Source organism: Vicugna pacos, chromosome 35 (genome assembly GCF_048564905.1).
Source record: "Vicugna pacos chromosome 35, VicPac4, whole genome shotgun sequence".
NCBI lineage: Eukaryota > Metazoa > Chordata > Mammalia > Artiodactyla > Camelidae > Vicugna > Vicugna pacos.
The window spans coordinates 31,521,537-31,636,653 of NC_133021.1; the positions used below are offsets into that span (position 1 = coordinate 31,521,537).

At 46.7% G+C, this 115,117-nt stretch overlaps 2 protein-coding genes, 1 long non-coding RNA gene and 1 other non-coding gene across 5 annotated transcripts; 2 read left to right on the forward strand and 2 right to left on the reverse strand.

Moving 5' to 3' along the window:
* Nucleotides 1-605: 605 nt before the first annotated feature.
* On the reverse strand, nt 606-41,317 carry ITIH2 (inter-alpha-trypsin inhibitor heavy chain 2). The gene is made up of 22 exons (XM_006213131.4): nt 41,213-41,317; nt 28,318-28,497; nt 26,584-26,658; nt 24,707-24,739; nt 23,214-23,383; nt 22,488-22,592; nt 19,852-20,014; nt 18,276-18,383; nt 17,482-17,610; nt 16,040-16,156; nt 13,987-14,155; nt 13,277-13,402; nt 11,509-11,690; nt 9,813-9,998; nt 9,117-9,256; nt 7,562-7,731; nt 6,571-6,708; nt 4,498-4,611; nt 3,842-4,040; nt 3,121-3,293; nt 1,600-1,711; nt 606-905 (listed from the first exon to the last, which is right to left on the reverse strand). Exons 2-22 carry the CDS (start codon nt 28,399-28,401, stop codon nt 758-760), a joined length of 2,841 nt encoding a protein of 946 aa, XP_006213193.2. The 5' UTR covers nt 28,402-28,497; nt 41,213-41,317; the 3' UTR covers nt 606-757.
* On the forward strand, nt 3,471-13,022 carry LOC140691489 (uncharacterized). The gene is made up of 3 exons (XR_012067147.1): nt 3,471-3,975; nt 4,583-4,662; nt 12,619-13,022. It is a non-coding gene; the product is annotated as an uncharacterized lncRNA (long non-coding RNA).
* On the reverse strand, nt 36,465-36,537 carry TRNAA-GGC (transfer RNA alanine (anticodon GGC)). Its single transcript has one exon. It is a non-coding gene; the product is annotated as a tRNA-Ala (tRNA).
* Nucleotides 41,318-41,747: 430 nt separating the features above from the next.
* Nucleotides 41,748-105,596, forward strand: ITIH5 (inter-alpha-trypsin inhibitor heavy chain 5). Of its 2 annotated transcripts, XM_072954934.1 has the most exons (15): nt 41,748-41,962; nt 48,813-48,857; nt 53,521-53,684; nt 54,544-54,645; nt 56,257-56,516; nt 69,174-69,343; nt 70,072-70,188; nt 87,782-87,950; nt 88,795-89,104; nt 92,037-92,593; nt 95,090-95,143; nt 97,598-97,714; nt 98,808-99,185; nt 100,770-101,087; nt 102,338-105,596. In XM_072954934.1, the coding sequence occupies exons 1-14, from the start codon at nt 41,873-41,875 to the stop codon at nt 101,069-101,071; spliced, it is 2,835 nt and encodes a 944-aa protein (XP_072811035.1). In that variant the 5' UTR covers nt 41,748-41,872; the 3' UTR covers nt 101,072-101,087; nt 102,338-105,596. The 2 variants fall into 2 exon arrangements, with proteins under 2 accessions (XP_072811035.1, XP_072811034.1); XM_072954933.1 differs by having other exon boundaries at nt 100,770-105,596.
* The last annotated feature ends 9,521 nt before the right edge of the window (nt 105,597-115,117 follow it).

Sequence of the window (115,117 nt, forward strand, 5' to 3'; positions counted from 1 at the left end):
TGTCTGCCCTTGGGTGAGTCATTTATCAATTCCTTTGTTCTTGAGGCAGTTAAAATTTTGTGGATTTTAGACCCGTGCAGGGGTTTGGCATCCCTAAGCTCCACGTTGTTCAAGGATCAGCTGTACGTGTAGGTATGTGTATATATGCATGTATATGTGTGTCTGTATAATGATATAGCTACCCTGCTGGTTCTGTTTCTCTGGAGAACCCTGACGAATGCAGGCCTCTTGAGGCCAGCACAAAGGAGAGAATCTTGGCTAAGCAAAATGGGCCTTCACAGGTACCTTGGCAAGGCTGTCCCTTGGAAGGTGGCAGGGCTTTATATATACAGCTGCAAAACAATTAAGATCAAGTGACTTCCCCTGTTCTTATTCCAAGGTCACCACATAGTCTTTTTATAATTGAACGTCCCATGTACCTGACAACCTAAAAATGTATTCAGTTGCAAAGCTGAGGGCCTGACACTCAGCAACAGTGAAGTCATCACAGTAAATGCCAAACCTAGGACTCCGTCTGGATGGCAGCTTGACTGGCCAAAGCAGCTTTCCTCTGCGCGAACTTGACTAACACCCTAGCATCTGAAAACACAGCAGAATCCTGAAACTTCTTTGCAAAAGTATTTATTTTCTTCAGACATGTTAACAGGTTTTATAAGCCAGCACAATATCTGGTTACTTTTTGATGATTCAAACTCAAGAATGACTCCAGAAGTGGCAGGGGGGAAAATGTATATATAATTTCCCAAACTGTCAACTTTTAAGGCCATTGGAGAAAGCTGTAGAGCTGAGGCACAAAGTAATCCTTGTAATGTCCATCGATGAAGCCTTTCCCACTGTTGTGCACAAACCAACAAGGAACTTCCGTCCCAAACACTCTGTCAGTTCGGTAGTCTTTCTGCAGCCCTCTGAAACGGAAACGGAGTGCGTGGTCAGGGCCGGGCCAGCGCGCGGCCAGCCTGCGCACCCGGAAAGGAGGCACACTGGCCTTGGCTGGGTTTTGCACCCCCTTGGATCACGGTACCTGCCCGCCCCACCCATCCCCCTTCCCCAAGTCGTACAAAACACCAGAGTCCGGCGCTTGGTTTAGAAGGACAGGGAACAAGCAGTGTGTCCTTAGTAATTCAAATAACCTTTGTAGAGAGTGACCAATAAGGACTTTCTTTTCCAGCCAGGTAAAGCGTGCAAATTAACTGTTAAATGGGAAATAAAAGGTAGAAATAGAACTCCAGTGTGTCAGGGCTCAGCTCACAAACTACCTGCAGAATGACTGCAGGTGCCTCTCACCGTCCCCGGCTGGGAGAGCGTTCTACTTAAGGGCGATGCCATCTCAGTTACCCAGCTTGTGGCCACAGGGCTTCTAATGCACGCAGGTGTGGAAAGTAGGTTAATCTTGGCATCTCATGGTACAGCACTGGTCCCCCCTCACTGCGTTTCAGATGGACCACGTGCAGTCTCCTTATACAGAGGTCACTCGTGTGTCTTTTCCTGGTGAACTGTTTCGTTTGCCATGAAACATCTCTCCCTGCTCTTCCACTTTGCCGTTGAGTCCAGTCCTAACAGGAGCCCTTTTGGTTCCCATCGTATGCGTCCCATGCTTACCTGGTGACTACCAGCTTTTGTCCTTTCACTTCCATGCTTGCCTCTGGCTTCTTGGGGTCCTTTCCTGGTCGCTCGTTGAAGATACGTATCTTTGGCTCATGCATGAACTGGCCTAATGAAACAAAGTCCAGACATGTATCTACACGTAACCAGAGGAAAGACAAAAGGACGGGCTGCTCATGGGACCCGAGCTGCATGGTGGTCCCCCCTCCAGACTTCCTGCGGTGGAAAGACAGACTGAGAGGGAAAGGATGCAGGTGGCGGGATGGGTCCTTCCTGAGGGCAAAGCCATGCCGCTCACCCTGCGGAAACTGGACGTAGGAGGTGAAGCTACTGGACATAGGAGGTGGAGCTACTGGACGTAGGAGGTGGAGCTACTGGATGTAGGAGGTGGAGCTACTGGGCAAAGGAGGTGGAGCTACTGGACGTAGGAGGTGGGGCTACTGGACGTAGGAGGTGGAGCTACTGGGCAAAGGAGGTGGAGCTACTGGACTAGGAGGTGGGGCTACTGGACGTAGGAGGTGGGGCTACTGGACCGTGAGTAGAATTGAACGCCCTGAGGGTGAGGGTGAAGGTCCCACCTGAGAGCAGAGCTCAAATTGCTTGTGACACTAAAACTCTGTGATGCTGAAATTGGAACCATTCTTTAAAAAGTAGGGAAGGTTGACCTGGACGCCCCGCTTGTTATCACAGACTTCCTAAACCAGATGACTTCTCTTCAGTTAGAAAAAACAGCCTTCAGCATAAAACATAACATGTATCCACCCCTTCTCTTAATTTGCTCAGTCCTTGATGAAATCCTAGTCCTGGGAAAACCTCATCCGGAACGGCAGGTAGGCCCGGCTGAAGCCTTACTGAGTCACCCTACACTGCTGTGTTCGGTTATATGAATCACGTTTTTTATTTTCTGTATATTATTATGTTTTGACATCCTAAAAACCCTGTCTGGCTAGGGAGAGACTGCCGCTCCCTGGGAAAGCCAGTTCTGAAAGACAACAAAGGACACAGCCAGGAACAAGGCCGGGATCTGCAAACTAACCAGCCCAGAGCCAGACCTCCTCTCCCTGGCCTGTGTGCCCCAGAAGGAATCATTCCAGGGCCAGGTCCCAGGCAAGGAAGGCCCACCCTGTAGCCCAGCGCCCGCGGCTGAAATTGTTCAGGCCAACCGCAAACCACCCTGCTCTGTCCTGTCTTCCCCACAGAGACGCCAATAACGGCCCTGCTCTAAACCTACCTCTTGCTCCTGCTCCTGGTTCCTGACCCAAATGTTGCCCTCTCCCTGTGGCCCTGCATGGCGAGAAATGCCTCGCGTTTCTATGGAAACCGTGACCAACAGTAAACGTTACACCCATTCAATGACACTGACCTCTCTGGGTCGTCACTCAGGCACCTTCACAAGTTAGGACCAGGGCACAGAGTGTAGGTGGGTCCTCCCTGAACCCTTGAGTCCACACCTGTCACTTGCCCACCTTCTAACAGTCAGAGCTGCTCAAGGCCGAGGGTGGATGGTGGACACTTTACCTATCAGTCCGTGTGCATTAGGAGAAAACTTGTTTGAGGGGGGGATGTAGATCCCCAAAAAGTCTACATTGATCGGATGCTTCTTCCAAACTTGATGGAGTAAAACGGAAAAGGACATTTCTTTATCCAGGACGATGGTCACAGTTTTCTCTTTCTTCACTGAGACAAGTACCCTAATGGGAAGTCAAAATGGAATTAACGATTCCAGAACAGACTCTTTAGACAGTGATCCTCTCCCACCCCTAATAGGACTCCATTCTGCCCAATACAAACCCCCACCCCCACCGTCCCAGTTTCCTAAGAGCTTTACAACGTTCTGGCTGCAGAATGTTGACTTCACTCACGGCTCTGAAATTCTGTCACTGTCTGTTTCTGTATCAACAACGAACGGATACTAATGGGAAGATATTCCTCATAGCGCACAACCATAGTGTTTCTAAACATACTCTGACAGAGTTGGCCAGACTTCAGTTGATGGGTTCATTCACTTGTCCATCACATACTAACTGGGGACCTCTTACGAGCCAGGTGCCAGGCTAGCCCTGAGACGCACTATGACCAAAACTACTGCCAGGAACAGGAGGAAGTAACCAGTTTTCTGAACCTCAACTTCTTCACACTTAAAATGATGACTCTGAGTTCTCTGTGTCACGGGTGTCTGGATGTGTTGATGTAGTCACGTGTCAAGGACACGCCCGAATTTGGATGTGACAGTACTTGCCTCTGATGGAGGATGCGGGCTGTGTCGGACCAGGACAGGACAGCCGTCTGAGAGCCCCAGCTCAGTGAGATGGTCTCAGTGCTGATTTCTATTTTCATGTCTTCACGTTGGAAATAAAATCCCAGCTTCCCAAAGTAGGTGCTTAGTTTTTTATTCTGGGGCTTCTTGGCACCAATGAGCTGCCCGTTGACCAAAATCCCTGCAGGAAAAAAAATTTCTTTTCTCTTTTGTGTGCTTTTTTTTGGGGGGGGGAGGGCACATGTGAGCACCATAATTCAAATTTGTAAAACCTGAGACTATGGGGGAAATTATTCTTTTATTTTCCTTCAGGATTTACATAACATTTTTTTCCTTTTAATTCTCATTTTATAACTGCTTTATTATAGTTTAAATTAATTATATCACAATAAGTTCTGCTAGTTCATACTCAGAGTATTTTATCTGTAATAGATCCAACAGTTAGGAATATATTTATAATTAATTTTTCAATACTGGAGTTTGAAAATATAATTTGAAATATATATATTACATATATATATTATATATCTATATATATTCTAATTCTATTAAGGTGAGAAAGAAAGAAATCCAGGCAGTGACAGAAGCATGATCATGATTTAATATTCTAATTCAAATATAAGATCTTTTTCTTTTACCTGATTCTGGATCAGAAACAAGGCTGAGGATTTTTCCAGGCTCTGGGTCAATATTGAAACAAATATTCTTTTGGCTTTTCGGTAGGTAGATGATGAAGTGTGGGTCATTTTCAACTGGAAAATACACAAAGAAGATGAAAACAAACAAAATCACAGAATGGAAGAGTAAGTTGAACCGTATTTTATTCCTAAACATCTTTAATTTCACAAAAACAGACGTATACTGTGCTTCTGCTACATGCTAGGTCCTGTTCTAGGCCCTGGGAACCCAGTGGCCCTCACCCATTGTCCCTCCCTCATGGAGTTTCCATCAGAGTTTTATGTTATTTTACAAATGTCGGGGGAGGGTACAGCTCAGTGGTAGAGCACATGCTTAACATGCATGAGGTCCTGGGCTCAATCCCCAGCACCTCCACTGAAAAAAAAGTAAAAAAACACCATAAAAAATTTCTATAAGGATATATTTTTAAGGTATTATAAATATCAATTCAAAGTCCTTGCTACGTTCTCTGTCAGAATCTGACAGCCAGTGAGCAGTGGGCTTACAATCCTGAGAAATTAGCTCTGAGGCTTTCTGGACGGAAGAGGCTTACACTCCCCACAGTCTGGAAAAGCAGCACGTTTCTAGGAACCCCGGGAGCTCCTCGGATACTTAAACTTCGTGTAACTGAATGGCTATGCTGCGCACCAGAAATTAACACAACATGGTAAACCAAGGAAAGAGAAAAAGAGAAAAAATAAAGAAAAAGAAACTTCAAACAGCCAGGGGTTAAGCTGGCACTTGGGACCTTCCCACAGGGAGAAGGACGCGTTCCTTCTCTCAGTGTTGACGTTTGCTCCTAAATAAAAGGAAGGGAAAGGCACAGGCTTTCTGCCGGGACCAGCTAATTGCAAAGCAGCGGAAATCCCTTCCCCTGCAAGGCGCGGAAGGAGACCAGGAATGGAGGGGAGACACTCCCACTTCCCCCGGACCGCTCCTCCCTCACTGCAGAGGTTGACAGTGAGAAGGCAAAGAAGGAAATCTGCACAAGGAGACCGCAGCTGCCAACATCACAAGGAAATACGTTTTCCTGGCTTCTACGCGATCACGCCTGCTACCCACGCCTCCTGCTGAAATCACTGGTGGAAACGTTTCCAAACAGCAAAACCAGGATTGTAAAGTACGCCATTAAAACTAAACCAGCAAACACATAAACAATCCCCTGAAATAATCTATAATGATGTAGTGACACAGGAAACAACATGGAAGTACGTTTGATCATAAAATTGACAGCTTCTCATCTTTAATAACAACACCTATTTACTGAGTGACTATTACATGTGAGCTCTTTAAAGATGGTTTTACATTTAATCAACAGCCCAGCTACCTCAGTATCACTGTGCCTGTTCTGAAAGTGAAGGAAGTGCAGAAACGTTAAGTAACTCACTCAAGTTCAGGCAAGAATGTTCTTTCTACTGATACCCACAGGCCTTTCCCCCACGACAGGTGCATTTCTTCCATCCCCGAGGGTTTGCCTTGTACAGTTGGAAGTGGGGTGCTACAGAACGAACTGTCCCCCCTCACCAAATTCACATGATGAAGCTGTAACCACCAACATGACAGTGTTTAGAGGTGAGGCCTTGGGAACTGATGAGGGTTAGACAAGGTCACAAGGGTGGGGCCCCCATGATGGAATCTGTGCCCTTTAAGAGACACTGGAGAGCTTGCCCCCTCTCTCTGTCTGTCTCTCTCTCCAGTGCACACACAAAGGAGCCATGTGAACACACAGGAAGACGGTGCTGCCTACAAGCCAAGAAAATGAAATTTGCCTTGCCAACAACTGCTCTTGGACTTCCAGCCTCCGGAACTCTGAGGAATGAGCTTCTGTTATTTAAACCACCCAGTCTATGGTATCTTATTAAGGTGGCTCAAGCTGGCTAATACCTGGGGCCATCTTTTTTTCCATGGGAGGCAATAATACCTGTGAAAGTCACCTACTTTACCAGGATTTTTTTTTAACGTGTATAAATGCTCCACAAAATTATGATCCGATTGAGATCCAGGATGTGGGAGCAGTGTGGACGGCCGTTTACCTCTTATCACGTGTGGAGGGGGGGTCGTCTCAAGCACCTGTGCTCCCACTGCAGGCATGGGGATCACTGGTGTTGGCGAAGGGCTGGCCCACGACGGCAATGCATTTGGAGGAACTTTGCTGCCATAGAACAGGGCACCTGTGTAGAAAAACCCGTCTCCATCAGTTTCCAAGTTTACTTTTCTGTGGAAGTTGCTTATAATTTCTGGAATCTGTTTCATGCAGACCGACCCCAGAGGTTCTCAGCTAAGGTTTTTGTCCATTATTTTTATTCCCCAGTCCTCCCTCTTCCAGTTCCTTTTGTCATCCACGCAGTGTGGGCCTGCTAGAGGGTTCTCTGCAGTTCTAAGAAAACTCAGTCTAGAAGGAAACTTGGAACACTCAGAATCTTACGGTCACAAGAAACTGAAAAAAATTTCAATTTGGAAAGATATTTTTTCTTGCAGAGGAGTAGGATGAGCAATGAAAGACTTTCAAGCATGAAAATATATTACATTAGGATCTAATTCTGCCAGGAAAACGGAATGGAAAAAGAAGTTCAACTAGGAAAAAAGAACGATATAAAATTTCTGATAATTAAAATCAAATTTGTTCATGTATTTTTTTAAATGGATAACTATCAAATTAGGTATTCCATTTCATTGAATACACTTGAAACAGTGATGTAATGGTTTTATTTTTAAAGCTCCATATTTTCAACATGCCCCAAATGAAATTTGTTGCAACTGTTTAAACAAAGTCAAAAAAAATTAATGTTGATTTAAACAATGCGTGTGGTGGGGACACAGGTTTTCGGAATTCCTTTGGGGGCCAAGGGAGCAGACACATCGGGAGACCACGGCAGTAAACTGTCCTCAGAGTAAACTGACAGGGAGACCTCAGGCATCTGGGGACACAGGACTGGGCACAAGAGCTGGGCAGGAGGTGCAGACAGCAGGGACTGGGGGACCTTGACTCAGGGTAAGAAAGCTGCCCCAGGCAGCTAGACTGACCTGGACAGCAGGAAGAGTCTTGTGGAGGGGAGTCGGCCAGCATGCGCTCATCCCCCACCTCGTTCTCAATCACCATCGCCGTGAGGGGCGTCACTATGTGATGCTCCAGGGACATCTGCAGGATTGTTCTTGTAATTTCCCTTTTAACGGCCGCTGTAGGAGCCAGGCTCCTGTGTTCAGGAAAGAGAGACATGACAGTGCATCATTGCACGCCCGGCTGCACTGAAGCCGCACAGCCCCCCCACTCCTGGGTTCAGCCAGGACCCTGGGGGCCACGGGGTTAAAACACAAGTAAAGGGCTTCATGAAGCGTAGTGTTTTCTCCAGCCAGGCAGGCCTAAGGAAGTTTTTAAATAGATGATCCTTTAGAGCAGTTTTAGGTTTGCGGCCAAACTGAGCAGAAAGTAGAGATTTTCCGGACGCTCCCTGCCCCTCCCCAGCGCGGCAGCCTCCGCTTTCTCAGCGTCACCCACGCGAGTGGTCCACTTGTTACACCGGATGCATCTACGTCCACACGTCCTGGTCGCCCACAGCCCGCGCTGACGCTAGGGTTTACTCCGGGGTTGTGCATTCTGTGGGCTTGGATGAATGCACAGTAACAGACATGCGTCATTATAATATCAGACGGACTAGTTTCACCGCCCTGAAAATCCCCGTGCTCTGCCTGTTCATCCCCTGCCCCCGGCAACCACTGAACCACTTTATGGGGATTGTTTTTAGAAAATCAATATTTAGCTTCTGCAGCAATTTGCTATATACCTTTACACGCACCCAGTCGTTTCTGTAAAGGGGCAGGGACGTTTCGCACTCACTTCAAAGCCACAGCTTACAGCCTCGCGTCTGACTTACAATCCTATTTGACATCGCGGGTTTCCTGAGCACAGTTATTACGGCCGTATTTCGTTTTTCCCAACCTAGTTCAGGTGACCCTGCTCCACCTTTCTGAGAATCAAACAGGTAGCATGGGGTTCGAGAACAGTACTTTCCTTATCCAAACACCCCCCTGTAATTCTGATACAGGTGGTCAGAGAACCATACAGTACTCTAGAAATAAAGGTTTTATATTGGAGAGTTTAAATACAGGTCAACCGAGAAGCCGGAGATGAAACTGGTCATCATATTGAGTGAAAGAAGCCAGAAAGAAAAGGACACAGTTTGTGTCACTGTATGAAATGTAGTCACAGGCAAAAGTAACTGACAGTGACAGATGTCAGAACAGGGACTTCCACTCGAGGTGGGAGGTGGGTGTTGAGTGGAAGAGAATGAAAGAAACGTCAAAGATGAAAGAAATCTGTATCTGACTCTGGGTGCTGACTAGGTGGGGGATGCACATAAAAATTCATTAAACTGTACATTGACAATGAATGCACGTCACACACTTTACTGTATGTGTGTTGTACGTCAAGAAAGTAAGAGTGAGCCCGGGTTTAGTGAAAAGGCTTGAAACACTGTAATAATTTGCTGCATGTCTTGATTCCAAACTCTCTTTGTCTGTTACTTCAACTATTCAAGCCAAACCTTTTACTGTTGCAAATCCCTCAGGTATGTCTTCCTACCGTTCGGCTAGCAGCTGGTTGATGGTCAGGTAGGCCCACAGCTTCCTGGTGAAATCCGGATCCGCATGCTTGTCCTTGGAGAGGAAATCCTCCAAGCCGTCCATCTGGGCCAGGGTTTCCAAGACCAGCTCTGTGTTAGCCTGGATGACAAGTGGTTCAGTTGAAAGACACCAGGGCAGCAGAACTGGAGCTCATCAATTCACACTTTTTGGAGTACCTCCTGTGAGGCGTGGGGTACCATGTGACTAGACGGGGAATGCAAAACAATTCAAAAGGATGCACGAGAGGAAGTAAGTGCACACCTCTGGATTTGGGGACTGTGTTTGGGATGAAAAGGTAAGGATTTATACAATAGTTGGGAACATGGCACAGATATGCTCATGTCCTCTCTTTCACTTATGGCTTTTATTTCACTTCCTTTTTTTTTTTTAACATATTTGATATGCTTTGATTTTTCTGCTTTTTGTTTTGGTAGGGGAAGGTAATTAAATTTATTTATTTTTGGAGGAGGAACTGGGAATTGAACCCAGGACCTCGGGCATGCTAAGCTTGAGCTATACCCTTCCCCCTTACTTATTGCTTTTATTCGGCATATGTGACTCTTGGAAGCCAGAGTATCAGCCTGTTAACATAGCAGGTGGGCTGTATCCAGGGGACCAGTCAGTGTTTCTAGAGGAAGCAGATGAGCACAAATACCGAAGTTGCAGTGACCACACTCTGGAGCTGCTCCAGCTTATCAGGGTCCACTTTTCCTGCCACCACAATCTCGGAGCCTTTAAAATAGTTATGGAAACTGTTCTGAGTGATGTTCGTTACTGACGACTGGGGATAGTTGAACTGAACGTTCTGCAGCAAGGGAGTAGAGACCTGATTGTAGAATTTCTGTAATTCATTAAAAAGAGAGAGAGAGAGAGAAATCACTATTTTCATACCACTTTATAGCTCTCAAGCATTGTTCTCTAAGATTCTTCAAGTGCTTAGCAGGTATCTCTCAGTGTGTTCTGCCAGCATCTCTGTGGAAAGCTACGGAAAACTCTCACTGTGATTACGTGAACTGAAACAGAGGTGATCATTCTTGTTAAGACAATTATTCTGGATGTAAGAGCCCAGCATTTTTTCCTTCTGTCACGACCAGCATGAAAAGCGCATGGACACTCATAATAAGATAAGTCAGCCGCCAACATGGAGGGACCTGGAGATCGTCATTCTAAGTGAAGTCAGCCAGAAAGAAAAAGAAAAATACCATATGATACCACTCATGCATGAAATCTAAAACAAAAAAAGAAAAAAAAGACAAGTGAACTTATTTACAAAACAGAAACAGACTCACACATAGAAAATAAACCTATGGTTACCAGGGGGGAAAAGGGGTGGGAAGGGATAAACTGGGAGTTCAAGGTTTGCAAATACTAACTTCTATATATAAAATAGATAAACAGGTTTCTACTGTAGAGCACAGAGAACTATGTTCAATATCTTGTAATAACCTATAATGAAAAAGAATATGAAAACGAATATATGTATGCATATGGATGACTGAAACATCCTGCTGTACACCGGAAGTTGACACATTGTAAACTGACTAGACTTCATATATATATATTATATATATATATATATATATAAAGGAATATATATACATTTATATATATATAATATATATATTAGAATATATATACATTTATATATATTATATATATATATTAGAATATATATACATTTATATATATATTATATATATATATAAAAATTAGAAAAGTCGAACAATTTAACAACAAAAAAGATAAGTCACCTGGGTTGACATCCCCAAATCAGAACCCGTCTCTTCCCTGTTCCCAGGTTTAAATATGGCACCTGCTGTTGATAAACGGTACCTGGAACTGACAGGGGAGAGGGGTAAAGTATATTTTTCTTCTCCTACATCTTCTTCTTGTCCATTTAGTCAAAATAAACAAGTAATTCATATCCTTTATATTTAAGGAAATGTATAGGTTATAGCTTGATTTGTGTTGCGCCATTAAAAGTGGATTTCCAAGATGCCAGTCTACTTGAAAGGGAAAAGAGTGGCCATGACGATTAGGAGGACTGATTGCTTAGCAGACTGAGAGCCACAAGAAGATTTGACGGCGCCTCCCAAGACCTCTTCAGGGAATAAAGAACTGTGTACCCATCACCTTCCTGCCTCTCATCTCACTGTTAGTGCAGATACACAAGTGGGGGTGGGGTGCATGAGCAAGGAATTGGAACACTTCCAGATTCTTGCAACCTGCTATCACTGAAATAATGCCAATGTTTACTTAAACTCAGCCATCTTCATTTAGGCACCAGCTATTGCTAGTTGAATGATTTCAACTGAAGGAAAAAAGAAAAAAAAAGGCATAAAAAATATTACCTTGAGCTGGGAAGAAGTGTCCTGGTTTCCATAAATCCTTTGAGCGATCCCACGGTTTTCACTGGACAGCCTCTTCAGAAAGTCATAATCGACATCGAATCCTATCCCCAAGCTGAACAAGGAGATGTTGTCTCCTATGTTGTCCCTCACGTTTTTCTGAATTTTTGACAATTTCAGTTCACCTAAACGTGACAATGACAGGAAGGAAATAAACAAGGAGGCCATGTTATAAAGTTTGAGGGGAAAATCCACAGAAAGCAGTTTAGCAAAATTTGTCCAAATTAAAATGCACTTATGCTTTGACCTAGTCACTCAACTTCCAGGAATGTTTTTTACAGATGCAATCATACATGCTGAATTAAAGTATGGATGATGGTATATAGCAATGTTATTGGGAATGGTAACACATCAAAAACAACCTAAACGTACACCAATAAGAGAGACTGGTTAAATTATGGTACATTCAAACTGGGAAATACTATGCAGCTATGAAAAAGAACAAGGCAATTCTTTATGTATTTATTGAATGAGCTCAAAGATGTATTTTTTAAATTTTAATTTATTTGTTCATTTTTGGGGGGGAGGTAATTAGATACATTTATGTATTATTATTTTTTTAATGGAGGTACTGGGGATTGAACCCAGGACCTTGTGCATGCTAAGCATACCACTGAGCTGTATCCTCCTCCTTCAAAGATGCATTTTTTCAAGGGGAGAGAAACAAGGTGAAGATTAGTGTATGCAAGATGCATTAGTTCAGGTGTGTGTATGTACACACTTTCACATATATGTGTGTGTGTGTGTGTGTGTGTGTGTGTGTGTGTGTGTGTGTCTGTATTCAGAGTATATAGATATGCATAGAGCATCTCTGGAAAGATACACAAGAAATTGGCAACCAGTGACTGTCTCCAGGGACAAGAAGTGAATAGTTGAAGGTCAGGAGTGAGAAACTGACAGGTTTTTTTTTTTTTTTTTTACTGTATTTCCTTTTCTTCTTTACGATTTTATTCTAAAATTAGATTTTAAAAGTCATCTGATCGAAGGAGGGAAAACACTAAATCATAACAAATACACACGGCCGCCATTCTTTCTCCCTCCCCCTCTTTCCAGAACCCTGGCGCACTGTCAGGACTGCACCACTCACTCCCCTTCCGCTGCGCTGTGCCGGGCGCCGGCTAGACACAGACCGTGTCTACAAGACGGACTGCAGTGCAGCGCCGCTCTCCCTCCCACTGATGCTCATCAGCGCAAAGACGCAAATAAAGACAGCGGTACGCAACAGAAGCAGGGAGGTGGCAGGCCGTTTTGTGGACAGGAAAAGTGCTTAACACACAGGATGCATCAGAGAAGAAAGCTCACTGCATCAGCTGCAGTGAGCGGTGTGGAGAAGCACGGAGGACTAAGCTACTCAGAGGTTCTCCTGGGAGAGCTGGATAAACACTCATCACGCTCACTCCTGTGCACCATCTCACACACGTCAAGTTGAGGAAATAAATGCATTTCACTAGCACCTATCTGCAATCGTCACGGCGTACGATTTGAATTCCCCACATTGTGGAGGCGAAAGGGCGGCTTTCCAGAGCATCTCCCCAAATGTCCGGGGATTGTTTTAAGTGGGGTGAGTGCTTCAGGGTCCCTTAGGAAGCATGGGTTTTAAACAGTTTAGAAATTCAGGTAAATGCCACGAGAGTTCCCGTTTCAAGCAAATCATGTTCCCAAGAAACCGCAGTATAAATGTTCGTCACTAGAAAATTGAAGTGATGCTTGCCTACTGTTGGATCACCGTCAGACACCAAAATGATAAGTGACACTGCGTTGGGGTCCAACAGTCCCAAGTTGTTGGCTTCATTCAAAATAAAGATGGCCCGCAGGAGGGCTTCGTTGATATTTGTGCCTGTGAACGCAACAGAGCGTGCCATTCTGTTAGATACTCTTACTTTCCACCCAAACCATCACATCTTGGGATCAGATTCATCTGTCTGGTGATGACTCATGCATAATTTATTTATTCAGCACCCAAATTATTCCATTGCTTTCCAAGGGATACAAACTTTGGTCAAGATTCCCCAGGGGAGTAAAATCCTCACTTTGTAGTAAACGCTTCCCTTAGAGAGGCATGAACCCTTTCAAAGCACGTTGACATCGACATGTCGTTAACCACCAAACTGAAGGGACCGATGCACTTGGACACTGTTCGGTAGTCAGTTACATGTTAGGCCATGCGAGCCATAAAAGGCTAGTGCCACCTCCCGACACCCCTTTTTGAGGATGGAACGGTAACAGCGTGTGTGGGATGGGTTCTATGTTGTGCTTCCACCATGAATTTAGTACTCCTCACGGAATGATAAAGGTATTATTTAAGGCAGACCATGGCAGGCTGGGCACAGACCACTGCAGGAGGGAAGAATATTTCCTACGTGAACTGAGGTTTGAATCTAATGGAATTTGCTCCCTGGGCTTCAGGCTGAACCCCCTCACCTCCACTGGGCTGGATTTTCTCAATATAATTCTTGGCGTCCGCAATCTGTGTTTTTGTAGCAGAGACTAAATCATTTCTCCAGGTTCGAACGTTGTGGTTGAAATCAACCACGGAGAACTGGTCTTCAGCACGTAGGTCATCCAATATGGTCTTCATGGCTTCCACTGTCTATTTAAAAAGAGGATGGAAGTAAGTTCAGGTGTGTCTTTTTTCTTTTTTAGATTCTGTATAAGTGATATCATAGGAATGTTTGTCTTCCTCTGTCTCACTTACCTCACTCAGTATGACAATCTCTAGGTCCATCCATGTTGCTGCAAATGGCATGATTTCATTCTTTTGTACCCCAGAAACTAACATAACATTGTAAATCAACTACACTTCAATTAAAAGAAAGAATGGAAAAGATTCTTAATACATAAGCTTTAAGCCTAAGAAGAAACGAGGAGGACCAATCATCCATCCTAGTCATTTTCAAGGTGCAATTCTCCTAGGAAACATCTTGAACCCACCTCAGTAAACACAGGTCTGCCTCTCACGGATCCTGAGCATGTTTTGTCTGCATTTTGATATTTAAACTTTCACCATCTCATTTCGTTATGCGTGACCAGTTTCATGGGCTCATTTTAAGTTCAGGATTATGAGCCTCAGAGCCAATCCGAGCAGCATTTGAACGAACTGGTCACATCTCCCTCTTAATACAACTTGCTCGTTATCTTCCAGAACCTTGGACTGTCTTGGTTTTTTCCCCTCTGACACTCACTGACTGCTTTTCTTAATCTCCTTTGCTGGTTCTTCCCCTTCTCCCCAAACTATTCTAATTACTGGAAGAGCGTAGGGTTCACTCTTGGTTCTCATCTCTAATTCCACTTGCTCCTCGCTGCTCTCATCTGGGCTCACTGCTGTAAGTACCTTCTACATGCTGGTGGCTCCACCACGTACAGCTCGATATCACCCTTTTGAACACTGGACTGGACGCGTCCACTTGGGTGTGTAATAGTCGTCTGAACTTCAGTGATAAACCAAATGCCTGACACATAGTAGGTGCTTAGTAAACATTTGTTAAACGAAAGAAGGAAGGAAGAAAGGGAGGAAGGAAGAAAGGAGGGAGGGAGGGCAAGAAGGAAGGAGTGAATAAACTGTTGTATTAGCGCAGTGACTCTCAACTGAGAGCAATTACCTCCCTGCAATGTCTGAAGACAGTTTTGATCGTCATGACTGGGAGGGTGGGTGCTACTGGCATCTAGTGGATAGAGGTCAGGGATGCTGCTAAACATCCGTGTGTGGAAGCTAGAGCTCAGTGGTAGAGCGCATTACAAGGTCCTGGGTTCAATTCCCAGTACCGCCATTAACAAAAACAAACAAACATCCTACAATGCACAATGTGGCCCTCACAATAAAGGACCAGCCAGCCTAAAATGTCAGTAATGCCCCGGTGGGAACCCTAGCATTTGGGTGTAAGCACAGTGGGCAGGGCCACGTTCTTCCCAGCTGTTGGATCCCAGAACAGTAGTGAACACTTGGATGGTCAGAATTGGTTGTTGAATGAGTGAATGGTTCGTTGGTTGTTCAAATTGGTTGAATGGATGGATCCAACCATCAATGAATGGATGAAATGTCCTTGTTGGTTTAGAATCACATCTATACCGTTAACACGGAGTGAGCCTACGTTAAACTCCAAACGGGAAGCATGAGACAGGATGGTCCCTCTCAACGAATTACAATATGATTTAGAAAAAATGCACGTAACTGTTTCAAAGTTACTCATGAACAACGGCAAGACACCAGAGTAGAATGTTATGCGGGAGAACTGAAAGAATATTAAGGCAGAAGAGTGAGCAGAGTGAGAAGAGGTTATACTGAGATGATATCTTTCAAAAAGGTGAGGGTTGAGTAAATCTCTGCTCCTCGTAAGCCACGCGGTCCGTGTAACCTTGCCAGCAGCCTGAGCTAAGACAAGCCCTAGGCGGGAGGTGCACTGAACAGCTGTAGTGTCAGGAGGAGGTCGAGGAAAGTCGGCAGCCCATGACCCGCTGTCAACCAGGGGGTACTTGCCTGTTTCATTTTCACTCCCCACATCGAGCCACTAACGTCGATGACAAAGAGGATGTTCTTGGGAATTGGGTCCATGTTTTCAGGAGCAAAGAAGTGGACAAAATATCCATTAAATACCTGAAAACCAGAAACTATCTGTGAGCCAAACCATTGCATATGTTTGGTATGCAGGAAGATGAGGGTCTGGGGATGGAGAGAGGAGGCGACACATGGTGAGCAGAAGGCATGACGGTCGGTCGTAAGGAAGAGAACAGAGGTTTGGGGTCCACCCGTCCCTCCCTTCTCCTTCGTGCTCCTTCCCTAGGAAGCTCCGAGCCTTCTCAGCAGTTCAACCCCCAGGGTGTCTCACCCCAGTCCCCTCCGCTCCACCCAGTCTCCGCTGAGAGCCTCCACTCCAGGCGCCCTGCGAACCAACAGCGAATCAGGAGGAGCCCCTGCTCTCATGAGGCTCATGAGCAAGTGGAGGATCCAGACAAATACAGAGGCAATTTTCCAGCCCAGGGAAAATTCCAGCAAAATAAAATGCTCCGAGAACACCCAGTGGAGGTGCGTCTACCTCAGAAGAGGGGCGGGGTCCTTTCCCAAGGAAATGGCATCTGCGCTGGACTTGAGTGTGAGTTTGGAGACAGCGCGCCAGCATGGGGGCTGGGGGTGCGGCGGGGAGGACACTTCCAGACTGTGTAGCCCTGGGGCATCCCTAGGTCGCCGTAAGTGGTTCAGTGCCATGAATGCCGGAATTCAAGGCTTCAGGGCACAGAAGCCACTGGGTAGATCATGAAGGACCTTCATCTGCACCCTAGGGAGTCTGGATTGTACTTGAAGTTGACAGGCAGTCCCTCGGGCTAGATCCCTGACCACCCTCTGTCTTCCCCTGATGAGTGGCTCACTTCATTCTCTTTCCATTGCCCTTTGGATGCTCCTACCAGGACGCGACAGTGTCCGGCTGCAGGCTGTGTGACTGGGGACACCCCCCGACCTCCCAGGCCCTGGAGAGAAGCACGGGCTTTTGGACACTCTCAAAGGGCTCCGACCTTAGCGCAGGGAAAGACAGACCCTCGTCTAAGACACGACACAAGAGGAAGGGGAAGCACTCAAGAACTCTCTCAAGGAACATAATCTCCGTGCCTTCTTTGATAGTCTGATTGCAAAGGGCCTTGGATGGTCATCTAAAATTCCCATTTTGTGATTTTCTATGGTTCTTCATTTGAGGCCTAGAAGTACCTTTCTGGGACCAAGGGCATGAGACCCAATGACCCTTATTCAGTTATCTTGACATAAAATGCTTGGTGACGCGTAGAGAAATATGATTTTAGTCCCACGTTGGCAGCCTTGACACTTGCATTGGCAGCTAGGAACACCCAGAGGCGGAGGGTGCAGGTTACTCAACGAGAAGTAGAGGTCTGGTTTCGGCAGGTCTTCTCCTCAAGTCTGCTCTCACCTACCTGAAGTTCACCGACCTTCTCTTCTCTGTTCACATCGTACATCACCACCAGCTCTCCGTCTACCGCCGTCTCAGAGCAGTCGGGGCATTTTCTTTGTTGTGCTACCGTGGGCTTGAAGGTGACGTGTGCCTGGAAAGAAGAGTGGTGTGTGCGCGGGTCTCAGCCTCCCTCCCTCTCCAGGTGCCGGGCTGATGGCCGAGCCTTCTCACACACGCAGGAGAAGAGGTGTGGCCCCACGGCCCGGGGCCATTCAGCCCCTTCACTGATGGGGGCCCACCCAAGGGGTGCGAGTGGCGACTAACAGCCCAAGGTGCTGCTGGCCGGGTTTCAGTCCTTCATAAGAGAGTCAAAGAATTCCTCCCTCCCCCCCACGGTAGAAACGGCTACCAGCTCTAGAAAGAGTTGGTGAAAGGGTCTTGAGAGGACTCCGATCTTTCCGAAGGTGGTTATTATTGGCCATTAAGGGAGAGAGAATTAAGCTGAGCATCTCTTGCTGAGACGAATAAAAATCCACTCTGTATTATGTGAGAGCTGTCTTTTAGCTACTGCTCAAGCGGGTGACTTGGAGGAAATGAAGCTCCAAAGTGGACGGCCACTGGTCAAAATGCAATGGAACGATCGGTAGTTGTAGCCTGTACACCCCGTGGAAGACCCTAGACTTTGCTCAAGGGTCCCTGTTCCTTCCTATAGTCGCCTCAGCTCAGCACCTGGTCACTTTTCTATCCCCCAGAGAAGCAGCAGAACCCACGAGCCCGTGGCCACTTCAACTCTGTGACATGCAACGCTCATAGTACCTTCTGCTGTCCCTTAGATACGACCGGAACTCCATCAAAATGCCCATCAAAGGTGTCCAGAACATGAAGAAATCTCAGTCCCTGAGGCTCAATGATCCGCACATCTACCTAGAGGTGGGAAAGAAAATGACTCAAAGCATTAAAACATCTTTCAAGGGGTTTTGAACAAGAGGTACAACGACTAAGTCCTCCACTCTTCTTCTCATCTTTGAGATTTCTCAAAGAAGACCCAACATGGGTTCACGATCACTTCTGCACGCCCTTTACATTCTGTGGGATATGATGCATCTCACCATGGAGGCCAAAGACCCTCTGGGCAAATCAGTCCTCCCCTTCAATGTCTTCACTTCTCTGGGATTTAATTCCTTTTATTCTATTCTATTCTAACCTATCCTATCCTATTCATTTGTATTTATAAGAATGGAATGAAAATTTTACCATGATCCATTCATCTCCTTCCACCTTCTCCATCTATGAGCAATTCACAACCTACCTGCTTCACCTCCTAGCTGCCAAATGGAGAGTAGGTTGAATTGTGCACTTCCCTGGGTTTCTTCCAGATCTGTCGTACACAGATGTTCATGTGATGTCACATGTCGAGCCAAGAAAAGTGAAGCTTAGTTCTTACGGCAAGAGGTGACAATTACAGCAAAGGCGAGTTCAAAATGGTAGACAGTGCGATGCCCCAGGCATTGCTCTCCTGAGGTGATGATAGTTGGGGTGCCACGTGGGGAACGTGGTGCAGAGGAAGACCACTGACTCAGCATTCACTGAGCTCCAACGACTTGCCAGCTATTTCCACAAGCTCGTCTCACTTATAACCAAGGCATGTACGTGTGCTGAGTACCTTTTTCACAGATGGGAAAACTGAGACTCAGGATAACCTGACACATGTCAGAAGGCGAGGGTAATGGGTTGAATGGTGGCCCCCCTAAAAAATGTATGTCTAGATCAAATCCCTGCAACCTGTGGCCGCTACCTGATTTGGAAAAAGGGTCTTTGCAAATGCGATAAAGGACCTAGAGATGAGATCAACCTGTACTGCCCAGGGGGCCCTAAATCCAGTGACAAGTGTTCTTACAGGAGCAAGACAGAGAGAGACTTGAGACACTCAGGGGAGGAGGTGACGTGACCGGAGAGGCAGCGATTGGAGTGAAGTGGCCACGAGGCCACACATCAAGGAATGCTAGCAGCTTGCAGACACCAGAAGCAGCAAAAAACACTCTTCCCGAGAGCTTTCAGGACCGTGGCCCTGCCAGGTCCTTGCTTTCAGATTTCTTTCCTCTAGAGCCGCGAGAGGACACATTACTGCTGTTTTAAGCCACGCAGTGTGTGTGGTCCTTTGTCACCGCAGCCACGGGAGACCGAGACAGCTAAGAAGGAGAGGAGCCAGCATTGAAATCAGTAGAGAAGGGGTCTGGTTGACTCCAAACCCATAGTCTTTTCTGCACACCGCCCTGTCCTGCAGCGTTGAGTGGCATCGAACACCACAAAGAGTGGAGACAGACAGAGTACAGACTGGGGACAGGGGCCCCATGAGGGTGGCGTCACCGCACGCTCTGCACAAGATGCTCACCTGCATGTGTTTGGCCAGCCGTCCCGGGTGCAGGGGGAGCCTGTGTTCATAGGAGCCCAGCTTCCTCCACTTCACTTCCTGGTAATGAAGCTCAAACTGCACCTCTGATCCGGGGAGGACGTTCACTTCGGTTTTGAAGTTCTCCATGTCAAGAGCTCTGCTCCTAAAGATGTGAACCCCACGCCCCCCGTAAGTCATCACATGCAGAATCTATGCAGAGGGTGACGGGACCTCCCTGGGCTGTCAACCTGCTCAGAGGTGACTGCAGCTTCTAGGCAACTTTCATTCCACCAACCTGGAATTTCTCTCTCCTCCCCTACCTGATCTTTTTCTTCCAGAGCTTCTTACAGATTTGGGGGTCACCTGCAAAGAGCTACCAGTTATTGACCCCCTACTATGTGCCAGGAACTTGACACAGATCATTTCTATTACAGCAGCTCTGCAGGATGGATACCAATACCCTCATCCATCAGATGGTAAGCGACGTGGCTCACGAAGGGTAAGGAATCTTCTCTAGACCACGCAGCGAGTCGACTGTAAGGGCAGGACTCAAACCCAAGTTTAATCGACTCCAAAGACAGCTCGCATTTCTTCTACTGCTTGTGAGACTCATTCTAAGGGTTCTTTATATTTTTGAACGTCTTCAGAAAGAAGACATCTACTGTTTCATCAAATTGAATATGTATTTCCAGCATTAGGCCAGTTATGATTTCCAGCATGAAACCAGCATTATTCGTTATTTCCAGCATGAGGCCAGCATTAGTCCCACACACACCAAGTCCAATGTGATCGTCAATCTTGAGGTGTTGATGGTTTTAAAGAGAAAACTATCTGAGCACTGGGATAAACAATGAGTGACTTTTTAAAAAAAATTAAATGGCTAAATAAGCAAGGTGAGACTGCACAGCCAGCTCATCTGGGATCAGGGAAATACCGTGATGAGCTTGGGATACTGGACAGCTGGAGAAAAAGACACACGGAGCTTAGGAGTAGCACGTGCGGTGAGAGGCTGAGTTATCTAGGGGGCCGGCTGGCGCGTGGGCTCCTTCTCTGTCATATCTGCAGTACCTGGAAGAGTCTCTGCTACAAACACATCTCTGTGGACTGAAGAAGTAATACGTGGGTGGATGCTGTGGTCAAGGCGACGAGTACAGAAGGCAAAACGATACTTCAAGATTAAAGACCTGAGGAACCTGGGTCCATGCTGGGGGTGTCCCCTCGGCCTGGGCTAACCTGTCCTCTCTCCTGGCTGAAGTCTGCTCATCTCTCCGGGCTCAGCGCAAGCATCAGCTCTTCTGTGACGACGTTCTGGACCCCCAGATGGAATTGTTCCTTTGGTCCTTGGGACCCCTGAAGGGTTTGGCACCCTCTCTACATTAGTGCATTGCACCATTATACCACCCCCTTGTATATTATATATACTATAGTCAGCTATAGGTTACATATATTATAGTCACCTATGTGTTTTACACATTACAGTCATTTATATGTTATATATACGATAGTCACCTGTATGTTATATATATTATGGCCACTTATATATATTAGTCACCTATATCACCTATATAATATATAGTCACCTATATGTTATTTACATTATAGTCTCCTATGTTATACTAGTCATTTATATGTTATATATGATAGTCACTTATATATTATATATTATAGTCACTTCTATGTTATCTACATGACAGCCACCTGTATGTTATATATACGACCTGTGTGTTACATATAAGACAGTCACCTCTATGTTATATATGAGACAGTCACCTATATGTTATAGATAAGATAGTCACCTGTCCACTACATACATGAAGTCACCTGTATGTTACATACATGAAGTCACATGTATGTTACACATAAGAAGTCACCTGTGTGTTACACACATGACAATCATCTATACAATGCAGGCTCTGAGCTGTCTCCCCACTGGCCTGACAGTGTTCGTTGTGGTGTCACTGTCACCTCTGACAGAACGGGGTGCAGTGTTGACATTCAATGCATTTTTTGAATGAATGAACACATGAACGAAATGGAAGGAAACTCAGCTGAAGGGAACTTTGGGATGCAGAGGAGGAATAGGAAGGAAGACACATGTAGGCTCTGGGAGGAGATTAGATACGCAGTGAGGACCGGTGAACACTCCTTTGACACTTCCTGTGGAGAGGCTGCCTCTTTGAGGGTGGTCTGCCATTCCCGGTGTCTTAGTTAAGACTATAAGGGGTAAAAAAAAGTAAACAGAATCTACACTGAGCAACTGATGCTGGAAAGGGTGCCGCCCCATAAAAATAAGGCAGAAAAAAAAATCATTACAGCAAATTCCAAACCCTTCTCTCTGCAGAGGTGGGCAGTGCTGGGCCCGGGTCGGCAGAGGATCCGCACGGCCTCTGTGTGCTCTGCTGGCAGCCACGTTTAGCCACAGAGCGCCCTCCACGTGCACGCCGCGCTGCCTGGGGGGCGGCTGTGAGAGCACCCGCAGCTCAGGTGCTGCAGGAGGCCTTGGGAAACCGGCGATTCCCCGTTCTCCCACCTGCGACCAGGTTCTGCGCTTGCTGGAGGCTGGCCCGCCGTGGAGGGGATGGGGCTGAGGCGGGCAGCAGTGGGAGAGGAGCCCGGCTGTGCGGACCCCCCCTTACCTCAGCAGTCCTGCACTTTTGCCTTGTGCTCTCGCCTGTGAGTAGAGGGCTCGGCCCGCAGATTTCTCCCTAATGGAGCTGGTAAACGTCATGCCGTTCACAGTCCTGAAAATGACAGAGGGCCCATGCTTGGTCCAAATGGTAGTCTTAGCACCACAAGCAAACATCAGTGGTGTGGCCATTGTGGAAAGCAGTACAGAGATTCCTTAAAAATCTGAAAATAGCTTTACCCTATGATCCAGCCGTCCCACGCCCGGGCACATACCCAGTAGGTGACTCTGCGCGGCTCCACATGCACTTGTGTGTGGTTCCCCCTAAGCCAGGGCAGCGCCATGTATTTTTCTCTCCCCAAGTAAGTGGGAGGTTGTTACCATAGAGACAGGCTGAAGTTGACTTTAATTTATTAGAGAAGAAAAGCAAATCCTTCACAAATTCTGTTCCTTTGAACAGAAACAAATGCCAGGGACCCATGCACATGATGATTCTTCTTTTCCTTAAATGGAGGCACTGGGGATTGAACCCAGGACCTCGTGCCTGCTAAGCACATGCTCTACGACTGAGCTACACCCCTCCCCCGCAAGATGGCTCTTGATACGCAGTGGGTCCACAGCTCTGAAAGTGAGAACCCTTGGAGCAGTTGACCATCATGGTCCCTTCAAGGTATGAGGGGCTTAATTCTGTGAGTAGAGCATATCCAGCTTCTGGTTCTACAGAGGAGTTACTCACATGGAGAAGTTGGAGATGAAGGCTCCTTTGGGAATCTGAACATCAAACACGACACTCTGAGGCTGTGGGGAGTGGTTCACCACTTTGGCCTGGATGACGGTGTTGGCCATCCGAGAAGTAATAGTAGACTGGACTTTATAGCTAGAAAGGGTGACTTGATCCACATCACCCTGTAATTGGCAAGAAAATACAACTGTACTCGAAAGAAAATTACACAGAGCCTCACTATGTATTTGGTGTTAACAGCGGTCCGTGTTATTACAAACAGTTCTAAGGCATTGGTCAGCACACAACTCAGGTGTTATTAAGCATCCTCCTAACTTTTGGGAAGACCCCGCAGGCAGAAGTCTGCCTCTGTTGTGAGATATCCTGAGATGTCTTTCAGCTCTGTAAGTCTATAAATCATGATTTGAAAAATTAGAATACAAGGGGGAAAAATGGTTCTGGGGAGGCAAGATCGGATTACGTAAGTGCAGGAAATAACTTCAAAATGCCGCAGCAGAGGAAAGGAAAGGATGCGGGGTTACAGTGTTGGAAGGGGACCTGGGCTGTATCTTCAGAGTGGGGCACTGCCTGGGGCACGGTGGGGTGGTCCCCAAAGTCCCAAACTGGGACCTACTTTCTTCAATCTTATCTATTGTAATTTCATCTTCTCCCAGTCCTCTTCTCCTTCCCAAATTAAAACAAAATATGAGGGGGTGGGAGTATAGCTCAGTGGTAGAGCGTATGCTTAGCATGCACAAGGTCCTGGGTTCAATCTCCAGTACCTCTATTAAAAAAAAATCTAAAAACAAAATACGGGAATTCTCACGGGTTTGAGCTACAGTCCGACACTCTGGAACTCCTTCCTCGGTCCCTCTCTACTGATTTAAGGCAGCTCCAGTATCCATGTGCTCAAAGACAAAGTACTACTAAAAACACGCATCTTTTGGGAGGTGCCTCTAGAGGGTAAGATTCTTCAAGATTCTGGCAATTACACGACCCACTAGGTTTTACTTTTTCCTCTGAAAGGTTTGGTTTATTTCCATACTGGGTGTCCTTTCCCCAGACTTTGTCATCCAAGAGTAAACCTTTCAACTTGTTAACATGCACTGGGGATTGAACCCAGGACATTGTGCACGCCAAGCACACACTCTCCTGCTGAGCTGTACCCACCACGCCTTTAAGGGGTCCTATTTTAAATCAGAACTGTTACACTGGAGTAAATACACATGCTTGGATGAAACCTACGCTGTCTGGCAAAACTTGAGAAAATGAAGAGGAGGGCCCTTTCCAGCTCGTGGGGACATCGCTCCCGCTGTGCGCACACTGCACTCTGTCATGCTGAATTTTAGGCACGCTTCCAAACAGAATTGGGCAAGGGGGCTGTTTCGTAAGGCAGGTAAATGCTCTCAGTGATGAAGATGAAGGAGGCCACTGTATCGATTTCTCAATAATAGGTAACAGAAAAGTCATTCAAACATCAATTTTTAACAAAATCAAAGTCAACTTACCACCATTTCTCCAGGTTCTCCAGAAACACTTCTCTGTGAAAGGAAATTGGAGAATCAGTCTTCAAAAGTGCATTGCTTATTACCTTGAGGGAAAAAACTGCTTTCTCTCAGTCAAAAAAGATTTTTTTTCTTCCATACTGAGCAGTAAACTCATTTACTGGAGCCAAGACCTAAATATCAAATAGTCCTGAATACTACTTTCTGGCTTGTTTCTGTGAACAGATGTCTCAGCCCCTTTGCAGTGGCATGTCCATCATCCTTTGATTCAATGCTTAAATATGAGCTTTTAATTTTTTTGGAAGTGGGAGGGGAGTAATTAGGTTATTTATTTATTTTTTTACTGGAGGTACTGGGGATTGAACCCAGGACCTTGTGTATGCTAAGCACGTGCTGTACCACTGAGCTGTACCCACCCACCTCAAAACAAGTATTTTTACGGATGGGGGTTATAGCTCAGTGGTAAAGCGTGTGCTTGGCATGGGTTCTGGGTTCAATCAATCCCCAGTGCCTTTGTTAAGGGGAAAAAAATTTTTTTAATTAAAAAAACCCAAATTTTTAAATAGGGTGATTTAATTTAATTTAATTTTTTAGGAGGGAGGAAATTAGGTTTACTTATGTATTTAATTTTAGAGGAGGTGTTGGGGATTGAACCCAGGACCTTGTGCATGCTAAGCATGCCCTCTACCACTTGAGCTATACCCTCCCTCCAAAACCAAATGTTTTTAAATGAAAATACTCAACCAAACTCATGCTGAGTGGCATATATCACCTTTGTTCTACTTGACTGAGTGTTTTCATAGCAGCAAGACAGTGGGAACGCACGTCTGTTTCTTTCATTAGATGAAGCTACGTGGGGACAGAGACGTGAACGAATCTCCTCGTTGGTGTAGCCCCGAGGCAGGTGCGGTGACGGCAGGTGGAAAATTCTGTACTCTAACCCCTGTGCTCTGGAATTAGCCACATGAATGACTGTCCTGGGGGCATGGAAAGCTGACTGCCTTTTGAGTGATGGGTGGACATTTAATGTCTGATGGACTTTTAAAGAATAATGCAAGAATTGGTTATAAGCTTAGCTTGTCTGATTTGGGGTGAACTGAAATGTTAGGGGGTGTTTTGCACCCTAGTGAGGCCAGCAGTTGCCTCCTTTTGGGCTTTTTAAATGCCGTTCTCAACGACTAAGTTTCCTCTTTCAGCGGGAGACCCTGACATGAGGGCTTGCCGATTGGGTTTTAACATCATCAGTCCACAAAACACATGGACTTGTAGCAGGTCAAATTCATCCCCACATAAAACATGTCATAGGTCAGCTTAGCGTTGCTTCCACAAATACCTCTTTTTTTTTTTTTTAGCACATGGGCTCTACGTGGGAGAAGCCCCCTAGAGAACTCATCTCTGTGAGTTAGAAGATTTTGTCTGTGATGCTGCTGGTCTCTGGGATGCAGCTACCAGCGCAGCCTGGTCCCCTGTGTTCTGTGAGCTACTCCCCAGACAGTAGTGACCAGCGGGGGAGGATATACGCCTGTAGTAAGAGGCGTCTGCCACCGCTGGGGTGAGAAATGTCCTCCTAAGGAGTAATTCCTCCCTACAAGGCAGTAAAACCATCCCATAATCTTAAACTTCGAAGAAAACACGTAGCCATGTGTTCTTTAAGGGACCAAGGTGACCCTTACAGTGTGGAGGCTAACAGACAGCTGCGTGGAGGTTTCACTTTATTTCACCTTGACCGTGATTCCCCCTGGATGTAATGCCATTGCACTAAGATACAAGCTCTTGAGAAAATCTAGCAAAATGCATCTCAGTCCTTTTCTTCTGTCTTCAGTCATGATCTCGTTGACTTAGTTTCCCTTTTGGAACCGATGTACCTGAACTTACTGTACCTGATGCCGACGGGTTTCCAGCGCAACTTGAAATTCGCCTGGGGCCACTTCCACAAGCTCTCCATACTCTGCAAACTTAAAAAAGAATTTAGGATGTTTACTTCGATTAACAAAAAAGAAGCAGTTGCTGACAGGTATACCGTATTCAATGTATGATTTTGTCTGATTTTTCCATATCTCTGGGCAAACTCATTTTTTAATATGATGATTTCTTTAATATATTTGTTTGCTAGTTATGTCTCAGAGGTGAGGAAACGGAAGTTAATATCTTCAAATTTGTTGCATGCAGGAGTTCATTTTTGAGTTTGCCTAAAGACAGTTAGGCATCCAGTTAACAGGTACAGGGGTTACAGAAACCCAGGGACCAAGCAGGTGCGGGGTGAGCACGGGGTAGATCTTGGGGGCCTCGGCGGTGTCTAAGCAGACAAACGCGAACCTTTACCCATCCAGTTACAATTGTTGATTCAGAAGGGAATACCAGTTAGTGCCTGAAAAAGCACAAACACATTTGGATGTCTTGGCTTCAATTCCTGGCTCCGCCAAGGAGATTTCCAACACACTCTGGTGGTTTTTAAAGTGTCGGAAAATACGATAGTTTCTAAGCAGACAGAGCAATTTTTTTTCCCTTGCAAATATGCCATCCTGCTCTTTGGCATTTTTGTAGGCAATCCACGCTGCATCACAAGCTGCTGCGTCTCCCAGGATATTCCCATAACACAGGCTGCTCCTCCGGCAGCAAAATAGCTCTTGTGTGATTTTCAGGATGACTCAATTCAAGACTCTCGTTACCCTGAGGAGGCCCAAGGGTCTGAAGCAGTGACCTCGAGCTCCCAGGGAGTAACTCCTGCACTCTGCCAGCCCACTTGCCCAATCTCCCTCCTTTAAAAAAAAATTTGCATTCTTTTTTATTGAAGTCAAGTCAGTTTACAACGTTGTGTCAATTTCTGGTGCACAGCACAATGTCCCAGTCATACATATACAGACATACACTCGTTGTCATATTCTTTTTCATTAAAGGTTATCACAAGATATTGAATATAGTTCCTTGTGTTATACAGTATAAACTTGTTGTTTATCTATTTGATATACAGTAGTTAGCATCTGCAAATCTCGAACTCCCAATTTATCCCTTTCCAACCCCGCTACCCTCCCTTTAACAGAGATGTTTAAAGTGCCCTTAATTTGGAAATCATTGTTCACTTAGGTGTGAAAAACAACAGTGCTTTGAAAATGGCTTTTCCTGCACTCTTGTAAGTTCATAACAATAGCCGTGCAGCTAGTGATTATGAGTCCCTCCTGGGGCTTGCACTGTGCTAGGTAGTTTACATATGTCACTTGATTCTTGCAGCAAAACTTTTTGGGTTAGTTCAATTATTATCCCCATTCTTCAGATAAGGAGGGACTGGCTGTCCTCCATACCTGCCACCCTACGGGGCCAGACCATGGATTTGATTCTCATGCAGAATCCATTAATGCTTTAAAGTATAAATACATGTTCCAGTAACTATAACAATGAGCACTTCTTTCTGGGGGAGGGAAGGTAATTAGGTGTGTTTATATTTTAATGGAGATACTGGGGGCCCCAGGGACCCCAGGACCCTGAGCCAACCCCCTCCCACCGTTAACAGTGAACACTTCTACTCAGATGAATTTTATCACGAATGTACAAGCAACAGGCAATTTACTAAGTGAACGTACAGGTCTGATGGCAAGGAGTCTTCAGGAAGTACTTACTTCTGAAAGTCCATTGGTGGGGATTTCGAAGCCTCGTGCTTCAGAGAGAAGGAACCAGACCAGGAAGCACGTGAGTCCCTTCATGGTGCCGGGCGGCCGCGCCCAGCGCTCCCGGGCAGGGTCTGGGGAGAATCCCACCGCTCACTGACCCACGTTCGGGGGACAGAGCCGGACAGCTGGCTTTTAAAAAGCAGAAAAGAGAAGACAAGAGCTCTCAAACTTTGTTCCAAAACCAGACAAATATTTGTCCTGGAGTTCAAACTGAAGCTGCAGGGGTGGATCAGACGCCCAGAGGTTATTCAAACAGCAGACCCGGAGGCATCACCGGGCGGTGAGAGCAAGTCCGGGGCGGATGGGTGGGCCATGCTTTCTTCGTACCTCCCCCCCGCCCCCACTTTGGCTGATTCCTGTTCATCTGAAAATCAGAGAGACCTAAAGATCAGTGCCACCCGCTCTGAAAGACCAGGTGAGGAACTTTACTGAGAGATCGAGTCAGAGAGAGAAAAGCTAAAGTTGACAAGTCGCTGGGAACAACATCCTTTGGTTTCAGTGAAAACAGGAGGAATTTAGGAAAAGTGGGAGAAAAAAAAACCCCATGGTTTTCGGCTCAAAGCGTTTGTTGGCAGAGTTTTCCCCTCTCCCTTTGATAACTGAGAAGCCTATTCTATAAAAGAACTGGGCAAGCAGCAGGTGTGGGGTGGTCAGCCTCACTTAGGTCAGTGGAAGATCAATTCTCTCCAGTCCCAGAATCAGGAAAAGCCCAGCCTCGCCCCCACTTACCGTTCGTGGTCGTGAATCCTAATTACAATGTCAAAGGATTCATTGAGCCCTCCCTGATGTCAGGCAATTTTACTTGCATGGACTTTCATTCTTTTTTTTTTTAACTATAAAAGGGCCACACGAGGTGCATACTACGTTTATCTTCATTCGCCATCAAGGAGGATAAGGTTAAGTAACTGATTTCCCATCTCGCAGGTGGCAAGTGGAGACTCCCTTCAAGGTCAGCCTGATATCAAAGCCTTTGCACCCAGTGACCACGTCCAGGAGAGGAAACCAGTGGTCCATCTCTGGGATGGTGTAACAGGTGTGAATTCAGACCAGTTTATACCTGCAGTCTCCACGCTGGGCGACCAGTCTACCTGGCAAGACTTTTCCTTGAGCCTCAACTCCAGACACCTGCTTGCACTGGGTCGTGCTGTGGACCCAGTGTGGTCAGCTCTCTGGCAGTCTCCTTCCCCAGGATGGAGCTGTGGCCTCCTGCCCGAGGTTCCCTGGTCTGGGAGCTGGTCAAGGACCTGTGGCTGAAACCTCTACCCTCTAAAGGTTCACTCACACAGGGGAACTTGCACCCGCATGAAAACAAGAAGTCTGCTATGACCTTTGAAGCCTGGTGATGTAAGGCTGTTTCCACCAGATCCATGCTGTCTAAGCCAGTTTCCCTGCATCTTAGACACTCGGTGTGAGGTCCACACTGACCCCAGGACAAATAGGTCAGTTCTCTGAAACTGCCTTCTGATTTTGTTTAAAGGGAAATCGTTTTAAGTTTATCCCCAAAATAACGCAAGTGAAAAGAGAAAAGCAAAAACAACGCCAAAAAAGATAAACTGACATATTAAAATATTCAGGATGATCTTTTAAAAACCGCAATTTTGTTACATCTAAGCACATACCCAAAATAGTGTTGGTTCAAATGTAGTATAAGATGCAAATAGATTAAATTTGTCTGTAAGATTATGATGATTTTTAAAAAATGCTCGACCATACGCTTTCTCTAAGAATCACACTTTATCTCTAAGAGAAAAAAAAAAGACTGAATGTTGAGCATTAAAATCTATCTCATTTATTCCAAAACTTGGAAACGGCAGTTACGAGGATGGAATCAGGTTAAAAGAGATGCCATAGCCAATCACAATAAAAAGAAAGTCAGGAGAGAGAATTAAATCTAAGACTATGAACTGTGTGCCCACTGTTGTGAAGTACCTCTCCAGAACTTGTTCATCTTGCAAAACTAAAACCCTGTCCTCACTGAACAGTAACTCCCCTCTCTTCCTCCCCAGAAACCATTACTCTCCTTTCGACTTTCTGTGTCTGTGTGATTACTTTAGACACCTCACGTACGTGGAACTACATGTGTCCTTTTGTGATTGGCTTATTTCACTTCGCATCATGTCCTCACAGTTTAGCCCTGCTGCAGCCTGTGTCAGGATTTCCTTCTTTTTTTTTTTTTTTCTAAAGGCTGAATGTAACAGCCTGTGGTTATGTATATACCACACTTCACCCATTCATCCTGCCATGGACACTTAGGTTGCTTCCACTAAGCGTGTATGTTTTTAAAGTTTTCTCTGGAATCTTTCATAATTAAACAATTAAAAAGAAATCCAAAAAGCAAAAAAAAATCAGTTTCAAATCAGTTAAAATTATTCTCAGCAACGAATAACGGTAAACTTGGCGGAGTAAAGAAAATGCCTTGTTTGACATGCCCCCCCATTTTGTTTAAATAAAATAAAGATCTAAGCTAAACTGGTACATCTGTTAGTTGGTGGTAGAGCAGCGTTTGCTGCAAATGAAGGTGGCTTGGGGTCGGAGTGTCTATGATGATTTGGTTTTGTTACCCAAATGCTTGGTCTCAGCTACGAGTAAACGTGGTGAGCGTTTCTGGGGACATGCCAGCTGGTACCGATTGCATTTCCTCTCCCTTCCCACTTCCATTCCACTCATTCATTTTCTGCAACCTTAGCGATGTCTTCTAGAGGACTTCTTGGCTGCCGTTTCTGAATCCAGAATGCTCACACCACGGCTGAAGCAGCATCCGAGAGCAGCTCCGAAGCTGATACCCCTGCTCCCAAGTCCCTCCTCTCTTTCTCCAGAGGATCCAGCCAAGACTGATTTTCACGGTAGTCCAGGCTCTCAGCCAGCAACTCTCTTTTCAGCCTGGTCTCCCAAACTCCTTCAAGCACCTTACACACCTTGAAGCCAGACCATCTGTTCACCCTCAAACCTTTCAGTCAAGGGCTTTCCCCAACACAGTTCCCTCTGCCTGGAGTCGCCACCTTTTCCTCCAATGCTGATCTATGAAAATCCTGTCCATCTTTCCAAGCCCACCAACATTTGCAGATTCCTCTGGTGACATCCATCACTCGTGTCATTTGGGGGCAGAGCTGCAGATCCCTCTGGTGACATCCATCACTTGTGTCATTTAGGGGCAGAGCTGCAACCCACCACTCCAGCTCCACAGCAAGCTGGGTTAGAGGTCTTGCTAAACTTTCTCAGATGCAGAGACGGCACATCCCTTCACCCAACTCTCTTCATAGACAGCCCACCACGTGCCCGGCGCCCGGCGCCGCACTCAGCAGAGCCTTTGAACATAACTGGCACCTAAGTATTAACACCGACTTGAATGGATCAGTGTCGGGAGGGGGCCTGGGCACAAGAGTAGTAATCCTTTCCTCCCGTACACTGTACTTTTCAAAATATTTTCCTATCGTGTTATTTAGCTCTCAATATTCCAAATAACGACAATTAAGACCTTACAGCATGTTCTTCAAAGCTAAGCATGATTTCCAAAATCCGGGCCCCTTCCTTCGATCACTGCAGCTCCGGTGACTGCAATCTGATACTCGGAATGACCTCAGGACAAGTCAAACTAAGCGCAGCCAGGGTCACTCTCCTCTTTTTCTGCTGATAGCCTATCTGCAGGTTCCAAGGTCTTGGGAATAAAACACCACGTTTGATCTCTCTGGATGTTCAGAAGCACCAGGCTCCCGATCCGGGCAGGCGTGTATTCAGAGCCCTGGGCCCCGCACCTGGGGCCCCTCCACCAGCCTCTGGCCTGGGCAGCGGGAACTGGTGAACGAAAAGTAACCTCGGTTACCTACGCGCTCCCGATTCATAGCATGGAAATCAGCACCGCAAATGCCGCGAGAACATTCACGCTCACAGCCGTGAGGATCAGTAGGAAATCAAAGAGGGGAAAAAAATCAGTGTACTTTATAATGTTCAAATCAAAGAATAACTCACCTAGGGCTCAATGAGAATTCGCAGGAATATCAATGGACTTGAGATTCCTGGCTCTGAGTGTACATCATGGTGGCTTAGCTAACGGTGTGGTGAGAACTACTGCACGTTTATAAAACCCAGCTCTAGGTCTGTCATTGCGAAAGAGCAGGTTTTTAAGAATCCAAAGTCAAAGGTGAACTAACTTACAAACAGCTGTATCTGACTCTTATCAGCTTGTTTTAGTTCAGATGGGGCTCAAAATGGAGCAGGTCTGTTTCCTCCACAGATTTCCTTCCCTTCCCTTCACTTCCCTTTGCTCCCCTTCCTTCCTTCCTTCCTTCCTTCCTTCCTTCCTTCCTTCTTTCTTTCTTTCCTCCTTCCTTCCTTCCTTTTTTCATTGTTTTCTACACTGTATTCTTTCCTACTTCCCTTTTTAAAAAATCAAAGTCTAGTTGATCACCACTGGGTTACCTCAATTTCCAGAAAGGAAAACATTTAAACTCTATAAATTATAGGTTGGAGAGCTCGAAGCTGACTTTATTTTGGAAAAAATAGGTATGAATGAATGAAACTATTCAAAAGACGGTTTGAGAGCTCTTGAAAAGGACGCACTTTGGCAAAGTCGTGTGTGCGGGAAGAGGTCTGAGGACTGAGGCTCGCGAGAGTCTGTGGGACAGGCATCAAGGGGGAGGCACAGGGTGACGAGGAGCCCCCGTGGGGCTGCGGGCTGGGTGGGCCATCCTGGGCTCTGACTCCTAGGAGGGTGCGTGCACAGGAGGCAGGAGCCTGAAAACCACGGGAAGCTGAGAGAGTGCTGGGAAGACATCCTCAAGGGTCAGGAGGCAGGAGGAGCAATACTGTGTGTGCTGACGTTGGCTCGGGTCCAAACCAGAGATGTGGATCCAAGCCTAGTCAGGCAGTTAGAGGGGGACCAATTTGTCAGCAGAGCCAGGGGCTGGTCACACACACATAATAATCCATTAACATGCCGAATTCTTCCCCTTGATTTGTGAGCTTGTGAACGGCAAAGGGCAATTTACTGCCTAAAGGATCAGTGATTATGCAGTGCTCAACTGAACTAATTTCACTTCTTTTTAGCGCCGTGTTTCTAGACTGGAGACCCAGATACCTTACAGGCACGGATTGATTCTAATGTGCTCATCATGGATGAGGTGGAAAATGAGAAGGGAATGGGTGTTCAATTGCTTAATTACAGAATGCGTTGTCTGAACAAATCCAAGCAGGAAAGCTTTGATGAATAGATTGGTGTTAACTCTAAGGAGTGAATTTTGTGGTAATAAATGGCATTCTAAAACTCGTGGCCTTAAAAAACTAAAAACAGACTTACCATATGATCCAGCAATCCCACTCCTGGACATATATCTGGGGGAAACTCCAATTCAAAAAGATACAAGCACCCCAATGTTCACAGCAGCACTTTTACAACAGCCGAGACATGGAAGCAACCTGAACGCCCATCCACAGATGACTGGATAAAGAAGATGTGTTGTATGGAATGGAATGGACTTCCATTCACAACGGAATACTATTCAGCCATAAAAAAGAATGAAATAATGCCATTTGCAGCAACATGGATGGACCTACAGATGATCACACTAAGTGAAGTAAGTCAGACAGAGAAAGACAAATATCATATGATATCACTTATATGTGGAATCTTAAAAAAATAATACAAATGAACTTATTTACACAACAGAAACAGACCCATGGACATAGAAAACAAACTTATGGTTACCAAAGGGGAAAGGAGGGGAGGGATAAATTAGGAGCATGGGATTTGGAAGTCATAGTTCATCACCCAGAAGAAGGCACATGGCCAGGCTTTATTTCTGTGGGGCGGGGAACTGCAGTCTTTCCTGGTGCCTGGCAGTGGAAGGAAGCTGGGTTTTGGGGTAGAATAATGTCCACCCCCAGAGGAAAGCTAGAACTGAGACTGGGGTTCAGCAGGACAAAAAGCAGATATTACCATAAGAATCAGGCCTGGAATTTGCAGAAATCTGGGGAGTCCCTTGAACTTCCCACCAAGCGTGGACCAGCACGTTCAGACAGCACTGACATCGACAGAAAAGGAGAGTGGCTGACAAAAGTTGTCTATGAATCAGGAATCTGTACTTCCCATCATGCCCTGCACCCCTCCCTTAGGCAGGCACCCAGCCAGCAGCCCTTTGTGACTTTGCCGGGAGCCCCTTCACCTCCCTGTGAAGGAAATAAATCTTTGGGGTCAAATGCTCAGCATAGTAGTCTCTTCTAGGAAACACGGGAGTGGGGGTGGGGGGCAGGGATGTGTTTTCAGTAGGAAGACGTTGTACAGAATCAGGCAGAAGGAAGAAACAGTCTTGGAGAGTCTGGAAGAATGATTTCTGCTTTATTGGAAGTGTCTGTTTTTTTTTTTTTATTGTGATTCACAAGTCTATCCAAAGTGGCGCTGGGATGGTTCGGATCTGAAATGCCGAGTTAACTCATGGGAGATGTTTTATACGTGTCTCCACTAGATGGCGTAAGGTGCTCACCTATTTTTGATCCCCAGGCCCTTGGGCTAAACAGGGGATCAAGAACTTGAAAGTCAAACACTGAGCAGGCAGTGGGTGGATATGAACTCCCCTGTCATTCTGAAATAATAATAAGGCACTTTCCTGTCATGACACTGCATAAGCATTCACCAACTGTCACCAGAGCAACTATGCAACGTTCCTCTCCAAAAACATTTGCACCATTACCTGTTAAAAACTGTCGATTCTGACGTCCAATGCATAAAAGTCATGAATGCACAAGAGAGATTCAAGTCTAGGTATTATTCAGAAGTTGTACATATAAAACAGAAGATGTGGCTAATTTCTTACTAAACTCATCAGCCAATCAAGAAGTCAATTCACTGAATAGTCTCTATACGTGAGGCATGTTGTTCGCCTTTACAGGGCACTTGAGGCAGAACGGGGCAGCGGTTAAAGCGTGGTCTGGGGGGCCAGACAGTGCGCGTTGTACTCTTAGTTTCCATCACGTATTAGCTATAATAACGAACTTGAGAAAGCCACTTAACCTGTCTGTGCCTCGGCCTCCTTATCTGCGAAATGGGAATAACAACACCTGCTTCGCAGGGTTATGCGAGGAGTCTTTGCGAAGCTTTCTGAATATTGCTGGGACCGTAGGGCTGTACCAGGGTCAGTCCTCGCGTCATTGTTGTAACCTGATTCTTCACTTTACAAAGGAACTCACTGCACGGATCAGTGGAACAAAGTGATGGAGGGCTGATTAAGTGTAACTGGTGATGGTCCCTGCGGGAGGATCAAGGTCCTGTGAGAATGTGGAAGGTGTGGTTTCTGCCCCGAGGAATCTAGGAGTTTCACAGGAGAGGTGAGGTCACACAAGGAACTAAACCGCAGAGAAACCCAGGGGGAGACATCAGGGATCCTGATGGCCCGCAAAGGCGGACACGGCCTTTCAGTACAGCGCCCCGTGCTGGGGCGGGGCTCAGTGGGTGGGGGTAGGGGGAGCCTGCCTGAGGATCCGCCTGACCTTAGACTCTCAAACGGCCTCGCGCACAGGTCTGGGCTCCAGAGAAGGATGGAGTGACTGAGCACGCAGGCCGGCGGCAGAGCATCCCTGCAGAGGGTGTGCGCCTGGACCACCTCGCAGCCCAGGGGACGCCCGGCTGGTTTACTGGAGAGGCAGCAGGGAGCGGGGCCGGCAAGGCTGGGTCTGTTCTCAGCAGCCACCTCTCCTTCTTCCTGGCCATCAGGAGCCCAGTTTCACTCAAGGAGGCAACGTGTCCAGTTCCAGGGGGTGAGTCATGACTGCTCAGTACCTATCACGGTAGTCGGATGCGGCAGAGCCATCTGTGTGGCCTCCCCATCCCCCTTGGGATCCAGTTCCAGACAGCAGGACACAGGGGAAGGCGGGTGTATTAGTCAGCTCAGGCTGCTGTACCAAAACAACACAGACGGCGTGTCTTCAGTGACAGACATTTAGTTCTTACAGCACTGGAGGCTGGAAGACCAAGATCAAGGAGCGGGCTGATTCGGTTCCTGGTCTGGGCTGTCTTCTTGGCTTGCAGGCAGGCGTCTTCTCACTGTCCTCAAACGGTGCAGAGAGAAGTGGGGGGGAATCAGGTTTGTTTGCCTGTTTGTTTATAATGGAGGTACTGGGGATTGAACCCAGGACCGTGTACATGCCAGGCACATGCTCTACCACTGAGCTATACCCTCCCTCCTCCTCTTCTTCCTATAAGACACTATCATGGGAATGGCACTCTCATGACCTCATCCAATCCTCATCACCTCTCAAAGGCCTCATCTCCAAATACCATCACGTTGGGGTTTAGGGCTCCAACAAGCAAATTCTGAGGAATACAAACATTCAGTCCATAACACAGGTGATGACTGAGGACCAGTGGCCCCTCCCCTACCCCCAGCTCCCATTACTGATGGCTTGATGGAACTTGGGACCCAGCCAGCAGAGAGGAAAGAAGGCAAACAACACTAAATTGACTAAGAAAACAATAATACGATGGCTTTTTTGCTATACAGTAGATCCTTGTTGTTTATTTTATATACAGTAGTGTGTATATGTTAATCCCAAATTTCCAGTTTATAATATGATTTTTTAAAGACCCTATATGGGTGGTTTATCATGACTAGGCAAGAGTAAATATTCCACGCAGGAGAACAGGGACTCAGTATGAAGATAACCTTGAGATCCAGGGAAAAAGGATTGCCTATTTGGGTTCAGCGAGTCTGCACCTGTGAGATTCAAACCCACTGCATGTGTTACATAGACCAAAGGCTTTCTTCCTCGCCAGCCAGGCACCGAGGCCATGAGCACCGGGGAAAGAACGTGATGACAGCTCTGTTGTTAAGTCTTGATTTCACGGAGTGCGATGTATCTCTTGGCATCAACCACAAAACCCACATATTGTTTAGCTGTAGCCGAAACCCTTCCAAAGACACACCTGTGGCTTTCGGCGAACTTCTCTGGACCTCTCCCAACATCTGTCCGGAAAGGATCTGGCAGGTCTTGGGGGAGAAAACACACACTGTAGGTCACCTGCAGGTTTTGCTGGTTTCTCTGTCTTAAATGCCTCAGACATTCGTATGGGGCACTGAGGCAGGCGGAACTGACCCCCTGTCCCAGACGCGGCGCCAGCAGACCCTCTGTGCCATTTCAAGTCTTCTGTGGTCCCAGGTTAGGTCCCGGGAGACGAGGGCCCCTCGAACAACTTGTCCGATTTACAGCTGGTTGCTCCCTTTATGTGGCTGTATTCAGATCTCAGGTTTGAGAGATTCGCAGCTGTGTCTTTTGCTCATGTGAGAAGGTTAGACCACTTATATTTATCAAGTAAAAATGCATTTTTAGAAGTTCTATTAACATGAAAGTTTTGTTCAAAAAAGCAAAAAAAATTGTGTGTTCCAACTACTCACTTCATAGTATTGATAATGAGAGTGAATATGGGTCATTGAAATAGTCACGGGGGAGGGCAGAGCTCAGGGGTGGAGCGCGTGCTTAGCGTGCACAAAGTCCTGGGTTCAATCCCCAGCACTTCTACTAAAAATAAATAAATAAAAATAAATAAATAAAAAATAAATAACCCCCCAAAACAAAACAAAACAAAACAAAAAGCAAATGCAGTAATTAAAACACTATTTGTTTACTAAAAAAAAACAAAGAAGAAGAAATTGGAAAGCGGCGCTCTCAGCTTCCTCTTTCACAGATCTTCTCTCTGGGTAATACCCAATGTCTGTCAACGAGGTGAACAGTGGGTATAAGCAGGCTCCTGAGACACGTGGGTTCCTTAAAGTCGTGAAGCCAAAGCCGAAAGGAATCCATTTTCTCCCAAATCTTTTCAGTTAAAAGCAAAAGACAAAAAAACCAAGTTGTAAGAAACTATAGCAATGATGCAGCGTCGTCTGGGGTCCAAGAGAAGCACAAGGTCATCAAGGTAGGTGAACAGGTGAGAGCAAGGAGGTGAGAAAGGGCTGGCCCAGAATAGAACAATGGCTCACAGACACAGAAAGGATCGTGGGGCGAGGGAGGGCCTGGGGGGAGCCCAGAGGGTCGGAGAGGGCTCGAATCTCAGAGCAGCTGGATTTAGGAACAGGGGCCACCGGATGTAAATTCAAGGGAGAGGAAAAGAAACCAAGTGGACAGCCTGCCTTTCCCGCCTCAGTCTCTGCCCTGGCTACGCTGGCTGGGCCCACCCACTGGGGGACCAGCATAAAGCCTCTTACTCTAATGAGTCCGATTCTAAAATTTGGAACACTTGGTCCATCCTTAAGCTACTCAGAGGAGACATTTTCTAGCCAGAGCCAGTGCAGAGGGCCTCCCGGACCCGGTACGGCAGCTCCCCTTCGTTCTTGTACTGAGAACCCCCCTGCTGAGCCCTGAGTCTTGTCCAGCTTTGAGGTTCTAGGAGTTCGGTGGTCCCAGACTGCAGACTCTCTCTGGACCCATGCGTGGGCTCCTGAGCATATAACCGGAGAAAACTCTAATTCCAAAAGATTCATGCACCCCCGTGTTCATGGCAGCACTGTTTACAGTAGCCAAGACATGGAAGCAACCTAAATGTCCATCAACAGATACTTGGATAAAGAAGATATGGTATATACACACAATGGAATACTACTCAGTCACAAAAAGAAGGAAATAATGCCATTTGCAGTGATATGGATGGACTTAGAGATTATCACACTAAGTGAAGTAAGTCAGACAAAGACATCCTATGTGCAATCTAAAAAAATGGTACCAGTGAAATTACAGACATCGGGCACAAACGTACGGTTATCAAAGGGGAAAGATGGGAGGGATAAATTAGGAGTCTGGGATTAGCAGATACTAACTACTCTATATAAAAAACAGATAAACAACAAGGTCTGGAACTATTTTCAATACATAGTAATAACAAATAATGAAAAACAATATATATGTATAACTGAATCACTATGCTGTACACCAGAAACTAACACAACATTGTAAATCAACTGTACTTCAATAATAAAAAAAAAAAGACATACGTTTGCAGATACTTCAGCCCCTTTTGAGAGGGAAAGTTAATTTTTTTCATCCATGTTATAATCCTAATATAAATCATTGTCTATGCTCATGAAGAGTTTTGGAAAGCTTTCATTGGGTTTTATTGGTATGACAGCTACCTAGTTTTGAAAGACCATTCCTATGTGGTCACGCAGGTGCTCTGACATCACACAGAAGCCAAGGCTAGTACAGTTTGCAAATACTGAAAAGTTGAGAAACTCTCAAGTCACGTAACCAGAGAGCGGCCAAGGTCGAAATATAGCCCAGCCCTCCTCTGCTCCAGCACGGCCAACTCAGGCCCCCCAACCCCCAGGCCTCCTGTCTCCTCATTCCATCCCTCAAATGCTCCTTCATGCCAACCACACACTCAGCACAGTGCTACAAAATAGCGGACGATGCCTGTCCCAAGAAACTTCTGATTCATTTGGTCAAAAGAGCCATAGGACAAAAGTAATGATGCACCAGCACCCCGAGAGCAGGATTGGAGAGCCCACCAGACAAGGAAAATAAAACTCACTTCTCTTGACTGTCTGACCTCTGCAGGAAACAGCCAGGAGGAACTGGGGCAAAGAGCTGACTTAAGTTCAAAAACAGAGCTGAGTAGGAGAGGGGTGAGGGGAAGAGAAAGACGAAGACGGGGTCCCAGTTCTGTTGGAGGATTGATGCTGTAACAACCGTAGCTTTTACTGTCCCCTTTAAAATAACCTGGCTTTGTCCAAATTCAACTTTCAGTTCACAAGTAGGTCCTCCCCTTGGGCAGCGAGGGAGTGGGGGTGGGGAATAGGCAAATCTCGATTCCAGAAGATCTTGGACACCACCTCCTTAATGTTAAGCTGAGGAGAGGGTGTGCCTGTGTTTGTATGATGCAAAGTTTCTAAGTGCGCCTGGGGCGCCGGGAACATTTGTTCCATGGTTAGTAGGGAACAGAACATAAAAATCCTTTGACTGACTTCAAAGCTCTCCTTTGCCCATGCTTTTGTTGTAGAAGGCTTGCTGGACCAGCTGCTGTTGCTCCATGTTGGTTGTATTTTTTTTTTTGTTTAAATTAGTCAGTGGTTAAGGCTATTAAATGATTAATTGCTAACGACAATGATTTCCCTTTGATTATTTCACCATGGCAACAACCCCTCCACCCTTAATGTCTTTGTTTAAACAATCAACATTTCAGCAAGAGTAAATAAAATATTTTAAAAATAGGTATCACCACAAACTAAAACACCCACCTTTTCCTAGGTCTATATCCATGTATTTATATACATTTTTTTTACCTAATTACACTCATATATTCTTGATACGGCTTTGTGACCTGATACTTTCCCTTAGATTACACCGTAAACGTTTTTTATGTTTCCATAGACCTTCTGGTAATAGTTTCATAGCTGCGTAATATTCCACAGGATGGACATTCCATCATTTGAGTTAACCCTTTCCCTGTTCTTGGCCACTAAGGTTGATGTCAACTTCTCCCTGTTACTCAGCTTAATGGGTTTAGCTGGCATTGTCACAGAGACACTAAAACAAGTCTGTGAGGTGATTGTCTTTTGGAAGATGCAACAAGCAGCTCCAGCTCCTTGTGAGTCTAGCCGGTACGAAGATGGAGCCCAGACCCTAAAAAACCAGTGGGTGAATGGCTGGCAGGTAATAATTCTTCCTATGACAAGACGGAAATATCACCCATAGTTCGTAACTATGATAACAACGACATTCATTTTCATGACTAGCAACTAAAAATGTCAGAAATACTATGACGCGGTGCCAGTTCCAGCTTCTTTTCTGTCCCGTCATGCCAGACCCCACAAAAGGGGACGACACCGCTAGCACCGTCTGCGCCGGACTGCAAAGAAGCACCCCTTACCTGGGCCTGTAAGCATGGGTGCTGGATGCCAAGGGGACCCGGCTGTTCTCCCAGTTGGAGGACGGTCTCCTGCTGCCTTCAGGCTGGCAGCGGGGGGGGGGGGGGCCGCGGCATACATAGCGGGTGAGGGGTGGTATGCGTCAGCGGTGGGAGGGTGGCTTATGAGTGGGTATTTACAGAGGTGAAGGGTGGGGGGCCGTGTGGACCCTCCACAGACGGTCAGGCTGGCCCTTCCCTTGTCCTCTGGCGACAGGAAGGCAAAGAGTCCATGAAGAAGCGGGAGTGGAAGAAAGTGGTCCGGAGCGGGGAGGTGGAGGCAGGTGTCACAGGTGCGGCATGGGGGAGGCGTCTGTGGCGAAGGAGAGGGAGGGACGCGCCTGAAGGGCGGGCGGGGAGGGGACCGCGGGGCGAGCTGCGCGCCCCGGGGCACGGGCAAGGGGCGGGGTCTGAGGGGCGAGGGGGCGGGGTCAGAGGGGCGCGCGAGGCGTGGCCGGGGCGTGAGCTAGGCGGCCGGGGCCGTAGGGCGCCGGGAGAACGGGGGCCAGGGGCGGGGCCGGAGGGGCGCGGGAGGCAGGCCGCGCGCGTCCGCAGCCCAGAGCCCCGCGCTGTCCCCGCGCGTCCCGCCGCGTCCCACTGCCGCCGCCGCGTCCCGGCCCCACCATGCTTCTGCTGCTCGGGCTGTGCTTGGCGCTGCCGCTCTCCGCGGGGTCGCTGGAAGAGGCGCGGGGCTGGAGGGACACTCCGGAGCAAGTAAGTGGAGTTCTGGAAGGAACCAGGGCGGGCCCGGGGCGCGGGCTGCCCACCCTTCCCACCGCCTCCCCCGGGCTCCTGGCTGCTGACGGGCTTCTGAACGCGAGGAAGGGAGGGAGCACTCCCATCTCCTGTCACCTCCTCACCCCTTCTCCCCTCCGTCCCCATCCTTATACTCGGGAGTTCCCTCGTCTACTGGTCATTCTTCCGGTGGCGAGTCTTGGATGGTGCAGTTTCTGCCGCTTCAAAGTCCTGCAGAACCAAATCTTGGCTCCTGTTACCTGAGTGGATTTCTGCTAGTTTTTTTGTTGTTGTTCCTTCCTGAGCCAGAGCGCCAAGTTAATTAGAAGGTTCTTTAAGATGCGCCTGTTGGGTAGTGTGTTGTTGCGGTGGGTTCCTAGTTGTTCTAGAGAGAAAGCACATCTAAGAAAAGTTCCGAACTCCTGGAAGCCTCTGCTTTTCCCATCTGGAAACCGGGAGAGAACGGCTTTCCAGCAGGTTCTTAAATCATCAGCAATTTAAAGTGGTTGGATGATGGGCAGTGGACCAAGAACCGAAGGGTCCCTGTCCCTCTAGTTAATATTCTGTGCATCTGCCAGCGTTTGTGTTTTGAATGGCTTAACCTCACAGGTGAATGAGCCCTGCGACCGTGAATTCTCAGTACAATGGCTGATGGATAGGAAAGCTCTTTGAAGAGTGTAAAACAGGTTCCCAAACTGTCAATGTACAGACCTTCTAGGGAGAAATGGCTCTGTCCCAGTTAAAGTAGACAGTGCATTTCTGCATCTCCTGGTGCTGTTTATGCACATCTGTTTCAATTATTTAGCTTAAAGCATGTTTTCATGGGATGGGAAGAAGAGATAAGCAGACATTCCTTGTCCCCTTCCCCAGCGCCTTGGTTTGAAGAGCAGAGCTGGAAAACAGACCCAGCTGAAACATCACACGGTTACTTTCATGTTGACTTGGCCTCAAAGATGTGCTTATCTGTGAAATGGAAAAAATGGTCATTCTCTTGTAGGACTGTCAGGAGGAGTAACCCATAAAAATTCCATGAGGCTGTGCGATGGAGGGGGACATGCAAGCTCAGGATCCAGAGACCAAGGCTGGTCTCCCCTTTGTCGTCCACAGCTGTGTGTCCTAGACAAGCTGCTTGCTCTCTCTGAGCCTTCCTTTCCTACCCATACCTGCAGGGCACCCCGTCCTCTCGAGCAAACGTGTAAGGATCATGCTGCCAGTTTGTGTAAAGGACCTGGTATACAGTGGGCACTCAATAAATGTTTTGGTCAGTGGTTAAGAGCATGCACTTGGCACCAGGCTGCCTGGCTTGGATTCTGGATTGTGTCACTGACCAGCTCTGTGGCACGGGGCAAGGTCCTGGGGTGCTTCACCTCCCAATCCTATAAAAAGTGGGAAATAATAGGGTGACGAGGACTGGATAGTTCCTACACCCACAGTGCTTGGAACCACGTCAGCACTGAACGTTGGCGCGTGTTCTCAGGCTTGGGCTGCTGAAATGCTGAGGGAGGGAATTTAGGGTAAAGATCCTGCAACTTTTTTAGGGGGAAGTGTGTGGGAAGAGCTGAAACAAAGATCCTGTTTATGAACCAGGAGGAGGGATGAAGGCTCTAACTTCTACAAGTCGGAGTAGGCTTAACACTGAACGCGCCTCCATAGACAAACATGGGTTTGGCCCATTTTAGTGATTTTGTGCTGTCCTCAACCCACTGCACTGTTTTACTCATCTGGAAAATGACTAAATCAAAAAAAAGAAAGAAAGGAAGGAAGGAAGGTAGAAAGAAAGAAAGAAAGAAAGAAAGAAAGAAAGAAAGAAAGAAAGAAACCCTCCAAATACAAGGCTCTGTGAAAATTTGTGATTTTACCTTTTTATCCCTACTCTATTAAAAAAAATTGTGTGTGTGTGTGTATGAGATGTAGGATTTGAAAAGCAAGGCTCCAGAACCAGACTTCCTGGGTTCGAATCTGGGCTCTGCATTTACTGAGGAGCTATCTAACATCTCCGAGCCTCTACTTACCCAGCTCGAGAATGGGGATGAGGAGATTACTTAATTAAAAGTATAGGAAAGATTAAAATATTTACTATACTTAAAACCTAGAACGGTGCCTGACAATGTAGTTAGTGCTCTAGCTTCAATCTGTATGGTCTTCAGAATTACATGTGAACAATTTTTAGATTTCAGTGGATATGTGAATTTTAATGTACCTGAACTTGCCTGTTAGCTTGCATTGCAATTCTTATTTGTTATTTACCTTTCAGTGAAGATGTTACTAATAGCAGCCTGGAATCCAGCCCCTCCTTCCTCCTCCACTTCACCTGTGAACAGCGTTACCCACAGGGAGGGTTTACTCTCAGTGGTACTTTCAAACTTCATCTTGCAGAAAGACCCTCAGGGGGCTCTTTAAACATTGAGATTCCTGAGCCCCACTCCCACCCATTTAGATCCCTTAGGTTTGGATGGGACCCAGTGGTGCTGATGCAGTGATGTGTGGACCACACATAGACTAAAACCGCTTTGAAAGACTCTTCCAGAAAATTCATATTGAAAAAGGAAATCTGTTGTATAAAATCAGCCTACTTTCAAACTGATATGGTTTCTTTAAACAAGGATGGGGCTGTTTTCCTCTGATCACAAGAGCAGTTTTTAATTTCTCCTTTCTCTTCATTTCACTCCAACGAACGTCTATACAACTCCTAGCCATGCCTCCATTGTAAAGGCTCTCGTGGTCACTTTTTTCCATTTCCTTTGTAACTTATAAAATTTACCTCGCCTGCTGAGCTTTCGGGAATGTGTTTCTTTCAAGCTAGGTGGTGTGGTCCTTGGTGGCAGAGAGCGTGCTATTTCTTAATAAATATTGCAGTCTGGGCTTCTTCTGTTCTGAGGCTGGAGAAGTAAGCTCAGCTCTGTAGGAGCAAAGAATCGTACTGCAGCCGCCTCTTAAGTCTGTGTTTTGGGGCCCCAAGGGCTAAGATTCATGGCAGTCCTTGACACCACTCTGGAGTTAGGTACTTCCCTGTCCTTAGTCCTACTCCCAGATTCATATAAGGCAATGGGAAAACTCTCAAATAATAAAAGGGATCAGGAGTTCCTAACTAAAAACAATGAGGATGACACTAGTGTTGTTTCCACTTCTGGACCTCGCTGGCACCAGGGATCCATGTGCACCAGGAAGTTTTGATTCTTGTTCTGAGTTTAAATTTGGACTGAAGTGTCGCCATCACGATCCCCTGAGATGTCAGATAGTCATCTCAAAAATGAAAAACCATAGCACAGGGAAATATATACAAGACCTTGTGGTAGCTCACAGCAAAAAATAAATGTGACAATGACTGGATGTATGTTCATGTGTAACTGAAAAATTGTGCTCCACACTGGAATTTGACACCACATCATAAAATGACTATAACTCAATAAAAAAAATGTAAAAAAAATGAAAAACCAGTCTCTCTCCTCCTTCATGCTTGTTTATTTTCTTGGAAAACCTATTTTATAAAGGAGGAGTCTTCAAAGAAAATTCTTTGGGTCAATCAGAGAACATAATACCTGAGAGGGGCTGGGCTCGCCTTCTGACCATAGTTATTTTAAGTGGTCCCCAGCCTGGTCCACACTTATAGGAAGGAGGAGGCCTGAGATGAACATACGTAGAGACCTTTTCCATGACACTTGGCTTTCCCTGGACAGTCTCATACGTCCCACCTCATTTTATTTTATTTTATTTTATTTTAACATTTTTTATTGATTTATAATCATTTTACAATGTTGAGTCAAATTCCAGTGTAGAGCACAATTTTTCAGTTATACGTGAACATATATATATTCATTGTCGCATTTTTTTCTCTGTGAGCTACCATAGGATCTTGTGCATATTTCCCTGTGCTTTACAGTATAATCTTGTTTATCTATTCTACAATTTTGGAATCCCTTCTATCCCTTCCCACCCCCGCCCCCTTGGCAACCACAAGTTTGTATTCTATATCTATGAGTCTATTTCTGTTTTGTATTTATGCTTTGTTTTTTGGGGGAGGTTTTTTTTTTTTTAGATTCCACATATGAGCGATCTCATATGGTATTTTTCTTTCTCTTTCTGGCTTACTTCACTTAGAATGACATTCTCCAGGAGCATCCATGTTGCTGCAAATGGCATTATGTTGTCAGTTTTTATGGCTGAGTAGTATTCCATTGTATAAATATACCACCTCTTCTTTATCCAGTCATCTGTTGATGGACATTTAAGCTGTCTCCACATCTTGGCTATTGTAAATAATGCTGCTATGAATATTGGGGTGCAGGTGTCATCCTGAAGTAGGGTTCCTTCTGGATACATGCCCAGGAGTGGGATTCCTGGGTCATATGGTAAGTCTATTCCTAGTCTTTTGACCACCTCATTTTAGATATAGAAACCAGGATCCTCCTAGTAATTGTTGGGTTCTTGTTTGGATTCAGGGCAGATGTCAACCTAAATTCTGTATGAATTCTTTCTATTCCATGTTCTATGGAATAGGACACGCTAATGACTTGTAATGGTAATTTACAGTAATATATATATATATATATCTTTTACTCAGGAGGGATCAGGGAGAGGATAGAGATTAAAAGAGTTTGTTATACTTTTAGTTTACAAAATGGACATATCTGTGTTGCACTTTTCTATTTGGAAGTGATACATGGTAATTTGTCCAAAACTGAAGTAATACAGAAGAGTTTAAAGAAAAAAGAGCCCAACTATCCAAAGGTAACCACCACAAACATTTGGGTGCATGTTCTTTACACACACTTAAAATTACAAAAATGAGATCATGTTAAACTAAGTGTTTTGTTACCAGATTTAACCACTTTAAAATGTGTCGTGAGTCTATCAGCCAGCACCAGCTGGGCGGTAGTGGGGTAAACACCCCCACATTTCAGTGTCTTAAATGACAAACGTGTATTTCTTGTTTATACAACTTGTCCATCTTGGGTTGTCAGTGGCGCGAGTTTGTATACTGTGGTCCCTGGGAACTGGGGCTGGATGGAGCCGCGACCATCTCCAACATTGCTCATTACTGTGCCAGAGAGAAAAGGGGGTCTGGAGGACCTCACATCTGCAATCAAATGCTTGGTCTGAGGTGACAGGATGCTACTTACATTATTAACTTATCGGCTGGAACCAGTCATGTGGGCCTGTCTTCCCACCAGGGGGCCAGGAAATGGAAGCCTTCTGACAGAGAATTAAACACTTGGTGAACCGAGCCAAAGTCCAGTAAAATTAACATTGATGCCAATAAATATAAATCCATACCATTATTTTCAACAGCTGTTTTCGAATTAATCAATGTATCAAAATATATTTAACCAAAGCATTCTTAAAGGATATTTTAGGCTATTTCCAAATATTAACAACTGTTTTAAAAGATGCAGAAATGTTTCTTTTGTATATTCTTTTTTTTCCTGTTAATTTTTTTCCCCATATGATACTTTTCCATAAGTAGAATTTCTAAATTAAAAGACGTGCGTACTCACAGGAATGTAAAATATTCCAGCCACTTTGAAAAATGGCTTATCAATTTCTTAAAAGTTAAATTTATGATAGGACCCAGGAGTTCCGCTTGTGGGCATCTGCCCGAGGGAAATAAAGACAAATGTCCAACACACAGACTTCCGTGTGTGTCTCTGTGTGAGTTACATTTTATAAATAATAGCCCAAGGGTGGAAATAACCTAAATGTCCATCAACTGGCAAATGGATAAACAAAATGTGGCCTGTCCACATGATGGAATATTATTCAAACATAAAAAATGATGAAGTGCTGACAGATGGGACAAGATTATGCTAAGTGAAAAAAGCCTAATAAAAGACCACATCCTGTATGAGTCCATTTGTTTGAAATGTCCAGAGTGAGCCAATCCATAGAGACAAAATAGATTAGTGGTTACCTAGGGCTAGGGGAAAGGATGGGGTTGGGAGGTGATGGCTAAAGAGTGCAGGATTTCTTTGAGGGTAAAAATGTTCCAAACTGACCATGGTGATGGTTGCACAACTCCGTGACTATACGAAAAAACACTGAATATTGCACTTTAAAGGAATGAATTTTATTGTTTGCCAATTATACCTCATAAAGCTGTTAAAAAAAAGGTCTACATAAAGTCCAAGTGTATTTTCCAAGCTTTTGATCTACATTGTCAAAGTGCCTTCCAGAAAGGCCAATTTATCTCTCAGCAGTGGTGGTCAAGACTTCTGTTATTTAAACAGTGATTTGCCATGAGACGTGGTCAGCAACCAGCTAGGACTTTTAAATTAGAACAAAGAGGCTGGTTAATTATTATATGATTTTTTTTAAAACAAAGATGTTATCACCTTCCTCTGCCCCCCACCCCCTTGCATGTGGAAAAGTAGAGCAAATCATCCAGCAAAAACATAGTAAGAAAGGTCAAGGTAAGTTCATTTTGGCTTCCAGAGTTTCCTGGGGTTTTAAGTGCAATAAATGAGCCCATCAGAGGCGAGCTGACACGTTTACTTGTGGCAACAGACACAACAGCAAAGAGCTTATTTTCACGCCCAAAATGAATGGAAACCAAATACAGATGTTCCAGTGGACTGTCATTTCATCTGTCTTCCCCCAACAGAGGTGAGAACCCTCGGATGACAAGGTGCCGTGACCCTGGGGTTAAGCAGTCAGCCCAGTGTGAGAGGAATGAATTCTGATCCTGGCCCACAGGCTCTCTGATTAGAAGTCAAACTGCTTTTCAGGATGGAGAGCCCCTTGTGTGAATTTGAACCTATTTTAACACCCGCCTCATGGAACTCACACAAGGATGCCCTCACAGTCGTATTTCACATCTTTTTTCTTCTTATAGGTTGGACTCAGGGTCCCGAGGCAACTCAGACTGCTGCAGAGGCTGGTATGTATATTCACAGTCCATCTTAAAAGCTGTTCCACTCGCTATTCTCTGTATTTTTTTTTTTAATATAAGCGTAGTCAGTTACAACGTGTCGGTTTCTGGTGTGCAGTATAATGTCCCAGTCATGCATATGCATACATATATTAATTTTCATATTCTTTTTCATTAAAGGTTATTGCAAGATACTGAATATAGTTCCCTGTGCTAACAGAAGAAACTTGTTTTTTTTTAATCTATTTTTATATATAGTGGTTAACATTTGCAAATCTCAAACTCCCAAATTTATCCCTATTCTCTGTATTTTGGACCAGGCAGGAGCTTTGCTTGCAGCTCCTCCAAAGTGAATAAAGTTGCATATAGAAGAAATCGAACATGAAACAGCATTTTTTTTGTTTGTTTGTTTTGTTTTGGCGGTGGGAGGTCATTAGGTTTATTTATTTCTTTATTTCTTTCAGAGGAGGTACTGGGGATTGAACTAGGACCTCGTGCGTGCTAGGCAGGCACTCTACCACTGAGCTGTCCCCTCCACACCCCGCACTGCATTGCTTTTATCAGGCTTTATTTTATACACTTTTCTTTTCTATGACATTATTTAAGTGGATTCTTTCTGAAAAGAGACCTGATGATTTCAGTAGAACTCTTAGGGACAAAGGGTGAAGTTTTCCAAGACCTTCTTACAATGACAAACAACATTGGAGCGAATCTTTACTTTTTTATGACACTCTTACACAAGCAGTAAAGGATTTGTTGCGAAGTAAACAGCTCAAGGGAGCGAAGCACCCCCGTCTGTAGACTGAAGCTCCACATGCTGGAAGTCAGGCCAGGCTCTCAGTGCCTGCTGAAGGCTGACAGATGGAATTTGGGCAAATGTTCAGGAGTGCCGAGAGTTTATTCTAGATGATCTCAGTTCTTCCTTCCCACTGTGTATGCAGTGACAGAGCAAGGCGTGGGGATGTGCCTTCGGGCTCTGAGGACACAGATTCCTGAGCAGTTTCCCTGGGGTGAGCCGTTCATCCGAGCTCCCCCCCCCCGCCACATCCTGGCTGGCGTTGGAGTCAGTGCGAGATCGATCACGGCCAGTGTCACAATCATTACCGTCTTTGTCTGGACCAGGACTTTGTGTTCTCATCACTTTCTACTTGGCTTCCTCCTCCCCTGCCTTCCCCCGGCCCTCCCAGCCCTACCTCATTCTCCAAGTCTGCTCACTGAGGTGTCACATTGCTTTCATATTTTCCTTCACGTCCACATAATCACAGACAGACAAATATGAACATAAACATGTCAACATAGTGAAGAATCTAGATTTTTGTCCTATGTACAAGCCAGTAAGCTGGTCTGTTGCTGTTTCTTGGGTGCTGGCACAAAACGGGAGACTCCTGGGTCAGAAGTGAAGGATTTATTACTCACAGGAAGAGCAGTAGCCAGAGAGTCAAGATTTGTGCCTTTTCTCGAGCTCAGTTCTCATGCAGTGACCCAGAGAGGGCCAGGTGACACCGATACACACGGTTGCAGCACAAGAGAGGAAACACGCTTAGGGAACCTGACTCTTACAGCGAGCACCATGCCTGCCTGCTCTGTGTCCCGGAGGGAGACGTTCTCTTTTGTATTCTGGACTACGTTGTTTTTTCTCAAAAAGAAGAGGCATTAAGATTTAGTAAAGGCCTCTGGACCTGGAGTCAGCCAACTGCCAAACTCCAAGGAGCTCTGTAATGTGAGGGAGGCTGATGAGATGATTGCTGAGGTTCTCATCCACCTCCAGGATGACTTCTAACAGTCAGTGAAGAACTGTTAGACAAGAATCCAACAGCAAAATGTTCATCTTCTGGGAAGAGGCCTGGCTTCTGGCAAAGGCCATGGCAAACACTCTGTCACATTTCCAGATGGCATCTTGGGTGATTCAGGACATTCTCTGAGTGGCTTGATTTTAAGTGACTCACATGAGTGATGTAGAACAAGATCTCTGGTGCCCAAGCAGCTCACGAAGACACTCCCTGCCCCAGAATGCTTTCCCATCTGGTTAGCTTTTGTAGGAAACATCATGAAGACATCATTGTGTCACAAGAAGACTTGACTTCTGCCCCCTGTTTTCCAGCCGATGACCCCAAACAAAATACTGAGTTGAAGATGAATATGGAAAGCATGTTGGATTTTTAAGAACTGCTTTGGGAGAAACAGAGGCCACTGTTTTATCTTCTTCCTCCTATGACACGTCTTCTGAACCTCTGCCATTCCAGGCTCTGTGCTTGGCCTTTGGGGATGTTCATTTCCTGACAATTTTACATATCCGGCCAGTATCCTTTGCACCCCAGACCCTCCTTTCTGATTAAACTGCTCTATTCTTGTTCCCAGAATGGGCTCTGGTTCATTCTTATTTCTGCGTCTTCCGTGTTTTTAGAATGTTCTTTCTGTTCTCTTTCACCGCATGCAGATTCTACATCTCTTTAAAAGCCTTTTCTTACTTTTAGGGTCTTCCTGGATTTCTCTTCCCTCTGAACTCTGGAAAGACTTCTAGCCAATAAATAAATATAGAGAGAGATATATATCTCCCTATGGATGCACCTAGAGATGATCATTTGAGTGAAGTAAGTCAGACAGAGAAAGACAAATATCATATGATATCACTTATATGCGAAATCTAACAAAATGACGCAAATTCTATTTACAAACTAAAACCAGACTCACGGACATGGAAAACAAATTATGGTTACCAAAGTGGAAAGGATGGGGAGGGATAAATGAGGGGTTGGGGATTAACAGACACACACTACTGTATAGAGAATAGCTAAACAACAAGGACCTGTGGGATAGAACAGGGAACTATATTCAGTTTCTTATAGTAACATATAACGGAAAAGAATCTGAAAAGAAAATATGTGTGTGTGTGTGTGTGTATATGTATATGTGTATATATATATATATAACTAAAGCACTTTGCTGTACACCTGAAGCAAACATTGTAAATCAACTACACTTCAATATTTTTTTTAAAAAAATACACTATCAGTGGGAATATTTGATGAATGAATAAATATTACAGTGTACAACTAAATATATATACCTTCCTATGTTTCTAATTTTTGCACTTTCTTCCCAACATGCATTGAGAGAAGGAATAATCATGTGTGATATTTCTTCCCAATCTGCCATAGAATTAGTCTATGCTAGTGCTTACTAAATACTCCTTTATTACCATGTCTTTTGGGGGGATGTATAGTTTTCTTTCACTGTTCAAGATGCAGAAAATTCAACTTTATAAATGTTTTTGAGTTTTCCTCTCCACTGAGAGCTGTGGGTGGGAAAAAAAGGAGGAGGTCACGACCTCTGTTTTCCGCGTGCTCACAGCCCAGGAGGGGCAGGAGGAGGGATGGGGAGCTTGTGGGGGCGGGGGTGGGGTCACCCGTGATTGACGTGAGCAGAGTGTCCGTGGAAAGTGCTGGAAAGGCAAGGGCTTTACGTGTGAATAACAGCAGGGGCTCCCATGGGAAACAGTAACTGGGCAGAAGCTGTAAAACTAAAATAGTTTTCTTGAAACTTTTCTCAGCCTGTCTCCTGGGGCCATAAACCATAAACTCTGCCTCCTATTCTCCACGTCCTGTTATGGAAAATTCTGCTACATCCATAATCTTAATTTAACGCTAACGAAGATACCTTAGTGGCCAAACTTAGTAACTTGTCAGGCGGCTCCTAATTTTCACATTTTAAGCTCAGAGAAATTGTAAGTGATCATTGTCTCTTATGAATGAGAGCAAATCAGCGTGACATCAAAAGTAGTCTCAAAGGCGCCAAGCGTAGACGGTCTTTAACAGTTTTAGAAGTGGAACCGGGCAAGGACTCTTCCAGGGAAGCAGCTCGCTTTTATTTGGAAAGCTCTGCAGTGGAGCTCTGCACTCTGTTTATCAAAGACGTAAACTTAAGATTTTTTTTCCCCCTATTAGTACTTGACTTTTGTGGAAAGGAGTGATAAGTTGGTAAGAAAACATTTTTGGAAAAATGTCAGAATGTGGTGCGAGTGCAGAATGGATTCAGCTCCACGTCCTGTTTTGAGTGTTTACAGTTTAAAGGAGGAAAACTGAGGTTCATAGGTAACTTTAGAGTGGGGATGCTCCAGGAGTTCTGTATTTTACTGGCTAGCTAACAGTGACCCCTGTGGAAAGCCTTGATCAGCCAGCCCACCTCTGGAATCCTTTTACAGAGGAAGCAGGATTGGAAATCAGGAACTCCAAATTCTCACGGTGGATGTATTATGTCCTAAGTGTGTGAACAGGGGCAAGTCCACTACTCCGGTCTGACATCTGTGAGGTGAGGGGATTGGGACTGAGAGTCTCTTTTCCTTTACATTTGACTTTATAGCTTGTACTATAACTTCTTTCAATAGGATTTCAAGGGTATGTCTAAAATGCAAAACTCTAATTCACAAGACAAAACCAACAAAAGCATAGAGATCAGAAATAATATATATACCAGGGAATACTACTCAGCCATAAAAAATGAAATCATGCCATTTGTAGCAACATGGATGGACCTGGAGATGATCATGTTAAGCAAACTAAGTTAGACAAAGAAAGACAAATATCATATGATATCACTTGTATGTGGAATCTAAAAAAAATGATACAAACAAACCATGCACCATTGTGAATACTGTGTGTTTGGATTCCAACAGAAAACCAAACCCTTGATGGCAGAATTCTCAGTTAAGTCCACCATTATTTCCCGGTATGCCTTCACTACGGTTTCCTGCAGGATGCTGAACAGAGCGTCTGAGGACCAGGAATTCGAGTTTCAGATGCAGATTCCAGCCGCAGCTTTCATCACTAACTTCACCATGTAGGTGACCCATGGCTCAGAGACCCTGGAGTGAGGATTTCTATGTGGGGTGGTCAGGGTGAGCCTGAGATGCTGTGAGAATTTATAAATTCTCCACCGGACAAGACGTAGGAAAGAAGGTTGATTCCCTTCCTCTGCACTCCTCTTCTTGCATCCTTCTCTCCTTCCGTCCCCTCTTCGTTTCCTTTTTCTTTCCCTCCAACAAATGAATGAGTCCCCACTCCAGACCAGACACTCTTCAAGGTGATACTTCAAGGTCTACTTCTGTGAAAAAGCCAAATTTCTGCTCCAGAAACCCCAGTGGGGAGAAACAATAAATAAGTAAACAAACGAATAAATGAGATCATGTCAGACAGCAGTGAATGCTCTAAAGGTGGCAAGTAAGATCGAGGGGGCTTGTTAAGGTCGGGGAGTCGGGAGGTGGCTCGGAGGAGGCAATGTTGAAGTTGAGATCTGAAGGACCAGACAGCATGAAACCTTGGATGTACTGGGTAGAATGTATTTCTTCTCTTCTCCTGAACTAAGACATAGAGAGATGCAGAATTGGTGTTTGGGTTTAATTCTAGGTCTGCGCCAGATTCAAGCTGGCGAATCTTCTTGGAAGTTTGAGGAGGTCTTCTGATTTCCTCCTGGAGAATCACAGAGGCCCCGTGGTTCAGGTCTTACCATATGCACCTGTTGAAAATTGCCCTCAGACAAAACGGATGATTCAAGGGTAGTGTCCTGGCCTGGAATGCATTCCTCCTGCATATCCGAGGGGCAAATAGAAACAGTTTCTAGGGTTGTCATGGTTACGAGAGCCATGTTTGAATTTGTCTTGGACGGCAAGCTGGCAATGCAGCTGTCTCTCGTGTTTCAGGCTCATTGGAGACAAGGTGTATCAGGGAGAAATTACAGCGAGAGAAAAGAAAACCGGTGATAAGGGGACAGCAAAAAGGAATAAAACCACAGAAGATAATGGGTAAGTTCCATTTATTTAAAGAATTAAAAGTCCACTTCAGCAAAGTGTCAGATTTTCCGCCTCTTTGCCTCCCCATCTTGTTCGCTTCCTTTCCCCCAAGTATTTATTTACCTTTTTATTTTTTATCGTAATAATAAATAATTAAATGCACCTAGTTATCTATATCGTAGCTAAGGGTTTGTGATACAAAGGAATGTTTTACCACGCTTGTGCCCAGTTCTCCCTTCCGAGAAACATCCGCTTCTAGTATTTCTGTAGTTTTCCAATAGTTACTTCCCTAACTCTGTTATGATAGTCTTGCTTTTAAAATTTTTCTTGCTAAAAATCAGATATCTGTTGATTCTCTACTCTGAAGAAAGAGGATTCAGCATACTTACACTAATTCCACTTTCCCTCTGCGTTCTGAATTTTTGTATTATTTCTTCTTTTTCTTCAGTCAGGGTAAGCAGAGCTATACCATCTTCTATGGGCCCTACTATCTTAAGTGAGAATGTCCTCGCTCCTTCTCTTCACCCTACCTTCCCTTTTCCATTTCCAGCACTTGTCTTTCCCTACTTCTGTTTACTTTTGCATTATCAGAACTGCCAACATTTAAATTCTGATCTGTCATAGTATTCTCTGTCTAGAAGCTGAATCTAAATATGGAAAATCAATAAATCAATTTCTTGTGAATGACTCCAAAAATGAGACGAACTGCAGAACCACCTGGTGTTCTGAGATTCTGTTTCTTTCTCTCCCAGCCCATTTGGGAAAAAAAGTCCCCCGCTCCCTTTGAAGGAAAATGATCTTAGTATCTAGAGAAGATGGTGTGGGCTTTCTGAGGCTCTTTTCTGACACCTTATAAATTGTTCAGAATCATGCCACAGTTTCGTCTAGTTGGATCACAACACATGTGTCTGCTTGTCCTGGAGGTCCCCTGTTTCAGCCCTCTTCCCCTTTGTCCGCTCTGGTCTGACTCGGGTTTCCCCGAGTAGGAAAGTTCAGGAACCTTTCAATTCTCTGATCTTCAGTATCTTTGAACCTGCATGACCTTCTTCTAGAGCCAGGTCTTTGCTTCTCCTCCCAATACTAACTTTTAGGTTTTTTTTTCTAATATTGGCTGAAAAATATATGCACAACCCAAAAGTCGAGAATTATGTTTTTTCGGAGGCATTACTGAGGACTATGGCCCAGGAGACCACCTCTTGGAAGCTCTGAGGAACCATTCCAAAGAGCTGAGGGAGGGGCCAGGATGTACAGGAGTTTTTGCTGACAAAGGAGACAAAACCAAGCCCATGCAGTCCAAAATCAAAAGATTACTGCTAACCCCTAAAACAGACATCTCAAGTTAATGATTTTAGTGCTTTTCTAGATATGGGAAGATGCAGGAGTCTGAGCTCATTGACCTTATTCCATAGGTACGCATCTTAACCATCCAGGGCCAGTCTTTTGTTTCTCTCCATCCTGAGTCCCTGTAGGGCAGGTGCAGTGGGTGGTGGCTGGCTGGATGGCAGGGAAACACTGCGGTCCACGATAAGGAATCTCCCTGAGAGAGTTTGGCTGGTGCCCTGGGGAGGACTGGAGGGGACCTGGCTTTCTCCCACGGCCTGTTCCCTCTTCTCTTCCTTCCAGGGAGAAGGGGACGGAAACCTTCAGAGCCTCCGTGGTGCTGCCCAGCAAGGACAAGGCGGCCTTCCTGCTCAGCTACGAGGAGCTCCTGCAGAGGCGGCTGGGGAAGTACGAGCACGCGGTTAGCGTGCGGCCCCAGCAGCTGGTGGGGCGGCTGACGGTGGAGGTGGACGTGCTGGAGCCGTCGGGCATCTCGGCGCTGGAGGTGCCGCGGCTCCAGAACAGCGGGCACCGCGGTGGCGGCGGCGGCGCGCGCGGGGACGGTGAGCGATGCGCGCGGGTGGCGCTGCGTCTGCGCAGGCCTTGGGTGGTAGTAAGGGATGCGGGAATCTGAAGCATCTCAGCAGAGCGAAGACAGCGCCATGTACATCTGTATTTTTGTTGAGGCCAGGCTTCACTGGGAGGTTTAAAAATATTCTCATCACTGGACGCGGTACTGTCCACTTCTGGGCATCTAACCTTGGTGAACCATCTAAAACATTGGGACTGTTACAGGTGCGAACCCTCTCGCTAATATTTGTAGTAGCAAGAACATTCCATCCCCTTAAATATCCAACCAGAGGGAGGTAATAAGTAAAATAGAGTTATAAAAACAATGCAGCATGTAATGGGGGGAAACACAATTATATATACTTTACATGTGTTAACTCTGTTAACTTTGAAGCTGGCAAAAAACTAGAAAGTTATACAGAATAATCATTTGATACTAGGAGTGAGGGATTATGGGGTCATTTTCTAATACTCTGTTTTTATTTTTTACTTTTTAAAATTCAAGATAGTTGATTCACGATGTTGTGTATCTGGTGTACAGCATAGTGATTCAGTTATACATATATATATACTTTTTCATGTTCTTTTCCATTATAGGTTACTACAAGATACTGAATATTGTTCCCTGTGCTATACAGTAGGCCCTTGTTGGTTATCTATTTTGCATATGTTAATCTCAAACTCGTAATTTATCCCTCCCCACCTTCCCCTTTGGTAACCATAGTTTGTTTTCTATGTCGGTGAGTCTATTTCTAGTTTGTAAATAAGTTCATTTGTATCACTTTTTTCGGATTCCACATATAAGTGATATCATATGCTATTTGTCTTTCTCTGTCTGACTTACTTTACTTAATATGATAATCTCTAGGTCCAGCCATGTTGCTGCAAGTGGCATTATTTCACTTTTTATGGCTGAGTAATATTCCATGTAAATATGCATCATACCTCAAAGAATGTTTCAAAATGTTATTTCTTCCTGATGACCATTTAACGGGGAAGGCTCCTGGGTACAACTGTGTGAAGGCAGTGTGTTTTCAGGAGGAAGGAGAGAGTTGGCAGGACCTCGGGGCGGGCAGAGCAGTGATGCTGTGTCTGGGATGGAAGTACCCGGCTCCATAACTATTTTAAGATGCTAAAAAGGAGATGCTGAGGGTCGTCCTGCTGCAGGAATGACATATATGTGCGTTTTGCCTAGTTTTCAGCACCACTGTGACTCTTCAGAGAGGTGTCCTCCTGTGGTGTGTGTTATGCTTGGAAGGGGCAGGCATGAGTCACCATCGCTGGTTGCAAGGTTGCTGACTGTTTATCCACAGGGCCTGTGAGAATCTCAGAGGAATTTCTCCAGACCCTTGATCTCCTGGGAATCTGTTTATTTTTAAGAAAACTGTTTTCCTGGCGCTTTGTACCAGAGCCTACATTTTGCCTTCTAGAGCATGGGATTTCACAGGCGTCTCCCCAGCCAGGTGCAGTGGCCCGGGTCCCTGTTTGCCTGTCAGTCTCATCTTTCAGAGCTCAGCTGTTTTTGTTCCTGCAAAACAACAGCCTCAGGAGCCAGAGGCACAGGATGTTGTGACCCTGTCTGGATGCCCTTGAGTGTATCCAAAAACAAATGCAGGGTAGAGACGGAGCTAGAATCGCTCTTACACCAGGATGCAGGCTATAGTTGTGTGAATGTGGACCGGAGCCAGCTCATTCCTCTGATGGAGCTGCCTGGCCTTAAGGAGTCAGACTTCTGGACGTTCCCTAAGCACATCTGACCACTGACCGTTGCCCTCTTTAAGGAAGCAGTTCTAGGCAAGGATTACTTTATGCTAGCTGCTCTCAGCAATTGCACGTAATATTATCTCATTCCGTCTCCATAACAACACGCTCGGGGAGCTTTTGTAAAAGACTGAGGGTGTGAGTTCAAATTCCAAGTCTCTCCTAGTTATATAAAAAGAAGAGAAAGGTTAAAAACAACGGAAGCTACCTTGGCCTCAGGTTACTTGCCTGGTGTACTGGGACTGGAACCACCGCTATTGAAGTGTAAATTAATGGGCTTTTGCTCAGTGTGCAAGCCAGTTCTGTGAGATGTAACTTGGAAGCCAAAGCATTATACTTTCTGGATTATTAAAATAGTAAATGAGAAGAATTCTTACAGCTCAAATACAAAAAAGACAAACAACCCAATCAAAATGTGGGCAGAGGACCTGAATAGACACTTCCAAAGCAGATATACGAATGGCCAGCAAGCATTTGAAAGGATAGTCAAGACCACTGGTCACTAGGGAAGGGCAGATCAAAATCAAAACCACAATGGCCTACGACTCCACGCTCACAAGGATGACTATACTCATTAAAAAGAAACAAAAATGGAAAATAAGTTTTGGCAAAGGTGTGGAGCAGCTGAGCCCCCTTACATTGCTGGTAGGAATGTAAAATGGTGCAGCCACCGCAGAAAACAGTTGGATGGTTCCTCAGAAACTTAAACGCAGAATCACCATATGACCCAGAGATTTCTCTGAGGATATATGCAGAAGAATTGAAAACAGGTACTCAATACTTGTACATGAATGTTCATAGCAGCGCTGTTCACCGTAGCCAATAGGTGCACACAACCCGGAAGTCCGTCAGTGGATGAGTGGGTGAACCAGAAGTGGTATAGCCACGCAATGGCGTATTAACCAGCCATACAGAAGGATGCAGGACTGAATTAAGCTGCAAGATGGATGAACTTTGACAGCATTATGCTCAGTGAAAGAAAGCAGACTCAAAAGGTTACGTACTGTATGATTTCACTCCTGTGAAATGTGCAGAATAGATAAATCCACGGAGACAGAACGCAGATTGGTTACTGCCAGCGCCTGGACGAGGAAGGAAGGAATGATGGCTTCAAGGTCAGAGTTTCTTTGGGAATGAAAATGTTCTGGAACTGGATAGAGGTGGTGTCACACAACGTTGTGAATGTACTAAATGTCACTGAATGGTACACTTTATTTATTTACTTATTGTTTAATGGAGGTACTGGGGATTGAACCCAGGACCTCCTGCATGCTAGGCATGAGGTCTACCACTGAGTTAGACCTACCACTGCCCACCCTCCCTAAACCGTACACTTTAGAAAGGTTAATTTTATGTTACGTGCAGACTAACACAGTGTCTTGAATGCCCATAGATGCCCAGTAAGGAGTTGATCGAATCTGTTTAAAAATCTTATGCATCTTTTTCTTTGTTTGATCTGTTAACCTCACGACTCTGCTTTTTGCTGTGAAGGCTCTATTAGGATTGTAATCTAGGCACTTAGCATGGTGCCTGGCATAGAATGGATGCTCAGTAAATACTGGTTGAAAGAATTTAGGGAAAAATAACTGTTGGCAATGAAGATGCTATTAGGTTTTCAACATGTTCCTGGTTCAAGCTGGTCAATTCTGCCAGATCTTGGGTGTAGCTCTTATTCTGCTGTGGAGGATGGATTAGGAGACAGAATTTAGTTCCAAAAGACTGGTTACAAGAATCTAAATCTCTCCATTTTCCAGAGTCCCCAGATGAAAGACAGGATGCTCAGTTGCATTTGAATTTCAGATAAACACTATGTCCAGTGCAATATCTGAGACATACTTATATTTTTGAAAAAATCGCTCGTTGTTTATCTGAAAGTCAAATGTAACCGGGCATCCTGCCTTTTGACTTGCTAAATCTGGCAGCTCTGCCCTATTAAAGGCTGCATTGTGACTAACGTCCGCCCCCCAGCTCCAGTTCCCTGCTGCTCCGTGTCCGTCCTCCCCCACATCTGGTCTCCACGCTGCAGCTGGAAGGGCATGGCCCCGTTTGGCCTCTGTACATTTGCCAGGAAACAATCTGGTTGTTATGTGAGGGTTTCCAGCATTGTTCCAAGTGATTCATACCTGAATCATTTGGCTCCGTAGTTGATCTTGTTTTGTTACTAAAGCCAATAGGAGAACCCACGTTTGCTTGCTTGTTTCTATGGTTGGATCAGGGGCGGCTGTGAGTAGGGTAACTCAGAGAGCCCCGGGAGGGTGGTCTTGTTTCTTTCACTTGCTCCTGGTGAGCAACCTACTCTTCTTTGGGAGACCTCGCTCTGTTTCTTCCTTGGTGCTGCTGTCTTAGTTTGGTGTGTGACATGGGATGTTGTCTGGAAGAATGGCACTGTCCACCACAGTTGTGGCTGAAACCAGAAGTGGGTGCAGGTGACATGTATTAACGAGAGCATTTGCCACACCCATCAAAACACTTTCAAGACGATCCTCTTGAAAGACCCCTCTATCCATCTGTCCAAGTAGGTGCTCATGTGCTGAGTCATCTCCACGTGAAGTATTCAGCAAGCTTACCTTGAGTCTTCGCCACGTTCCTGAGCCTGAGCCAGGTGCCTGGCACCTACAGATGGCCAAGACGCTGTCGCTGCCCTGAAGAACTGAGAGTCGGCAATTCTTTCTCTTCCTTCCTTCCTTCCTTCCTTCCTTTCTCTCAAAATGGAGGTACTAGGGATTGAACCCAGGACCTTAAACATGCTAAGCATGTGCTCTACCACTGACCTAAACCCACCCACCTAGAGTCAGCAATTTTTAAAAATTAGCAAAACTTTTAAATTGTAGTAAAAAGCATGTAACATTAAATTTACCAGCTTAACCATCCCTGAGTGTACACTTCAGTAGTGTTGAGTTTATTCACGTTGCTGTGCAGCCAACCTCCCGAATTCTTTCATCTTCCCAAACACTGCCTCTGAATCCATTCAGCAACTCCCCCTACCTACCACTGCCCCCAGACCCTGGCAGCCACCGTTCTACTCTCTATCTCTATGAGTTTGACAACTCGCAGGAACTCGTATGAGTAGAGTCATACAATATGTGTCTTTTTTGTGACTGGCTTATTTTACTTAGTGTCATGTCCTCAAGGTTCATCCGTATGGTGGCATCTGACAGGTGGCCTTTTCATGGCTGAATAATGTTCCATTGTATGTATAGACCACATTTTGTTCATCCGTTTATCTGTGGAAGGACACTTGGGTTGCTTCCACCTCTTGGCAATTGTGGATGGTGCTGCTATGAACATGGCAGGCAGCACCTTTGAGATCCTGCTTTCAATTCTGTTGGGTAGATACCCAGAAGTGGAGTGCTTATATTTTTAATTTTTTAAGGAACCACCATACTGTTTTCCATAATGCTGTACCATTTTTACATTCCTACCAACTGTGCACAAGGGTTCCAGTTACTTCACATCCTTGCCAACACTCGTTATTTTATGGGTTGTTTTTTTTTTTGGACCACAGCCGTCCTAATGAGTGTGTAGAGTTGGCAGTTTTGTATAGTAATCAAAGAAAACCCTCTGTATGGTTGAATCCATAAAATGCCACCCAGGTTTTCTCAATGATTGGGCCATATTTCAAGAGGACAGTACAGATGAATTTAACAGAAGTCTGTCAATTTTAGATTCCTTTCCCCACCCAGCACTGCTTGTGGTGGACTTCCATTAGGCCCAGTTTTCAGTGCTTAGAGCAGCTAATATTTGAAGTCTTCAATGGACACAAAATGGAATCGGGAAAGGATAATGTCTGTTTTCAGGAGTTACCTGTTTTCAGAATGTATGAGGTGGTTGCATTTGTCTCCATACACAGTTTCTCTGGGGCAGTCAATCAAACAGGGAAAACTGAGGCTCAGTACAGTATTATTTTGGGGAAGAAGGAGCTTTGAGTAAGTAGTGAATTTGCTAAGAAATCTGGGCAAACACTGCTTAGCTATGAAGTGGTGGGAACTCCTTCAGCTGTAAATTTGCATTACCATTCTGTGCTGTGTGTTGCTGGCATATCTATAGGACGCCGTCTTCCAAAAGGATTTAAAATATCAACTACCAATATGAGGAGTAAGCCCCCTTCCAATTAGAACACTATATATAACAAGGGACATACGATGGTATTTAAATTCCTTTCCATCTTCATTGCCTCAACTTCACCATTTTTTTTTCCCTGAGACCTAGCCAATATAAATGTTTGAGGTATAATTGACATGCGTGATACTAGTTTGAGGCGTATAACATAGTGGTTTGATATTTGTTTAATATGCGAAATGATGACCGTGGTAAATCTGACCAGCATCCTTTACCGTACGTGGTTACAGAATTTTTTCCTTGTGATGAGAACTCTCAAGATCTACTCTCTTAGCAGCTCTTAAATGTATGATACAGTCTTCTGAGCTGTGGTTGCCATGCTGTACGTTACATCTCCATCATTTTTTCTGTTAATACTTTTCCAATTTGCTGGGATGTTGTCTTTATTGCCACCATCCAAGGGGAGTTGCCCAATCATTCAGGGTGGTTTTGACTGCCCTGTTTGGAAGAAGTCTCCTCACTGGAGCCCAGGTGAGCAGGTTGCATAAACAAACAGACAATTTAACCTCTTTTCCAAGGGGAAGTGAGCAGGCAGTGTTTGTTTGGAAATCCTTTTGTAAAATCACCAAGTGTTGGCTGCCTTTCTCCCCCAGTGGGCAAACCCAAAACCCACAGGAAGCAGAGGCCAGGAAGTACCCTCCCACCCCATCCCCGTCATGGACCCAAAGGGGCGGAGCTTCCAGCGGATGACCTTGACTGGGGTTCTTTGGTCCTAAATCTTTCACCTTTAGACATTTCACATAGCCATCAGCTTCCCTCCCCCTCCAGGTGGTTGTCTAGGAGGGGGATGTTTATTTGTGAATAACATCCTTGTTCTTTTCGCCCTTTACACAGAAGACACGATGTGCTTTGTCATTGCAAGAGAGAATCAGTGGGAAGAACAGGAATATTTCATAGCCCTTGTGTGCATGGCTCTTAACCTTATGGAGACTTCTTGGAGAATCAGGCCAAAGCCTTGGGCATCTCTCCAGAAAAACGATGTACATGTGCACTTTGATGCAAAATTCCGTACATAACATATATAATGAAAGAGCTCAGGGAGCTCTTGGGAGGCTACTAATCCCATTATTCTTTATAAAGATTGTTCTCTATCTAAACATTCTTGAATTCCCCGTTATGAATGTTCATCACGATGTGCCTTTTTGTCTCCAAATAAGGATGATTTGTTTTTACTAGCTCTCAGTGGTGCAGAGAGACCTATGATGGCAAAATGTACATGTATCTTATCAAAGAGTCTTTCGTTCCTTGTGAGTTGCCTTTCGTCCTAGACAAAGAAGGTGCTTCTGAAGAGGAAGAGGCTGGGGGCTAATATGTATTGAGCATCCACTGTGTGCCAGGCACTAACCTCAGTTCCTTTTATACATGATGTCACTTAATTCTGACCAAGATTCTATGGTGTGGATTTAAAAGAGGTGGAGCTGAGGCTTAGAGATATTAAGTCAGTCATTTTGAGTCTATCAAACTTTAGAGCCCACTTTCCTGGGGATTATGTGAGTTCTAATATAACATGTAACTTCTTCGAAAATACTGAACTTTAGATCGGAACAGGGCCTTATGGGGATGCTGGTGAAGCAGGGAAGAGTGAGGTGGGGGGAGGAGAGCAGTTGGTGAATCTTACCAAGGATGTGATATAGGTGGTCCTGTGTCACTGGAGGTCATCTTACACGAGACCACGGATGCCTGGATGAAAACAGGGAGATGACGTTAGAAGACCGGCTGCTTCTGATTCAGAGCAATCACCGCTGTTCACTCCTGCCCCTGACCAAGTGGGCACGAAGGAGGGGAGACCAGGAAGGGGAACAGATACTCGGGTTCTCATTAGAAAAGGAGGTCGGATTCCCCTCTTCTGGCTGCTCCCACCCGGTTCCTTTCCACTCTTCACTATGTGAGGACACATCCCTTGTCTGCCGAGGACCCTGCTAGTAAAGCTCATTTTGCTTAGGATTTTGTGGCAGTCAGCCGGATGGGCCCCAGCTCACAGCAAGGGAGAGCTAAATGGTCATATTCTGCTTTGAGATCTTGGTTGGTAACTGGGCAGCCTCTACTAACCTTGTTGATTTTTTTTTCCTTCTCTAATAAAAAGAGGATTTTATTTTCTAGGGATATTACTCTGGAATTTTTCCCAGCAGATTTCTTTTTTTTTTTTTTTTTGATAGGTGGTGGAAAATGTGGCTGGGTCACACTGACTGGTATTTAGTGGGTGGAGGTCAATTTCAGGAGCTGGGCTCCTTGGTGAAAAATCCAGCTGGGAATCAGCCCACTCTTCGAGCACATAAAATAAGCCCATTTAGAGGAATCTCATGAATTTTCATCACGAACCAGCAAACGTCAGAGGTCAGTAGGAAACCAAAATAATAATACACTATCCTTTCTCATGGCTTCTATCAAAGAGCCTAGTCAAATGAATTATGGCGAGAGAAATTACATTTTTTAATCCTCAGTGCTCTCATTCAGTCATGAATGGTATTAATTCAGGGTAGCTGTAAAGACCATTTCAATGAGAGAGACTTGAAACATGAAAAAGTAGGTACACCCTGACGGTATACACTCAGATCTAATTAATGTAGGATGGAATTCAGTGCCGCCCAGTTCCATGCATCCAAGGCACATGACTGCGGTCTTTGTGCAGGAACCAGCATCACCTGGAAGGCTTCTTAAAATGCAGATGCCTGGGTCCCACCTCCAGAGTTTCTGATTCGGAGTTCCTGGGATGAGCCCAAGAATTTGTGTTTCTAGCAAGTTCCCAGGTGATGCTGCTGCTGGTGGCCCCAGGACCACATTGTGAGAACTGGCTGGCACCGTCCGTGCAGGTGTTCATCCTTCCCACGTTGGCCAGGGCACTTCTAGGGAGATGGGCCATGAAAGCTGCGTCTGCCAACAGGACATCTTCCTTAGAGCTTACAGATGCTGCGTGAAAGGTGCTTCCCCATAGCTTGGTACCTCGTCCTGATTCTGCCGGCTGGAACCATGCAAACACACCTGATACCCACATGAATGTTTACACGAACACACCTCCCCTGCAGCAAATAACATAGAGGTCCATTTGGCAAATAATGCTGTGTTCCCTCCAGGCGATTGCTTGTTCAAGCTATTGTGCTAGCCAACTCCCAATGAACTCTTTTTTTTTTTAATTGGAGGGAAACATAGAATAATGTGTGTACATCTTATGTGGACAGCTTGATGACTTTTTAAATATGTATGCACCCATACGGCTACTCCCAGGTCAAGACGAGGAGTAACTCCTGCACTCCGGGAGGGTCACTGTCTTTCCCAGTCAGTATTCACCCCCCAGAGGGACCCACTGCTCTACCCAGTTGCCGTGACTGAGTTATGCTTGCTCTTCAGCTTTGCATAAATGCAAGCACAGTGAATGCTTTCTTTTGTATCTTGTATTTTCACTCAGCGTGACTCTGAGATTCAACCATGTCCTGAATGGCAGAAGTTCCTTCTTTTTCGTGGCATGTGGTAACCTAAATTTGACACGCTGTATTATTTTACATTGAATTTGCTGGCCCTCTCCTATGTGGCACCTATTTAAGGTTGATAACAATATTAGCTGGCGTGACTGCTCACCGGGAATCAGAACGGCGCTAGATACATCACATGACAGTCATTTCAATAGTGTGACTGTGGTGGACCATTCGTCCATTTTACAGGTGAGATAACCAAGGCTCAATCTTGCCCAGCATCTCGTGAGTAATAAGAGGCAAACCCAGTACCGAGTGCGCGTTCCTCGGACTCATGTGTGATCCTGAGTTCACAGCTGGTGCATTTTCAGACCTCTCGTTCTTGGTGCTTTACCAACAATCACCAATGAGAGACAGACTTCAGAGAACACAGTTTCATTTCGTTTCAAGGACCTTTCCATTTTCAGCCTCTTGTCTAATGGTTCTAAGGCATCATCAGACACCAGGCTGGTGAACTGGAGATTGCCTCTTTTGTTTTTTGAGGGGGGAGGTAAGTAGGTTTGTTTGTTTGTTTATTTATTTATACATCTTTTTAATGGAGGTTCTGAGGCTCGAACCCAGGACCTTGTGCATGCTAGGCACACTGTCTACCACTGAGCTGTACCCTCTCCCTGAGACTGCCTCTTATCAGCATGCCTGGAAGTACGTTATCATGTGTACAACTGTCTTTCTGTAAGAATGAACTTTCCAGCTTGCTACCCCCTCTGGTCTCTCTCAATACTCCTGCCCTTGATAAGTGCAAATAATTGAAGAATCAGTTCTGCTGTGTGGTTCCTGTTAAGGTGACAACTAAATTGTCTAAAAAATAATTGTCTGTTCTGTTGAAGCAAAAGGTTAAACTCCCTTTGCCTTTTTGTCTCCTAAGCCCTTAGCAGGAGGAAGTTTATTCTTGAATACAAATTGTCATGGGCCAATTTTGCCGCGTTTCCTTTTTCACTTTGCTAATTAGGGACGGGAAATTGCTGGTCAGCTTTCTCGCTGGTGTCAGCTTGAATAGATTTTAAAAGATAATCAAATGTTTTGCGGTAGTTGTAAGCCAGGCTTTGGTTCAGTGTCTGGTTAAGGAGTCTCCACATACTGAAGTGTACAAATTCTCCATTTTATTTTCATATTCTTCATGATGCCTGCAGATCTCAAAAATTTGGCTTTCTGTTGCTCAGTATGTAGACATGGTGTTGTTTGGATTTATAAAGGTGGGTAGCCTGCAAAATAATTTTCAGTGTGTTTTAATGAGGGAAATGAAAGTTGGGAGTAAAAATGGGATATTCTTGGTTTAATCTGTCATCTCACTAATTTTTCTTAACTCCCATAAAATCCATTTATCTGTTCCTCTTTCTGGAATTCGAATTTATATCCTAAGTTTTCACGCTGGGGAAAGTTTTGGGAAATGATTTTTCTTAAAAAAGTCATAAATTTTCTGGACAAAAGGTATGTTACGGCAACCAAAGAATTGATGGAGGAAAAACGTTCCTTATGGAGGAATTCCATATGGAAGGAATGATCAAATTAGAAACCACCCTTTTGCAACGCTGATGAAATAGTGAACAGACAGACATCATCAGTGATTGATAGAACCATTAAGGGAAGGCGTGATGAGGAATTTTATCACGGGTGATCAGATTCACAATACCAGGAACCTGCCATTAATCTTACTACCACTGACAGTAGACAACTAGATATCATGTGCCTTCTGGTGTGATGAAACAGAACGTACTCAGCATCACCAAGAAGTGTTCTTGTCAACAGTGTTGGACCAGAGTCTAACCAGCCTCTAGCTCTACTGATCAGAACACAAAGAAATACAAGGGACTGAGCTGTGTGTCTCAGCCTAGACTGCATGTTTGGAATTTAAAAGTCCCGATGCCCCGGTTGGCCCCAGACCATTTAAATAAGCTCTTAGCTTGGGCATCCGTACTTTTCCTAGCTCCCCTACATGTCACATGCAAGACAAGGTCAGAGACCAGGGGAACAGAAGAGCAAGTTAAAAGACAGGACAAGAAAACAATCATGAATTACAGAATGTGAGAACCTCGGTAGGACAAATGGCCAGCATTTAAAAAGACATATATGTAGCATTAGAGAAAAGGTAGGGAGGGGGACATGTGGATTAAAAGAGATTTAAGAAACATAAACCAAATGTGATGTGGTGACTTTGCTTTGAGCCTGATTCAAACACATCAACTGTTCCAAGACATTTTCTAAAGAATCAGGAAAATTTAAGTACAAACTGAGTATCTGATGATAATAAAACACTATGCATTATTTTTGTTACTTGTGATAATGGTTTTGTGGTTACACTAAAAAAAAAGCTTTTGTAGTTAGAAACATGTTTATGGAAGAAATATGTCTAGGATTTGTTTTAAAATACTCTAGCATGGTCCCCAGTGTTCATAGCAGCACTATTTACAATAGCCAGGACATGGAAGCAGCCTAAATGTCCAACGACAGATGACTGGATAAAGAAATTGTGGTATATTTATACAATGGAATACTACTCAGCCAGAAAAAAGAGTGAAATCATGCCATTTGCAGCAACATGGATGGACCTAGAGATGATCATGCTAAGTGAAATAAGTCAGACAGAGAAAAACAAATATCATATGATATCACTTATATGTGGAATCTAAAAAACAGATACAAGTTTTATTTATAAACCATGAGAAATAGGCTCACGGACATAGAAAACAAACTGACTACCAAAGGGAGAAGGGGAGGAAGGAGTTTGGGATTAACAGATACACATGACTGTATGTAAAATAGATAAACAACATGGGCCTACTATATAGCACAGGAAACTGTATTCAATTTCTTGTAATAACCTATAATGAAAAAGAACCTGAAAATATGTATGTATGTGATGTATGTGTATATGTCACTGAATCACTTTGCTGTGCACCTGAAACTGACATTGTAAATCAACTACATGTCAATAAAAAATAAATAAAAATTTAAAAAATAAAATACTCTAGCAAAAGATGATGAGAAGACACATAAAAACACAAAAGATTGGTAAAAAGTTGATCATTGTTAAAGTTGGGTGACAGGTACATGGGAGTTCATATTACTATTCCATTTTTGTGTGTTTTTAAAATTCTTACAAGAAAAGATTTAAAAGGAGACATAGAGGTGAAACATATGCTGACGCACCTTGTGCATTGTGACATGTTATTGGTACAGAGCTTTGGGGGGTTCACAGGGCATGCAAAAGTCTAACCTTCTGTGTCCATGCAAAACAGACCTTACTTCTTTTCGGAAAAATATGTATATATTTAGTTATTAATTATGTCTCTATCCTGTTTACAGATGATTTGGGGCCCCCTCCTTCTACTGTTATCAACCAAAATGAAACGTTTGCCAAAATCACTTTTAAGCCCAGTGTGGTCCAGCAAGCCAAGATTGCCCAGAACGGCATTTTGGGAGATTTCATCGTTAGATATGATGTCAACAGAGATCAGAGCATTGGGGACATCCAGGTAATGGGTTTGTTGTTGCTGTTTCATGTTAGTTGCTTGATACTTTTACTTGGGCCCAGAACTAGGGATTTCAATACTTACCTAAGCGAGAGAGATCTGCCAGTTCTTAGGAAATCTATTTTAACCCCAAGTTAAGTCTCCGAGAAGACTGGTGATGTTCCCTTGCTGGAGGCTGGGGGTATCTGCTTCCTGCTTCAATAATCTGGAGGCCAATGAAACCTATAATATATTCTTCCCTGTAGTGTTTCAGATGAAGTTAGAACTTAGTTCGTCTTTAATTTTCATTTAGAGAGACTGATTCTTGGCTCACTTCCCCGTTAGCTCTATTGCACCAGAGATAGGGTGGGCATGTCAAAGTGTATTAATTTGCATCCAGAATGTAGACAGTCTTGATGTCTTCACATGACAGATGCTTCGTAAAAACCGGATAATGAAGGAAGCAGAATTCTCAAGTGGCAAGGGTCAAAAAAGGGATGGATGATTTAAATCGACTTGGTCAACGTGGTCGATACATTTTTAAGGAATGATTTTATCCTCGTGCAGATGACATTAGCAATTAGTTGGAGGGATCAGGACCATAGATACTTTTGCCTTGGGTATGGAATCTGGCCCTAGACTCTCTCTCATGCTGGCTTTGATGTTTACAAGTTGCATAAACTACCCATTTGGTTAGTTTTCCTACCTAATCTGGAAACAACCATTTTTACTTTTTTTTTTCCCTCCACCAGGTTCTGGATGGCTATTTTGTGCACTACTTTGCCCCCAAAGACCTTCCTCCTTTACCCAAGAATGTGGTGTTTGTGCTCGACAGCAGTGCCTCCATGGTGGGGACCAAGCTCCGGCAGGTGAGTGAGCGCCAGCTGCCTGTTTTTCCCTCTCTCGCGTTTGCCCAGGACGGTGATGCTCTCTGTGAATGGAATTCAGCTGATGCCAAGAGCTAAAGTTGACTTGTAGGGTAGATATGGGAGGGAGACAGGATCACGCGGAGAAGGCCACTCAACAGCACTGTTTCTGATGGAATAATTCTGTCCAGTAATGATGTCCTCCGAGAACAATGGAATGGAACCTTTGGCAGCGCTCTTGCCCTATGGTCAGAGCCAAGGACTTGTATCTCAGTAATTCAGGACTGATATTCTCACAGCATTTAGGATGAATCTTAAAATTCTAGATGGGAGGACATGAAAGGGACATGTAGTCTGTCCTGAAAAGTTAAATGATCCCCAGAATACAACTATTTACCTTTTTCTTTTTAACAAACCACCGGAAAAGGCTATTCCTTGTCTTACTCTGGTGTCATAAGTATCAAAAATGTGCATTTATAATATATTTCCAGCTCACATAATGGGAAATAGAAAGAGCTACTGGTTGCCAGACCTACAGATCTCTCCGTAGTCAGCCAAAAAATGAAATCTCTTAGATTTTCTTTCTTAATTCACTACCTGTTTTTTATCAATTAATAATTAATATGTGGTTTAATGAGTGAGATGATGTCTCAGACCTCGTGAGAACCCTCTTTCCCCCCTGTTTCCCTCCCTGGGTGCTTCTCCATGTACTGCGGAGCTTGGTCTTGGCTGGTAAACTATTGCAAATATTTTCTTTTGGTTATTGATCTGTAAATGGAGTCTTTGGCCCATTTATCTTTTAAAAATCATGTAGTGTAATGTATTGATCTTTTCTCTGTGAGTCTGATTTCCTCCCACCTCAAAATAGTCAAATAACTAACTAACTAACTAAATAAATTCCAAAATGGGATACAAGGATGTGGTGTAGGTCTTTTGGTTTGGAGGCTAGCGCAGTGTGGTTCCTAATGAGTATAGGGGAAGGTAGCCTCGTCCTGTGAGTCACTCCTGGTCACTCTGGACGCAGCAGTCTCGTCCAGTCAGCCTGCCCAGTGCGCTTTCTTCTTCACTTAGCATCTCTGGCCTTCCATCTGGAATGGGCTTTATTTTTTTTTTCTTTAACAGAAGAAAAGGTGTCTTTTTAAAGGTGGGTCTGCTGGGAAAGAATTCTCTCAGGTTTTGCTTGTCTGAAAAGGATTTATTTCCCTCTCTTGAAGGATGTTGTTATTGCGTATGTGTGATATTCTAGGTTGGCAGTGATTTTTTTAAACTATACATTTTGTTCAGCTTTTTTTAGTGGTTGTCGGGGGAAAGTTGAGTACACATTGCCTGTAGGTTTTGTACATGGGTACCACTTCCCAAAGTTGTATTCATGGGTAAGTGAAACATTCTTTCATTGTGAATGATTCTCCTTAATGGAGGTACTAGGGCTTGAACCCAGGACCTCGTGCACACCAAGCGCGTGCTCCTCCACTGAGCTACCCCCTGCCCACTGTGGCTGACTATTCATTGATGTTCGGGAGGCCTCACAATCATTCTGTGGTTACCAAACACTCTAAAGTTCTTTGCTTTATGTACTCAAAGTTCTTAAAAGTCATTTGTTGGCTAAGCTTTCTTGTGATTTTGGTAGGTGGATAATAGATGTGGACAGGAGGATAATCTTGGCTTCTTTTTAGACCACTGTGGACCATGGAACACAGTGTTGAGTCAGGCCTTATATCTGATCCAGCATAATAATTCCTGCTTGGAATTCGAATCAATTAGCAGTTACAGAGTAGACGCCATGTGCTAGGTTTCCATGTGTGTCTCATACAATTCCTGTGCAACTGCAAACCTTCAGATTTTCCTTTTCCTTTAAGACAACAGGCTTCATGGGGGTAGAGTTTGGCTTTCCTCTTAAAAACACATAGATCGAAGAAGATAATGATGATTAAACTTGTTGCAGCCAATCTGAATTCATGTTACCATTAAATATTTTGTAGTTTGATATTTTTACTTGCCATCATATTATGAATATTAAAAAAAAGATTTGTGTGGGAGAAGATATAGCTTAAGGGGTAAGGTGCATGCTTAACATGCACAAGGTCCTGGGTTCAATCCCCAGGACCGCCTCTAAAAATAAATAAATAAACCTAATTACCTACCCCCCCAAAAAAGATTATGAATATACCCAATGTTTTTAAAGAGTATTTAAAAACATGGATGGCCATGAAGCAGGACTATTCAATAGAAACCTCTCTGAGAACGGGGATGTTCTGTACCTGTGCAATCCAGTATGGCCCATGCCAGTCATGTGTGCCTGGCTGTTGAGCACTGGAGAAACTGAGGAATTGCAGATACAAATTTAAACTTAAATACCACATGTAACCACTGTGGCTACAGTATTAGACAGTGCAGCTGAAGAACTTTTATGCCCTCCACCAGCCATGAGAGACCTTGGAATTATTTCCTTTTTATGCTCTTGCAGACAGCACATGGAGGAGTGTGTTATGTTTACAGGACTGGCCACTTGGCTAATCATTGTCTGCTGTTACATTTTGAGAAGCAGGGCAAGGAACACAAACTCATTGATAGGTTTTGATTCGTATTATAAAAACATCTTCCAGAAAGGCTAAGAATTCTTCAGGATTGAACCCCAAGCCCACTCCATTCTGGTGTACGTAGGTCTTCCCGACTTCTGACGGAAGAACTACCGATAGTCTTCTTACCAAATAACCCCCAGAAAGATAAATCCAGCCCTGAATGGTACAGAGAAAACCAATGAACTGAAACAGGGTCTCCTAGACTTGCCTTTAATGATAAAATAATTTGGGCACGTCTTAAAAATAGAGCGTGAAGCATTTTCAACATGCTAAGGCATTATGCTAAGGGGATTGCAGGAATTATTAAATAAAAGGATATTTAATCTTTAAAACAATTTGGTTGGCATCCGCATTTTACTGATGGAGAAGCTGAGGCTCGGCCACGGTGAAGAACCCGGCTAGTAAATGGCGAGGCCAGGCTTTAAAGCCAGGTCTGACTCTGCAGCCTGTGACTCAAACCATGATGCTATGGGGTCTCCAGGCAAGTAATGGGTGATGGGCCAGTGTTCTCGCATGCAGTGACAGACGTGCAGATGGACACAAGGTCAGTGCCTTGACGTTTCAAGACCCGGCTGAGAAGGCTGCATCTCAGAGGGAGGGATTTCCTCGCCTTGTGCAAGAGTGATGTCACGGTGGATGTTCCCTCTGCTTGTTTTTCCCCCTCTGCCTCCATTCCTGGTTGTCAAGTTCCCTGCCTTGCTCAGCCCTGAACATCTGGCACGCACTCCGCTGGCATCTGAGCCGCAGTACGGCCTCTTTCCAGGAGAACCACCCCAGCCCAGCCAAACACGTGTCAGAAGCCTCCAGGCAATTTCTAAAGCCTGTGGCTGCCTTCAGTGATTTTGAAAACCACTGCCTGTTTCAGCAGCTCTCAGCTCCTCCAGGCCACAGCCCTGAGCAAAAAGCGTAGCTGGCTCTTGGTCGAGTCTGGGACACAGTGCCCTGTCCACTGGTGAAGGGGAAAGCGGCCCCCGAGCCCAGGGCCTTGGTGATGTGTCAGGGGCTGGGCGACATCAGGCCGACGCATGCTGAGAAGATCTGCGAAGAATCATTCATTCACTCTTCTTTCTTTTAACAATAATCTCTTGTATTTAACCCAGTATATCAAAAATAGTATCATTTCAAAATGTGATCAACATGAACAGGTTAAGGAGACGTCTTCCAGTACCTGGTGTGCAGTTTATCCGCACAGCACACCCTGCCTCCCGCCCGCTGCATTTCAGGGCTGTGGTCTGCACGTATGTTCGGGGTGTACCGCCCTAGAGCGTTTGCTTGATTTGCCCCTGGCTCGCCTGGGGGCTCCAGCTTGGGTCTCTGATGCCACCTGCTCTGAGGTTCTGCCCAGCGTAGGGATGTCTGCTGCAGGCCAGTGTGAGGAGTCTGTCTGGCAGGAGGGACTACGACCTGGGTGGAGCACCCGACTCCAGGCATCGTGCCGTCTTCTCCCAGCCAGTCCCCCGACAGTTCAGGTACCAGTCTTGGGGTGAGGAGGGGGCAGGTCCCATTCATTCCCTCTTCTCTTGGATGTTCTTGGCTCCCCTCATTTTTGATGGACTCAAGATACTTCGCTGTGTTAATCACGTGTCAGGCAACAATTGATCTGTTTAAAAATCGTAAAGCTCTTTTAACCTTAAAATGTATTCTTAGTAGAGGGTCTCTCGGTACCTGGGGAGCGCCTGAAGCTGTGGGCGTTTTCTGGTTCTGGTCCTAATCCCTGTAGGAATGTGAACCTGGAAGCCAGGACTTAACCAGCTTGGGGTCAGATTCTGAGCTTCCTGCAGCTGCTGCAGAGGGCCTGGCTCTGTTTCCCTTCCCACGTGCTCCTGCTGAGATGCTGAGATGGCCGGTGGGGGGGGCGGTGCTGGGTTAGGCAGGATTTCCACCTCCCAGCTTGAGCTGGTACAACTTCTTCGTGGGAGAGGGCTCCGAAGAGAAACAAAACCCGTGAACAGCGCAGGAAGCACACAGCTCCCCCTCTGAATTATTCTTGCCCCCAAAATATTAAATTGAGACCCCCTTGAGCCTCCAATCTGCCTGTTTACAGGAAAGACCCCATCAAAGAAACATTTTGAGATGACATGAAAAAGAGGAACGCAGTTTCTTGCACAAATCTAAACAACAAAGGAAAAAAGGGAGGTGGGAACACATAGATCTAAAATGATACAAAAGGCACGTCAATACCTTGTGGGAGCTTGAGCGAACCCTTATTTGAACAAAGCAACTGTAAAAAGACATAGTTGAGACAATTCGGGAAACTTGAACAGGACTACATTATTAGATGAAACAAAGAAATTATTGGGGTTGCTTTAGGTGTGATCATGATATTATGGTGATGTTTAAATAAAATAGGTCTTATTTGTTGGAGCTACAAAAAAAGAAAGGAAGGAAGGAAGAAAAAAAAAGAAAGAAAGAAAGAGAAAGAGAGAAAGAAAGAAAGGGAGAAAGAAAGAAAGAAAGGGAGAAAGAAAGAAAGAAAGAAAGAAAGGAAGGAAGGAAGAAAGAAAGAAAGAAAGGAAGGAAGGAAGGAAGGAAGGAAGGAAGGAAGGAAGAAAGAAAGAAAGAAAGAAAGAAAGAAAGAAAGAGAGTCCACGAGCAGGAGAGATCTTTTTTATTCTCTCTAGTTGCCTGCTTAAGGCATCAGTGTGAGCAAACAGATGTGTCCTTGGGAACACTGAGGATAATAGATGTGTATTAAATTAAATACAGTTGTCCTTGACCGAGGTCTACACGTGCTTCTCTTTCTTCCCTTCCCTCTGGTCTAGATAATTTCTGCCACTTTCGCCCTCACATTAAGGAGCTGGGCTAAGAGACCTCCTTGGCAACCAGGCAGTGACGAATGCATCAGCTACCAGATGTCTTTCACGCTATAACTTTCTGCAAACTTGTTCCCACAGTTGGTGCCACTCGGTGCCAATCCTAGATTCCCGCATGGCTTTGGGAGGTTGTCTTCCTCGCTCCATTTAATTCCATCAACAATTTTAGAGGGAAAAGAACAAGCTCAGTGTTTCTCGTCCGTCTGAACCTGCCAAACCAAAATGAGGGCAGATGTGAGCTGATGACTGGGGAGCGGCATCTGAATTTCATCCGTGCTTCCCTCCCGGGCTCACTTCATGCTCCAGAGCTGTGCTTTCTTCCTCTCTGCGCAAGGGTGGGCTTCCCAGTGCTCTGTGGGCATTTTATGGGCAGCCTCACAGGCAGAGTCTGTAAGTGACACGGGTTTGGTTTGGAGACCACCTTGTTTCTGATCATTAGAGCACGCGTTCCCGGCGCCTGGCACCAAACCTGACATGGAGTGGGGAATGATTTTTGCTGAAAAACACACCAGCACAGAAATTATTAAATGTAACTTGCGTTTTTTAAGGCACAGTAGCCTCTCCCACTGAGTGACCGGCACATACCAAACACTTAGAGTTTTACACACATTTTTTTCGTTTCATCTCCCAATGAAGTAGACATGGCCCTCCCTACTTTGTAGACAAGAACGTGAGGGGCAGGAAGGTGACGTAACTGCACTGAAATACACAAAGTTGTATGTGGAGGAGTTTGCAGTCAAGCCCACTCTGAAGCCCTTCACCGGAACAGTCACTTCTCACTGTGTCCTGAGACGTGACTTCAGACCCCCTCTCGAGCTGTCAGGCTCTACCTGTTCCTATGCCAAGGGATGGGATGTGGACGACTGCTCTTGCAGGTTAGGGCACACAGGGCTCACCTGCCCAGAGAGGCTTCAGCCCGCGGTGTGGATTTGTGAGAAGCAAATGGAGCTATTCTGCTCTGATGCATAGGATGAACTGTTAGTGTTTCATCGTTCAGCTTTAAGCACATGTGGGGCATGTACGTGGGGATAGGCTGCTTTCCCTTTTATGATTTGGACTGGGAGGCTGAGAGCAAGGGTGGAGACCACGGAGGTGCAGAGCGAGGAGTCGGTGGGTCCGGTGGTGTCTGCTGGTGCTTTCATTCCCCGTCCTCTCCACGAACATGTGGATCTGCCACAATTTGAAAAGGAGTGACACAGGAGGGGAGGGGGCAGGGCACAACTGTTAAAAGAGTGATGCAGCAGGGCACCTGCCCCTGGAGCGGCCTGGAGCCTGGAGGGCCCAGCAGGTGTGTGTCCTGTTCATCAGCACACACGCTGTGCATTCATCTGACTCGACAGCTTAATCTGATAATCACACGACAGTGACAGAAACAAATTTTTCTGCATAATAAAGAATAGCACATCTGGGCTTTTCCCAGGATAGCTAGCTAAATTAAGTAAAAAAAAAAAAAAAAAAGAATGACACAGCAATTGAGGATATGACATACACTGGTTGGAACCAAGATGGTGGAAAGGGGATTCCAGTAACCCTTGAGCCTCATGGCGCACCCACAGGTGCCATGGCGGTTCCCAGGTTGAAGGGGAAGGGCCAAAAGTGGGCAGGGCCCCATTCCTGGAAATCCCCACCCCTCCCCGAACATAGTTGGAATACTCCTCCCACTCATTAGCATATAAAATTACCCAGCCCATAAAAACTAACCACCCCCACCCCTCATGGCCACTCTCCCTTCCGAGAGGGACTACATTCTGTCTTCGGAGTGTGTATCTCCCTGAGCAAATCTACTTTCACTTCACCATGGCTCGCTCTTGAATCCTTTCCTGCATGAGACCAGAGCCTATTCTCTGGCAACAGGAGGATGCTGGAAAGACGTTAGGAAATGGGGAGATATGGGGAAAGTAGCTTCTAAGTGGTGGGGATCAAAGCGGGGGCAGTCTGAGGCTCACTGGCTGCGCGGAAGAGGCTGGACCAGGACAGCAGAGCAAGAAGGGCCTCCTCAGGGCAGGCGGCCTGGTTGGAGCAGGGAATCCCTCAGCAAGCGAAGCAGCTCAGAGGGGAAGAGACGTTAGCATCCCAAATGAGGCCACGTCTAAGAAATTAGGAGCGTCTCCAGAGGTCGGCACTGTGTGACCATCACGCAAATAAAAAACAGACAGTGTACGGTTTGGGTCCTCCCGCGTTGCTTTTGACGCTGCAGACCTTGTTAAGCGTCTGAAAGCCTGGCTCCAGTTCATAACAAACAAGTCCAGCTTAGCTTTTTCCCCAGTTTTCTGGGACAGGGGTCAGCAAATTTTTTCTAGAAATGCCAGATAGCGAACATCTTAAGTTTTGCAGGCTGGTCGTTCTCTGTCGTGACTACTCAGCTCTGCTATTCTGGCGCAGAGGCAGCTAAGAGACCTGCGACTCGTGTTCCTGTAAAACTGTACTTGTTAAAACCGGGGCGCAGTCTGCACTCGGCCCCCACACCAGACCCCTCCTGAGCCCCGGTTAGAGGATCGGCTCGCTGGTGGTGTCTGCAAATACTATTTCCGTTGACAGCATTTGTTCTTACCCACTGAGCAGCCCCTGTGCAGACACGCCGTGGCAGAGGCGTGTCTCAGGAACACACCGCCAAACAGAGGCCTGGGACTTGGGGCGGGGAGCAGAAGGCAGTGGGGGAGGCGGGTGTCTTTTGACCTGGACTCAGAATATGAGGAAATAAATGATGGGCAGAGGGCAAGATGTTTTGACCTTAGATCACCAGCGAAAACTTGGATTTTTGTTTCAAAAATATTTGCTCTTCAATGACGATAATATAGATAATTTTAATGCTAAAATTTCTTAAAGTTTTTATTAATATATAATGTACATAATGGAAGTATACCTATCATAAGTGTAGAACTGTTAACTTTTTTCAAACGGCCCGTAGCCATCTAGCCAGGACCCATATTAAGAAGCAGAAAAGTCCTCGTGCTAAGTTTTTCAATAGTGACATTTTCCAAATGCTTTCATTCCAGTCTCTTTTCAAATCCTGGGAAAAACTCACCTCCTTAGACTGGCAGCATGTGCATTCACACATCTGTTTCCTCAGTATATCCCCTGAATGCATCATCAAATAATTTCATGAGTGCTGGATTCATTGCACACAGCCGCCTGCATAACTAGAGGAAGGGATGTGAATTAGCGTTGCAGAGTGAAGTCTGGGGGATCTCTGAATGAAGGCTGTGTGGCCGTGGTCGGAAGAAACAGTGAGTGGTGAGGCGCTCTGAGTCCTCGGGCACGATCTGTCCCGATGGCAGGCCTGGTCGGCATCCGGGAGCATGGCCTTAGCATCGCCGAAAGCCTGGCTTCCCCTTCCTGGGCGTCCAGATCTTGCACTTAATTCACTGCAGGCGGAATCATGATCAGCAGACTTTGTCTGCAAAGGACTAGAGAGGAAAGTTAGCTACAAATCACGAGGAGATAAACACTACAGGTCAAAGAGGACTGGGTGAGGTGACACACGTGGAAAGCTTTGCTGTCTCTGGACTGCGTTCCCTCGGGTGTTCCTAAGAGCTGCCGGCGCCTGATATCACAGCGAGCTCCTTCCTTCTCTGGTTACGCCGCCACTCTCCCTCGGGGTCCCCTCCTGGCTTTGACCGCAGTCTTCAGATTCACCAAGAATGAAGTACATATTGATTAAGTGCTGTGGGAGAGGAAGTGGGCGTACAAGGAGAAATAAGACAGAGCCTTTCCTCTCAAGAGGTCCAGAGGAGAGAAGTCATCGAGAAAATTGTCCTCAGTAGGGATGGAATCAGGGCCAGTCGCTGCACAGTGGGGGCGCTGATCAGTTCTTTCCAGGGGTGAATGAGTGCTTGTCAGAGGAGGGGACAGTGGAGTGAGTCCTTCAGAAGTTAATCAAGTGGGTGGGATGAGACGGGAGAGAGAGAGAGATAACCTGTACAAACATGGAGGCAAGAGAGAAATACACAGGGAAAGGATCAGAGAAAGGCAGATACTGAATGACTCACTTACATGTGGAATCTAAAACATACAACAAACTAGGGAATATAACAAAAAGGCAGCAGACTCACAGATACAGGGGGCAAACCAGTGGTTACCAATGGGGAGGGGGAGGGACAGTATAGAGGTAGGGGAGGAAGAGGTACAGACCATTAGGGATGAAGTAAGCTGCAGGGATGTGCTGTACAACACGGGGGGTATAGCCAACATTTTATAATAACTATGAATGGAGTATAATCTTTGAAAAGTGTGGATCACTCTATTGCACACCTGTGATTTATGTATTATACATCAGGTATACGTCAATTAAAAAGAAAGAAAAGCATCCTGTTTAATTCAATTTAATGAAAGACCTTGGAATTCTGCTGGGGAAACAGAATCGTGGAGCAATCACAGGTTAATCAAATCCGACACGCCGTGTGGATGGTGGAACGAATTTTACGGCAGGGAAAGAGCTTGAGGTAGTTGAGAAACGGTTAATGACGGAGGTGACGTAGGAGCTAGTCCTTGAAGACGGGAGATACAGTTTTCTTGGCCAGAAAGAGGGCAGTGAATTCCTGGTTGGGGGGAAAGCATGAAGAAAAGTATGACGCAAGTGTGGAGGTTCTGTAGCTGGAAGGTTCTGGTAACACATTGGATTAGCTAACTTGAAAACCGTCCTGCCAGGAACCTTTGGAGAGGCCGGTACGTTGTAACAAGCCCCTTAAGAGCACAGCCGAGCTGGTAAGAAAGCAATGGACGCTGCAGAGTCTCAGGAGACAAGGTTCTGAGAGGTGAGGGGACAGACGCAGGACGCCTGCCGGGGGGAGGGTGGCCCCACTTCGTCCAGCTGTCCCCGTGCGGACAGTCTCTGTGTGCTGATGAGCTCCGGGTGCTTCTTCCGTAACTGGTCCGCTCTTTCACACTCACCTCGGCTTTTTCACAGCCTCTCCACATCTTTCTGTTATGGTTCTGATGTTCTTCAACATGTGTCCCTGGGGGTTTAAAGCCGGGAGCCTAGGTGGACCTACGCCAGGGACAGGAATCACGAGAACTCACACGTCAGGGAAAGTTGAATGGGGCTCAAGGGACAGTCAGAGAGTCAGACACCAAAAATTTCTGTAGAATGTAACGGGCGAGGCTCCAGAATCCAAAAACACAGTTGGAAACTCGAAACTTCAGACCCCAGACCAGGCACCAGGGACCAAGGGCTCAATCCTGGTGGTAGGTGTGTTAGAGCACGGGTGAAGGACGCCAGTTACAAAGATCCGTGAATTTTGTGAACTTTGCTCAGTCAGCATCCTCTCATTTCCTTCGTGTCTGAGCAGGAAGCCACACCTGGTGTGCCTACCTGGAGCCCACAGGCCGGAGTAAGAGGTATGGAATCAGCCGTGGGGGCAGATCCTGATAAGAACCAACCTTCCACATGAAGAGAAGTGAAAAAGATCATCTCTTTTGAGTTATTTCTACATCAAGCATGAAAAATAGTTGTGCTTAATACATCGTAAAGAATCAAAGAAGTATTATTGGCAAAGCGCTTTTTAGAAAAATGTACAGTGACCTTATTAGGTAAATATTTGATACGTTTGTCAAAGCAAAGTCAAAACATTAGGTGATGAATCTTAACATTATCCAGAGCATTAATATGAGAGATGCTTTGCTTTTCAAGTTAGAATAATGTTATCCAAACACAAAGACTAGTTATGTTTATATTGCAAAGATGTTCTAATATCTAAACCCAATCAGACTTTTTTATTTAGCCAGAATTTACTTGTTAGAAGTCATTCTTTTTTGGAACCAGTCCTGGAGTAATACTGGCATTGAGATCTGAACTTTTACTGGAACAGTGCTTTCCTTTTGCTTTGAAGAAGCAACCATTTAGCACAGATCCGGAGAAAACCCTAATTCAGAAAGACACGTGCACCCCAGTGTTCACAGCATCACTGTTTAGAACAGCCAAGACATGGAAACAGCCTAAGTGTCCATCCACAGATGACTGGATAAAGAAGAGGTGGTATAAATATACAGTGAAGTATTATTCAGCCCTAAAAAGAATGAATTCATGCCATTTGCTGGAATATGGATGGACCTAGAGATGATCATCATAAGTGAAGTCAGAGAAAAACAAATATCATATGATATCACTTGTATGTGGACTCTAACAAATGATACAAATGAACTTATCTACAAACCAGAAATAGACTCACAGACATAGAAAGCAAACTGTGGTTACCAAAGTGGAAGTGAGGGGGAGGGATAAATTAGGAGTTTGGGATTAACAGGTACACACTACTATATATAAAATAGATAAACACCAAGGTCCGACTGTGTAGCACAGGGAACTATATTCAATATCTTGTAATAACCTATAATGAAAGAGAATCTGAAAAAGAATATGTATGTAAAACTGAATCACTTTGCTGTACCCCAGAAACTAACACAACGTTGCAAATCGACTGTACTTCAATTAAAAAAAAAAAGAAGCCATCATTTAGTATTTTTACATAGAATTGGGTAAAATTGTGAGTAAATAGGTAATTAGAACCAGAGTTGCAGTATGATCTAGCACAGGACTGCATTGAGAGAACATTTGAAATCAGAATTCAAACAGTGAATGAAATTACAGTATCTTTAAAATATTTTAAAATACAGAGCCTTATGATTTTGCTTAAATTTTAAAATATGCTCTTCAGAATCGCGTGGACATTACAATATAGAGACCAAAGAAATACTGTTTTCTCTGTTCACGTCTAGGTGAAGTTTCAAGTTAAAAGTTAGCATTTACCAAACTGTTTTAAAACATTGGAAGATCTGATAACTTCCATCCCCAATTTTCCAATTCTATAAAGAAATTCTCTTCATTTCTGTTCTTTCTCTAAAAAGAACAGTTTGGCCAGTAGAAAATCGTTTTAGTTGCTTTCAGAAAGATCCCTCAAATTTGACAGACACCTTTTTGATGCTGTATGTTTCTTATATAACAGTTAAAAATCTCTGCTTTGAATATAAATTATATCATGTGGTTCATTTCAGGAGATATTTACGGCAGAGAAGCAACAGGAAGGAACCCGCCGTTGTGTTATCATAGACTTGCTTTGTGAGTTTACGTGGCCTCTTAAAGTGTGCTCACACTGTTACCAGTGGGGTAACATTTTAAAATGTTTTGGGTTCTTCTCTGAAACCAATCTGTTGCTGGATTTTTTGGAAAATGTCACAATGAAACAGACACAAATACATTACAGAGAAATGATCTTTCTCACTCAATTTATTGCCTTGTTCCTAAAGTTGGGATTCTTTTTTTTAAACCTGATCACTTGGTGGATCAGTCACGATAAGATTTCAGAAAACTTCCCTTCAAATCGTTGAAAGCCCTGTATGTAGAAGGTTGTGCTGCCTTTTACAGAATAGGTTTTTGTGATCTTGAAACGCCATGGTCTTGAGATGCTCTCACTGAAGCATAGTTGGTACCCGGGACTGGCATCCTCGCCGACTCGTCGTGGCTGCTCCAGTCTTAACCGCGACCACAACTCCGGGGTGACTTGGGACGGACGCAGGGAGGGACTGGCATGTGAACATCTCCATCTGCCTCGTCGCCGGCTCAGACAAGCAGTTGGAGGTTGCCGTGAGGCTCTGGTGTTGCAAACTTTGGTGGGATCACAGACTGTTTCTTTCATTTTTGTCTGTCCCTTCAAATGGAAGGACTCGGACGTCCCGGGCATGGAGGGGTCCCCCTGCTGGCATCAGGAAAGACTTCGGCTCACAGGAGGAGAGTCCTCCCCACCAGTGGCTGTTGTCTCTACCCTCCCGGACCAGGGAGAAGGCTGACCTGTAACCAGTTCCTACTGGGTGTATTCCATTCCGCAGTGTGATCTCTCAGAAGCGTAGGACCATTTTCAGGGTGTGTTTCTGCTGATTCTGATTCTCATTCTTGGCTCAAATTGGACTTCTTTTATTTATTTATTTATTGAAGTACAGTCAGTTACAGCATGTCCATTTCTGGTGCACAGCACAATGTCCCAGTCATACATATACAGACATATATTCGTTTTCATATTCTTTTTCATTAAAGATTATTACAAGATATTGAACGTAGTTCCCTGTGCTCGACAGAAGAAACTTTTTTAAAATGTATTTTTATATATAGCGGCTAACACTTGTAAAGCTCAGACTCTCAAGTTTATCCCTTCCCACCCCCTCTCCCTGGTAACCGTAAGATCGTTTGCTGTGGTCTGCGAGTCTGTTTCAAATCGGATTTTTAGAAGGTCCTCGATTTCTTCTGTTTCCTAGGAGGAAAATCATAGGCGATTTTCTGTTGGGTTCCTTCAAAAGGAGAGAGAGAACGTCAGCTCGTTGGTAAACGGTTTAGAAGGAGGCGAGTGGCGGGCCGGCTTGGGGGAACAGCGGGACCATTCTGCTGACCGCGGGGGATGGCTGAGATTGCATAGCCTTGGACTTGGACTTCCCCTGTGATGTCATGGGCTCCACTTGTGCTCAGCAACCCCGGGTCTGTGGGACAAAAGCCTTTTGTATCAGAGCTGGATCCTGGTGAGCGTGGTTTGGCGCAGATACAGAAGTGTTTCAGAAACACTGCGTCCGCGGGTGCCTGGTGGCTGTGCTCACAGGGGGTGGCCGGCAGCTGGGCTTCTCGTGGCTCCAAGGAGGGTCCCTCTGAGGGTCTGATTGCATAACACTTGTCTCCTTGGGGAATGTCTAATAGCCGTTCACAACATGGTATTGGTGCAGTGGAACGCACAGCCTTTTGAGGGCTGTGCCAAGAGCCTGTAGGTGCTGGGGCTGTTTTATAGGGAAGGGGGAGAGGGGAGAGAAAGGAAGGTTCCATCCCTGGTCCCTTGGACGGCTTGCTGCAAGGAGGAGTGTGTGGAACAGAGCTGCCCCCTGGACCTCTCTTTCCTGGAGCCAGCCCTAATGAGGGGCAGCACGAGTGAAGGGTGCAGGGGGGCTGCCCCTCCTGGGGCCCAGCTCTGCCCCCTCCTGCAGACACCATCGGGGCGACCACATCACCCTCTTTCCTGAAGACCCACAGGAACAAGAGGGACATCGCCAGCCATGCTGAATGAACAGAGAGTCTGAAACAGAGAGCTTACTTTTATTGATTTATACTTGCCTTGTGCCTGCAAGGATTCTCATGGACAGAGATGGAAAGGCTTACTGAAAAATAAACTGAAGGCAGAGCTGGAGTGACCTCCTAAGACCTTGTTTGCAGAGGAAATCCTTTTCCTCCCTCCGTTCAACCCAAGGACAGTGGCTACGAGGAGGAGAATTCCTCACTGTGAAGTGGTTCCACGCGGAGCGTCGCCCCGGCCTTTGTGTTCTGCGTGGCGAGGATCAAGAGGAATCCTGTCTGCTGTTCCTTCTGGGCCAAGGCGCCTCTTCACTACCCGAGTAATGAGAAATAGGCCCTTTTTCTCCACTCGTTGCATTTGTGTGGCTTTTGTATCTTCCTTCAGTCCCAGCACACCCTGGCGTGTTGGAAGGAGCCCTCTGCTTACCCGTACGGGACTGGTGTTGACAGGTGGCCCCCAGGGATCTGTAGGGAGTCCACGGACACCCGCTGCAGGTGGATTGATGCTTCTGGGAACTGACCAGCTGGTGCCTTCAGGGCAGTCCAGGCTTTGCCACCAGCTTGGATGGTACCTTCTTGGCCTTTCTGGGCTTCCTCTGATCTTTCTGGGATGTGCTTACTACCTTGTTCTCTGGGCTGTAGTCTTAGAAAATATCTTGTTCATCTTCAGCATATAAACACAGGGGACAGAAATATCAACTTAAGCTCCCTCGCGTTTTCTCTTCCGTCTGGACACTCACCTTCCTCCTGCCCTTTAAGCCCCTACGGCATGCAGAGCTTCCGTGGCCGTCCACCCATGAGCTGGGAAAGGGTTAATGGGTGGTGGTGGATGCAGGAGTTTCTGCCCAGGCCCCTTGGGATGAGGACCTGGAGACCATCCTGAAGGTCCCAAGGCAACAGGAAATGGAGCCCTGGGGAGCCGGCTGGTCTGCCATCCCTTGGTGCACGTGGGGATAAGCTACAGCTGTGGCCATACAAGGTCATAAGAAACCCGTCGCTGCTGAGCTAAGGGGAGGAGGGTGGACAGGCTATTCCTAGAGCAGAGTATTCGTCATGATCGGGAAAAAAATACCCGCCGGGGAGCCAGGCCAGTCGCCCCGGGGGCTACAGCACACTATTTAAGGCATCCCTAAGGATGCCAGCAGCTCAGCGAAAGGGAGTCTTCTGACAAGGTCCCTGTGTCCCAGCCCGCGCCGGGCAATGCCGGCCAGCCCTGAGGTCAAACTGTGGGGATATTTCCAGGTGCCTGCCTTAGCACCAGTCTCCCAACCGTGTCGTCTCAGGGATGGCCACTGCTTGCTCTGGTCCCGGCTGTCACCTCCCAGCTGTGCACCTTCAGACTTCCCGGAGGTCTAGGCACTTGGACCAAGACTGTCTTGGTTCTCACTGGGGTCGTGTTGGCGCTGAGTGGGAGGAAGGGCGAAGGGTCAAGCCGGGGCCAGCTTCCCGGCCCCGCCATCAGCATCAGCACTCCACCCATCTGTTGACTGTCTTTTTGGCTTTCGCTCTGCCCACCAGTCAGCGCTGTGTTCCCTGCGCACCATCCTTCTCAGCATCATCCGTCGTAGGTTCTCAAGGATGCGGGCTGTGCCTCTGTCATTTCCTTTGTATTCACTCCATAGAATTCCATCTCTCCCACCCTCCCTCTCTCTCTCTCAGAATTACTCGTTCAACACATGTTTACTGACAGCACGCAGTGTGCCAGCCATCGTGTTGGGAGAGGAGGGGACAGCTGTTCTGAGGTGCCCCGTCTAGTGTGACAGACAGCTTTCTTGGCATTCACTTATTCGGGAAACGTATGGAGAATCTGCCATGTGGCCAGGCACAACTGAGTGGTAGACTCAAAAACCTCCTGCACCCAGGGGTGCAGAACTGAACTGGACGGTCCAGCAAATGCACAAATACATAATGACGTCCTCTCTGTCAACACTGTGGAGGAGGAGAACAGGTGCCATGCTCAAGAGGACAGTGAAACAACGAGTGAGCCCAGAACTGAAGGATGAGGTGGAGGCCCGAACTAGTGCAGACTGTAGGGAAGAGCATTCCGGGCACAGGGAACAGTAGGTGCAAAGGTCCTGAGATGGGAAAGGGCTTGAAGAAATAATAATGCTACAGTGTGACAAGTGAGTGTCAAATGAAAGAGGCTCTCAGAGGGTGGGGCCATTATATTTTAACCATTTAGTTGTTCCCCTTTGGTAATCATAAGTTTGTTTTCTGTGTCTGTTAGTCTATTGCTGGTTTGTAAATAAGTTTATATCATTTTTTTAGATTCCACATATAATTGATATCATATATTTGTCTTTCTCTGTCTGTCTTACTTCATTCAGTATGATAATTTCTGTGTTCATCCATGTTGCTACAAATGGCATGATTTTATTCTTTTTTATGGCTGAGTAGTGTTCCATTGTATAAATATACCACAACTTCCTTTCCAGTCATCTGTTGATGGACATTGAGATTGCTTCCATGTCTTGGATATTGTATGTAGTGCTGCTGTGAACATTCTCTTTTCAATCCCTATGGTATTTATTATTGGTACCTTTAATCGATAATTCCTGAGATGTCCATGCTCTCATTCGTTGTCTGAACTTCTCTCCAGTGCCTCCTGTGTGTCAGGAGTCCTCTGCACTGGGCGACAAGAAAATAGATGGACCCCGCCTACAAAATATCTGGAAAAAGGCACAAAGCAGACATTAGTCATGACTGGGTAATGCACTTTGTAATGTGAGTGCATTGAGGAGCAAGGACCCACTCCCTTTAGAGGAGCTGGGAAATGTTTCAGGTGGAGAATATAGCTTGTTAGCTGTGTTTTGAAGAATGATGTGGGGCTTGTCAGATGAGACATGAGCACAAGGCAGTGGGGAAGAACATTCCAGGCCAAGAGGAGAGCAGCGGCGAAGTTTCAGGGGCCTGATGCGCCGGGGACTCCAGCAGACGCATTTCGTGTATGAAACACCCATTCTCGGCTGGTATAAAATTGCAACATATTAATGCCGTTTTCTTCCAGCTGGGTGACAGAGTTCCTTGACATTTATCCAAGGCCCTTCACATAGCTGGCCCTTACCTTTAACCCTGGGATGGTCCCCGGTGTGCAGTTTCCAAGCCAGGGGACATGGGGACTAATGCAATCAGACGTGACTGGGTTTGTTTCTGTCTCTGCCTAGACCAAGGACGCCCTCTTCACGATTCTGCATGACCTCCGACCCCAGGATCGTTTCAATATCATTGGATTTTCCAACCGGATCAAGGTCTGGAAGGACCATTTGGTGTCGGTTACTCCCAACAACATCAGAGACGGCAAAGTCTACATTCACCACATGTCACCCACTGGAGGTAAGTGCAGGTCCCGTTTTTGCCCTTCAGCTGCGACGTGAGAAGTGAGTAGCTAATTTTCTGCCCAGAGACGTGGATTTGAAAGCCGATGCTGATCCCAGGAAAGGAGATAACAGCTGCGAGCTTTCCCAGAAGCTCACGTTTCTCCTCTTCCAGGCCCCAAATGAAGATGGTCAAGTAAGTTAGAGGGGGAGACACCTGATAGGTTTTGGAGCCTTTTCTGGTTTATCTCGAGTCCCAAACAATGAAGCTGTTCTTGTAAATTGTTTCTGGGGTTGGGGAATGAAAGCCAAGTGGATGACTCGTGTTTTGTGCATTTGAATGTGCGCATCTTAGGTTGGTCCTCTTGGCGGGCCGTGTCAGGGGAGCAGGGCATGCGCCCCAGGGGCTCTGGGGGAAGCTGAGGGTGCCCCACGCCACATTTGAAGTCACCTGCCATTGTCTCCAGTGCCCTCACCTCCTCATTCTGTGGCCTTTCCTTCTCTCTGTGACTCTTTCTCCAGATCCCTGCACCCAGTCCCCCCCCACCCCGCTCTGTTCAAAGCTCTTCTCAGAAAAGGACGTAGAAACCACCCCCACTAAGGGAGCGGAGACTTGTCCGGCAAGGTGCCATCAGACACCTTCAGGAGAAGGGTGCACATGGGGGGATAGTTCTGGGCCTTTTAGCAAGTGCTTGCCGAGTTTGTAGACCGGCTGCGTGACCCGGAATCACCCTGTGAGTGCAGGTGACTTCTTTCCCTGCACGCCACTCCTGTGGAAGCCGGGAGAGTGAGCCGCAGCCGTGAGGGCGCCCCCGGCGGAGAGGGCAGCAGGGATGTGAGCAGTCCTGCTTTGTGACCCGCAGGCACGGACATCAACGGGGCCCTGCAGAGGGCCATCAGGCTGCTCAACGACCTCGTGGCCCACAACGATGTCGAGGCCCGCAGCGTGTCCCTCATCGTCTTCCTGACGGACGGGAAGCCCACCGTTGGGGAGACCCACACGCCCCAGATCCTCAACAACACCAGGGAGGCCGCCCGGGGCCAGGTCTGCATCTTCACGGTGGGCATCGGGGACGACGTGGACTTCAAGCTCCTGGAGAAGCTGTCCCTGGAGAACTGCGGGCTCACACGGCGCGTCCAGGAAGACGAGGACGCGGGCTCACAGCTCATCGGGTCCGTGCACCCTGCTTCTCGGGGTGGAGGGTTGGCTTCACCGGGGGAATGCAGGTGGGGGCCAGGACCAAGGATGTCTTGGTGCTGGACGCGATCTTAACTCCTTACGCCGGAGACATCCCGACGGCTCGTGAAACCAGGCAGATCTGGGTTCGCGTTCTGGTCCTGCCTTGTGATTTGTGCCTTGTGGCAAGATTGAGGGTGGTCCATGCCTCAGTTTACCTATCTGTAAAGTGAGGATTATGATCGGACAATAGGATTTAGGGGTTATAGCTGTCTTCTTTTTAAAATTTTTTAAAATTGAAATATAGTTGATCTAAATGTCTTCTTAACATTCCAAAGAACTTCATAATACAAAGAAGTACCGCGGAGAAACTGCAGGTTCAGTTCTAGACCTCAGCAATAAACCAAATATCATGGCTCAGCGGCAGAGCACCTGCTTAGCATGCAGGAGGTCCTGGGTTCAGTCCCCGGTACCTCCATTTAAACAAACAAACAAACAAACAAAAACTTAACTACCTTGCCCCCCAAAAAATAAAATTAAAAAAAAAATCTGAAACACCACAAATATCGCAATGGAGCGAGTCACACAGATTGTTTTCCCTGTGCACGTGAAAGTTATGTTTACACCACACGTTAGTCTGTTAAGTGTTCAGTAGCATCAGACCTGAACAACGTACACGCCTTAATTTAAAATACTTCATTGCTAGAAGCTGCCAACCGTCATCTGACAACACAGGGTTACCACAAACCTTCACTGTACAAAAAAGTGCAATATGTGCAAAGCGCAGTAAAGCAGTTTATGCCCGTACTTACGCTAATTCCACGCTGTGCGCGAGGTGGAAGCAGTGTCAGCCCCATGTTGCGTACTCGTTAATGATCATGTTTTTATTTTGAAGCAAAATGGCCAGTTCCAGCTGGTCGCTGATTGTGCTGTACTTGGGGTGGAGAAGAAACTGGAACTTAAATTTTTTAACTCAGCTCGGTTCCTCCCTTCAGATATCAAGTTGCCAAATACGAGGTGTGACTTTGCTGTTCATTCGAGGAAGTGCTGCCTGTGTCAGCATTCTGTGCTTGAATCTGCTTTCCAGCATATATAATATATTCTCAAAAGGAAAAGTGATGTTTCAGTAGATTTACAGGTGTTTGTTTGATAGCCATAATCAAAGAGCATTCTCTAATGATGACTCTAACTGGGGGTCTTTAAAGGGGGGCAGTACAGATAGGTCCTTGTTGGGGGACAGCCCCTGTTCCCCACCCCCAGCATTTTTGTCAAAGCTTTAAATGAAAGCACAGATTTGCATCCACATTTTCAAAGTTATCCAAAACCACATTCAAAGAGGGAGAATCTAACATGTGGCGTAGCAGAATCGAAATTCAATAACGTGTTCACAGGCAAAGCAGTTACACTGAAGCAAATCCACTGCTCTGCTATGCCACGGAAACATGGTTAGCACCCAGCAGTCCCTGAGAACTTACGGCATGCGGGCAGGTCTGCGTGCACCATCTCACGCGACCCTCACCGATATCCTAGGGGCAGGTATATGGGGTAAAGGCTAAGCTGCCGTGCAGATGACAGACTGTCGCCTGCAGTAGTCCGGACGGATCAGGTTCTGCTCCACGAAGTCACTCGGAGACTCAGGTCCCTTCCATGTTATTGCTCTGCACCCCTTGGGGGTCGTCCTTCACTGCAAGGCTGAAATTAGGTCACTGTCACTTCTGTATTCCAGCTCCCAAAAGGGGGAAAGGAAAGAAAGCCAGACAAGCCATTTTATTTTCAGCAGGCATTACAGGCATGGCCTGTATTACTTCGACTCCCATTCCACTGGTGAGAACGTGGCCGTATGTGGCCACAGTGGCAGCTAAGGAGTGTAGTTTTTACCTGGATGGGCGTGTGCCTGGTTAAAACTCAATTATTATGGAAGAAAGGCAGCATGGGTTTGAGGGGACCACTAGCAGTCTATCAAAGTAGTTACTGTTAACTTGCCAGTTTTATAGAGGAAGGAACTGAAGTTCAGAGAGGTTAAGTCACATGTCCTAGGACACACAGCAAGGAAGTGACCGAGACGGAAGTCTAACTCCACAACCTCTGCACTTGAGATCCTTGGAAAGGAGATTTTAATGGTCTCCATGTAACATACCAGGAGAAGCGCTAAAGCCAGCAGATGCTGCATGACCAAAAGTGCCATGTCAACGTCGAGGGCAGATTTCTCAAGTGTAACGGGCTGGTTGGAGTCCACCTGGAATATGTGTTTGGTTCTAAGGAAGATGCTTTCAGAGGCCCTTTGGGAAATGTAGGTGTGCACAAGGAAGGTGGCCGAGAGCGGTCAGGGGTTCTTGAAATCGTATCATAGGCAGAACAGGTACGAAACAGGGATGGATTAGGCTCCATAAAAAGGAGGCTTCCAGGAGCACACAGCAGTGTTTGTCAGACATCCAAGTGTCAGTGCTTTCAAGCATCTGGGTTTTTTGTGTGTTTTAATGGAGGTACAGGGGATTGAACCCAAGACCTCGTGGATGCTAAGCACGTGCTCCATCGTTGAGCTCTACCCTCCCCACTCAAGCATCTAAATATTGAAGAGGGATCAGACTCTTTCATTCTAGAGCTATGTTGCTCCAGAAGTAAACCGGAGACCACTGGGTGGAAATTGCAGGGAGGGAGGTTGTGAGCTCCAAGGAGCACCCCCCTCCTCCTCCTCGGAGCAGCTGACAGTCAGCGAGGAAGCTTGTGAGGTAGTGAGTTCCCCGTCACCAGTGGTGTTCAAGCTCCTGCTGCGTGGCTTCCTGTCAGGAACGTCCTGCTGGGTGGAGTGTTGAACTTGGTTGCTCCGAGGATCAGATCCACCCCTCTGACAGCCCGTCGTGTCCTCTAGGACGTGTCCTGCCTGTAGCCCAGGTGGGCCCTGATTCTCTCTCTGTCTCTCCACTCCAGATTCTATGATGAGATCAGGACCCCTCTCCTCTCGGACATCCGCGTGGATTATCCGCCCAGCTTAGTGGAGCACGCCACCAGGACCCTGTTCCCCAACTACTTCAATGGCTCAGAGATCGTCATTGCGGGGAAGCTGGCGGACAAGGGGCTGGGCCAGTTGCACGTGCAAGTGACGGCCAGCAACAGTAAGAAGTTCGTCCTACTCAAGAAGGACGTGCCCGTGGATCCTCGGAAGGTGGAGAGTGACGTCCCCGGAAGCTCCAAGCCCGAGGGTGGTGGCCAGGACCCCAACCACCTGGAGCGTCTCTGGAGCTACCTGACCCTGAAGGAGCTGCTCAGTGCCTGGCTGCAGAGCGACGGCGAGCAGGACAGGGAGCGGCTGAGGCAGAAGGTGCAGGCCCTGGCCGTGGACCACCGCTTCCTCACCCCATTCACTGCCTTGAAGTTGAGAAAATCAGCACCGCAGACAGCGACCCTGGAGGATGCCTACGGCGTGTCCGCGGCCACAGGACCGGAGACGGTGACGCAGAGCCTGCGAGGCGCCCACCTGCAGCCAGGTAAGGGCACCCCCGGGACGGCAGAGCCTGGGGACCCACACTGCCATTCCGGCTCCTTTTCAGGCCAAGGTCATCTGCTGTATTTTACTGTATCATAATTTGTACAATTATACCTGCAGCTCCTAGTCTTCAGAGGGTGGGTTAGCTGGCTGTGCCTGTATTGTTATAAACCGTGCATCTCTGCAGAGAAATTCCAGAAGGTGGCGTTCGTCTCAGAAATGTCGCCCAGGAAAGTCAGTCTGTCGATAAATCATCAATATGGAGTGCCGAAGGGGAAGGGTATAGCTCAGTGGTAGAGTGCATGTTTAGCCCACAAGGGCCTGGGTTCAATCCCCAGTACCTCCATTAAAAAAATTAAAAGAAATAAATGAACCTAATTACCTCCTCCCCCAAATAATTAAATAAATAAATAATACCCCCAAAATGTTAAAAAAAATACTGAATGCCGACCACACGCCAGACATCATTAGAGGCACAGAGATGAGCAGACAAGTAAACAGACATTTATTTTTAAGTGCCTTTCTATATTTTTAAGAACTTCAGAATTCTGTCATTGTATGGGCATACTTGATTGGATTTTCCTGAGAAAAGAAAATTCTATTATATATTCTATTTACTTATATATTTTATTAATTTTATTATAATTGGTTTTTATTATTTTATTTTTTCATGATTTTGTTTAAAGTTATATAAAATTAATAAAAATTTTATTTTATTAGAGAGATGATTATGTGGGAAGAATGAAAGTTCTGGATTCTTGACAGAATTCACCCTTTATGGATCCCACAGAAATTAAACAGAAACTTTCATCGTCCATCTTGGTGCCGAGTGTCGGGGGAAGTGCGGCAGCAAAAACAGGGAAAGGACAGGAGAAGTAATTCAGCCAAGCAGAGGATTATATTCTCAGTGATACCTGGGTGTGCAAAACAGCACATTTTTTTTATGAGTGACATTTTTATTAGACTCCTGTCAGGTTCCCATCTCCTGAGAGGAGGGAAGTGATACTAATCTGGGGCCTCATTTGTTCCTCATATTCTAAATTCGGAGAGTCCCCTGGGCGTGGTGGCGGGCAGCGCATGAGGTTAGGAACCAGGTGGAGTTTCAGGCCGCGGCTCCTCCTAACCTGCTGTGTGGCTTGGGGCAGGTTTCCGAACCTCTCTGAGCTTCTATTCCCTCTCCTGTAGAATGCAGATAATAATGTCTTCCCTGAAGGGCTGTTGCTGGTGCAAGGATTCAATAGGTAGAGTCTTTGGTCCATAATGAGTGTTCTGTACATGGTGGACCCCCCTCCCAAGCGGAGTGTAGAACTAGACATTCATTTAAAAGTTCAGACCCAGATGTAGAGGTGAAAAATGACCTGTTGCCTTTTTAGAAAGAGTGACGCTTGTCTTGGCAAAACTGGTACAAGGTGTGTTCTGATGAAAAGGATGAAAGTAACTTGCACGTCACTGTTGCTTGACAAGATCCAGGCCTCATCCAGGAAAAAGTAACAGCTTGATTCTGGGGCAGCATCTCAGCTCTCAGCAGCGTCGGGAGAGGTCAGACTCAGGTGACGTGGGACTCAGAGGCCAAGGACACCGACGGGGAGTAACCAACTGATTGCTCAAAGGAGTGGTTAGAAACAGGACTTCCCAGAAGCGTCAGTTAGGGCTCAGGACAGTCTTCCTTATTTCAAGGTTCTGATGATTTTTTAATTTTGTGTTAGGTTTTTTTTGGGGGGGGTGTATGACGGCTGCCACTCACTGAGGCTCCTCAAAGCAGCCAGCCAGACTGAGAAGTCCCTCCTCATGGTCTGCCCGACGCTGTCCGTGTCCTGGTGACCAGGGACCAGCTGGAGAAGGGGGCACTTAAAAAACGTGAAAGTACTGTGATCTTTATTTTCTGCGAGGGGCAAAAATCAGTGACAAGGAGTGTAATCCTGTTAATACGGACGGTTTGAAATAAGAAACTAATTTCCTTTTACTTACAAAAATTAATGTACTTTTTGGTTTTTCTTTAATTGAATATTTTTGCTTACTGCTTTTCCAATTGTGCTTACACACGTAGCTGTGGACCCTGGATTATGACTATCTCCTTCACGTTTTTGTTTATTTTTGTGTTTTTTTTTAAATTGCTGTGTACAGGTCTGCAGTGCAAAGTATGTTCTTTTTCATCTTATGAATCTGAGACTGTGCCCCCATTATACACCCTTACTTTTCCCCTTAGCCCCATAACTGTACCTTAAGGATGATAGAATATTTTCTCCTATTCTACATACAGAATTCACAGACAAGAAGAATATTATCTAATTTATAAAAGAATAAAATATTTAAGCCTCCTCATGTTACACCTTCACTTTGTGTTTTGGTACCAAGCTCCTCCTTTAAAACAGGGGATGTTTTCAAATTGTCACAAATGTATGTGAAAGCTGTATCTGACTCATCTCAATCCTCTGTACCTCTCACTTCCTCCTCTCTAATGAGTAACACTGGTGGTCCTCTTCCTCCCTCTTTCTAGGACCTGCTCTCCAGAAGCCATATGACCCGAGAATTCGAATCTCTAAGACATCAGGTAAAGGAAGAGAATGTGCTTGTGTGAGATTTGGGAGTTCAGATGTTTAGGAAGTGGGCAGCCAGGCACTCCCTGAAGCCAGTTAGACTATCCGCTCCCAGAACAAGATGTGAGGACCTGTGTTTCTTTAGCCCAAACCAGCAGCGAGAGGCCATTCTCCAAGCCAGGATCATCCTTAAACCGTTACATGAACACCACGGGTCACACGGTCCCGAGGAGGCTGGCAGGAGTGCTCGCAGGAGGATGGGTGGACAGCGGAGGCACACTTCCATTGTTATTTTTCTGTTCTGTGTTTTGGGGGGTTTTGGGTGGGGTGGTTATTTATTTATTTATTTATTTATTTATTTTAACAGGGGTTGCTGGGGATTGCACGCTAAGCACCTGCTCTACCACTGAGCTGTCCCCTCCCCTCCACTTTAATCATTTTTGAGCTGAAAAGACATTTGCTTTAGAGGTCCAAAGGGTGTGTGTTTCCAGTTTCTGGTATTACAAACATCTGTAACATGCAGGGGGTTTTCAATTATTATGTAATTATTTCCCTTCGTTTTTTGGGGGGGAGTAATTCGGTTTGTTTGTTTGTTTGTTTATATTTTATTTATTTAATGGTGGTACCGGGGATTGAACCCAGGACCTCATGCATGCTAAGCATGTGCTCTACCACTGAGCCAAAGCCTCCCTCTCCCTATTTTGTTATTTTCTTCATCCTCGGCTTTCGAAGGGAAGAACAAATAACATTCCCGTAAAGATTCCCTGGACCAGGTTTCTGGGATCGGCATAAAAATCTGGATGGCGTAGCAACACCAGGGCTGTTTCCTTCCTGAAACGCAGACATCTTGCTTTGTGAGCCTGTATCCTTGCTGGCTGATGTGCTGGGCACGCACGTTCCTGCAGCCGGGGACAGCCTAGAGGTCGGCCATGGGGAGAGGAGACACAGGCTCTAGTGGGGGGAATGTCATTCCTCTGAACACGCGCGCTTTGTGGAATGCAAGACAGCTTTCCTCTTGGCTGCCATGCCAAGTAATGACTTCCAGACCACTCCTCTCTTTTTTTGGAGCAAGCAACATCTCTCCTTGTAAAGCGATTTGGGAGATTTGAGCAGAAATAATGTGGTGTGCGCCCAGGAAACTCTCAGGGAACTGTCACATACTTGTGTTCCTACCCTAAGAGTGCCAAAAATATGGACCAGGACTTTTATCTTTAATGGGTGTCATTTTTCTCATCTACAGAAGACCAGTACCTTGTCTTTCTTTATATATGTTGCCATTCACTGGGGGCTGGAGGCCCTTTCCAGTGAGATCAACCCGATTCTTTTAACGGCCCTTCTGAGTCATGCTGGGGACAGGAAGGATTTTTCAGCAGTCACACCAAGAACATTAACTGGCTTTTAGCTTGAAAACAGCGAACTCCTGTTCCACATCCCCCCACCATGTACAAGTGTGTGTACATACGTGCACACGGTAGTAGAGAGGAATTCAGAAACACGCTGTGTTTAGTGTGTAAATTAGAGAGAAACTAACTCTCCAGTCTCGTGAGAAAGAGACTTGATGGAGGCTCTTGGGAAATACTTCATCTGTACGGTAGGAGGCGAGGCCGTCCACCTTCAGCAGAGGCGAAGATGAGGAGCTGGGGCCAGGATCAGGGGCCCCCCAAACTCTGGGGCCTCACCTGTGGGCAAAAGCGTGAGAGCAGTAAAGTCAGGATGGCCCAGAGGACGGGTTTCCACGGTCATTGCCGGCAGCACGGCCTGACCTCCCGCTGACTCTCCTTCACTTGTCACCAGCCCTGCGCGGGGCTGGTCACGACTCCTCATGCAAGGGCTGGGTCCGTCCGGCGCTGTGAATGCCTCCAGGGCTGTGGTGCTTGGGCCACAGGGGCAGATGGGCTCTCATGCACGTCTCTTCACTGGGACGGTCAAAGGAGGATGGGGGAGGGTGTAGCTCAGTGGGAGGGCATGAGCTGAGCAGGCGCGAGGTCCTGGGTTCAATCCCCAGTACCTCCATTAAGTAAGTAATTGAATAAACCTGATTACCACCCCCCCAAAACAAAACAAAACAAAACACGAGGATGGAAGTGATGAGGGGAGGGCGCTCTGGAAATTGGAGAACATGGGCTCGGTAATAACAGTAGGGGGTCCAGGGTACCTCTTTCTTTTCTTTGCCCCGCTTACCTCTCAAAGCTCAGTGGTCTGTGTCTGACTGCAGGATGGTGAAAGGAGCATTCTGTTTGAATTTCAGGGACCTGCATTCAAATATTTACTTTCCCATGAACTCAGTGCCTAGCTGGGGTGTCCCTTCCCCTCCCAGTCATCTCCCTCATGTAGACACTGAAGACCCACCCTTGACATGATTAAGTCAACAACGCATGAGAAAATAGAAGAGAATGCTTGCACAGGGAAGGCCCCCGGTAAACGCCTCTTCTTTCTTATTCTCTCCCGTTTTTCTCCTGGTCTGGCAGCGGATGGAGACCCCCACTTCGTGGTGGATTTCCCCTTGAGCAAGCTAACCGTCTGCTTCAACATTGATGGGCAGCCCGGGGACATTCTGAGGCTGGTCTCTGATCACACGGACTCCGGTAAGTGCTGCCTGAAAGAGTTCTTGGACTGAAAAAAAAAATTAACCTTTGCATCCTGCTGCGCTGCTCGGTGGTATCCCAGGGTCTCCAAATCAGGAGCAGTGGAAAGTAGTGGGGAAGAAATACTGTGTCTGGGCCATACGAGGCTTTTTGGCGCCGTAACCAGACACTGGAATGAAAGCAGGCTAGCATGTAAACCCCCTTCTGTGACGTCTTCACCCAAACCTACATCTGCCTTCTCCTCGCCTGGGACACTGGTCAGACACAGGGAAGAAACTTCAGTCATTCACTCATTCACTCACTCGGCCCAGAGCGGCCCCTCCCTGTGAGTGGAAGTTCATGGTTCTCGAGACACAAAGATCAGGCCAGAGAAGGAGGGAAGTTCTGATCAGACACCTTCACCTGAAAGTTGGGGTAACTCTTTCTTTTTTTCTTGTTGAAGTGGAGTTGATTTACGTGTTTCAGGTGCACAGCAAAGTGATTCAGCTAAACACATATATATAATACTCTTTTTCAGATTATTTTCCATTATAGGTGATTATAAAATATTCCACATACAACTGATAGCATGTGGTATTTGTCTTTCCTTGATTTACTTTATTCAGTATGATCATCTCTAGGTCCACCCGTGTTGCTGCAAATGGCATGATTTCATTCCTTTTTGTGGCTGAGTAATATTCCATTGTGTGTATATACCCAAACTTCTTTATCCAGTCATCTGTCGATGGACACTTAGGTTGCTTCCAGATCTTGGCTATTGTAAATACTGCTGCTGTGAACATTGGGGTGCATGTATCTTTTCAAATTAGAGTTTCCTTTGGATACATGCCCAGGAGTGGGATTGCTGAGTCATATGGTAAGTCTATTTTTAGTTTTTAAGGAACCTCCCCACTGTTCTCCATGGTGGCTGCACCGATTTACACTCCCACCCACTGTGTAGGAGGGTGTGGGGGCAGTTTTTTTTTTTTAATGGAAGTACTGGGGATTGAACCCAGGACCTCGTGCACACTAAGCATGCGCTCTCCCGCTGAGCCATACCCACTGCCCTGAGGGTAGTTTTTCTAACCATTGCTCCTTCCCCTCTGCCTCCGAGGTGTGACGGTGAATGGAGAGTTAATCGGGGCTCCGGCTCCTCCAAATGGCCACAAGAAACAGCGCACTTACTTCCGAACCATCACCATCCTCGTGAACAAGCCCGAGAGGTCTTACCTGGAGATCACACCGAACAGAGTCATCTTGGACGGTGGGGACAGGCTGGTCCTTCCCTGCAACCAGAGCACCGTGGTGGGGAGCCGTGGGCTGGAGGTGTCCGTGTCCGCCAACGCCAATGTCACCGTCACCATCCAGGGCACCGTGGCCTTCGTCATCCTCATCCACCTCTACAAAAAGCCAGCCCCCTACCAGCGGAACCACCTGGGCTTCTACATCGCCAACAGCAAAGGCCTTTCCAGCAGCTGCCACGGCCTCTTAGGTAAGACTTCGCCGAATTCACGCTGGTCAGGGGGCAGGATTCGGTTTCCCGAAGTGAAGTTGGTGCTGAAGCGTACCTGTGGCTTGGCTGAGAAATTGCATAGGAATCGGGTCTCTTTTTTTTTTTGCATATGGCCAGTTTTTTCTTGGTTTTTTAAAAATTTTTATTTTTTATACAAGTTTTAAAGGTTGCACTTCATTTACAGTTATTGCAGAATATTGACTGTCTTCCCCGTGTTGTTCAATACATCCCTGTGGCCTGTCTTACCAGTACAAACCCAGCAGTTTGTACCCCCTCGTCCCACCTCTGTGCTGCGCCTGCCCCCCCCACCCTGCACTGGTGACCACTAGTTTGTTCTCCGTATCTGTGAGTCTGCTGCTGCTTTTGGTTATATTCACTAGTTTGCTGTGTTTTTTAGATTACACATTTAAGTGATAACACACAGCATCTGTCTTTCTCTGTCTGACTTACTGCACTTAGCATAATGCCCTCCAAATCCATCTGTGTTGCTGCAAATGGCAACATTTCATTCTTTTTTATGGCTGAGTAGTATTCCATTGTATAAATACACCACAACTTCTTTATCCAGTCATCTGTCGATGGACACTTAGGTTGCTTCCATGTCTTGGCTGTTGTAAATAGTGCTGCTGTGAACATTGGGGTGCATGTGTCTTTTTGAATTAGGGTGAAAAGTCTATTTCTTGCTGCCTTTATAAACTAATTCTCACTGGCCTTCTGGGAAAGGGAGCAAAGAAATAGGGAATCATTTTCTCCAGGCCTGATTCTTTACTCTCAGCAAGATGTTGCCAACCCAGGTCTCCCACGGCCTGGCACCAGCTGTGAGACGCATGGCCCTTCCACGGGTGGCACCCCCGTGGCCGGGGGCTGAGGGCAGCCCCCTCTGCCTGGCTTTCCTCCACGGGCAAGTTTGTGTGGGCCTTTTGCCCAGAAGCAAAGAGCCGGTCGCTGCCAGGGCTCAGTTTGGAAGCAGGGTTTCCTGGCGCTCCAGCTGGCCGAGGCTCTGTCCCGCCTGCCAAGTGCGAGCTCCTCTCCCAGACGCAGACGGCTGTTCCTTCGGCCTTAGCGATGCCCTCACTTGACCCGGAGGATTCCGGTGCTGCGACTCGGGACGGAGCCGAACTGACTGTTCCCCACCCCCTCAGCCCGGGGCACGCCCACCAAGTGCACGTATGGAAGGGCTCTTACAGCCGGAGGAGAGCGGGCAAGACCTGACCCTTCTTCCCTGTTTGCTTGCCCCGGCCTCATCCTCCCGACTCGGTAGCAGACCGGTCATCTCGGTGTGTGGTTGGGCGTCTTGCCCATGTTTGCTTCCACGAAGGCACCTCAGTCTCTCCTCTCCTTCCCTCCCCGGACCCTGGAACAGGTGTGAGCGCCTCCGGGACAGTCCAGCCCAGGACCGCAGCTCGTGAAAAACCTGCCCCCAACCCTGATGTCATGAACCCCCTTCCGCTGGGTGACATACATGCATTCGCTGGTAACCGGTGCCGAAATTGGAGCTAGTTTTTTTCCAACAGCGTTCCTCACCCTTGGCCTCGCCCTGATGCTTCTTTTTGGTCCTGTCAGGTCAGTTCCTGAACCAGGAGGCCAGACTCACTGAGGAGCCTGCCGGGCTCGGCAAGAGCCCTGCTAAGCCTCCCTCCCCCGAGGCAGGCGAGCTGTCTCAGGCCGTCCTCAAGGTCAGAGACCACCAGGTGCCCGTGGTGTGGAAGCAGAGGAAAATCTACAACGGGGAAGAGCAGGTGGACTGCTGGTTTGCCCGGAACAACGCTGCCGACCTGATCGACGGGGAGTATAAGGACTACCTGGCGGCCCATCCTTTTGACTCAGAGACGGCCTTCGGCCAGCGCCCCTCCGGGGGGCTCTGACACCAGCAGCCTTAACGTACGAGTGGTGACAGGGGAACATCTTCGGGGACCCCGTGGTGCGATTCTTGTCACTTGCACGTGCCAGGTCTCTTGACAGGTAGCTGCCACCTGTGACTCATCCTTGGTGATGAGAGGTCTGCTGTCTGCTTGAGCAAAGGGTGGGGTCGGGACGTTGACGTGCGAATGGGATTTCCTCCCCTCCCCCTCCCCTGTCTCCAGTAACCAAAGGTGGCGGCACCAAGTGGACAAGTCATGGTTAAAAGCAAGACATCTCTGTCTTGTACGACTGGCCTGTTCTTGTCACAGCTCACTGTAAGGTGACTCTGACGAAGGAAGGTGGCCATAAAGTTTGTTTTCTTTGTGGAAATGGCCAGGTCTGGAGACTCCACTTTTAGCTTCATAGTAACACTTACGGATCTCCCCTCTTTGTGCTGCTGTGCTCTCCGGGGATCTGGCCAACCTCTGCCTCAGGGGACCCTCTCGCTAGGCCCAGGCCACCAGTCGCGCAGCTAGCACGTAGATTTGAGCCTTGTAAACAATCTGGTCTTTTCGTAGGAGAGAATTTTCTTCTGCTGTGGTATCTTGCCCTTGGAAATTTGTTTTCCTTTTTAAAGATTGATTCAGAATAGAAAACCTGCATCATCCCAGATCACTGGTATCTTTCTAACGGGCTCTGCAAACCGCCTGGCCTTGTGGACGGAGAGTCTCCTATTTATTTCAGAAAAGCTGCACACCTCTGATAAACAGGGCAGCCCGTGTGGGTGTGCACCCATCCCTGGAGCCGGCCAGCTGGGTGAGGAGTCCCTCACGTGGCTCTTCAGCCTTGGTCCTGATTCCGACCTGGCGTGCTCCCCGGTGCCCCGGGAGCTGATAAATTCCGCTCTCACAGAAGGGGGATGGGAGGGACCGTCAGCCAGTGTGCGCCCACTGGCCGGCCTGCAGGAACCAAACTGCTCGTTCTCAGCAGGAAATGCAGACGTGCTTCTGCATCTAAGAAGCACATCTGTCTGCCCACATCCCAGACAGGCAAGGCCAGGGAGCGGCACGAGCACAGGGCTTTGGCTGCAGAGCGAGGGCAAATCTGGTTCCATCAGGGAAAGGCTAAACTGGGGGCCTGGGGGTGGCTTCAAAAGTCAGTGGGTGTCACCCTCCCCATCGTGGAATCCACACAGCCCGCTCACATTAACCAGGGGAGCGGGGACCGACAGGGCCTCAGAGCCTCTCTTCTCCCCTCCTCAGGTTTTTTGCTCTGCTCTGTCTTCTCAGGGTCACAGGGGTTCCGTCAGCCTGTTCCCCACTGCCGTCGGGGGTGTTGGAGCAAACAGCAGAGACAGAAAGCTTTGGGTCAAAGAAATGGAAGCTTTGGATGGGAGAGCGAATTAAATAAAGGCTTTCGTGCCGGCTTCGTGGAAGTGTCTTCCAGCGGGGAGTGACTCTAGGCCATGTGGGAGCAGACCTAGCGCTTGGAGAGGAACAGGAGTTAAGAAAACTGTTTATCTGGTTTGCTCTCCCGTGGGAATCATCTGAGCAGCAGAACGACACCCACGTGTTCCCGTGGACCAGGGGCTTGGGCTTCGGGAGTTTAGTTCTTTTCGTGCCGCGGGCTGGGGGCAGGGAGGAGGGGTCCGGTCTGTCTCAGGGCCTCCGTCTCTCCCCGCGCTGTGAGCCCGCCGGACCGCGACTGGCAGCTGTGTCGCTTCTGACCCAGCTCCGCTGCCTGTTCCCACGCCAGCGGGGCGAAGGCCCCCGCCCAGGCCGCGACAGCTGCTTCCAGATGTCAGAGCTCAGAGGAGGGAGGAGCGGGAGGCCGGGTGGCCGGCGCGGGGTCCGGCCCGCGGGGACCTCCCTGTTACATAAACCTCGGTCCCCGCCGGGCAGGCGCCCCCGGAGCGCGCTGTGCGAGCGCCGGCGCGGGGCCCGTGGTCCTCGCGGCTGCGGGCAGGCCCCGCTCCGGCGCCACCTCAGCTGAGAGCTGAGAAGGCTGTTCCAGCCGGACACCTGCCCCTCACTCCCCCTTCAGCCGAACACCCTCCACGTTTGTCCAAGTAGGAAGGTTGAGCTTGCATTTGAGCGTTTTTACTTTAATCCCACTCTTCTTTCTCCGCCTCTTTAGTTGTCTCTCCCTTTTGACTGCGACAGGCCTGTGCCGTGACGTTTTCTGTTTAGCCGGACTGCGACACCCGTGAGCCCGATACTCACACCGCGGGCGGACTTCAGTTCCTTTCAATTTGATTGGAAAATGCCGTATTTTCTACTGGCCGCGGGTGCTGTGAGGAGCAAGGGCTTTTCGAGCAAACGCAGAGGAAAGGAGGGGTTCGCTTCTAGGCTGGGGAAATGGAGGCAGAGTGCGGTGGGTGGTTCTCCTCCCCACGTTGCCGGAAAGACGAAGAGCAGAGCCAGGCTGAGCCCCCGGAACTCGCTGGTTAGCTTTGACGCCGTGTCACCATCTGGGCCATTGCTTCTTTGCCTTGAGCATTTATAAGGAAAGTGGGGTCCAGGAGACTAAAGGAGCAGTTGAATGAGGTTGGGAGGGACACTGCAGCTAGAGAGGACAGACCTCAAGTTACACCGCTGCTGATGTCAATGAGTCGTGAAAACTGACCAGCTGGGCTTTTCAGTGAGTCTCCACCCCCGGGTTCCTAATCCCCTCCCTCATCCGAAAATGAGAGGCATCTGAATGGGTCATCTTCAAGTGTCCTTTAATTTAAAGTCTCACCTTCCCAAACAAAATGGACGGATCGTTCTCTACCCACTCATGTTAGGAGCTTTGTCTTCTTCTGTCTGACTTTCCAGTGGTTCTCTGGTTCAGGATGCAGGGAGGGCGTGTTCGACACCCCTTCTGGCCGGGAAGCTGGGATGCGGGGCTCTGGGAATGGGAGAGAGTGCCTCTTTGATTCTATCAGTCATCACATTAGATCTTTAACTGAATCATGTATCCGCACAGGTGGATTAAGCACAGGATTCGTTTCTATAAGTTTACGTCTTGCCTGAACTGAATGCTATGGACAAAATGTTCATGTCCCCCCCACAAATGCATATGCTGGAGCCTAAGTTAAACCCCCACTGTGACGGCACTAGGAGGAGGGGCGTTCGGGAGGTGATGAGGTCATGAGGGTGGAGCCCTCGTGGTGGGGTTAGTGCCCTTCTAGGAAAAGAGATGAGAGATGATCTTTCTTTTCCCCACCCTGTGAACACAACGAGAAGAATGCCTTCCAAAATCAGGAAGTGGGCTCTCATCAGACACCAGGTCTGCTGGCGCCTTGATCTTGGATTTCCCAGCCTCCAGAGCCGTGAGAAATAAACGTTTGTTGTATGAGCCACGCAATCTGGGGTGTTCTTGGAGTAGCAGTCTGAGCTGACTAAGACACTGAGTCATTCAAGGTGTGGATTCTTTTTCCTTTCTTCCAGCTACCCTGAATGGATACAAACAATGCTGGCATTACATTCGCAGGGCTCTTGGAACCATAAACACAGGCTACAACTAAAATAAACAGCAAATAAACTAACACAGCTAAGCACATACTCAGACCATGTCCTGGTGTGCCTCCAGCCGGCATCCACAGCACCTGCTCCCTCTGGTGCAGGGACTGCAGAGGGAACGTTCCCAGCCCTGCCTGGGGTCCATCAGTCCAGCTGGGCTCCTGCTGGCGTTTGGCAAAACTTAGTCTCTGTTCCTTGAAGTGCATCAGCCTCAGTGGCCCCTGCATTCTGCTCCCGTGTTCTAAACCAGACCACCTCGCACCCCAGCTTTCCCAGTGATCTGCCTCCTCTTTTGCTGAGAAAACTGCAGGAGGCACTCCCTCGTTGACTGTGCCGCGTCATCTTTGTGCCCACTGTCTTCCAAGCCTAACCGTCCCCCTTCATCCAGGCTCTGCCCTTCTCACTCCATCCGGGCAGTTGTCTCCATGACTCCCCTCCTAGACTCTCCAGACTTTATTCCCCAGAGGTTCCCCCTCTTGGGTTCAGATACGCTTCCAGAAGTCTCCTCCCATCCGAGGCTTTTGTTCCTGGCCAGGCCCCCCTTGGGGCATCCATCTTCTCTTTTATTTCAGTTTCAGGGAAGTGCTCATGGTTGGTGTTTGAAACCTCATTTTTACTTTCACCTCCTAGTCCGTTGCTGAGCTCATCAAATTCAGCTTCTGTCTCCATCACGTTAAACTGTGTCTCAGACATCACGTTACCATTTCTGATGTCTGGTTCCAGTGATGGGTGTCTCCAACCCTACTGCATGACGCTTTGGGCCTGTTCCTCTTTTTTTTGAAATGTTGGATCCTTTTGCATCTCTTATGTGATTCGAAATTTTTTACCCCTGGTCTCCTTTACTGAATGTGTCTCCTCCTACCATCCTGTGGACTTCCCCCAGGCTCACACTTGACCTCTACCCCGTCCACTCCCCTCTCGCCCCGTCAGCAGCCTCACCCACTTCAGGGTTTTAGCATCTGGCTCTGCGTAGATGTCTGAGGGCGCTTCCTTTTCAGCCTTCTGGCATCACCTCAAACTCAGGAATAAAAGCAAACTTTCCATCCTCAAAGTGTCTGTGTTTATGTTACAGGGATCTGGGACCTGGGAGGAAAGGAAGACGTTCTAGCACAATCTTTTTCCATTTTGATTGTTGCAAAGGTGGAAACGTGTGTGTGTGTCCTGGGTACATTTCCTAGGCCAACTCAAAATTAATTTTTATTGACACGGAGTCCTTCCTGAAAGTTCTCTGTTAATCACATTATTTTTCTCAAAACAACAGCTGTGTTTGTGTAAGAGAAAGCCCAGCGTTCTGATTGCTCACGGGGACTTCCTGGTTATATAAGTCGCAAATCACAGTTTATTGATGCATCAGTTAAATCAGTTCATTGTACCACAGGTACAAAATTCGTTATAAACACATTTTAGTGGGCTTTTTTTTTGAAATGAATAAATTTTATTCAAAATGTAGAGAGGTGAGGTAGAAACCGTAATACTGCAGACACTTGAGAGTGAATGTCTGCGTGGCAGGCCTGCCCGGGTTCATCCTGGGACGTTCCCCACTGGAAGTCCGCTCGGTCATTTCAGAAGCGAAGATGACGTAAGCTCTCCAAAGGCACTGGAAATGCTCAAGTCCAGTGGTCTGCTCTGAAACAGTCCTCTGCAGGGGAAGGCAGAACCAGTGCAAAGCCTGAAGGCTCAGCTCCAATGGGAAGTGTATTTGCTTTTACAGGAAGCCCAAGAATATTCTAGAAACCAAAAGTTCTCCTGCGTAACTTGGAGGCAACTACGTACCCTTTCGATCTCATCATCAGCCTGGCCTGGAAAACTAAATAGCACTTTGAGACCCTGTGTGAAAACAGGCTAAAACGTCGTATCTCGTTGAAGCACAGGCACGTTTTAAACTGTCCGTGCACGTTGTCCCGCGGGAGAAAACGCTTCACGGCAAACACGGCCACTTACTCCTTTGACGAACCCTGAGTGGGCGCCGACTGCGCGGAGGGACACCGCGGCCGCGCTGGCCGCCCTGGCGCTCATGTTGCAGGTGACTAGTTACCAAAGACAGACAGCAGGCGGTCCTTACAAAGGTTCAGGGGAAAATGAAAACGTGGGCGGGGAGGGGTTTAGAAAGGAACAGACTGCTTTCAGCCTGTGTGGAAGAGGTGCTGACATTGGATCCGGGCCCTGCCGGACGGGTAAGGCCGCCGGGAGAAAGCGCCTAGCAGTATGTTATGTAGGAACTTACTTATTCGTCCTGAAAATGCCATAAAGGAAAGGAAAATAAATTGTAGAGAAGAACTAAAATTTCCGGGAGATGGAGCGACTCAGCCTCCTTGCAGAGCTCATGGCTTAGGCGCGCCTGGACGCCGTGCCTCTGCGCTTCTCACCAGCCTGGGGTGCCCTGGACAAAACAGGCGCACTGCCGGACCCGGGGTCCAGGATCCCACCTGTAGGTGCTGGCTGAGCATCATGGAGCGAAGAGGTAAGGAAGTGGTGAAGGGTGCGCTCCTGCTGGTCCCTGAGTGCAGTGTTTCAGGATGGCTTTTCCTCCTGAAAAGCAGGTGTCCGCTGCATGGACTGTTGTTCTGCTTTTTGCCGCCGGTCTGGGCTCCAGGCGGGCAGGGAGTTCTGGGCTCGAGGTGATCAGGGCCGCTCCCAGAACATCGTTCTCCCTTTCCCTTAGACGCAGCATCCTGGGAAATGGCTCCCAGGCGACAGCTTTTCTGGAGCAAATCACTGTTCGCTGGAAGGATACGGAAGCACGTCTGGGGAGCTTGGGCACCGACAGCCCACGGGGGAGGGGGTCCTAACCCTCAGCCTGGTTAAATACACAGAAATGGAGAGAGACAGGACTCACGTGCACACTCCGTGGCTTTTAAATGTCTCTTGTCTCCCTTGGGAAAGGAAACCTCACTGCAGACAGTGAGGCTCCTGGTGTGATTAATGAGCCTCGGGCCGCACCTGGCAGAGAGAGGGGGCTGAGGAGGAGGAGGCAGGAGGAACTTCCCTTTTTCTCCGTCAGACACTCGTCGCCGCTGTGCGAGGGCGCACTGCCCTAGTTTCTACCGACGTGATAAGCAAGTCTGGTGGGGAGTGAGAAAGCAAAGAGCCGGCACAGGCTGAGGTCAGGCCCGCGAGCCAAGGAGAGTTGACTTCCCATGGGTGGGGAACAGGAGGATGGGAGATGCTGGGGGGCCTCCCACGGCCCAAAGGGACAATACTTGAAACGAAGGTCTTAGGGGGACGATGCAGTTCAGTCGCAGAGCATGTGCTTAGCGTGCACGAGGTCCTGGGTTCAATCCCCAGTACCCCCATTAAATAAGTAAACCTTATTACCTCCTCCCAAAGCAAAACAAAAAAATTTATTTAATTAAAAATTTTTAAATAGAAAGAAGGTCTCTCGTGTCCCTGTCCAACCTGGTTCACACATCCTTCTTCACCACAGATCGCATGAGCGATGCAAAATTGAATTACAATCTGCCCATATTTAGAACAGGTGACATGAGAGTCTGAGGTTGTTCTGAGGTTCTGTCCGCATGTTCCTTGTTCCTGTTCCCGTGCAGGGTGGCTGCACTTTTCTGTCCCCTGCTCCGCCTTTCTTCCATGCCCTTTTTCTGGGGGACCCTCACTTCCTGGCCTGAGATCCACAAGGAGTTTAGGTCCTGTCACCTCTGCCTGATCTGCGCCCGTGTCCACCCACCACCCCCAGCGGTTTCTGCTCCAGGCACCTCTGCTCTATTCCTAGAGTTTGGAGGAAGCGTGAATGGGGAAGGGGAGGGGAGAGGGAAGGATGCACCTTCCTAATCGTGCAGGAGCCAAAAGAAATCTTCCCAGATCACACATCTGTCTTTTTTTGTTTTACTTTCATGACTTTATTTCATAAGCTCATGTAAGTTTGCAGATTTACACAGAGAAGATATTACTTGCCACTTTCTTTTTTTTTAATTTAAAAATAATTTTTTTCTCTCACTTTTTTTTTCGTTAAAAGGAGGTACTGGGGATGGAACCCAGGAGCTCATGGGTGCTAAGCACACGCTGTACCACTGAGCGATACCCTCCCCCTTCTTGCCGCTTTCTAATAATAATAAAAACAAACACGCAGACAGTGAGAAGTGGCCTAAACGGCCACCGGAAGACATGCGTTATGGGCACGTGGGTGCCGCGGTTGACAGCGGTTAACACGTGTGCTGGGCGACGTGTGTGAATGTGCAAAGCCTCTTGGAGTGAAATTAAGAGCCTCGGCGCAGAACGGCATGTGTAGAGCAGTCCTGCTGGACCCCAGCCCCTGATGCTTAACAGCTTTGGAGCTGTCTGAGCACCTGTGAAAATATGAAATCTAAAATACAAAATCTTTTTCCCTTAAAAAAAAGCAAGCAAGCAAGCAAGCAAGCAAGCAAGCCAGCCAGCCCTCAGGTAGATTTCTTCCTAAAGCTAGCCAGGGCAGAGGGGCTTTGCTGTCTATTCAGGGGGCCTGAGCGCCCTGTGCTGTGATTTAAGCCTAATTCATCCAATGTGGGTCCTTAAATGACCCTCACTGCCCTGGCCTGCTCCCAGCTGCCCATCCCTTTAAGGGAGCAGAGCCTATTCTAGGCACAACACCTAGAATTTTTGTTATCAGCGTTGTGGTTCTTTTCTCCCATCAGCTCTTCAATTCCTTTCCTCCGCAGGACTTCCACGCTGAGACAAACGCCAGGACCTCCCTGCAAGGTGGGGAGAGGCAAGCCTTTGCTTTCTCGCTTCTAGGGTCAGGGTGGAAGCTAAGACCCAGCGACCCGCGGACGCTCACGCAGCCTGAGCAGCCAGGCCGGCCTCATCAGCTCACTCCGCCCTCGCAGGGGCCGGCTGCGCGGCGCCCCTCTCCCCCGAGGGCTAGGATTTCAACTGAACGGATGGGCGGGAACAGGGGAGAACTGCTGGCAGGTTCAGCAGAGCCACGGCGTCCCCACGAGGGAGGTCCCAGGCGGAAAGAATGGGGCTTATTATGTGCGGAGGGGAGGGGAGGCGAGGGGAGAGGGCCTCGAGGTGTTGAGCAGGGAAAATGTTTGAAATCCAAGTCTCCTGGATGCTGGCAGCCCGGCGCCTGCTGTTAGACAGTCTGATGAACCCTGATAAACCCCGCACCCACCTGGTCCCCGCCAGGCCGGGAAACCTTAGCACCCCAGAGAGCGGAGGGTGCGGGAGGGGTGCGGGGAGCCAGGCTGCTGGGAGCCGGGGAGGGGCTTTGAGCTTCCCCAGAGGGGCCACAGGAGGCTCAGATCAGGCAGGTCAGTACTGGTATGATGACATGTTGGGGTCTGCAGGGGAAGGTGCCCAGCCAGGAGGGGACCCTGCTAAGGGGAAGAGGAGACGGCCAGCAGGAGGACCCAGTCCAGCAGGGCTGCGGATCCAGCCGCTGTGGTCGTGACCAGAGGCTGGGGAAGGTGGCCGTTGAGAAGCTGGCCTCAGAAACACCTCACGGTTCCGTTTCTGGGCCTGGAGACAGAGGTGGCCTCCTTCTTGGTGGATTCCACACTTGTGTGCTGACCTCAGCATCTCCAGTGTCCCTGGATATATTTAATGCCACTGAATTATGCATTTAAAAAATGGTCAGAGTAGAACTCCCTGTCATCTCTGTCTGATCTGCTGCCGGTGTCCACTGCCCCCAGCTGTTTCTGCTCCAGGAACCTCTGTTCCATTCCTAGAGTTTGGAGGAAGCTTGAATGGGGAGGGGGAGGGGGAGGGGGAGGGAAGGATGCACCTTCTCAATCATTCAGGAGCCAAGAGAGCCTCCCAGATTACACATCTGTGTCTTTTTTTTTTGTTTTACTTTCATGAATTTATTTCATAAACTCACATAAATTTGCAAACTTACACGGAGAAGATATCACTTGCCACTTTCTTTTACTTATTTTATTTAAAAAAGTTTTTTTCTCTCACCTGTTTTTTTTTTTTTAAGAGAAGATTTTGGGGATGGAACCAGGACCTCGTGCATGCTAAGCACACGCTCTACCGCTGAGCTGTACCCTCCCCCACTTGGCACTTTCTAATAATAATAAAAACAAACACAAAGATACTAAGAAATGGCCTAACTGGCCACCAGAAGACATTTGTTATGAGTATTCGGCACGTGAGTACTGCAGCTTACGGCTGTTACTAGAGATCCGAGTGGACACAGCGGCCAAAGCCCCTCTCATGCCCTTTGCCAGATGGGCTACTAGCCCTCTGCCTTCCATTATAAACAAAAGCACAGTTGTTACCTGATTGCAAAATAATACCTACTCACCGTTAGAAAAATGAAAAGCTTGGAAAACACGAAGACAACAAAGAATGAATTTCTTTTTAATTTGATATTTTTAATCTTTTTGGGGGAGGAGTCCTTTTTGGGGGAAAAATGTTTTCAAAAGAGACGGATTTCCAGGAGATGATCTATAAGGAATAAAACACCTCTTGTGACCGTTTAAGTCAGCCGCGTCAGTCAACAGCAGGAAAACGCATTCTCTGAAGTGAGATCCTGGATATTTAGCCAACATTCAGAGAAAGATTGGGTCCCCAGAATCCTATAGTACTGGATTTTCTGCTTGTGACCAAGGGAACGGCCAACGTCCCCGTCCAGTGAATGTCTAGCTGACTTCCACGAAGGCCAGGGTGTAAGACTGAGACGCGTACTCAGCCAGCAGTGACAGCTCCGGGTCCTCCCTGGGCTGGAACTGGCCGTGTGCCCTTGGGAAGCTGCACGAATTCCTCTAAAGCATCAGTTTCCTCCTTTGTCAGATGGAGACCTTCGTGGCTGCCTCCCAGGAGTTGAGAAGAATCAAGGAGAAAATCTGAGGCAATATTTAGCATGCACTAAATATTCAAAAAAGATGACTGCTTATCCAATAAATAACCAAGCAACTGAATTTCTCTACAAAGCAGCCCCCGCCTTGAGTCATCACTGACGCCTTAGGTAATTAGGCCACTGCCGGGAATGCAGCGCTGGCAGCTCCCACACACCCAGGGCACACTTATGTTCGTACCCATTGTCAGGAAAATGTGAAAGAAAAAATATTATTAAGCATAGAGCTCGTGATTAGCTATGGCAAAGGAAGGAGTAACACTCTGGGGACAGTGAATTGAAATCAAGCAGAGACAACTCTCGATGTTTCATGGCAACAGACATCACGGAGATATGTCATCAATCTACAAAATCCTCTCAGGCCCAAGGGAACCCTCCTGAGGGTTTATTTTATGCCCGAATCTGTGTTGTGCCAAGACTGCTTCAAGATGCCTAAAATGGACTGGTTTATGTTCGCCTGGAGAACCAGAGGAATGGTTCCAACGTGAGTGGCTGGTTGAATCCTCAGAATCAGTGCTTGAGTAGCCAAGAGCTGGCCAGACCCCACCCCTCTGCTGACTCCAAACCCCACCACTCCCTTGGACATCTACCCGCAGGACTGCCAGAAAAGTCACCTGAATTTTTACCGTGATCCAGCCTCGGATGAGTGGAACAATGCTGGGGCCACCTTCTCCAACACCACGGCCAGCAAGTCCAGGAGGGACTGCCCAGCCCAGGCAGTGGCTTGGGGAGAGCCCCCTGGGAGGACACTGACCAATCTGCACCCTGGGGGCATCATGGGTGTCAGTCAGGCCGTTCAGTGAAATTTCTGGTGAACTCAAAGCTCAGCTTCTAACTGAGACATCACTACTTCCGGGCTTGGGAACTGTAATGACCGGTGCCACCTGGTGACCAGCGCAGATGTTTCCCTTTGATGAAGTCAGTAAAACAGCGAAGCAGGGAACGAGGCTCGCTCGTTCGCCCAGGAAGTCAGGGGACCTGAGCAGCTGTCACGTTGTGTTCTGGTTTGGTTGTGATTACACGCGGTAGCAGCCTGGTCCATGAAGACGCCACCCCAGTGACCCCTTTCTCCCCACTCCTGCTGCTGGTCCCCCAGAATCCGATTTGGGTGACTTCCAAGTCAACCCCACAGCTGTCCACACACCACTCTGCTTTTATGGAGCGAGAGACAAGCCCCCGAGGACAGGGATCCTTTGTCCTCGTGGCTCCAGTGTCTCACCCCATGGTGTCTTATACGTGGGAGGCACTGAACACAGAAACAGAGAGGGGCTGGGAGTCGGGGCGATGTAACTCTGATTGTCTGTCTTTTCAGAACTGCGTTTCCTACGTAATGGAGAGAAGCAATGCTTTGATCAACAAAGTATCGCCCGCTTGCTGTCGCTTTATGTCTCCTTTCTTTCTATCTTCCTTCATTTTCCCTCTATATCATCTTCCAACGTAACTAAGCATGGATTATGTCATTATTTCCCAGTCGGGGACGCAGATCACCATGCTTCTAGGTTTTATCTGTAAACAGCAATCACATGGTATCTAATAGTGAGAACAGAGTTCCCCATCACGTCTCTTTCAGCCTTTCTGATTCTGACAAGGAAAAAGAGAAGGTCCCAGATCGTGTTCCGAAGCCTGCAGCCCCTCTCACATATCCATTCTAACAAAGAAATCACAGGCCAAACCGTCAGCAGGCAACAAATATCCATCTGTAACTGAAAAAGTTTTATTTGCAAACCAGTGAGACTGGTCTGTTTACAGTATGAATTTGAGTGCTCTTTGCCAAGTAAACTCATAAAGTTTACCAAGCGAGCTTAAAGGAAAATATTAAGTAAATCACTGTAAAGGCAGTGCCAGTTTATGGTCAGAAAAACAGGAAGGTGGTACGTGGTATATGAATGACAAGTTTGGGAAACCCTTGGGTAACCAGACATCTTTTCTTTCCTCTTGCTGACTTTCGGCACATCCACACCCAGCGTGCCTCTCCGGGACTCACTGGACTGTTTCAGAAAAGGTGAGGAGATCAGTGGAAGATGTAGCCAGAGGCAGGCATCGCTCACAGAGGTGCTTCTCCCATCAACACAAGGTTTCTGCACGGTGCCCTTGCACTGGCGAGGCCGGCCCATGGACCACAGCGAAAAATTCAACTCCTAATTCATGTTCCCTGGGCTCCCTCACTTTGCAGCGGAACTCGTGAGCCAGGCTCAGCGTGGTAGGACCTCATTCATGAGAGTCACTTTAAGGCTAACAAGCCAGGCTCTCTGCCTGGACCGCTGGTGCGCAGATCGGATGTCTGGGGGCTGCCGATACCGAAACGTGGTGACCGACGGTCTCGAGAAGGCACCAGGGGTTTCCGCCATCCTGGGCTTTCTGGGTAATGCAATCTGAAAATCAGTTCTCATTAAAAACAGGAGATACTAATCCCTCTGACAGGGCGCAGCTTAAGTGATAATTAAAAGCACGTTTCCTGTCACTTGGCTGCTATGAAACGCACCCCTGCTTACGCCGCCGGGGGCCTCGTGCTGAGGCCCTGGGGGCAGTCATTTCTCCCCCAGGAAGCCTCACGGCTCTCGGAGTGTCGTTCATTATTTAAATCTGATTTTCTTCACTTACGTGAAACAGAACCTGGCAGCGGTTCTTCCTCCAGCCCCACCAGCTGTCCTTAAAATGCAGTTAACATTGCCGTGAACGAGGAACGGAGACTGACTTTGCATTAATACAGACTTCAGTGCGACACACGGAAGGACTTTATTAATCATCATCCCCGCCCCATGAAGATCTTTAGACCTTCCTCAATTAATTGAAGGAGACGTGACTGCTGAGATGTTAAACTCTCTCTTTGCAGTGTCACAGTGGGAAGAACCTCGGTGTCTGGGGCCCTGGAGTAAGAAGTAAGTAAGGCCGACGGTAGAGCCCATGTTATGTGTTCTTATTTTTTTAAAATAAGATGTTCCTAGGAATGTGAGTTGTATGTATGAGCCAGGACGGTGCTATTTCAGTGGAAAAAAAATGTGTTCACTGCACCGGCGTGCGTGGGATATCCTATCTAAATACACGTGTAGAAAGATATTTCCAAAAAAAAAAGAAAGAAAGGGAGGGAGGGAGGAAGGAAGGAAAGAAGGAAGGAAGGAACGGAGAAAGAGAGAGAGAAAGAAAGAAAAAGGAAAGAAAAGAAGTAAATATTGCTTACAGATTTACAAAATTATTATCCCATTTATTTTATGGGAAGAGTTGGGTATCAGGGGGAAAAATCATCTGTATGGTCACCAAAAATATTCCTGGCAGGTTAAGGGATTTGGAAATGGCACCCTGGCTTGCGGGTTGATGTTGAGAACATTAAGATGTTTGACTTAAGCTGCGTAAACAGATTTTTACCCTGGGCTTACTATGTGCTTACAAATGTGTCAGTAGGGGCCACATACATGGGCAAGAATGATGTCTGTCCTCAAGGAACTTACTATCTAAGAGGGAAGACAAGAAAAGAAACAGACAATCGTCTCACACTTTACCAGCTGGGAAAGTTTGTACAAAAACATTCAGACATCCTCTCCATTGTGGTGTCTCGGATGGATGAGGAAGCCAACGAGGACTGACGGAGGAATGGTGAGATGGGGCCAACCTGGGGAAGAGGACACGCTGGCACACTGGGAAGGGGCAGCCTGTCCCTTAGGGCAGCGGGGGAGGTGGCTGTGGAGGTCCGGCAGCCCCGCACATTCTTAGAGTCACCAGCAGGAGGACCCCTCTCAGCTGAAGTCAAGGTTTTTTCTGGTTCTAAGTAAACGCAG

What these genes read in the sequence shown, in the direction of transcription:
- ITIH2 (XM_006213131.4), bottom strand. Translation starts at nt 28,401, where the DNA reads ATGAAGGGACTCACGTGCTTCCTGGTCTGGTTCCTTCTCTCTGAAGCA. An exon ending in GCCCGCATCCTCCATCAGAG is followed by an intron (nt 3,294 to 3,841) that starts GCAAGTACTGTC and finishes ACTTCCCATTAG; the next exon opens with GGTACTTGTCTCAGTGAAGA. An exon ending in CAAAAGCTGGTAGTCACCAG is followed by an intron (nt 906 to 1,599) that starts GTAAGCATGGGA and finishes TTTCCGTTTCAG; the next exon opens with AGGGCTGCAGAAAGACTACC.
- ITIH5 (XM_072954933.1), top strand. Translation starts at nt 41,873, where the DNA reads ATGCTTCTGCTGCTCGGGCTGTGCTTGGCGCTGCCGCTCTCCGCGGGG. An exon ending in TCAGACTGCTGCAGAGGCTG is followed by an intron (nt 48,858 to 53,520) that starts GTATGTATATTC and finishes GGATTCCAACAG; the next exon opens with AAAACCAAACCCTTGATGGC. An exon ending in AAAACCACAGAAGATAATGG is followed by an intron (nt 54,646 to 56,256) that starts GTAAGTTCCATT and finishes TCTTCCTTCCAG; the next exon opens with GGAGAAGGGGACGGAAACCT.